General features: G+C 38.6%; 5 protein-coding genes, 29 non-coding genes and 2 pseudogenes across 36 annotated transcripts in view; 30 read left to right on the top strand and 6 right to left on the bottom strand.

Annotated features, from left to right (window-relative positions):
• The window catches only part of LOC141340492 (uncharacterized), a 7,670-nt gene extending 311 nt beyond the window's left edge, over nt 1-7,359 (bottom strand). The window contains exons 1-2 of one of the 2 annotated variants that reach the window (XM_073845487.1): nt 7,209-7,359; nt 1-1,369 (exon numbers count right to left, since the gene is read on the bottom strand). The exon at nt 1-1,369 is cut by the window's left edge and continues 311 nt beyond it. In XM_073845487.1, the coding sequence (XP_073701588.1) occupies nt 294-1,211 (918 nt within the window). In that variant the 5' untranslated portion in view covers nt 1,212-1,369; nt 7,209-7,359 and the 3' untranslated portion in view covers nt 1-293. The other variant, XR_012356583.1, reaches the window with a different exon arrangement.
• Nucleotides 7,360-10,134: 2,775 nt separating this feature from the next.
• Nucleotides 10,135-25,301, top strand: LOC141340440 (uncharacterized). Of its 2 annotated transcripts, XM_073845412.1 has the most exons (3): nt 10,135-11,151; nt 23,458-23,886; nt 23,965-25,301. In XM_073845412.1, the coding sequence occupies exons 1-3, from the start codon at nt 10,299-10,301 to the stop codon at nt 25,014-25,016; spliced, it is 2,334 nt and encodes a 777-aa protein (XP_073701513.1). In that variant the 5' UTR covers nt 10,135-10,298; the 3' UTR covers nt 25,017-25,301. The 2 variants fall into 2 exon arrangements, with proteins under 2 accessions (XP_073701513.1, XP_073701505.1); XM_073845404.1 differs by having other exon boundaries at nt 23,458-25,301.
• Nucleotides 25,302-50,908: 25,607 nt separating this feature from the next.
• LOC141340511 (uncharacterized) lies at nt 50,909-55,266 on the bottom strand. The gene is made up of 2 exons (XM_073845513.1): nt 54,829-55,266; nt 50,909-51,844 (listed from the first exon to the last, which is right to left on the bottom strand). The coding sequence occupies exons 1-2, from the start codon at nt 55,076-55,078 to the stop codon at nt 51,447-51,449; spliced, it is 648 nt and encodes a 215-aa protein (XP_073701614.1). The 5' UTR covers nt 55,079-55,266; the 3' UTR covers nt 50,909-51,446.
• A 17,270-nt stretch (nt 55,267-72,536) lies between these two features.
• LOC141322183 (uncharacterized) lies at nt 72,537-73,522 on the bottom strand. The gene has a single exon (XM_073833414.1). The coding sequence runs from the start codon at nt 73,520-73,522 to the stop codon at nt 72,719-72,721; it is 804 nt and encodes a 267-aa protein (XP_073689515.1). The 3' UTR covers nt 72,537-72,718.
• An 8,787-nt stretch (nt 73,523-82,309) lies between these two features.
• LOC141340474 (uncharacterized) lies at nt 82,310-86,591 on the top strand. Its single transcript, XM_073845463.1, has 2 exons — nt 82,310-82,544; nt 84,749-86,591. Exons 1-2 carry the CDS (start codon nt 82,373-82,375, stop codon nt 85,621-85,623), a joined length of 1,047 nt encoding a protein of 348 aa, XP_073701564.1. The 5' UTR covers nt 82,310-82,372; the 3' UTR covers nt 85,624-86,591.
• Nucleotides 86,592-100,658: 14,067 nt separating this feature from the next.
• trnaw-cca (transfer RNA tryptophan (anticodon CCA)) lies at nt 100,659-100,730 on the bottom strand. Its single transcript has one exon. It is a non-coding gene; the product is annotated as a tRNA-Trp (tRNA).
• Nucleotides 100,731-101,911: 1,181 nt separating this feature from the next.
• On the top strand, nt 101,912-101,998 carry trnay-gua (transfer RNA tyrosine (anticodon GUA)). The gene is given in 2 exon segments: nt 101,912-101,948; nt 101,963-101,998. It is a non-coding gene; the product is annotated as a tRNA-Tyr (tRNA).
• A 5,697-nt stretch (nt 101,999-107,695) lies between these two features.
• Nucleotides 107,696-107,806, top strand: trnal-caa (transfer RNA leucine (anticodon CAA)). The gene is made up of 2 exons: nt 107,696-107,733; nt 107,761-107,806. It is a non-coding gene; the product is annotated as a tRNA-Leu (tRNA).
• Nucleotides 107,807-107,981: 175 nt separating this feature from the next.
• trnal-caa (transfer RNA leucine (anticodon CAA)) lies at nt 107,982-108,092 on the top strand. Its single transcript has 2 exons — nt 107,982-108,019; nt 108,047-108,092. It is a non-coding gene; the product is annotated as a tRNA-Leu (tRNA).
• A 175-nt stretch (nt 108,093-108,267) lies between these two features.
• Nucleotides 108,268-108,378, top strand: trnal-caa (transfer RNA leucine (anticodon CAA)). Its single transcript has 2 exons — nt 108,268-108,305; nt 108,333-108,378. It is a non-coding gene; the product is annotated as a tRNA-Leu (tRNA).
• Nucleotides 108,379-108,654: 276 nt separating this feature from the next.
• On the top strand, nt 108,655-108,765 carry trnal-caa (transfer RNA leucine (anticodon CAA)). The gene is made up of 2 exons: nt 108,655-108,692; nt 108,720-108,765. It is a non-coding gene; the product is annotated as a tRNA-Leu (tRNA).
• A 166-nt stretch (nt 108,766-108,931) lies between these two features.
• On the top strand, nt 108,932-109,042 carry trnal-caa (transfer RNA leucine (anticodon CAA)). Its single transcript has 2 exons — nt 108,932-108,969; nt 108,997-109,042. It is a non-coding gene; the product is annotated as a tRNA-Leu (tRNA).
• A 175-nt stretch (nt 109,043-109,217) lies between these two features.
• On the top strand, nt 109,218-109,328 carry trnal-caa (transfer RNA leucine (anticodon CAA)). The gene is made up of 2 exons: nt 109,218-109,255; nt 109,283-109,328. It is a non-coding gene; the product is annotated as a tRNA-Leu (tRNA).
• A 165-nt stretch (nt 109,329-109,493) lies between these two features.
• trnal-caa (transfer RNA leucine (anticodon CAA)) lies at nt 109,494-109,604 on the top strand. The gene is made up of 2 exons: nt 109,494-109,531; nt 109,559-109,604. It is a non-coding gene; the product is annotated as a tRNA-Leu (tRNA).
• A 452-nt stretch (nt 109,605-110,056) lies between these two features.
• trnal-caa (transfer RNA leucine (anticodon CAA)) lies at nt 110,057-110,167 on the top strand. Its single transcript has 2 exons — nt 110,057-110,094; nt 110,129-110,167. It is a non-coding gene; the product is annotated as a tRNA-Leu (tRNA).
• Nucleotides 110,168-111,729: 1,562 nt separating this feature from the next.
• On the top strand, nt 111,730-111,840 carry trnal-caa (transfer RNA leucine (anticodon CAA)). Its single transcript has 2 exons — nt 111,730-111,767; nt 111,795-111,840. It is a non-coding gene; the product is annotated as a tRNA-Leu (tRNA).
• Nucleotides 111,841-114,468: 2,628 nt separating this feature from the next.
• On the bottom strand, nt 114,469-114,579 carry trnal-caa (transfer RNA leucine (anticodon CAA)). The gene is made up of 2 exons: nt 114,542-114,579; nt 114,469-114,514 (listed from the first exon to the last, which is right to left on the bottom strand). It is a non-coding gene; the product is annotated as a tRNA-Leu (tRNA).
• A 141-nt stretch (nt 114,580-114,720) lies between these two features.
• On the bottom strand, nt 114,721-114,831 carry trnal-caa (transfer RNA leucine (anticodon CAA)). Its single transcript has 2 exons — nt 114,794-114,831; nt 114,721-114,766 (listed from the first exon to the last, which is right to left on the bottom strand). It is a non-coding gene; the product is annotated as a tRNA-Leu (tRNA).
• A 6,513-nt stretch (nt 114,832-121,344) lies between these two features.
• LOC141346491 (5S ribosomal RNA) lies at nt 121,345-121,453 on the top strand (annotated as a pseudogene).
• Nucleotides 121,454-121,537: 84 nt separating this feature from the next.
• Nucleotides 121,538-121,673, top strand: LOC141346587 (5S ribosomal RNA; annotated as a pseudogene).
• Nucleotides 121,674-122,450: 777 nt separating this feature from the next.
• LOC141319028 (5S ribosomal RNA) lies at nt 122,451-122,569 on the top strand. The gene has a single exon (XR_012353307.1). It is a non-coding gene; the product is annotated as a 5S ribosomal RNA (ribosomal RNA).
• Nucleotides 122,570-122,653: 84 nt separating this feature from the next.
• Nucleotides 122,654-122,772, top strand: LOC141319174 (5S ribosomal RNA). The gene has a single exon (XR_012353446.1). It is a non-coding gene; the product is annotated as a 5S ribosomal RNA (ribosomal RNA).
• A 357-nt stretch (nt 122,773-123,129) lies between these two features.
• Nucleotides 123,130-123,248, top strand: LOC141345901 (5S ribosomal RNA). The gene has a single exon (XR_012357107.1). It is a non-coding gene; the product is annotated as a 5S ribosomal RNA (ribosomal RNA).
• An 84-nt stretch (nt 123,249-123,332) lies between these two features.
• Nucleotides 123,333-123,451, top strand: LOC141318297 (5S ribosomal RNA). The gene has a single exon (XR_012352621.1). It is a non-coding gene; the product is annotated as a 5S ribosomal RNA (ribosomal RNA).
• A 753-nt stretch (nt 123,452-124,204) lies between these two features.
• LOC141318762 (5S ribosomal RNA) lies at nt 124,205-124,323 on the top strand. The gene has a single exon (XR_012353059.1). It is a non-coding gene; the product is annotated as a 5S ribosomal RNA (ribosomal RNA).
• Nucleotides 124,324-124,407: 84 nt separating this feature from the next.
• LOC141319368 (5S ribosomal RNA) lies at nt 124,408-124,526 on the top strand. The gene has a single exon (XR_012353628.1). It is a non-coding gene; the product is annotated as a 5S ribosomal RNA (ribosomal RNA).
• Nucleotides 124,527-125,256: 730 nt separating this feature from the next.
• Nucleotides 125,257-125,375, top strand: LOC141318826 (5S ribosomal RNA). Its single transcript, XR_012353119.1, has one exon. It is a non-coding gene; the product is annotated as a 5S ribosomal RNA (ribosomal RNA).
• An 84-nt stretch (nt 125,376-125,459) lies between these two features.
• Nucleotides 125,460-125,578, top strand: LOC141317537 (5S ribosomal RNA). The gene has a single exon (XR_012351910.1). It is a non-coding gene; the product is annotated as a 5S ribosomal RNA (ribosomal RNA).
• An 83-nt stretch (nt 125,579-125,661) lies between these two features.
• Nucleotides 125,662-125,780, top strand: LOC141344840 (5S ribosomal RNA). The gene has a single exon (XR_012356847.1). It is a non-coding gene; the product is annotated as a 5S ribosomal RNA (ribosomal RNA).
• A 730-nt stretch (nt 125,781-126,510) lies between these two features.
• Nucleotides 126,511-126,629, top strand: LOC141318296 (5S ribosomal RNA). The gene has a single exon (XR_012352620.1). It is a non-coding gene; the product is annotated as a 5S ribosomal RNA (ribosomal RNA).
• An 84-nt stretch (nt 126,630-126,713) lies between these two features.
• On the top strand, nt 126,714-126,832 carry LOC141317822 (5S ribosomal RNA). The gene has a single exon (XR_012352176.1). It is a non-coding gene; the product is annotated as a 5S ribosomal RNA (ribosomal RNA).
• A 753-nt stretch (nt 126,833-127,585) lies between these two features.
• On the top strand, nt 127,586-127,704 carry LOC141317536 (5S ribosomal RNA). Its single transcript, XR_012351909.1, has one exon. It is a non-coding gene; the product is annotated as a 5S ribosomal RNA (ribosomal RNA).
• An 84-nt stretch (nt 127,705-127,788) lies between these two features.
• On the top strand, nt 127,789-127,907 carry LOC141319091 (5S ribosomal RNA). The gene has a single exon (XR_012353367.1). It is a non-coding gene; the product is annotated as a 5S ribosomal RNA (ribosomal RNA).
• Nucleotides 127,908-129,207: 1,300 nt separating this feature from the next.
• Nucleotides 129,208-129,326, top strand: LOC141318398 (5S ribosomal RNA). The gene has a single exon (XR_012352718.1). It is a non-coding gene; the product is annotated as a 5S ribosomal RNA (ribosomal RNA).
• A 7,819-nt stretch (nt 129,327-137,145) lies between these two features.
• On the top strand, nt 137,146-137,264 carry LOC141292292 (5S ribosomal RNA). Its single transcript, XR_012340484.1, has one exon. It is a non-coding gene; the product is annotated as a 5S ribosomal RNA (ribosomal RNA).
• A 659-nt stretch (nt 137,265-137,923) lies between these two features.
• On the top strand, nt 137,924-138,042 carry LOC141313998 (5S ribosomal RNA). The gene has a single exon (XR_012350069.1). It is a non-coding gene; the product is annotated as a 5S ribosomal RNA (ribosomal RNA).
• Nucleotides 138,043-142,654: the final 4,612 nt, after the last annotated feature.

Below are 142,654 nucleotides of genomic sequence, written 5' to 3'. Positions count from 1 at the left end.
CAGTGATGTTAAAAATGTTAACAATGTCCTTTATTGTGCTTCAACCAAAAAACTGCACTTCCTGTGAGATCTCTTTTCAATTCATGATATACAAATGTGAAGTTCTTACATTGTAGACAGAGCAAATCCATTGTCCATAATCCATATTATTCCTTGCTCTTTTATGCATTACAGTGTCAACTAGCTATATTGTGTTGGACTGAGCTTAAAGTGTACTATGGACAAAACATAATGCTTTAAAATGTGAATTAGAATGTTCCATTATATACATTTTGTTTGAAACTCTTTCTACACTAAGGGGATCTGTTGGGCTTCTCTCTATTATGAATCTTCATGTGCCTGTCAAGGCTTCCTTTTAGACTAAAACAGTTTCCACACTGAGAGCATGTGTAAGGCTTCTCTCCAGTGTGAATTCTCATGTGTGTGTTAAGGTTTTCTTTACGAGCTAAACTCTTTCCACACTGTTTGCATGTGTAAGGCTTCTCTCCAGTGTGGACTCTCATGTGTCTGTTAAGGCTTTCTTTTTGATTAAAACTCTTTCCACACTGTTGACATGTAGAAGGGTTCTCCATTGTGTGGATTTTCTGGTGGATTTTAAGGTTTCCACCTTCAGCAAAACTCTTTCCACACTGTTTGCATCTGTAAGGCTTCTCTCCAGTGTGAACTTTCATGTGTCTGTTAAGGTGTCCTTTTAGAGTGAAACTCTTTCCACACTGTTTGCAGGTGTAAGGCTTCTCTCCAGTGTGAATTCTCATGTGTCTGTTAAGGTCTCCTTTATGAGCGAAACAGTTTCCACACTGTTGACATGTAGAAGGGTTCTCCATTGTGTGGATTTTCTGGTGGATTTTAAGGTTTCCACCTTCAGCAAAACTCTTTCCACACTGTTTGCATCTGTAAGGCTTCTCTCCAGTGTGAACTTTCATGTGTCTGTTAAGGTGTCCTTTTAGAGTGAAACTCTTTCCACACTGTTTGCAGGTGTAAGGCTTCTCTCCAGTGTGAATTCTCATGTGTCTGTTAAGGTCTCCTTTATGAGCGAAACAGTTTCCACACTGTTGGCAGGTAAAAGGGTTCTCCATGGTGTGTATTTTCTGGTGGATTTTAAGGTTTCGACTTTTTCCACACTGTTTGCATGTGTATGGCTTCTCTTCAGTGTGAATTCTTCCTTTTTGAGTGAAACTGTTTTCACACTGAACGCAAGAAAAATAACTCATAGTTCCTGTAGTTTGAGCTCTTTTTTGTTTAGAAGTTTTTTCAGACTCTAAAGAACAAAAAGATTTTTCTCCAGATACGAAATCATGAAGACTCTCAAACTGATATTTCTCTTCAGTTTCATTCAGATCTTCTCTCTCCTCTTTCAGCTCTGTTAGGTCTAAGGTGGAAAAACAAAGAAATAAAAGTTAACCCCAGTTTAATGGCACAAAACAATTAATATCAAAGCATGTAGATATGTAATGCATGTATGTTAGATCCTATACCAGGGTGTCCAAACCTGATCCTGCTCAGCCGGTATCCTACAGAGTTTAGGCTGGCCGTTATACAATTTATAAAAAAAAAAAAAAATCTAGAAAATCTAATGACAGAGTTTAGGATCTATATATATCTATAATCTATATATAGACTAACCTCAATGTTTCTGTACCATTTTTATCTCCTAGGGAATAAAATTTAGAAACAAATTTAGAAAAAAAAGAAAAGGGGATAAACTCCCCACTCAACCGTCAGATGAAAAATTCATCACACAATTCTTTCTGAGGTTTTATTAAGGGGGAAATTATGTTAGCGAATTCGCATCATGGGAGAGGCTTCTGCCACTCGTCAGTGGGAAAGTAGTTGTAAAATAGGTGAATGAGCTCAAATTGCCAGCTTTAGCTTGCTTGTAGTCTCAATATGTATATATGTGTAGGTCAAATTGAGTAAAGAGCGTTTTTTAAAATTCACCAGATTGTCCGACCTCCTCACTCACTTTCTACCAAGCAAAATCCTTTTTATTCCCGTTACCATAAAAGTACAAAGATGCATCGTATAGCTCCGAGTACAGCAACCGTGATTTTGTCCTCCATTGTTGTTTTGGATTTCTGCCTCCGTCACTACTAGAGCAAGCTCCTGATTGGTTAACGCAGCGCGAATTTTCGCCAAAGTTCAGATTTTTCAACTCGCGCGAATGGCGCGGCAATCGCTTGAAACACTAAATGCGCATCGCTTCATTTGCGCGTTTCACGCCGCAGGATGACTATTCGTGTCTTTGTATTGACTTAACGTGTAAATCACTCGCACTTGCCACTTCATTTGCGTCCGGTGAACGCACCATTAATGATCAGGACTATTGTGTAACAGTCGGTGTTATGTTGGAATTTACCTATTTATTGGTGGTCTTTTGCAAACACCACATTTATTTAAGGAGGAGGAAACGATGGTGTTTGAGACTCATGGTGTGTCATGTCTATCTACCGAACTGTTATTATTTAACTATGCCCAGGTAAACACAGTTTTCCATTCTATGGCACCTTTAACACAATAAACACATACAGTGTTGTGGAAAAGTGTTGGCCCCCTTCCTGTTTTATTTATTTTTATTTTTATTTTGCATTTGTCACACTTTGTTTCAGATCATCAAACAAATTTAAATTTTAATCAAAGATAACACAAGTAAACACAACATACAGTTTCTGAATGAAGTTTTTTATTATGAAGGGAAATCCAAACCCACATGGCCCTGTGTGAAAAAGTGTTTGCCCCCCAAACTTCCTGAATTTCTTTGGATCTCAAAGAAATTTTGAGATCCTTTTGGTCTACTTCACTCAGGCAGGACCTATTTATGATTTCTTGATTGCAAACAGGTGTGGCAGTAATCAGGCCTGGGTGTGGCTAGAGAAACTGAACTCAGGTGTGATAAAACACAGTTAAGTTTTAACACTTTTACACAGGGACATGTGGGATTGCGTTTTGTTTTCCCTTCATTAAAATAAATCTTTATTTAAAAACTGCATCTTGTGTTATCTTTGATTAATATCTAAATTTGTTTGATGATCTGAAATATTAAAGGGGGCAACACTTTTTCACACCACTGTAAAACAGACAAGAGTCCAACACAATCATAAAAAACTTAACTCTCATAATGTGTTAAAAGCCAACGAGTAAAGATGAGTTTTAAAGGAACACTCCACTTTTTTTTGGAAATAGACTTTTGGAAGATGGCCTGGTGTCAAGAAGGGCAGCAAAGAAGCCACTTCTTTCAAAAAAAAAACAAAAAAACAAAAAAACATCAGGGACAGATTGATCTTCTGCCAAAAGTATGGCGAATTGACTGCTAAGGACTGGGGCAAAGTCATATTCTCAGATGAAGCCTCTTTCCGATTGTTTGGAGCATCTGGAAAAAGACTTGTCCGGAGAAGAAAAGGTGAGCGCTACCATCAGTCCTGTGTCATGCCAACAGTAAAGTATCCTGAGACCATTCATGTGTGGGGTTGCTTCTCATCCAAGAGAGTGGGCTCACTCACAATTTTGCCCAAAAACACAGCCATGAATAAAGAATGGTACCAAAACACCCTCCAACAGCAACTTCTTCCAACAATCCAACAACAGTTTGGTGCATTTTCCAGCACGATGGAGCACCGTGCCACAAGGCAAAAGTCATAACTTAGTGGCTCGGGGGCCAAAATGTTGATATTTTGGGTCCATGGCCTGGAAACTCCCCAGATCTTAATCCCATTGAGAACTTGTGGTCAATCCTCAAGAGGCCGGTGGACAAACAAAAACCCACTAATTCTGACAAACTCCAAGAAGTGATTATGAAAGAATGGGTTGCTATCAGTCAGGATTTGGCCCAGAAGTTGATTGAGAGCATGCCCAGTCGAATTGCAGAGGTCCTGAAAAAGAAGGGTCAACACTTCAAATACTGACTCTTTGCATAAATGTCATGTAATTGTCGATAAAAGCCTTTGAAACGTATGAAGTGCTTGTATTTATATATCAGTACATCACAGAAACAACAGAAAAAAAGATCTAAAAGCAGTTGATCAGCAAACTTTGTGAAAACTAATATTTGTGTCCTTGGCCACGACTGTACATGTCACAGTTAATGTCCAACAACACATATTTTAGCTAAATGTATGTTTTCCTCAGAATAACTGAGCTACTATTATATTGCGCTCTGCCTGTAGTGTGCATCAGCACTTGTTTACTCTTGTAAACCTCGTCCACTCCTGACAACAAAACTCATTTTGTAGGACTTTCTAACATTTACATATTCTTATGATGAATATACACTGAGGAAAACAACATCTCAAATGTATTTGCCATGGTGGATCTGATCTATAATTGACAAATAAGGACTGCTTTAAGAATAAGCGTGCACATCAAATCATCTTGACTCACTGAACCTGGGTCAAATGATTTAGATTGTATGAATTGAAATGGTCATTTATGGTACTACTTTAACCCCAATAGATTTATTAGATTATTTCAGATCACATTGTGGACTTTAATCCAAGCTTTTCTGAGCGTCTTTTTTGAAACAGCTTGACATTAAGACTTGATATGCGCTTGTCCTTTAGAGACAGCTAAATCAATCATCCATTTGTAGAAAAAAGTTATAAGTAAGAAAAAAATTTATTAAATTAATTTGTTGTTCAAGTAATTTATTTACAAGCAATACTCTCATTACAATTTCATCAGCTGTAACATAAATAAACATATCTGTGGTATTTATCACATTAAATTGATGGATGTAATTTAAATTAAAGTTGTTTTTTTATAAAAAAATAAGTATGATTTGAAAAAAAAAAGTATATTTGGGAATATACACATAAAATCATAATTTTAGCTTTAAGAAAATGTTTATTTATTTTATTTTTAGAATACAATAATAGTAGTAGTTCAAACCAATGAGAATTAAGCCGTCTCCATAAAGTCATTCCCCAATCTATCTTTTAGGTCTGGTCCACACTAATACTTTTTCATTTGAAAACACTTTTTTCTCTCTCTCTCTCTCTCTCTCTCTCTCTCTCTCTCTGTTTTGGCCTTCCATCCACACTGAGACAGCATTTTTATCAAGGAAAACTAACGCCATTAAATTGTTTACTCCATTTTTCCTGTTTTTATACTAAAAGTAGCATTTTGCTTGTGAAAAGTACTTTATTTTACTTAAAGTCGGGATAGAATTAAATGAATGCCAAAGCTCAGCATTTTGTTTGCGTACCCCCTCCATCAGGTTGAAGGAGAAACAGGTGATGCTACAGCTGCCCTTACACAAGCTGGTCCAGGAGGTGGCTACTAGGTGGAACTCTAGCCACGACATGCTCGAGCGCTACCTTGAGCAGCAGGCTGCTGTTTTCTCGGCATTAACAGACAGGAGTGTTAAGAAGAACATTAAAGACATCGTCACTCTGTCTGATGATGATGTGAAAATAGCTAAGGACATGGTCCAGGTTCTTAAACCTTTGAAAACTGTGACAACCCTCATGAGCACTGAGCAGATTCCAACTATTTCAATGATCTTGCCAATTAAAAAATATAAAAACTTTACTAAATAAAGTGCTGTGTTAACCAGTTAGGCCGATTTATTTAAAGTCAGTATTTAAATATAGTCAGATAATAATAGTTCTTAACTTTATTAAATTAGCTTCATTCATCCTGGATTTCATATTGTATCTAACATTATGCTGCAATTATATTATGGATTTGGTCTTACAGGCCCAAACTTCCAGGGATGAGACAGAGGAGCAATCAGAGATAGCCTCCAGCAGCAGTGACTGTCCTCCTCCAGCCAAAAGAGCACCAATGGCTGAACTGTTTGGAGACATCTTTCCAATTGAACAGGCATCATCATCCAAGTCTTTGTCTGAAGTGGTGGATGAGGAGGTGCAGCATTACAGAGCCTCTCAGTGGACTCAAATCCACTTGTGTGGTGGAAGGACAACCAGAACCAGTTTCCCCATTTAGCCAAATGTGTCACATCTGCCACATCAGCCACATCTGTCCCCAGTGAGAGTATTTTCTACTGCAGGTGACATTGTCACAGCACAGAGAGCAAGCCTCTCACCAGACAATGTTGACATGATGGTGTTTCTGAAGAAGAATTTTCAACTCCCTTAAATCAAACGAGTTTGGTTTTCTTAAGAGAAATGAGTTGTTTATTTGTTTAATGTTTACTTGATTTGTGGTTTGCAGCACATGCAGTAAGCCTCAGTTACCTCAGTGTGAAACAGTAGCCATTTAATTTACTTTGTAAATGTAAGAGAACTTGATTGAAGAAGAATTTTCAACATGCTCGAATCATCTCCACAATGGAGTTTAGTTCTGTTTGTATTTCAACAGTATTTTGTTACAAAGAAAACAGAAGTTTTATAGCTTTGGCTATTTATTTATTTGACATATGGCTATTTATATTGTTAATAATTTGCATAGTTAATCTTGTTCTTTGGTGTTCAGTTTATAAATATTTTTCAAATGTTATTTAATAAAAAATATTGTTTTAAAAATCGTTTTTTTCTCCCACCCCCCACGAAAAAAAAAATCGTGATACGAACCGAAACGTGGTTTTGGTGTATCATTACAGCCCTAATATATATATTTCGGCAAATGAAATGATCTTACTAGAGGAAATTGCATGAAAAAGTATAATCCGTTCCATTTGTATAGTTTTAGTGAGCTTTTATGAGGTTTTATGAGGCAAATTTAACACTTTCTTACGTTCAAGTGTGGATGAGAAACTTTTGGAAAATACTTGAAAACGTTAGTGTGGATGGAGAACATTTTTAAAACAAAAACAACTTTTCATTTGTATCCGGATTAAGTTAGATGCAGCTTTAGTGTCCACTGTCTGTTTTATTTGCTTACCAAATACTTTAAATGAACAAATGTAGTCAGCATGCAGTAGCCAACTGTGATTACTTACATATCAAGGTTTGTGCAAATGACTTAAACATAAATAATTTTCTTAGATACTTTTGAATACGTAGCCTAAGTGCTAGAAATCAATGCTTTTAATATTAGAAGCATATATTGGGTTTAATGTTACAGAAAAATAGTTTTTTTAGGCTTATTCCATATTATTGTTACAACTTAAATGCATGATGTTATAATAAGAAATGCAGTGAAAGCAGGATATTGAAGGCAGCGTTAATATTTGTCATGTGATCTCAACAAAGTAACATTTCTACACTTGTGACATTTCTGTAGTGCATTCATCTTTGAGAATAAAAACCAACCTGTTTGTTCCTCAGTATCTTCATGTTTGACTCTGAATGTTTCTTCAATCTACATGTCCTCACTCTCCTCTTTAATAAACACCATCTTTATAAAAGTGTGTCACATGGATCTCAGTTGATTCTCCAGGAGTTTTTCTGTGTGTTTGTACACTCTGTCCTGTTTAAGATGAGAATAATTAATAGAAAGAAAAATCAATGCAAACACAATCTCTGGATGCGTCTCAATCAGCTCCTAGTTCACTAGTCAGTGTACTGGTAATACAGTCAGAGTTAATAGACTTATATATAACATTTACAAAATATATACAAATTACACAGATTGTTCAAACTTACATAGGTTATTTTTATTTTTATTTGGTATTCAATTATTTGTACATCATATCTAATATATTACACTTTCATGAAATCATTCTTGGTTGTGATTCACTCGTTTGTGTTTGTTGTTGTCGTTTGTAGTCCGCGTGCCGCTGAATCGAAACACTGAATCATTTCACAAATGATTTGGTTCAAATGATTCGGATTCTCAGATTCTCTCATCTCTTCTTATCATCACACGAGTGATTCATGATATAGAGAGAGAGAAATGAGACGCACATTCTCTGTTACTAAAAGGCTAACGTCTTAAGTTACACTAAAGCATTACAACGTTATATTTAATAAGGATGATTTATTTTACATAGCTTGTAAAAACGCTTTAATTGATGCAACAATATCCATTGGTTTAAAAACTTTAAAAGCACAAACCTTTCTTCAGGCGACTGACAACAGATGAGGAGCGCGGCACATCTTTATGACGTCATATCACCGGAGCAAAATAAAAGTCCCATTGGTTCACTGCTCTCTAGAATCACAAATAAATCATAGAAATGTTGTATATAGAATAGAATTTCTTACTCATGTGATGATGCTTTTCTAAAGTTAATAACATTGTAAATCTATTAATAATATTCTTTATTAATGTTCATTTATAAGACTATGCTTTCTGTTTATATACCTTGCCATTAAATTCACATTAAACTAGTCAATGCTGCTGTGTAACGTTTACAAAGGTTGTGTGATGGCAAATTTAAAAGGAATATAGTCCATTGATTATGACCTTTTCAGTTTCGTTAATTGGCAAAAACATATTCAGCTGTTACTCCATATCTTCTTTTGTTAACATTGAAAAGTTTGGCTAATAAATACAAGACACAATAAACAGTTTATTAGAAACTTTAACTAGAAGTCCATCCATCAGGAAAAAAAAATCAAATATTTCATGTTGTATTAGTGTTATGATTTTAGTGAAGTTAGACGTTTTGAAAACAAAATACCTTTAATACACCTGCAGGAAAATGAAGATCAGGAGACTCTTGTTTGAGCTGGTCCTGTGTGTCGCTGCGGTCATCCAGACTAACTAAAACACTTAGGCCCGGTTTCGCAGACAAGGCTTAAGCCTAGTCCTAGACTAAAATGTAAGTCTGAGGTGTTTCAACTGAAATAAAATTGCACTGATTGATTGTAAAATATATCAGTGCCTTTGTTTTGTCTCAAGATGCACACCAGTAATGTTTTTTTCTAAGCATGTTTATAAAAATTACTTAAATGTCCTAATTGAACTATGGTCTAATCCTGGCTTAGTCTAAGCCCTGTCTGGGAAACCGGGCCTCAATCACTGGAGTTTAATTCAGATTTCAGGAGGCCGTTGTTACAGATGAAGACAAAGCTCTCAGATCACAAGCTTAAACACAGTATTCAAGGGATGTGATCAGTTCGTTTTAAATGAATATATTTCTCTTTAGGAGTGTGTGAATATGAATGTGAAATGATGGTAAGTGTCATCTTTTGTCTTTATTGGCTGTTGATGTTTCTGCCTCATTTCTTTAATTGGTGTCTTTGTTTCTGATCAATATCTGAGTTAAATATGAATGCAGAGGCTGAAGGTGAGTCTTTCCCTGATCTCTGTCATAATGAGTCTATAGTTCTGCTGATTGGATTAGAGTGACTGTAAATCTGGACAAATTCCTGTAACTGCTTACATCCTTTGCATATTTTATCTTCTAATGAAGATCCTGAAATCTGTATAAAACTCCAGTGATTGAGTGCTTTAGTCAGTCTGGATGACTGCAGCGTCACACAGTAACATCTCAATCAAGAGTCTCCTGATCTTCTCTTCTGAGTTTACTACAGGTCTAATCTGGATGTTGCAGGTATTTTGGTGTTTTAGTTTCAAAACTTGTAACTTCACTAAAATCATAACACTGATAGTAGGCTACACAATTATACTTTTAAATGAATGCACTTCTAGAGATTGAGTTTCTAGTAAAGCAGGTATTGTATCTTGTATTTATAAACTGAACTGTTCGCTGTTAAAAGGGAAGATGAGGAGTAACAGTTAAAAATGTTGATATGGTTTTTGCCAATTAAAGATGCAGAAAAGGTCATAATCAAGTTTAATAAAGGAATGGCAGAGAGGATGGGAAAATGAAATCAAGATTAGACACATTTCTCTGTTCAATCTAAAGTTAGAAACAAATGTTTTTGTACTTGTCCATCCCATAGGGACTCAGTTAAACTGTAGACTGAGGTTGGGGCATTGTGGGTTAAATACTTTCTTGTATATTGTAGGAAAGCATAGTATTCTCTTTTTTTCTCCTTTAATATTCACAAAGACTGTTGATGCTGATTAAATACCATTATGCGAGTCTTAATTTGAAGTCATTTTCATTTATTTGTGCAGATCGGCTTTAAAAAAAACAGAAATAGCGCACCTTGTAGACACACATTAAGTCATTCCCCGTAATATTTACCCTCCTTTCGGCGCTTCTCACTCCAGTCCAGCGGGTGGCACTAACACACACACTTCTGTTTGACAAACACCATTAAACCTCAGAAGAAGAAGATTAGTTTCACTGCTCTCTGTTGTTTTGTTGTGATTCGGTTTTAGTTCAGTCTGTGAGAAATGTAGTTTCTGTAATCAGAAAAATACCGTTTTTGAATCAGGTCAGTAAATATCTGTAATATTCTAGTCTTCACAGCTGTGACTAGGTTTGGAAGCAAGCAGGAATATCTGGAGAAGTATGAGCTGAACTGAGATCTGCTGCTGTGAAGATGTTTGTTAAAGTGGAGAGTGAGGAGAACACGAGTGAACTAGAAACCTGGAGAATAAAACAGGAACCAGAACATTTGAGAATAAAACTGGAGGAACCAGAACCTTTGAGAATAAAACAAGAGGAACCAGAACCTTTGAGAATAAAACATGAGGAACCAGAACCTTTGGGAATAAAACATGAGGAACCAGAACCTTTGAGAATAAAACAAGAGGAACCAGAACCTTTGAGAATAAAACAAGAGGAACCAGAACCTTTGGGAATAAAACATGAGGAACCAGAACCTTTCAGAATAAAACAAGAGGAACCAGAACCTTTGAGAATAAACCTGGAGGAACCAGAACCTTTGGGAATAAAACATGAGGAACCAGAACATTTGAGAATAAAACAAGAGGAACCAGAACCTTTGAGAATAAACCTGGAGGAACCAGAACCTTTGAGAATAAAACAAGAGGAACCAGAACCTTTGAGAATAAAACAAGAGGAACCAGAACCTTTGAGAATAAACCTGGAGGAACCAGAACCTTTGAGAATAAACCTGGAGGAACCAGAACCTTTGAGAATAAAACTGGAGGAACCAGAACCTTTGAGAATAAAACAAGAGGAACCAGAACCTTTGAGAATAAAACAAGAGGAACCAGAACCTTTGGGAATAAAACAAGAGGAACCAGAACCTTTGAGAATAAAACAAGAGGAACCAGAACCTTTGGGAATAAAACAAGAGGAACCAGAACCTTTGGGAATAAAACAAGAGGAACCAGAACCTTTGGGAATAAAACAAGAGGAACCAGAACCTTTGAGAATAAAACAAGAGGAACCAGAACTTTTGAGAATAAAACATGAGGAACAAGAAGGTTGGTTTTTAATCTTCATTTCATCTTTAATGATTGTTTGTGGTACATCAGGCTTTCAAAGCTTTAATAATACTGACGCAATTAAAATGGAATATATCATATTACATATATATACATAGCCTATATATATATATATATATTTATTTATTTTAGATTATATTACATTTTATTTGGATGGTCCCCCTAGTCTATTGACTAGGAGCAACTTTGCAACTACATGTCAACTAACACTCTTTAGATTATTAGTAAATTTAGATTAAGGTGAGGCTAGGTAGTAGATTCACATACTTGCAAAGTTACATATCAGTTTGTCTTTTGGTGAACCTTCAAAATACAGTGTTTGAATATATTTAGCATAATACTAATAATAATTACTGCTAGCTGACATGCAGTTGCAGAGTTAGTTCTCAAAAACTGTCTAAGACTGAGACTTATAAAACGTCATAACCGTGACGTGAGATAATCATAGTCTTAAAAGCTATAACCACAAATAAGTAAATATTATAATACATTAAAACAGTTCTTATTTATACTCTTGAGATGATACAACATACTATAAGTTTTTTTTATAATGCATTATGCATCCAATATAATGCACTAAGAACACTAAGAATGCACGTGTTTCAAAGAAAGTGTTACTCAATTCTTTTATGAACAGATCAAACAAGGCTGATGCAGGAACAGTAGTGTTAACTATAGTCATAGTGGTGCGGCAGAAATAGTCCAACATTAGTTCGTACAACATTTTAGGAGAGAAATTCAAGCACTTTTCAATGACTTTTAAGTATTTCATACAACTATTTACAGTACTTTATATCTCTAAAATCCAGTTTAAATTATATTTTTAATGGGACCAAACACAATATATATCAAAATAATGTTTTTGTGATAATTTTTTTTAATGTAAAATAACCAGTAGATGGCAGCAGAGGCGCACTTATTGATTCATTAGTCATTAATTTTGACTACCTTTATATTTTGAAATGATAAAATAACAATTTTAAAACAACACTTCATCAAAAAACTTTTTTGTGTGTATTGTAAGAAAAGTCTCAAGACGCCAAACTTTTCTTCACTTTGCGACTGAATCGCACATCAATTATAATCACTTAAGTTGTTGGTCAGTTGATAATGGTACATATAGTAAGAGTAGAATATATACATTTTCTATATGAAAATTAGATTTTCATGTCACTAATGTTAATGAAAGTAATTTTTGCATGTCTCCTAACTCAAGTTCAGTGCTTCGTTGTCAAATGTGTCTTACCAAGCAATAGACGTAATATTTTTCAGTAACTGCTCTTCTAAATTCAAAACAGTAGTAATTTTATGATTGACTTTTTATGCACTTTTAAGCATCCTATGATGATGCTAAAAAGTGCATTATTTTGTGTATTTGTTGTGATGCAATGTGTTTATGCAGTTTGAGGTTTAAAAAACATGTTATTTTCCACATACTGAACATTATTGTTGCTCTTCTCTGCCCTCCCTTTTTGAAACGCTTTGATTTTTACAAAACACGTTGTTGATGGAAACCGAGGTGTTCTCTGATTGGCCAGCTATCTGTGCTTTGTGATTGGCCGAATAACTTAAGTGTGTGTTGTGATACCATTTCTTGGCGCATGGTAGTCTTGCGTAGCCAGACCTTCAGACTGATGGCTGAAGGTCTGGAATTCATGGCAGCTTTGATGAGTAGCGTCTCGCTGCAGCCTGCGGTGGACATCCAACAACGCCTACATCCAAGTGTGACGCCAGAGTCCATGTTCAAACACGTCACACATCCAACATATTAAATAGTATTAACACATATTAAAATAGTGATAACATGATTAGCAATGTTCACATTTGTGGACATATCTTTAGAGAATTAGATGAAAATGAAAATATGCTAAGTGTTACTTTTACAATAACAAAACTTAATTGTCCGTCTAATCTGATCTTGTCTAAGCTATGTCAAAATCGATTATAATAAACGTGAATTTATGTCATTACACAAACAAATAGGGTAAGGTTTAAATGTTTTATTACCAATTACCATTTTCCTAACTTTAATCAACCAAAGCAAGCGTTTTACCGGCTGTTCGAATGTAATTAGTTGTAATTTGTATTATTTAATGCAAACTGTTTTGTTTACATCCCCGATACAACATACTTCCGCCATTCTTGCACATGCAACATCGGGATTCTTTTTTTTTTAAATTATTTTATTAAAGAATAATTGGACATTACAAAAATAGGAAAAAAAAATAGAAATCCAGATACACAAAATACAAGCTTAATCTGTATACAGTAATACAATATGTAATAAGAGGGGAAAAAATAAACTAATACCATAGAGAGAAAAAAAAACATAAATAAAAAGTAAATAAATAAACAAAAACTAAATTAAAACCTAGAAACAACTAAACAATAGTTCAAATTTTCTTCCTTTTCCCTTACATATACAAAAGTTATATTGTGGGAGCATAACCAGAAAAAAAGTTCTCTGTGAAATGTAACAACAAATGTATTCATTTGTTTTAAAGACTTTTTAAAAACTTCTATTTCTGATAAAAAATAAATTACATTTTGGTATGCATTTAGCAAATTTCTGTTTATGATTATAATATTTGCCTTGCAAAATGACACAAGTCTTCCTCATGTGTGTTTTCAGAAAATGCAGGTATTATCAATGTCCATGAATTTAGAAAGAGCTACTTTACATTGATAAATTTCGTTAAGTATTTTGAGATGCACCGCTTTAAGGCTACCGATGGGGAGGGGAGTCACACGATGACGCATTGACATGGGCGTGGTGTCTGACGTCACACATGGATGTGGGCGGGGTTGGATGTCCACCGCAGGCTGCAGCGAGCCCTACTTGGCTTTGATTGGCCAAGGCCCGCCCGCCCATAAGGCCGTTTGACAGACATGTCAAACAACCAATCACAGTTCGTTTCGTTCAGCGTCACGTTTCGGTGCGTGGAAATGCCCCCACAACAACAGACGGGCATGCAACAGTCAGTCACTGAAATAATCAGCATTGAAAGTTAAATAAGTAGAGGGAGAACAAGCAGTAAGTCAGTAATTTGTTTGTGAGCATCATAAATGTGTATAACAACAATGGCATCTGCATAAGCACATTTTAGCAAAACACAGAGTAAATCAGTCTGCGCTTTGTTTCCCAGCGGACCGAAAAATAAACGCAACACTCGCGTCTCTTGGACATCCGATCTAATTCAACGAATCAGATGACGACTTCGACATTCCTGAAGTGTTTCCAGTACTGAATTCTTTAAATATGAAAATGTACTTAGAGGCCGTCAGTCATAAGCACAGACTGTTAATGCAACATTGTGATTGGCCCACTTTATAGCCTTAACCCTTTGTGAACATCTGGCATTGTGAGGTGCTCTCCCAGGTTCAGGAAACAGTCCTCCGTAAAATGCGCATTACACACTCGAATATTTGCATTGTATGTATTTGAAAGGCCAAACAAAGAATGTATAGTTTTGCAATGAAACGGACTGCGTCTCCACAACATGGCGCTGCAAAACTAGTACAGCCGGTAAAGTTACGCCTTTTTTCTTTTCATATTCATATTTATATGGGTGGTGTTACGCACATTTACTCACCCGGTGATGTGGACAAGTGGGGGTGTGTTTGAACGAGCCATTTAAGGGAGTTGTGGCTAAGTCTTAAAGGTCCCATATTGTACACATTTCTGGTGGTTTATTTAAGTTGTTGATGTCCTTAAGAATATATATTCAGGAGCCTTTCTTCTGATTGGCCTGTTGTTTTTTGAGTGACACACAGCCAGGCCAACCTTAAGTAACTACGGTCATGTATGCTGTAGCCTAGCCCAGAGCTTGCTGTGGCTTGGTGATACTCAACAGGATATTTCAGAATGATCATTAATGTTTCCCCCTTTCACAGTGAGCGCTGATTCCGGAAAATTACGGGTATGAGTGCTGTGTGAACAAAAGCCAGAACCAAATGCCATAAAGGCAGTGTTGTACTGATGATGCACGTTACCCTGCGAAAAAATATGTGCAAACTGGAATGAAGCAGCATTTAGCTCCTCACTATCTGCACCAAAGCATAGATTGTTCGTCAGGTTAGTTTAAGTGTAGTGAAATGTACGCGTCATATTACATCTCACATCCAAATGTCACATGTTTTTATGGGTTGTGTGTAGAGCACGCATAGATTCCGGAAAACAACTGTGAATGAACCAAATTAAACAATTCCGGAACAAATCATGGAACACATTAGAGGGCTGCATTGGGATTAGGACCCAACGCAAATCTCGCCGGAGCGGGTGGTTTGAACTTTGCTGCGTGCGGGAATGGGCGGCTAAAAAAAAAACACTGCGTGATCGGACAAAAAGCAAAGCACAGACCGATTCGCAGATTGGAAAGACGATACATCCGTTGCTTCAGTGCCAAAGCCGGTGGATAATGAAATGGCTGAATATCTCAGCTCCCGGCTCTCTGATAACCCAGACCCAGGCAGCGTGCTTTAGAGTCCTGCATTTGAGCCCGAGCCCGTCGGGGGCCCGACTTTTTTTTTGCCCCTAGGGCCGGGCTTCGGGCCAATTTTCACGTCATAACTTGCTCGCATATCGGGCTTCGGGCCTGCTTCAGAAAAAAAAAAAAAAAAGTTTAATGAGATTTAATGCGTGCGGTCCCCGGAAGCGCCAGTGATGCCTAACTCGCGCATAGCAGAGTATGAGTGGAGCGCGGAGTGGAGCGGTGTGATTTTGAATCTTTAAAAGTCGGAGCCTCATGGTTTTCACACTCTCCAAGAGCGCTCCACCACCGCTCCATCATGCACAATTCATGCCAATGGTCCGTAATATAACTGCACATTAAGCAGGAAATCATATGTTAAACATGTTTAGCTAGCGTGTTAGAGATGGATTACTCAAATCAGAAATAATGTGATGTGTAGGTGAAATAACTGACGAAAACGTATTATTTTCATTACAAACTTTGCACTGGATAAAGCAGCAATACTCTTTTAATGCTGACAATTATTAGCTGTGGTCAGAACAAATATTGCACACTAGTGTTTGAAACTCTCCTGTTATTTTATTTTATTATATTTTATGAACAGGACTGTTACATTTCAAACATACTGAATTATATACAAAACATACTGACGCGGAGCGGTGTTTCTGATATCAGTGAGCGAGGAGTGGAGCTGGAGCGGAGCGATTATTAAATGCAAGGAGCGCTGGGGGAAATTGTTGCTGCTCCACTCCGCTCACATACTCTGCGCTGCACAGAGATTTCCAGCCACGTGGTAAAGTTGTGTTTTTGAAGTTTTCTATATTATTATTTATTCTTTATATTAGTGTTGTCACGATACTGGAATTTCTAACTTCGATACGATACCTTGAAAAAATATTGATATTCGATACTATTTTCGATACCACAGAGAAAAAAACTGCCACAATATTAAGGAGGTAAATTTATTTTTTAATTTAAAGATAAATATAGTCTAGAACATGACAATGATGTATGCATTTGTACACTGCTACAGCCCTGTTCAGCTTCTTAGCTTCATTTGAGTTAGAGCTTCATACTTTATTCGCTGTTCAAATACAACTGGTAGTGTAGGTCGTAAACTTTTTTTTTTCTTTTTAACCCACACTTTTAAAATTAACTAAACTATCTTAATAATCTTAGAGTTTAAGTTAATGGTAAAAGATATTTGTTAGTTAACATGAATAAACAATGAAAAATAATTTCAAAACATTTATTAATCTTAGTTAACAGTTAATTTAAAGGTCGTATAAGCGATTTCTAGCCTGAAACATAAAGTGTCAAATTTAGCTGACCTTTCATCACGATCCGCTCGCTGCCTGCCCCATAAATTGTCTGTGAAAAAAACGCGTCTCTCTGGTCAGCCTAGGGTCCGAGATACGCCAAAAAAACAATCACCAAACACCAAAACCCTGACGCTGATTGGTTGGAACACTATTTGTTTATGTGTGGAAAGGTTGGTAGTGCCGATTGTTTTTTTGGCATATCTCGGACCCTAGGCTGACCAGAGAGACGCGGTTTTTTCACAGACAATTTATGGGGCAGGCAGCGAGCGGATCGTGAAGAAAGTTCAGCTGAAATTGACACTTTATGTTTTAGGCTAGAAATCGCTGATACAACCTTTAAACTATAATTTACTAATACATTAATTAAAATCCAAAGTTATATCTGTTAATATTTTTTATTGGACCAGAGCTTACACATCTGTTGTATTTTTATTACCTACCATTATCAAAGATTCAAATATTCTGTAACAAATGCATTGCTCATCGTTCATAAATGCTGGTTAATAGATTAACATTATTTGATGAACAGATTTTAATGCCGGATTCATCAACGGATTAATCAACGATCAACGCAAGCAAACATGCGTGCATCACACACGAAAACAATGTTAAGTTGCTCACTGGATCGACATTAAGACAAATCGCAGAATTTAAGTAATGATTTTTTTATTTTAAATAAGCGCAGTTAATTTACATTTGACCGCAGTTAAAGTATTTACTCGTCTAAGATTCCTCAATCTGATTATATTAACGAACTACGGTAAGAAACGGGACAACACTCAAATTAGCAACAATAATAGGCAATATTATTTAATGATTCAGTAATTTTAAAATGAGAACAGTTCTTCTTTATAAAAAATCCGGGTGTCTGTCTTTCAGGTGCTTTGCGAAATTAGTGGTGTTAGCGCCTTTTGTTAGCACTGCTCTGTAGCAACTATTACATATTGGCTTGCTTGTGTACTTCGACTTTCCATGTTCATTTGTTTCATATCCGAAATATTTCCAGAAAGCACTCCTGCTGTGTTCTTTATCAAACAAAGCCGGACGCGGGGTGAGACGAGACAGGCACTGCAGTCACGTGTGGTGTTTGTCAACTCACCTTTGTGGAGAAGTGAAAGTGACAGCTCGGCTAGTATCGATACTTCGGGAAATTAGTATTGGTATCGTTCAGATATTTCAGTATCGATATTTATCGATATTTTTGACAACACTACTTTATATATTTGTTCATTATTCGTTTACTTTACCACTGCGACTTTGTATGTTCCGGTTTTGTGCAGCACAGCTGCCTGCCCTGTTCAAAATGCCTTTGTTCTGAGATGGTGATAATAAACTTTAAATGTATAAACTTTTATTGATGTTTGTTTTATATCTGTGGATTGCATTGTAGACTAGTCAAGTGTTGATTTGATATATAGGTTAAATTGAGTAAACTCACTGTGGACCACATACCGCCTGGATATCGATGTCACAAAACTAAAACTTACATTTAAAAAACAAACAATCAAAAAACTCCAAACATTTCTCTAAATTGTTCTGATAAAAAAAAACGAAACGAAAAAACATAAACTTTCTATTAAATACAAATCTGGTCTATTTTAATCGCTGTAACAGTATAAGCTGTTTGGCGGAAATAAAGATGGGCTTCGGGTCGGACTCGGGCCAAAAATTTTGATAAGCTGTCGGACAAAGGCCGGGCTACAGCCTGTGCGTCTCGGGCCAGGGCTTAGATTTAAGGCCCGTGCAGGGCTCTAGCGTGCTTCCATGGTGGAAGTTCAACAAAGAGCGCTATCAAAGCTGGCACGTTTCATCTTTAGTATTCCCGCATCCAGTGCGCCTTCAGAGCGGGCCTTTAGTGTCTGTCGGCGCAAATTGGAAGAGAGACGCACGGGATTGGGACCGCAATCAATCAGCAACATTCTCTTCCTCCACAGCAATTTCATGAGTTCGCACTTACATATAATAAACAGCGTAAAAGTTAAAGCAACACTAAGTAACTTTTCCCTCAACACTCAACGCTACAGGTTGGAAGGGGAATTGTCCATTACCGCTGTCGTAAATAATTTAGCCTACCGTCATTTCACATGCACGTTATTTGTTTGAAGGCTATCCAGGACCGGCTTTTTGACAAGGTAGAGTATGTTGTATGACTTTATGAAAGTATGAAAACCTTTTGTGAAGCCTGCCCTAAAGCAGGTCGCATTTGTAGTCTTATTTGAACTAAAAAACCGCGACCCGACAACCCAAACTTACATAGTGCTGTTATGGCCGATAGAGGGTCGCAAAGCGAATACGAAAGTCCCATTTCACCATTATGAGTTGATGAGCATAAGGGGAATAAGCGGGGGGCTCCAGCGGGGGCGGCGCAGCTGTGGCAGTGGGGGAAAGCACACAGAGGGGATGGTTGAAGTGGGCTAGAGATCAAGTGGACGGGAGTGGGCTGGCGTTAAAATGGGTTGACTGACTAGGGTTTGGTGGGTTTCCTTGATGAAGGAGCTTTCTGCTCGGATGTAGCTCTTGAAAGCTTCTGATGACCAGCGGCTAAGTGCTTAGATCTGCTGTAGGGAGAAGCCTTTTTGAGCGGCTGTGGCTGCTGCGCCTATACGGAAAGAATGGCTGGAAAAGTTTTCGGCTGGGGTACCAGAGAGAAGCAAGACAGACTTAAGGTGCTTTTGGAACCAGAAGTGTGTGGTGGGGCGGTTGAAGTCGTCTGTAAAGAGAGGGTCGGAAGGGAGTTTGGATTGAGATTTCCTGAGCTGGAGGAAGGCTAGGAGGGTTTGAAATGGTTGGAGGGGTGATTTAAGGTTTAAAATATAGATGAAGTGGCCTTTCTTTGTTTGGATGGGTGGGTTGAAGCCAGATGTAATGGCGAGCTCAGAGCATCTGAGGAAACCAAAGAAAGCCAGGATAAACATGGCGTCTAATGTGCGGGCAGTGAGGATGGAATGGTAACCTTTACGGAGGGTGGAGATGCAGTTGTTCAAAATTTTTAAGGTGATAGGTTGTCTGGGGTCTAGGCGGTTGGGCTGGGTTTTTTTTGGATACCTTTGATGAGAAGGGAGGTCTGCGAATTGGTTATATGGGATGAAGGTGAGCCATATAACAGTTTGTGGAAAAACTGGATTCCGCTTAGGTATCCTTTAATGGAGCTGGCTTGGAGGTTTTTATTGGAGTTGAGATGAGAAATAAATAAGCAGGGAAAAATCAGGCAAAGGCAAACTATAGGCAGAGGAGAAAATGTGGGTAGGATTGGAGAGTCCTAGGGGAGACAGTTTGGAGAATGGAATTGATGGAGGCTTCGAGGACGGGTCTCAGAGGGTGGTTTACGGGAATATCAGTTCTGAATAAGGAGGAACTGGGGACGGGTCCGCCTCTGGTGCCAGCGATCTGAATTTCTGCCAGAATCTGGGTTCTGATGGAGTTGGGTTCCAGGGGAGGTTCCTGCGCTAGAGCATTTGGAGATGCTGGAAGGGGCGTGGCTGAGGCTAATGAGAAGGAAAAGCGGGTCTGAGGAGGAGGAAAGGTGGCTACCGGGACTGTAAGTGGAGGTAAGTCTGCGCTGCGGCCGTCTCCTGGGACGGAAAAAAGAGGAGAAAAGAGAGGGAGAATGGCGGGCATTCGGAGTCTGCGAGATTAGAGGTGGGCTTGCGCTAGGGACGGCTCCTGGGGCGGAGAAAAATAAAGAAGAGAAGAGAGGGGGTATGGGGGGCACCGGTGCTTGTGCCATGAGCAGGGGAATGCTCATGCTATGATTGGATGGCGGTGCTGCGGGCCATGGGAGGGGAATGGAGTTAAGAGAATGGTGGGGCAAAAGCTGCGGACGGGAATTAGCCGCCGGTGTGGGCGAGCTCGTGCTACCGCGGCGGCTTGTAGAGGCGATGGCCTGTTCTCCGCCGGTATGAGCAGCAAGCTTCCGCTTGGAAGATCGAGAAGGAGGGCATTGGCTGGCGACTGCGGCGTTCGGGGCGTGGCCCAAGCTCTGTGATGGCTTTTTGCTGCGTCCTGGCGTAGAGTAGGGAGCCCTGTGGGCGGTCTGAGTGAGGCCCTGGAGGGAGGGGTGGACTTTGATTTCTCCTTCGGTTGGAGAGATGCGTAGAGGCCGAGGAGATCCGCTTTGGAGGAACGGCGTGGGAGGATGACGCCGGAGCTCGCAAGCGTCTTGCGTAGCCCAGCTATGGTCCATTTTCCCTTGGCTATGGCCGAGGAGAGGGCTGTAGCGTAAGAGGACGCTGGGGAAGATGCCTGACGCCTGGAAGGGTGGTGGAGATGGCGTGATCTGGCGCCTTGGAGTGTAAGCAGCGGCTACGCGAGAGGGCCTGCGGCCCCGCGATGCAGCCACGGGCTTGGTTGTTGGATCCTGCGGACCGCTGGTGGTACGAGCGGCGACCAAATAATTGCAAAACTGCTGTTTTCATGTAGTTTATCATTGTATTTTTTTGCAAAGCAGTCTATTTTTATGTGCCGTGTGATGGTACAACATTTTTAATAAAAAATGAAATTATATTCAAATGTAATGTGTGTTTTGTCTTTCTGTGTTCTCATAGGCTAGCTACTTTCAGACATGCTTTCTGCACATTTACACCAGGACCATTCAAGCCTATGGAATACTTCAATAGCCAAAATCTAAGTACTTGAAGTCTAAAGAAATGCACGGTAGCCCAGGCTACTCTTCATCTTCCCTAACAGTGTGTCAGAATACCTGCAGGCTAGAGGGCTGCATTGGGATTGGGACCCAACGCAAATCTCGCGGGAGCGGGCGGTTTGAACTTTGCTGCGGGCGGGAATGGGCGGCTAAAAAAAAGCACTGCGGGATCGGGATGCTCAGCGCGCTTTGCGTTAGTGAGGAGAAAAGTCTTGCACTTACTTCGTTTTCAGGATACGGAGGTATTCCAATAAGGTAAAGTGCAACTCCATTCATTGGACAGCTTAACTTGTTTTGCAGGGGGATTTCGAGAGGGGGTTTCGGGAAAACCTGTCCAGTTTTCTTCCGTCCACTCGCCTTTTTCCCGTTGTTTGGGCTGCCCCGCAGTGCCCTCCCTCTTCCCTCGCCCGATGCAAATCCGTTCTGTACTTCTAACGGCCTGTCTACGGCACAACGCGCTGGATTAGTCTGTGTGTTGTAATCTATGGTTGTAATGAGTGGCGCGGCGCTCCCTCCTCTGGCTGCATACGGCGATTACGTGAAAAAAAAGTACTTGAAGTCGGTAGCCTAAGCGTTTTAGATGTCCCCGGTAGCCCTACCAGTGTGTCAGAATACATGCAAGCCAGGGAAAGAAACAAACATGAATCTCTTTAATAACAGCAATACAAATACGTTTTTTTCCCTGCGGGACGGGAGAAGAGGCAAAATCAATGCATTTCTATTATCGTGCGGGAATAAATTCACAGAGTTTTGCGGGTGCGGGCGGGAGTGGACATACATATTGCGGGAGCGGGCGGGAGTGTAACACACACGTTGCGGGAGCGGGCGGTAATGGTCATAAATTCGGCGGGCGGGAGCGGGATGAAGAAAACAGTCCCGCGCAGGGCTCTACTGCAGGCCAAGGAAAGAAACAAACATGAATCTCTTGAATAATACAAATACTTTTTTTTCCCTGTGGGACGGGAGAAGACACAAAATCAATGCATCTCTTATCGTGCGGGAATAAATTCAAAGAGTTTTGCGGGTGCAGGCGGGAGTGGAAATACATATTGCGAGAGTGTAACACACACGTTGCGGGAGCGGGCGGTAATGGTCAGAAATTCGGAGCGCAGGATTCTAGAACACATTATCCGTGTATTTTCCGGAATGGCTGTGTGAAAGAGGCTGAAGTTGACGTAACACTGGTCTCTTATATTTACGTTGTTCGAAAGCCTGTGCAATGATGTAGTTTTGACATCTATCGACTGAACAGGGTTTTCATACTTGTTTTTGTGTTGATGCTGCTTAGCAATGAAATGGACGCAATGTTGTCGGGGTTTGACAAAAGGAGGGTGGGACGGTGGTTGGTATTCGGGGTGGTGACTAAAGGTGGTGACTGAGTAGATCAGACGTCACATTTTTACAGAAGTCACTGCGTCTTGTGAAAAGGAACAGCTACTTTAAGCAGGCTGTGTGCAGTTTACTGTGGATTGACTGTTTTGAAACTTATATGGTAGTTACATAGCCCCTAGACCTCAGTTATCATGAAAAAAGCCAGAAAATTTAGATTTTGACAATATGGGACCTTCAACTTTTATAATATATATCTCTTTGGTTTTGAGACTTTAGGCTTTGCAGCTTCACAAATCTTATCTAATGCACAAACAGCTTGTAACACTCCAAAGGAAACCGCGTCATATGCCCCTTTAAATTATCTTTGTTATTGATATCCCACACACCATTTCTACCAAATCTGCTTCTGGCGCCACCATCTGTAGGACTTATTGGCACTACTCTCAAATGTTAGTTTTTCATGTTTTTCAGCTTATAACAAGTTACTGAAAATGAACCCTTCTTACTTGTATTTCAGAGTTGATTAAAGAAAAAGAGGAGAATGAAGAATCAAGTCAAGTTGAGGAGAAAAATCATTTTAAAACTGGAGAAAGACCTTTGAGTTGCTCTCAAGCCAAACAGAAAGATTTAAAGAAAAGAAGAGCAGAGAAATGTTCCACCTGCACTCAGTGTGGAAAAAGTTTCACAAGAAAAACAGATCTTGAGCGCCACATGAAAATTCATACTGAAGAAAAACCATTTACTTGTGATCAATGTGGGAAGAGTTTTTCACGCTCATCAAGCCTTAAGGAGCACATGAACATCCACACTAGAGAGAAGCACACATGTGATCAATGTGGTAAAGTGTATTTAGCTGCTCCAGGTCTGAGAAATCACTTGAAAGTTCATACAAAGGTGAAGCCACATTCATGCCATTTGTGTGGTAAGAATTTTTGGCATCTACAGAGCTTGCAAGTATATGAGAATATAAATACTGGTGTGAGAGAATCCATGTGTTCCAAGTGTGTAAAGATTTCTACTTCAGTAACTTATTTAAAACTGCATAAGTTGATCCACACTGGAGAGAAATCCTATGAGTGTTCACACTGCAACAAGAGATTTAGTCGGTCAGGGGACCTGAAAATACACAAGAGGATCCACACTGGAGAGAAACCTTATGAGTGTTCACACTGCAACAAGAGATTTAGTCGGTCAGTAGGTTTGAAAACACATGAGAGGACTCACACTGGAGAGAAACCTTATGAGTGTTTACACTGCAACAAGAGATTCCGTCGGTCAGGGGACCTGAAAATACACGAGAGGATCCACACTGGAGAGAAACCTTATGAGTGTTCACACTGCAACAAGAGATTTAGTCGGTCAGTACGTTTGAAAACACATGAGAGGACTCACACTGGAGAGAAACCTTATGAGTGTTCACACTGCAACAAGAGATTTAGTCAGTCAGTTCTTTTGAAAACACATGAGAGGATCCACACTGGAGAGAAACCTTATGAGTGTTCACACTGCAACAAGAGATTTAGTCAGTCAGTACATTTGAAAACACATGAGAGGATCCACACTGGAGAGAAACCTTATGAGTGTTCACACTGCAACAAGAGATTTAGTCGGTCAGTACATTTGAAAACACATGAGAGGATCCACACTGGAGAGAAACCTTATGAGTGTTCACACTGCAACAAGAGATTTAGTCAGTCAGTTCTTTTGAAAACACATGAGAGGATCCACACTGGAGAGAAACCTTATGAGTGTTCACACTGCAACAAGAGATTTAGTCAGTCAGTACATTTGAAAACACATGAGAGGATCCACACTGGAGAGAAACCTTATGAGTGTTCACACTGCAACAAGAGATTTAGTCGGTCAGTACATTTGAAAACACATGAGAGGATCCACACTGGAGAGAAACCTTATAAGTGTTCACACTGCAACAAGAGATTTTATCAATCATCATGTCTAAAAATACATGAGAGGATCCACACTGAAGAGAAACCTTATGAGTGTTCACACTGCAACAAGAGATTTAGTCAGTCATCAGATCTGAAAATACATGAGAGGATTCACCCTGGAAAATAACCATATCATTGCACTGCACATGAGATGCATTTTATTCAATTATCTGCTATACACAGTCATGCAGAATATCTCTGGCAGATTTACACATACTGGTCTGGCATGTACTGTATATGTATACTCATCACTACTGGTAAATTAGAAGGAGAGAGATTAGTCTCATTAGTTTTCACTTTTACTTTAAGTAGTTAATGATCATTTTGCTTTGAGTCATTATTAAATGTTACTTTTTTATTAATACATTATCTTTACTTTTTATATTTTATTAACAACATTTGTGGTCAACTGATGTATTTCCATAAGAAAAATAATTTTAGCTTTAATAGTTGAAAGCCAACTAAATAAAGCTTTTAAATGGAATTGAATTAAAAGTCTTTATTGTCTTTGTATTTTTCATCATAAAGTGAAATTAGGAGCATTGCTTCTGACTAGTGTTAGAAAACATGTACTACAGACAGTTGTAATATTGAACATTGAAATATATATATATATATATATATATATATATATATATATATATATATACATAGGCCTATTTAGGGGGCAGGGGGAGGTACAAAATCTGGGGAGTGTATTTGAGGGGGGGGGGGGTGGGGGGACGTTTGAATTCCAGCTGGATATAGGCATGGCATTCTGGCTAATGCCACAGGGGCCGGACAATTTTCTTTAATGTGGGCTGGTCAGATTTTTATTACTAATATTGTCACCCTTGGTAAATATAAGCAAAAGTGGATGTGAAAATAAATCTGCATAATTTATCCTTTTGATCTTTCATTAAAAAAATTCACAAAATTCTAACCTGTCATTGAAGTAATCAATAGAACCAAAGGATGAAATCTCACTTGGAAATAAATATTTTCTCTAGTTCACATTGGCCACTATTATTGGCACCCAATTATAGCAACGTCATTTTCCTAAGATACAGTTCTGAGTTTTCTCTAACAATGTCTAATGAGTTTGGAGAACACCTGACAAGAGATCAGATGCCATTTCTTTAAACAGAATCTATAGATTCTCCAGAATTTCTCTCTTCCCAGCTTCATGTTGGTGGTGCTTCTCTTCAGTTTTTATACAAGGTTCTGGGGCCGGATTCACGAAACATTCTTAAGAAGAAATTTCTTCTTAACTGCCATTTTCTTCTTATTTTTTAAAATAAGAAAAAAGTTAAGAATATTTTGTATTCCCAAAAAAATCATCTTTTTACTTAAGATTGTTCTTAAGACATAAATGAGGAAAATTCTAATTCTTGAAAAGAATCTTCTTAAAAACCACCGTAAATAACTTCTTAAAGTTAGGATAGCCCGAGACTTGTCTTAAATCCCAAATAGTAATAATTATTTAATTGATTGATTGGGTTATTTCAAATTAACTGTTATATTAAAGCATTGCAACACTACTAGCTACATATCTAAAACATATTAGGACTATTATTAGAGATGAGCACGAGTTCGCTGAAGTGACAGCAATGACTGATAATGTAAACAATTATCTTTCATGATTAGCCTGAGTATGACCCTACTTTTTGCCGTCATCAAAACTTAGTAGCAACTCGACAAAATCGAGTCAGATAGGGAGATTTAAAAAAAAAAAAAAAAAAACGACATAATCTTAAATTTGGCCGTATTTAGCGCATGTGCAGGACGCGTTTGCTGTAGCAGCGCACACACATAACGGAAGCGTTCATTCAGACAAGGCAACAAAATACAACACAAAAGTGAATAAACTGTTCGCCAAAGCTTAAGACAGACCCTTTAAAAGTGACGGTTCAAAAACACGGCGCATTAAAAACATGAAGCCGAGCGCCAGACACGGTCGTGACGAAAATGTGCGTGCTTATGATGACTAGGATAATCTGCAGAAACCGCAAAAAAGACGTTGAAGTGTTTATAAATGCGTCTCCAGCCATGTATTCACTCAGGTAGATGTATCTTTTTTTTTTTTCTTAAGAAAGAAATTAAGATGTTCTTAAGAACATATTTGAGAATATCTTAAGATTTTTTCAAGAATTGCACTTAAGAACATTCTTACGTACTTCTTAGAATTTATCTTAAGAAATTTCTTAATTAATTTCTTAAGAAGATATTCGTGAATCCGGCCCCAGGTCAGGGAAATGGGACAGCCATGGTAGAAGCTTAATTCTGTGCTTAGTGACACAATTTTTGTGTTGATTTTAATGTTTGTTTTGAATCATCATCCTGCTGGAAGATGCAACCATGGCCCATTATAAGATTTCTAACAGAGGCCGTCAGGTTTTGTTTTTTTATTTGCTGGTATTTGATAGAATTCATGAAGTACTGTGTCTAAACAAGATGTACAGGGTCTACAGAAAAATAGGTCCACAACATTAAAGACCCAGCATTATTTTTAATTGGGGGCATGGGATACTTTTTATCCCTGTCTGCACCAAAATCATCTGGAGGGTTAGCTGCAAAAAAAGCACATTTTTAGTTCCATCTGACCATAGAAGCCAGTCCTGTTTGAAGCTCCAATCATGTCTGACAAGTGAATACACTGGAGATTGTTTTTGGGAAAGCCAGGAGGATTTGTTCTTGAAACCCTCTTGAACAACATGTGGTGATGTAGGGGCTGTTTTATCTTTTTTTTTTAGGCTTTCTGAACCCAAGACTCAACAATTCTCTGCAATTCTCCAACTGTGATCCTTGGAGAGTCTTTGGCCACTCAAACTCTCCTCCTTATCGTGTATTAGGATGATATAGGCACATCCTCTTCTAGGCAGATTTGTAACATCTTTAGTTGATTGGAACTTCTTAATTATTGCCCTGATGGCGGGAATGGGGATTTTCAATGCTTTAGCTCTTTTCTTACAGCAACTTTCTATTTTTTGAAGCTCAACAAACTTGTTCTGCAAAAAAAAATGGAACACTAAAATAACACATCTTTATCTCATTCGATTAGGCAAGGCTTGTTTTTTTTTTCAGAATAATCCTTTGTTTTTATATACAGTACTGAAACTGTATTTTGGTATGTTTAATATACTGTACCCACTTCAAATTCATTCATCTCTGACACAGTTTGAGATAAAGGTATCAAATCAACTGTAAAAATCCCTAAATATAATTCCCTGTAATGCACAAGGCTTTTTTTTTTCAGATTATTCCTTTTTTATGTTTTTTTTTATATTTTATATAAAAATAAATTTCTGTAAGGTCTTGCTCTCACATTCTGCTTAGACTCAATTAAGTTGGAACCTCCTCCTATACTTTGATTTTATTTGTGTATTTGTATTGTTCACTTTCTCTGTTTGCTTTTATTTCATTCATTTACCTTTGTTTAGCTTGAATTTACCAATAGGTTGGTTTCACGTGACTTCACGCTGCTGTATCGCGAGAGCGCGAAATTCAGATGGAGGGCAAGAAGTGAAATAGCTGAGGATCTGCCAGTGCCGTCTGAAATAATGCCAATGTTTTGTGTAGTTTACGGCTGCTCCAATCGTTCAAACCGAAAAAAGGAAAAGGGAGTTTTACAGAGTACCAAAGATTGTCACTAATAAAGCTGAGAAATGTAAAAGCTCACAGAACAACACCGTAAAAAGTGTATTTTTAAAGTCGTCTGCGGTCGGGAGTAGCATAGTCTGTTAATGCTCGTGTCTGCAGCGACCACTTCGTCGGAGGTGTGTTAGCTAGCCAACTTGTTTTTTGTGTCTGTGTTTATATAGCATTAGGTTGTCGTTAAATGCTCATTTACTTAGTAATGATTATTAAGGTACCGGTAGTCTAATATGAACTTCATTGGGGCTTTTTAGGCTGTCCTAGCGCTTTGGGTGACGTTGAGTTGGTAGACGGTCAACTTAGGGTACTGAAAAACTAAACCCAAATCAGAGGCGTCTCTTAAACGAGAGCAGAGGATGAAGCCCAAGGAAGACCCAACAAAGATGGTCAGAATGTGCAGAGGCTATGTTGGATCTTCAACAGACAGATGAGAGCCCGGATCTGACACAGACAGCCGAAAGCTCTGAACCGAAGCAGCCAGCTGACAACAACCCATAATCATAGGGGATCATTGGGAATGGGACATTAAATGATCAAGGTGACCAGCATTATTATTCATTGTTACAAATGTTGACCAGAAAACTTGTATGTTTGTAAAAAGTTGTAAAAAAAAAAAAAAAAAAGATTACTTCACAATAATTCACATTAACTAAAATCAGTCTGTATAATTGGACCCGAGAACTTGCATGTTTATAAAAAGGTTGTTAAAAAGATAACTTAACAATTCATATAATTCATATTCATGAATTAACTAATCATGCTCCCCACTGATATGTTGCAAGCTATGTAGATGCCGGATGCCAGACTGAGCTAACAATGGATGACATTGAGAAGATGGAGGATGTTCAGAGACCAAACAAAACAGAGCTTGGAGATCTTCGAGCCAAAGCAATGGACACACAGTTCAACAAGGAGTCCTTTGAAAAAACGAAGACAAGACAAGGTTCTACACGGGGCTTCCCAACTTCTTAGTTTTGATTCAGATTTTTGAGCTGTGCAAACCCTACATCAGCTGTGGTCCTATGTCTGTGCTGTCTAAATTTGAACAGTTCATTTTAGTTTTGATGAAGCTGAGACTAAATCTCCCGCTGAAAGATTTAGCTTTCAGGTTCAAGATCTTTCTGCCAATTGCTTCTAGAGTTTGGCATAAAGTCATTGACATAATACATGAAAGGTTGTAATTTCAAATTGAGTGGCCAGAGCGACATGTTCTACAAGCTACAATGCCAATGGGATTCAGACAGGCATTTGGATGTAAAGTTGCTGTGATATAGGGCTGCAACTAACGACTATTTTAATAGTCGACTAGTCACCGACTATTGAAACGATTAGTCGACTAATCGGATAATTATTCAATTTTTCTAAAATTTAGCATGAGATTGCTTTAATTATGTGGAAAATGATAGTAAATACAAGAAAGAAGGGGGTACTTCAATGAAAAATGCATATTTTATTGAACTTTGCTGCTGATAGGCCAATTCATACTAAAAGTAAATAAAAATGCCCTGTCTAAAACCATTTAGGCACAGTAATCGGTCAGTACAGACATAAATGCATAAATTAAGAAACTCTATAATCTTTTTAAAGGACAGGCACATTTGTTTTATAAGAAAAAATAAATTAAAATCAAGTAAACATTTTCTTCCTGTAAACCAGGGGCAGGCACATCAGCAGCAATAATACCGTAAACAAACATGTATATCCAAAACAAAACGTATTGGCTTCCATGTTATTTAAATCTTACCGAGGCCAGCCAAACTCTGTTTCATTCAACTGTCCGACGTGCTTTCTCTTTAAATGTTCGTGCATCACAGAGGTGCTGCCGTGATGCACAAGGACTGCTTTACAAACCATGCAGGTAATCTTTTTATTCGCCGTAGCAGGCTAAAATGCTCCCAAACTTTATGCCTGTTTCACACATACTCAGTCTGCATTGCGTCTACAGTCCGTGTGCGTTACGTATGCGGTGCAGAAGCAGCACGGACTCGTTTTGTGCTCACACAGAACGCGTTTACAGTCCGTACATTGTGAACGTTGTAATCCGTTAACATGGGTGTGGAAAAAAAAAAACGCACTGCAGACGGAGTATGTGTGAAACGGGCGTGTTTTGGTACGCGCAGCTGCTGCATTCAGAGCATTGGACGCCGCCATTTCTGTATGTTATCGCTCAGCATAGAAGCTAATGCCTATGTGCGACTCTCGGCAGAGAGATGCCTCACTCGGTCGGAAAAAACATGTCTGGCGACAACATCGACAATGAAATTCATTGTCGACTATTTCTATTATCGATTTTTGTCGACAACGTCGACGAATCGTTGCTGCCCTACTGTGATAGTTGACTGTTTCGAAGTTTTTGTTGAGAAGCCCTCTAATTTACTAGCCCAAGCACAAACGTGGTCAAACTACAAGCATCACCATACTTTCTGATTGGTGTTGCACCCCAAGGCTATGTAACTTACATATCTTGTGCCTGGGGAGGGTGAGTCAGCGATAAACAGATCACAAAAGAGAGTGGCCTCCTAAAAAACCTGTTACCAGGAGATATTGTCCTAGCAGACCGTGCGTTCAATATTGGTGATGGTGTGGGATTTTACTGTGCTTCACCACAGATACCTGCATTTACCAAGGGGAAAAAACAGCTGTCAGCGTATGAGGTAGCAGACACAAGAAAAATTGCGAATTTGCGTATTCATGTTGAGAGAGTTATCGGTTTAGTCAGAAGAAAATATCAGATTCTACAAAGCAGGGCTATGCCCATAGAGCACATGACAACAAAACAAGGTGAGGCACTAGCATTGATTGACAAGATTGGGGTTATTTGCTGTGTCTTGTCTAATCTTTCGGATTCTGTTGTCCCATTGGAGTAAGGAGGAGGGAGGGATAGGGATAATAATCAGTCAGTTCAGTACCTAAGCCTTCACACATGTAGAGTCCAATACCTGATTCCTGTTTCTTGGCTCTGATGATAAGTAAGAGGACAGGAAGTAGTACTACATGTATCAGTCTGTTAATATGTTTTCATACTAGAGACTAGGGCTAGTGACTAGTCCAATTGTACTGGATACATGTATTATATGTAATGAAAGGGATTCTAATCTGTTATTGCACACCATATTCTTATTATAACAGTTGTTGAAAAATCTAATCTTGTAAATAAACCACCATGTATAATTCTGTCTTCTCAAAGGCATTTCATGTTTTCATTAACAGCCAGAACTCACAAAGACCACACTCATAACAATAGTCAAAATGTACTCTTGTTTCATACAACAGTATTGATATAACAGCAATATCACACACCCCACTTTCTAGAGTGCCTGGATCCTTTCATTACACATGAGTTTGTAACTTGCTGTCCCAGTATTTATGGAAGTATACAGTTTCTAAAAAAAGCACTCAACTTTAAGGATAACATCATCCTTAAGTTCAAGATCAGGCAAAATCATTTCAACAAAAATGTCATTGTGGTTCCACACAACAAAATCACAGTACTCAGCGTCTACAATGTGAAGCTGTTCCTAAACTTGGTAGTAGTAGTCATGAGTCCGGTCCAGCATGACATTATCCCCATCATTGATGAGGCAGAAGCCCTTTTCCCCAGCACACAAGCGCAGATTGGCTTCATCTTGAGTGTGGACACTAAAATCACACAGAGAAGGACATGAACAATAGATTAACAAATATATTTTCTGGCTTTTTGGTTAGTTTAGGACTTGAGACACAACTCAGACTCGAGATTAAGGGACTTTACTACAACAGAGACAGTAATATTACCTTAATCTCGCAGATTCCAGTTCCGTGACAGTCACAAGAGACAATCCCATCAGGGGAGGACCCCATGTATGGCCACTTGGGGTTCAGCCAGAGACCACTGTCCATACAGGAGAAGCCTGCATGCTCCCGACCCATCAGCTTCTCATACACTCTTCTGGCTTGTGCTTCATGTTTGCATCCATAACTGTACACAGTACACATTCAAAACATGAAAAGGAAATCATTACTTAGTATTGGATGTGTAGAGCCAATTCAGTGATTTAAATGCCATTACCCTAAACCCCTATACTTAGTTCTACTCCTGCATAACCCTAGTCTTATAACCCTATAACTAATGTTGACTCTTCAGGGCTGTCCATACCATACTCAATCCACTGCGCGTTTTTCTCTTATCAGCTCGTGCACCAAAGCAACGTGTTACTATACATTTCAATAAAAATTCCACCAGTAATAAAGGTTTACTTAATATACAGCCTTCTTTTTTATCCAAATTATACCCTCTGTTTCTTTTTCTGGAAATAAACACTGTTTACACGCAGCCTTACCTTTGCCTTCCCTTACTTCAAACCCTAAATACCTTGTAGCGGCTGTGGTGAACCTATATGCTTCTGGGTAGCAAATGGCCTTGATCAAGTTCTTGGATGGTTGCTGGGGGTTGGTCTTTATAGCTTGTTTCAGCTTGGAAGCAGTTATGCGTCCAGCTCTTTGCCTAAACCAAATCCTGCTTGCACTCTGACTTCGAGTTGCCCTCTCTACAGCCTGGACCTGGGACATGATGAGCTCTTCTAGCTGGAATACCTGGCATAGCTCTCCAAGCTCTTTGGGGGGTAGCTGCAGAGTCTCTGGTGTTCTTTATTCAAGAACAGTTTTAGGAAGCATACTAGATTTGGGGATGAATTCTTTGTAGTAAGGCTCCCTAGCCATCAGTGCTGCACTCCTTGGACAGTTTTTGCTTAAAGTCTCAAAAAAACTAGCATATGTTTCTGACCCTCTCTTCACTCTTGGGCATGAAAGTGATTTCCCAACCTGGTTTTCAGTTGTCCTGCCATCAATGTAACAGTCAAGCTTTTTTTTTTTTTTTTTTGGCTTTAGCAGAGGAGAAGCTGATCAGAGCTACTGGAGCAGCAGGAATCTAAAAATAAGTTAACACAAAGAAGATCATTAAGTCCACAATTCTGTGGTCCATAACCATAACATATCTATATGCAGTATAAATCTGGCATTTATCCAATGGCTGTGAGCAGAACAGGTAAGGCTATCATTACAGGATTGAGATGCCAAACTGTGTTTATGTGGTGTTTATGCCACTTTGCAGTCTTAGCTTCTCTTTGTCCAACATTTGGTTTGCAGTGAACGTGTCACCTTACCTTTTTTACATGTGATGGTATCAGCCACTTGCACTGCTCTGTTGTGCAGGAAGCTGTATCTCGCATCTTTACCCCAACTTCAATGGAAAAAAGAACTGCCCCTAAATGAGAACACGATTCTGATAGTCTGTGAATAGAATACAATATGATTTATATATATATATATATATATATATATATATATATATATATATATATATATATATACCTCAAATGCAATCTACACCAGGGGAAAAGTGCAATCAGTTTCAGTAGCTTTATTGGCATGACATTTGTTACAGTATTGCCAAAGCACATTTTGAGGATGTGCAATATAGCCTAGAGCGTTCAAATCAGAGGCTAGGAAAAATGCATGTTATTTTCAAATTATGACAATATAATATTTGATGTAAAAACCAAACTAACATTATAAGGGCACCCCAGGCAACATGATAAAATAATAAAACAATCCAGTTCATGACCCCTTTAAAGCTCTCTCCAGTATGCTAGCAGTGTGTGTGTATGTGTGTGAGAGAAAGAGATTTCGTGGCTGCTATGACTTCTCCATCCCAGAGGTGTTTCGCATGATCTCTGAGAGTGGTTTACCTTGAAACATAAACGATTGTCAGTCTAACGTCGTCATTAAGATGTGTTGCATGTTTGTTGACATTATAACGTTAGCCGTTACTGCTAGCATTTTCACACATAAAACAATATAAGAACAAACACTCACCCTGGCGAAGACCAAACGATGATCATCGTGGAGCCGTTTTGTACCGAGGTTGTGGACCCACCCGCTGACAAAAAAGTTGTACGCCTCCAGACTTTTATATGCCTTCATTTGCTGTCTGGTGTAGTACGATGTCTGAAGGACCAGATAGTTGGTGATGTCAACAAGCGTCCACTGTCGGCAAATCTTCAAGTTCGGCTGAAAACTCACTCATCTTCATGAGGAACGGGTCACGTCCAACATATCTGTTTACTAACTCCTTGTATCTATTTCTTGAAACTGGTTCTAAATTCATGCAATATGGACTCTCCGCAACGGTTTCCTCCATAGACGTATTCTCCATGTTTACTTCCTTCCCTCCCGCCCCGACTTCACGCGTCATCATAATCACGTGACTGAAACCCAGCTATTCACACAGTTATTTTCTGAAATCTGAGAGTGCTTTAAACTCAACCTGTAAAGATCACGTTAAGACATGTGAGGTGTAATGCAACGCATGCATTGCACTAAACTGAAACTGCCGAAAGATCTGTGCTTCAGCGCTGATAGTGAGGAACTCCTTGATCGCTGCTTCATTCCAGTTTGCACACATTTTTCATCGTGAAGAGTCGCACGATAATGTGCATCATCACTACATCACAGCCTTTATGGTATCGGTTCTGGATTTTGTTCTGTTCACACAGCGCTAGCCGTGCGTCACTCAGAAAACAACAGGCCAATCAGAAGAGAGGCTCATGAATATTAATTACACGGATGTTCTTGACAGAGCTCCAAAGAGGGGAGCTGTAAAAAATATTGAGATGGTTTTTGGCACTTATACCACAAATATATATTCTTAAGGACATAAGAATAAACCTTCAAAACAAAGCTAAAATAAACCTTCAAAAATGTGCATAATATGTGACCTTTAAATTTTGAAACAACTGAAAGTGGAGTGGTTTCTTGAAATATACTGTATATTGATTAGCCCCCTTTCTTTAACTAATAAGCTCATTATCAGGTATAACAAAGATGGAATTAAATGTTACCCTGGACTGCAAATCCAGTATTTAGTGTAAATTTTTTGAAATTGAGATTTATACATAATCTGAAAGCTGAATAAATAAGCTTTCCTTTGATGTGTGATTGTTAGGATAGGAGAATATGTGGCCTTTGTATAGTTGTCCAAATGAAATTCATGGCAATGCATATTACTAATCAGAAATAAAGTTTTGATATATTTAAAGTGGGAAATTTACAAAATATCTTGGTGGTATTTTTGGCTACTGGTACACACACACACACACACACACACACACACACACACACACACACACACACACACACGTTTGGTTTACATGTTTTATGGGGACATTCCATAGGCGTAATGGTTTTTATACTGTTCAAACCGTACACTGTAACCGATTTTTGTAATTTGAACAGTATTTTACTGTAATATCTACAGTAAGATACTGTAAAATGTATATACAGTATTTTACTGTAAACTGCAAAGGATTATGGGAAAATATATGATCACTACTGTAATTATCCACTACTGTAAATCCGTTTACAGTAAACTACTGTAAATTTACAGTAGTGAACTTGCCCGCGAGAAATTGACCAATGGCAAGGGCGATTTTTTTTCTCTCCTGCTGAGAGGAAGTGGCGGTAAAAAGGACAAAAGGAGAAATGTTGCACCAATAACTTGACAAAAAGGTTAGTATATTATTTCTGTTTTATGAAAAACTGAACAATTTTAAGATGTTTTCACTTGTTAACAGCAAACTAACAATATTCATCGTGTTTTGCATGTCGGTAGCCTTTTTTTCTGACTGACGGCCGGGGCGCCGCCATAACGGTGAAAACATGGACTGGTGAGTAACTTAAGGTGACATATATTAGTCGAAATAAACTTTAGTGAAACCGAGAAACGCGTTTGTATATTGTGCTGCCCTTTAATGCAAGTTAACTCGTCTGACGAGCCCTTAACGTTAATCAAGCTTAACGGCGAACTGAGGTGAAATACTGAGGTAACCTAAAGTGCGTTAAGCAACACCGCTTTTTCTGTGGAGATTTTAAATAGTATTTTCAAGCCCTTCTTTTGCTTGTTATTTTCAAGTTTCTGGTCTGGATGTCGTCTGTAACGTCGGAGGTGTATTTTGGATCTTCTTCTTGTGAATGACTGCCATAGTATCGACGATAACATGAACTGGTAAGCTAATAATGTCCATAAGCCGAAGTTGACAAACTCAAAGTTAGTCACAGAGCGGCATAATATCGTTTCAACGCTGCTTCTTTATAGCTGGCAAGGTAATTCTCTTCAAATGATGTTTAAGTAAGAAATGTGTGTATCAATGTCGTATGTAACTTTATAGACGGTCCCTAAATTCAGTGACAGACGTGACATAAACAGCGCGCTAACATGAAACACTGAGGTAAAGCTGAAACACCGCGGTTAAGTGCTTCTTTTGTGTTTTATTTTCAAGTTTGTGGTCTCGTGGTCATGTCGTCTGCATCAGAGGTGTATTGGAGTCTTTTCTGGTGATTGCCGTCGTCGCAGTGCAAACAACAGGTAACGTTAAGCTTTTGCTTTCGTCAGCTTAACTAATGTTAACGTTACTAAATTAGCCACAGGCTGCTGTTCTCCACTAACTCACAGAACGGGTTAACATTTTAAAGAGAGTAACGGGCTAGCAATATATTAATATAGCAAGTTTTGCTAATAAATATTATAAATGTTTATTTTATTAAAAATGTAAATTGTATTACTGTACAGTAGTTGTCTTTTCTGATCATAAACTATAGTAACACTAAAAGGGTGTTGTGACACTGTCTGTTACAGGAGATTTCTCCAAGCACTAACTGGATGCTGACCATCAAGGGCAGAATCATCACACAGCCAGCTGTCCATTTTACAGACATGCAGAATAAGGTAACCTAAAACATATTTTGTTTTACATTGCATTTACATTCATGCATTTTTCAGATGCTTTTATCCTAAGCAAGTTATATTGTATTTAAAGTACACATTTGTAAGGTATTTATTTCCTGGGAATGTTTTTTATTACCATCAAGATTGAGTTTGCATGCGCATTAAAATTATTTCTATTAAACCAGCATTTAAACAGCAAAATGCAGCTGCTTCAGGTATCTTTAACTTACTGTAACCTTTAAATTCATAATAGCAATCTTACTGTCTGTCAATTTAGATTATTGTTACTGTAAAACAACAAATATAGATTTTTAATCATAGTAGGCCTATTATATGCACAGACTTTCTAGGAAACACACACCTGTTTAGAATGTTTATATGAACAGATTGGTTAGCATTTAGCATGGTCTGTGGCAGACTTAACTAAGTGTCAGGGCAACAAAATTCAATAAACAAGAATGTAATATTAAGTGATTTAAAGGAGAACTCCGGTGTGATTTTGACCTAAAGTGTATTGAATCATGATACCGAGTGTGAACGTACCTTGCATATCTCATCTCGTCTTGTCCACTGCAGTCCGAAATCTGGGGTCAGTTATCCGATGCTCACAACAGGTTGTCAATGAGAGTCAACAGGGCATCGAAGTAGCCATGTAAATAAATCACTGTTTTACGCCATTTACGAGGCACAAAGTAGCTCCACACTTCATTGGTAGACTTCCAAGGGCCCTGACATTTAAAACGAGACATTAGCCGCTTTTCCACTATCGGGCCGAACCGTTCTCAATGCGTAACCGTTCTGTTCCGTGCCGATTCGGGCCAGTCGGCACGGATACGGTTTGATTTTCCACTGCGGTGCAGATAACGGAACTATTTGGAATGTAAATACAAATGCGTCGGTCGTTGCCTTGGTAATGCAAGAGTTGGCAGCCCCGCTTCTACTGTTATTGTCCTTTTGGACGCGATATGTATGTTTGAGTTTTTTTATTTTTTCCCGGCACTGTTTTGAACTTTTCTTAATGCCCTTCTCTGCAAGACACTGCGCTATAATAAAAAACAAACTTTTTCGTTTCTCTTTGCACCCTCCAGCTGTTGTTGAATTTTTCTTTCTGCCCAAATATCAATATTAGAGCAAATGTTTCATCCACAGACCAAAGTGTCTCAGCCATTTGTATTTATATTTAACCGTATCTGTTTACTGCGCACCCGCTTAGCCATAGAGAAACTGGTAGCCAGGCAACAGAGTGGCGACGCCATGCAAACGCATTTTATCAGCCCGGTTCAGCACGGTTGTCTAACCGTGCCGAGAATTCCGGGCCGAGAACGGTTTGTTCAGTTTTTCATAAAACAGAAATAATATACTAACCTTTTTGTCAAGTTATTGGTGCAACATTTCTCCTTTTGTCCTTTTTACCGCCACTTCCTCTCAGCAGGAGAGAAAAAAAATCGCCCTTGCCATTGGTCAATTTCTCGCGGGCAAGTTCCGTGCCGTACCAGGCTCAGGTGGAAACACAACTGGAACTGTACCCGACCGTTCTAAGAACGGTTCGGCCCGATAGTGGAAAAGCGGCTATTGAGAACTCAGAAAAAGCACCGGGAGTTTATTTACAAGTAGATTTATACAGACAGTAACTGCAAGAAATTTAGCGGCCGCCGCCATCTTAAATGTAGTCACGATAAGTCGAGTGTCGAGCACGAAGGAAACTACAACCTGATAAGTTGATAACCTGATAAATTCCTTGGTGCTCGACACTCGACTTATCGTGACTAAATTTAAGATGGCGGCGGCCGGATTTTTTCTTGCAGGAACTGTCTGTATAAATCTTCTCGTAAATAAACTACCGGTGCTTTTTCTGAGTTCTCAATGTCTCGTTTTAAATGTCAGGGCCCTTGGAAGTCTACCAATGAAGTGTGGAGCTACTTTGTGCCTCGTAAATGGCGTAAAACAGTGATTTATTTACATGGCTTCTTCGATGCCCTGTTGACTCTCATTGACAACCTGTTGTGAGCATCGGATAACTGACCCCAGATTTCGGACTGCAGTGGACAAGACGAGATGAGATATGCAAGGTACGTTCACACTCGGTATCATGATTCAATACACTGTAGGTCAAAATCACACCGGAGTTCTCCTTTAAATCAAGAAGAAAATATTGTCTTTTTGCTCCATTTAGTAAAAACGGTTCTTAACAAAGCCATGTTGTGCATCTCTGCACACAGCAGTGTTTCATTACTGAATGAATTTACCTTTTTTAAACACCTAGAATCAGTGACTTACTGACCCATTCATAAAATTCTTTATAAAAAATTTCAAGAAAAAGTTTCTTCAGTTTTTTTTCTTACTACTGCGTTCGTATGTAGTATATCATTTTTTTTTTAAATGCATACAGCACCAAGTTTGACAGTTGAGGCAAATTCTTTAAACACTGTTTTTCTTGTGCTTGCAGGTTTGTTCAGACAGTCAACCTTTGTGGCAGCAAATGCATTGACAGTCACAGATCAGATGGACTTCTGGAAAGAGGGTGCAAACAACAAGCATCAGCCTGAATTCCATTCTGCTGTTTCTCATCAGAGAGCTTGTCAACTTTGACTCAAAACTACTAAAATTTAACACAACACAAACACATTTTTACTGTATGATTTTATTTTATTTACACTACCAGACAAAGCTTTTGAACAGTAAGATTTTAAATGTTTTTAAAGAAGGTCTCTTCTGCTCACTAAGCCTGCATTCATTTGGTCCAAAGTACAGCAAAAACAATACACTTTTGAACCATTTTTATTATTTAAAATAACTGTTTTCTTTTTGAATATATTTTAAAATGTAATTTATTGCTGTGATCAAACCTTAATTTTTAGCATCATTACTGCAGTCACATGATCCTTCAGAAATCATTCTAATAATTTGATTTTCTGCTCAAAAACTATTATTATGATGTTGCTGAAATTATTATAATGCTAAAAACAGTGGAGTACATTTTTTTTCAGGTTTCTTTGATGAATAGAAAGTTCAGATAAACAGCATTTATCTGAAACAGAAAGAGTTTGTAACATTATGAATGTCTTTATTATCACTTTTGATCAATTTAAATCATCCTTGCTAAATAATATCTTTCTATTCATCAAAGAATCCTGAAAAATCTAAAAATTAAATAATGTTTATCAGCATACTAGAATGATTTCTGAAGGATCATGTGATACTGAAGACGAGTAATGATGCTGAAAATTCAGCTTTGATCAAAGGAATAAATTAAATTTGGATCAAATTAATGCAGGCTTGGTAAGCAGAAGAGAATTCTTTAAAAAAATCTTAGTGTTCAAAAACTTATGACTGGTAGTGTACTTACTTATTTTTGCTTTTCAGTATGTGTATGTTTGCCATGATACAAAGTCTCTGTACTTAAAAAGAAAATGTTCAACAATTAAAAAGAATATTATCAGAACTAATGCTTATGAGTTATTGTGATTTTTATGGGGTTGGGGTGGTAAAAATCTTGAATTACAGTGCTGTAGGTTAATTGGATTGTTTTTACAGGTAAAAAATGTTTAAAATAAATGAAAATAAACTCTATAGTACTGATACTGTAATTGAAAATACAGTAAAAATACTGTAATTGAAGATACAGTAAAAACACTGTAAATGAAATTACAGTAAAAACACTGTAAATGAAATTACAGTAAAAATACTGTAAATGAAATTACAGTACAAATACTGTAAATGAAATTACAGTAAAGACCTTTTAGTACTGTAAATGCACTTACAGTATTAATACTGTAAACATTTTTACAGTAACTTACTGGCATCCAGCTGCCAGTAAGTTACTGTAAAATTTACAGCAAACTTTTTACAGTGTACTTTCTATTGCCCTGCACCTACCCTACACCTAAACCTAGCCCTCACAGGAGATTGTGCACACTTTTACTTCATCAAAAAAACTCATTGTGCATCTTCTTTCTTTTTTTTTACAGTTGAATTCAAGTGGGAAAAATTAACAATATCACTTCCTGAAAATGGTCTCAATGGAATTGCAGTCTATTTTCAAAGGCGAGAATAAAGCACATACTAACAGGGTGGAAGGTGACTTTAGAGACACTGTAAAGTATTTAAATTGTAACAAAAATAACTATAGTTTTATATGTATGAGTAGTTGCAGTTTGGCCTAGTCTATAACATTATTTATAAATATTTTGAGTTTTTTATAATTTCATGGTTAATATTTCTGGATTATAAGTGGATTACTTTGCACTGAGGACATGATAAAATTAAAAACCTATATCATTAAAAAGGTGCGTAGAATATTTTTTAAATAAAAAATACTATTTTTTTTAAAGGTTTAACAGTTTGTAAAATAATACTAAATCAATTTGAAATATTTTTTGCAATAACTTCTTATTTCTTTCTTGAAACCCATTTCACCACAAATTAAACTGGGAATACAGAGGACATATGTTTGTTATGTATATGGCAGACCATCCATCACACCACCCACCCTTATTGCCTCATCTGGATCAGATGTTGTTGTAACCTCACCATCCTCTGTGAGGTCAACAGCTGAAAGAGCAGGGAGGAAGAGGAAGGACATAGAGGAGGTTATGTATGGGATGGAGGAGAGGGAGGCAGAAAGGGAAATGGAAGCAGTAGAAAGGGAGGAGAGGCGATGGGGAGAGATGATGGAAAGGGAGGAAAGAAGAGAAAGAGAGAGAGGAGAACAAGAGGCCAGAGAAAGAGAAGAAAGAAGAGACAGAGAAATGAGAGAGAGAGGAAAGACGAGACAGGGAGACAAAGGAGAGAGAGGAGAGATTTCTTCAGCTTTAAGAGCTATTTGCAAAAAAAATAAAGAATATTAATAAAAACTATACTTTCTTTCCAATTGGTTTTTCATTGTTACATACTGGTTATCAAGTTTTAATGCAGAGTTAGTTTCCAGGGATTTACGGTAGCTGGATTTTGTTATTTGTAAAGTGCAATTAATAAAATGTGGCATTGAGTAACAACATTTTTAAAGCACTTATGTGCACACTAATTTTGTGGTAGTTTCCAGCTGCTTTTTAAAGCAAAATGAGTGTCGTACTGTAGAGAAAACCCAGACCAGACAGATTTAAAAAGTATTCATTTTAATTGTGTTTTAAATATAACTTCTACATGAATGTGATCACAAAGATTAGGGCAAAACATTTTTGCATCATGTAGTATATAGAGTTTAAAAGTCCAGACCAAGTGGAAATTTCTTCAAACATTTTTATAATGGGTGCTAGTAAAATTAACTTCAGTGTCTTCAGCAGGTAACGTTCACATACAAGACTTTTGAGGTTAACATGTAGTAATATCATCTCCTAATCTCACTATACTTATTTATAGGGCTTCACTTTTTTACCCCAGAAATAAAGTAATTTATAAAATTAAGCTTAAATATAAAAATAAACCACAACCTTTATCTTTTCATACATTTACTTTCATAGAACCGTCAGAAACCCTGAAAAAACTGCTTTTTCATCACATTGCCAGTGCCAGTGAGCAGTAATCAAGAGGGATGCGCACAGATGTTATGCACTTCCACCTCTCTCTAACCACTACTGCATTTTTTTAGCATCACAACACCCTGTGGGCTGTGCCCACCCACACACAACTAACTATTTACATATTAACTAGCTAACGTAGACAAGCTTAAACAATGTCAATCTGAGAACAAGAACTGATTTGCAAAGTCTTAACCTGTTAAATTGTCTTACAGGTAGTCATGCTCATGAAGAGCAGGCACACAGTTGTCTGGTGCGGACACAGCTGCAGCCAGATTGTCCCGCACATCCTCTCCTGCGCTGGCTTCTGTGTTTTGGGGTTCAGGGGGGTCATCGGCAGGATCCTCCACATCTGCATCAACAATGTCCCCATTCTGAAGACGGAGGTTGTGGAGCACTGCACAGCAAGCAACAACTTCTGGCTAAAATGCAGGGCTCACTTCCAGGGCCTTGAAAAAGATGGACCTCCAGCGTGTCTACAGCATCCCAAAGGCTCTTTCGACTATGTTGCGTGCTCGAGCATGCTTGACGTTGAAGCGAGCCTGTACAGGATTCTGTACAGGCTCTCTGTACGGAGTGATGAGGCAGATGGGCGCGCTCAAACAGGGATACCTACCATCTCCGAGGATGCATTTCCCTGCAGGTGGATATAAGCGGCCAGTGTAAACAGGGCCGTTCTTAAGCACCCTGGCATCATGCACCGACCCAGGATACTCAACAAAGATATCAATGAACTTCCCCTTGTGGTCGGTGATGGCCTGCAGCTGTACAGAAAGAAACAGCTTCCTGTTGAAATAGCATGGGGCGTCACCTGCTGGTGCTTTGATCCGGATGTGGCAGCCGTCTATTGCACCAGCTACTGTGCAGAAAGCTGGAGACCAAGCCAGCTGGGCAAAACCTGCCCCCACTTCCTCCAGATCATCCAGGGTCGGGAAAGTGATCACCCACTTCAAATTACAGGTGACTGCGCTGCTAATTTTGTGGACAATGTCATGCACCGTGGACTTTGGGATGTATGATGCTGCGTGGGCCAGCCAGTACAGAAACACAAGCCCCTCAATATCTGTTTCCCAGCCATGGTCAAAATCTGACCTCAAGGCAGCGATGAAGGACGTGATGGACCGTTGTGAAAGCCGCAGGCTGGGACGAAGGTCAGATTCCTCCTGAAAATAAAACTGAAGAACTGGCACAGCTGCATTCAGGCGGCAGTAGGTTGTAGGGCTCACTGTCTGTAAATGTGTATATAGTTGTTTTTTTTAGAATATGTATATATTATTTGTGTATCTATTCATAATATATTCATTTTATCTATGTATATATTGTATTCATATAAATACACACACATTGAAGCAACAAGACTCAATTAATAAATTTGAACAAATATATACACACTTATATATATATATATATATATATAGAGTGTGTATATATTAAAATTTATTCATTGAGTCTTGTTTTTTGTCCTGTGTATTCATTCATAACAATAAATAACTTTGTCTGTCAATTACTTTGGTGTTCACAGAGGTGTTTTTTTATTCTGAGGTAAAATTTGCTAGCTAAATAAGTAATTATAGTTACGTTATTTGATAAATAATCTAGAAGCTGTCAACAATGACATGATCTGCAAGCAGACAGACGCCTTCTCTGAGCTGTCTGTCCAATCAACGTTAAAACGCCGAACATTGCCGGTGCCAGTGTTCGTGCAGTGGAGCGGTCTCTTTAAATTTTCACGCTGTTGTGACGACGCATGACATGTGACAACATCAATATGGCGGATGTAGTATGTCCGAATTCCATTCATACTACCCACATTCATACTATATAGAACGTACTGTTTTAACGGTCGGGTAGTACGTTTAAATTTAATGTAGTACCTTCTTAAGTAGTATCAAAGTGCTTTTAAGACAAGTCATGTCACTCGGCGGCCATCTTTTAAACGCCTCTCGGGCATTCCAGTGCAGCTCCTATCTCTTTAATAGGGGAAACGTCAAATTCTCCAAAACTGTTCACCAAGCTTACGATTAAATTTCATATTTGAAATCTCCAAAGAAATCCAACAAGAACTGCCTCATAAATATAGTTCCTTGTGCTTTAATAGCGTTAAAAAAACACGTATTTTTCCGGCTAGATGAGCCAGTGCGCATGCGCAGTACTGAACGCATGTCTTAGAGCGCAGACTGTTTCTATAGCAACCGAAACTTCTCACGGCAGCTGTAGTGACGCGCTGACTTTACTAATCAACGATTGGCTCTTTCACTAAGAAGGCGGAGCTTCGCGGCCATGATGACCGTTGCATTTTTCCCCATTCAAAACTACACGAGTGACATGTCTTTGGTATTCTATAGTCTTTGGTAGTATGCGATTTCGGACGCAGCATAACTGTAATATAAATTACAGTTTATAAAAGAAAAAGTAATCTTTTAAAATTGAAATGGTCAGGATCATTATTGCACATATTATTTAGTACAAAAAAACCCCTCAAAATATTTACTAAATAGAACTGAACTATATATTACAATTATTTAATTGAATAAAAGTTACACTTAAGGTACTAAAGTCACATTTGACTGCCAAAGAGTATGAGAACATATTAATTATGTCTCTTTATCACTCCCCAGAATAAAATGCGATTGTAAAGCGTATTCAGAGAAGTTATCAATACACAATCAATGCACATTATTTGTTAATACTTACTTGAAATTGCTGCAAACATAGTTCAATTGCTGTCTATCCACTTAAATCCATTCAAACACATTGACAGCGCGGAGCTGTTTGGAACTATTGAGAGCTCCATGAACCACGTGACCGCGCGGCGGCGAGATCAAAGCGTGTCGCAACTCTCTAGCGTAAACCGCGAAATGTAAATAAGTGGGCGTGGCCAACTCACGTGCAGCACGCGAGGCTGAGACTGGTCAAACCGTTGAATGCAAGACTGAAGGACATGCTGGGAGGTTGTAAAAACATGGAAAAAGGAGAAAGAACAGACAAGGAGGACTCAAAAGAAAATACTGAGCAAGAGGTGCAACATCTGTTGTGTGGACTTGGTTCGGTTTTGCAAAATCTGACAACCAGCAGAAAAAGGTGATTTGCAAACTGTGTCATGCTAATGTAACCTTACTCACTAGCAGCGTAGCACAAGCAATTCACCACATTAAAACGAAACACCCACAAGTTTTATGTTTGTTTTATTTTTCAATGTTTATTTATTTGAATTGATTTGATATTTAGTCTGACAAAATATTTTACGTTTGCTTCATTTGTTCAACAATAAGTGATCACTTTCAAAATTTATAAAAAAAATTAATTGTTTATATTTTGTATTTTTGAAGAAAAAAAAAACAGTTTGATATTTCCTTAAAGTGTTTACATATGTATATTTTCATATTTAAGTTTTCTTTTCCTGTTATTTACTTGAGATATATTTTATATCTGTGAGATGGTACTAGAGAAAAGTTTTCAACTGTAAGTTCTGTCCACATCAAGCTGTGAAATGTGACATACAGTGGAATTGTTGTTCATATAAAGTCATATTTTGTTTACTGTGTTTATAAGGTTAAAAATAAAATACAAAATAATCAAATAAGATCAAGTCCTTTTCTTTCCTTAAATATTCAAGCTTATTTATTATATAAAGCCCTTTTGTACATTTTCTAGAATAACTACCTATATAAAAAAACTATATCGTGAAAGATACCGTTTTTTTCTGTATGTTTGATCAAATAAATGCAGCCTTGATGAGCATAAGAAACATTTTTATTTATTTATTTATTTTTTAAATCTGATATATTTATTTCAGACAATTTTTCTCACAAGAACCTTTCTCTATTCCACAGAATGGCAACTCCAACTTCTCAGCCTGCTTTTTTGAGGTGCAAGTGCGTGGCCACCAGGTGTGACAATAGGGCACTAACCTATTCAATTAAAGGGAAACAAATAGATTTAGACAAAGTGAAAACCGAAACAGTTAGTGCACTAAGTGATGGTACAACGGTGTATCTAAATTAAAAAAAAAAGGGCTCACCCCTGAGTTTGAGGAGGGGGTGAGCTACATCCTCCAGTACTTCACCTTGTCCAACACGTATGGACAGATGTATTTGTTCATCGGCCCCTCAAGTTTAAAACTGTGCTCCAGGACCTCAGTGAAGAGGCACATAATGCCGCCAGAGCTGTCTTGTGTCCACCTTCACCAAGTGTCACCGGGGAAGAGGTGGACATATTCTCAAGGGGAAGCTACCTCAGCCTCCAAGGGCAAATCAAAGAAGTGAGTGAATTTTCTATTTTCTACCAATATTTTTATTTTACCAAGTACCACCTTGAAAATATTTGCTCTCCAAGTAGCACCATAATGACTGGCATTAAAATATCATAGGAGGCCTAACTATTCAGCTACAGTTCTGCACAGTTCAAAAGTGAGGCAGTTTTAGTCCTAAAAAAAAAAATATATATATATATAATTAACTACTACTATAATTAAACTATATACTATAGTTCTATAGATGTGTATTAATGTCATTCAGATATTCTATTCGAAATGTTAATCACTACCAAGTAATTTTGTATGTTAATTTCACACCCCTGACAGATTAAGAAAACCATTAAAGGGATAGTTCACCCAAAAATGAAATTTTGATGTTAATCTGCTTACCCCCAATGCATCCAAGATGTAGGTGACTTTGTTTCCTCAGAAAAACACAAACGAAGATTTTTAACGAAAACCGGTGCAGTCTGCCAGCCTTATCATGGGTGTGGATGGGCACCAGACCTTTAAAAGTAAACAAAAACATGCACAGGCAAATCCAAATTACACCCTGCGGCTCGTGATGATACATTGATGTCTTAAGACACGAAACGATCGGTTTTTGTGAGAAACTGAACAGTATTTATATCATTTTTTACCTTTGATACACAGCCACGTCCATCTCTCCTGAGCACGAGTTTGGCATCAGTCACGTCACATGAGCACGCGCTCTAGCGTAGAATACGCAAACGACGTAAGGGGAAATCAGTGAAAAGTCCCGGATGAGTTTGCGCAAACTAATGTAATCTTTTAGCTTTAAATCGGTTTAAACAATCAGGATACGCGCAAGTATTTACCATTTTGAATAACCGCTATACCCACAATCTCTGTGCTCTGTGTAAACAATGAGTGTCGTATACATGCGACAGATCGCTTCCGGCGTTTGCGTATTCTACGACAGCGCGTGCTCATGTGACGTGACTGATGCCAAACTCGTGCACATTACAGATGGACGTGGCTGTGTATCAAAGGTAAAAAATTATATAAATACTGTTCAGTTTCTCACAAAAAACGATCGTTTCGTGTCTTAAGACATCAATGTATCATCACGAGCCGCAGGGTGTAATTTGGATTTGTCTGTGCATGTTTTTGTTTACTTTTAAAGGTTTGGTGCCCATCCACGTCCATGATAAGGCTGGCAGACCGCACCGGTTTTCGTTAAAAATCTTCGTTTGTGTTTTTCTGAGGAAACAAAGTAACCTACATCTTGGATGCATTGGGGGTAAGCAGATTAACATCAAATTTTCATTTTTGGGTGAACTATCCCTTTAATACCTCTGCTGTATTTGAAACACTAATTTTATTCTCAATTTTTTTTCTATTATTCTTTTCATTTTATTCTTTCCTATTCATAACTGAGAAATGCTACACTCACTTGAAATTTCCTTTTCCAGATGCGTGGGGTGAGGATGACCCAAACTCACGTTCCCATCCTGGACCTTCACCTGGTGTGTGGGCAAAAGGGGTTTGACGTTTGACTGTGGAGGGTTGTGGCGCTAATGACCCTACATGTTGGAGACGGGGTGCTCATCACTCACCTTCACCCCTGCATCCTCAAAGATGGCCAGGGAAAATTTCACTCCTCTACACACACCACTGTGAAGGTACATAATGCACAAATGCATCTGCCACATCAACAGCACAGCTTTTCTGAATATATGCAATATACTATAAACTAAAATCTGGTGGTCTATGTTCTTCCCCAGTACCTTTACTCTGGTTCTGTGGATGACCTGAAACACATAAACTGCCGTGTGTTACAAGTTCTAAAATGTAAATAGTTGACAAGTTTTTCTTCACTTTTTAATATTTGATGTTTTCTTTTCTTAAAGTGTTCCATTTCTTTGTTTGGATTGTATATCAGGGTGTCTACAGGTTTGACCAAGTTAAATTTAAGACATTTTAAGACTTTTTAATACCATTTTCAAACAAAATTTAAGACCAAGATAAAACTTAAAAGATGCAGTTATTAAATTTTATAAAATATTTAAAATTCCTATCGATTCATAATTAGTGCATTATTTAATTATTAAACCTTAAATATTTAACATATTTGTAGTGAACTATATATTAGTATTTAAATAATTCACCCTTATAGGCTGTTTGTGTGTGACTTTCTGCACTTACTATACTATAAAAGTACTACAATTTATTATACTAGTAATTTTATAATAAATCGAAAGCAAGACATCTTGAAAAATATAGGGAGAGACAGCTGCATAATAAATAATCCTCTGCTGCCATCTAATGGTTATATGGGTAATTCCATATTATGTTAGCCAAAAAATAGACGTTGTTTTCCGTGAAAAGTCATTTTTTCCGATGCCCTTTTTATGAATGAAAAGTGAGTCCTTGAAGTACATTTTATTTCACAGCTGTAGAGTTAGAAAATAATAAAGGCTTTGAAATAAAATGCAAGATTTTAAAAATGTGTTCATGACTACAAAGGCAAGTTAGTGATTATCAAGAATACGATTAAGATGTCCTTGAATATAAATATAGTTAGCTAGCTAACGTTAGCCTAATTTGAGCCTGAATTTTTTTCTTGGGGGGGGGGGGGGGGGTGGTGGAGAGAAACCGCACAGAAGGACTTACTTCAAATATTGACGATAATAACAAAAGTAAAGTAACAAGAGCTTAAAAAACTGGACTCTTCTGCCAGTTTTTTACACATGGTGACCAGTGGCTGCGAAGTTCTGAATGACAAATCATGTTTTGCTATAAATGTGCACAAACGTATATTTAAATCGCAGACACAGTCAGTCACAGTCATAGACAACGGTGTGTCAGCTGTAACAGTTGCTCCCGGCAACGTCGTGGTAAGTTTGAGTGCACGGACAGCGGCTCTATGACCGGAGTCTAAATCATGACGAGCAAGCACTTTCTTACCGCTGCTGGCATACAGTAGCTTCCTCGGGCTCTCTCAGTTTCTTGCACCAACTGCCAAAAGGCTCGCCATCTCTACTTTCTTCAATCCACGCCCAGCGCCATTTATTTTTGAGTCCTTTATCTATTGCTAGGACATCATCCCCAGGCTTCATAAACTTGCGCTCCATTTTTTTTCTCCGACAACGCTAAAGTGACATTGACGTATGGGTGTCAATCATACTGTGTTGCAAGGACCCGCCCTTCTCTGCTTCTGATAGGCTTGTAACGTTAAGTTAAAGCTGCGTTCCTCTCATATGATTGGTAGGTGAAATAAATTGGCTAGAAAATATTAAATCGCATGCGCAGGCTCTAAAATCTTATAATTTTTTCCCCACACGGCCCGGTGCCGGAATACTTTAAGCCCTGTGGAGAAATTCCCTCTAAAATTAAGATTAAAAAATTAAGACCCTTGGATTTAGATTTAAGACAAATTAAGACATTTAAAGGCCTTATTTTAGGACAATGGAATTTAAGACTTTTTAAGGATCCGCGGCCACCCTGGTATATAGTTTTTTTTTTTAAAACAATGGTAACTGTTTTTCAATTACAATAAATATATAATTCTGTGTTTCAGAGTATTTACCTTCTTTGCCATTCATCTCTCATCAATCCTTCATTGAACATCCATATCCTCAGTTGTGTCACTTTGAAGATAAACTAATACCTTTTTTAGGGGGTTTAGGGGGGAAATAGGGGGGAAGTAAATTGTGTAATTTTGCATATGTTGTAGAGTGCCCCAAACTGTGCATTTTGTTTCTTTTTTACCCATGAAACATGCCAAATCTGCTAGGTGTCAGAACTGTGGTACATGTTTTTTTCTAACACCAGTCAGGAGTAATGCTCCTAATTTCACTGTATGCAGAAAAATACAAAGACAATAAAGGTTTTTAATTCAATTCCATTTAAAACCTTTATTTAGATATTTAAAACAAATTATAAAACATCATGGCTTTCAACTATTAAAGCCAAAATTATTTTTTATTATGCTCAGTTGACCACAACTCAAAGCAAAATGATCATTACTGAAAGTAAAAGTGAAAGCTAATGAGATTGATCTCTCTCTTACTAATTTACAAGTAGGGATTGGTATACATATACATGCCAGACCAGTATGTCTAAATCTACCAGAGATATACACAAAAAAAACTGTTTCTGCATGACTGTGTATAGCAGATGATCTAATAAAATGCTTCCAATGTTTATTTTCCAGTGTGGATCCTCTCATGTATTTTCAGATCTGATGACTGGTTAAATTTCTTGTTGCAGTGTAAACACATAAGGTTTCTCTCCAGTGTGGATCCTCTCATGTATTTTCAGGTTTCCTGACTTACTAAATATCTTGTTACACTTGTGACTGAAGTAGAAATCTTTTCACACTTTATATTCTCATATACTTGCAAACTTTGTAGATGCTGAAAACCCTTACCACACAAATGACTTCACCTTTGTATGAATTTTCAAGTGTTTCCTCAGACCTGAAGCTGCTAAATACACTTTACCACACTGATTACATGTGTGCTGCTTCTCTCTAGTGTGGATGTTTAGGTGCTCCTTAAGGCTTGATGAGTGTGTAAAACTCTTCCAACAATAAGCACAAGTGAATGGTTTCTCTCCAGTATGAATTTTCATGTGACGCTCAAGACTTGTTTTTCTTGTGAAACTCTTTCCACACTGAGTGCAGGAACATTTCTCTTCTCTTTTTTTCTTTACATTTTTCTGTTTGGCTTGGGAGCAACTTGAAGGTTTTTCTCCAGTTTTGAAATGATTTTTCTCCTCAACTTGACTTGACTCTTCATTCTCCTCTTTTTCTTTAATCAACTCTGAAATAAAAGTAAAAAGGGTTAATTTTCAGTAACTTGTTATAAGCTGAGAAACATGAACAAACTAACATTTGAGAGCAGTACCAACAAGTCCTACAGATGGTGTCACCAGAAGCAGATTTGGTAGAGCTGGTGTGGAATATCAAAAATAAAGATAATTTAAAGGGGTCATATGATGCGGTTTCCCCTTGGAGTGTTACAAGCTGTTTGTTCACAGATAAGATTTGTGAAGTTGCAAACACACCCCCACTTGTCGATGTCACAGGGTGAGTAGATTAGCATAATACCTCCCACATATATATGGAAAGAAAGAAGGCATAAGTTTACCGGCTGTAGTGGTGTTGCAGCTGCCATGTTGTGGAAACGCAGTGTGTTTCATTGCGAAAGCGAACATAATTTGTTTGGCCTTTCAAATGAGGACAGAACCAGAAATCAGTGGTTATATTTACAACACTGTTCTGGAACAGTACAATCAATGCAAATATTCAAGTGGGTGATGCACATTTCACGGAGGACTGTTTCCTGAAACTGGAAGAGCAGATTATAATGTTGCAAGGGGTGTTTCCGCTTCTGACTGGCGGCCTATAAGTATGTTTTCATGTTTAAATTCAGTACTGACTATTTAAACACGAGTTTTGAGTAGTGTAGAGTAGTGCTTGTTATTTTCTCGTGCTACAATCGCAAATACAGACATGGTGTTACGTTTGCGCGACGCAACAAAATGCGTTAAAAGACATTATGACTCATTATAATCAGTAGTTATGTCCCCACTGTATGCAACAAATGCCTTGTTTATAATGGGTTTTACTGATTCTGTCTCGTTGCGCTGAGAATCACAACATCGTTAGGGGCATAACATTTCCATCAAGGTATTCGACCAATCATAATGCACGGATAGCTGGCCAATCAGAGAACACCTCCGTCTCCATCAACGATGATTTTTTCTTTTAGAAAGGCAGGGCGGAGAGCAACAATAATGTACAGTATGTGGAAAATAACATGTTTTTTGAACCTCAAACTGCATAAACACATTTCATTACAACACACACTAAATAATGCTCTTTTAAGCAGCATCAATTAGGAACAGGGATACCATGATCCTTAAACCAGGTACTGGTAGCTTTGGCACTGTGTGCAGGTGCCAAGTCCTGTTGGAAAATGAAATCTGCATCTCCATAAAGTTGGTCAGCAGCAGGAAGCATGAAGTGCACTAAAACGTCCTGGTACACAGCTGCGTTGACCTTGGACCTCAGAAAACACAATGGACCAACACCAGCAGATAACATGGCAGCCCAAACTATCACTGACTGTGGAAACTTTACACTGGACCTCAAACAACGTGGATTCTGTGCCTCTCGTCTTTTCCTCCAGACTCTGAGACCCTGATTTCCAAAGGAAATTTATTTTCATCAGAGAACACAACTTTGGACCGCTCAGCAGCAGTCCAGTCCATTTTGTCTTTAGCCCAGGCAAGACGTTTCTGAAGCTGTCTGTTGTTCAAGAGTGGCTTGACACAAGGAATGCGACAGCTGAAACCCATGTCTTGCATACGTCTGTGCGTAGTGGTTCTTGAAGCACTGACTCCAGCTGCAGTCCATTCTTTGTCAAACTCACCCACATTTTTGAATGGGATTTGTTTCACAATTCTCTCCAGGGTGTGTTTATCCCTATTACTTGTAAACTTTTTTCTTTTCTCTTCACCTTTCTATTAATGTGCTTGGACAGCCACAGAGCTCTGTGAACAGCCAGCCTCTTTTGCAATGACCTTTTGTGTCTTGCCCTCTTTGTGCAAGGTGTCAATGGTCGTCTTTTGGACAACTGTCAAATCAGCAGTCTTCCCTATGATTGTGTGGCCTACAGAACTAGACTGAGAGAAAGGCCTTTGCAGGTGTTTTGAGTTAATTAGCTGATTAAAGTGTGGCACCAGGTGTCTTCAATACTGAACCTTTTCACAATATTCTAATTTTCTGAGATACTAAATTGGGGTTTTCATTGGTTGTCAGTTATAATCATCAAAAGAAATAAACACTTGAAATATATCTGTGTGGAATGAATGTATACATTATACAAGTTTAACTTCTTTAATGAAATTAGTGAAATAAATCAACTTTTTGAAGATATTCTAATTATAGCCAGCATATCTAAATATGACCAGCACCTGTATACACACAAAATAAATGGCTAGATGATTTGATGTTGTAAAATGTTTTTCTGTTATGTTATCATTTCAAAATATAGTCAAAATAAGTTGTTTTTACAAACCCTGTAACTAACGACGTAATATTATTGGACTATTTCTGCCGCACCACCATGACTCTAGTTAACACTGCTGTTTCTGCATCAGCCTTATTTGATCTGTTCATAAAAGAATTCAGTAACACTTTCTATGAAGCCTGTATTTATAATACATTATAAAGGTTTACTTAAGGCACTATAATGAATGCATGAGTATTCATAAGAGCAGTTTTAATGCTTTATAATTTCTCATTAGTGGTTATAGCTTTTAAGAGTATGATTATCTCCTCATAGTTATAATGTATTACAAGTCTCATATACCATGTTACTTATGTCACTTTACAAAGCATACAAAGTGCACTTATAAGTAACAATAATAATATTTCTCAAAGAGCCATAAGATCACGTATCAGATCAGATGAATGTGTAACATGACACATTTTTATTATCAGTTTGATTATTTTGATGGTACACCTTAGACAGCTTTTGATAAGTAACTCTTCAACTGCATGACAGCCAGCAGTAATTTTTACAATGCCTTAGAAATACCATTATAATGTAATACGAATAGGGGCTTCATAGAAAGTGTGCCCCATAAATACTTTGCAAAAAACTGATCCGCTTTAAAGATTGTTTCTACTACAATTAACTAAATCTAACATGGCTTGAAACCGTCAGTATTATTAAAGCTTTGAAAGCCCGATGTACCACAAACAGACATTAAAGATGAATGAAAATTAAACACCAACCTCCATGTTCCTCCTGTTTTATTCTCAATGGATCTGGTTCCTCCTGTTTTATTCTCAAATGTTCTGGTTCCTGTTTTATTCTCAAATGTTCTGGTTCCTCCTGTTTTATTCTCAAAGGTTCTGGTTCCTCTTGTTTTATTCTCAAATGTTCTGGTTCCTCCTGTTTTATTCTCAAAGGTTCTGGTTCCTGTTTTATTCTCCAGGTTTCTAGTTCACTCGTGTTCTCCTCACTCTCCACTTTAATAAACATCTTCACAGCAGCAGATCTCAGTTCAGCTCATACTTCTCCAGATATTCCTGCTCGCTTCCAAACCTAGTCACAGCTATGAGGATGAGAATATTACAGAATAAATATATTCTATTTACAGAAACTACATTTCTCACAGATTGTACTAATACAGAATCACGACAAAACAACAGAGAGTGCAGTGAAACTAATCTTCTTCTTCTTAGGTTTAATGGTGTTTGTCAAACAGTGTGTGTGTTAGTGTGTGTGTGTTAGTGCCACCCGCTGGACTGGAGTGTGAAGCGCCGAAAGGAGGGAAATATTACGGGGAAATTACTTTGTGAGTGTACAAGGTGCACTGTTATTTTTTCTTTAAAAAGCCGATCTGCACAAATAAATGAAAATGACTTAAAAATAATAGACTCGCATCATGGTATTTGATCAGCATCAACAGTCTTTGTGAGTGAGGATTAGAGGAGAAAAACAAACAAAATATTAATTAAAAAACACAAACACCTGAATAGAATATTTCACATAAAAGACAATGAGATATAGTCCACACGAGAAAATAACAGGCAAATTAAAATAAATAAATAACCCCATTCAAAAGTTTACATCTACTTGATTCCTAACACTGTTTTTTACTGAATGATTCACAGCTGTTTTTTTTTTTTTCTGCTGTTCAGTGATAGATGTTCATAACCTTGTTTGTCCTGAACAGTTAATCTACCTGCTGTTCTTCAGAAAAATCCTCCAGGTCCCACAACTTCTTTTCAAATGCTCACTGATGCTTCAGAAAGAAAAAATGATGCATTAAGAGCTGGGGGGTGAAAACATTTTGAATATAAAGATCAGGGTAAATTTAACTTATTTTGTCTTCTGGTAAACATGTAAGTCTCTTCTGTAGCTTCTGAAGGGCAGTACTGAATGAAAGAAAAATAATTTTAGGTGAAATAAGAAAAATGTAAACATCTTTAATGTGTTCAAAAGATACGCCCCTGGCTCTTAATGGGACTCATGAACAACTTATTACTAAACAAAAAAAAAATAAAAAATAAATAAATAAATAAAAATACAGCTGTGTACACAGTATTAAGAATCATCATGTTCAACTTTTGGGTTCTCAGGGTTCTCTTGCGGACTATATGCATCTTTTATGTGAAATATCTTATTCAGGTCAGTAATAAAAAATATGCATTTTGTATGATCCCTCTTATTTTGGTAAAGAAAAAAAAATGTTTTGCAGACCTAGTACATAGTATCCAAAAGGTTATGCGGCAGCTTTTGTGTTTTTTTTTTCTTCTGAGAGTGTTGTGTATGGAAACATGTGTTAAGTATTTGTAAGTTGTTAGCAGTTGTTGCTCAGTCATGACTTAACGTCTTATTTTTAAGTAAATAAAAATAAAATGTTATCAAAGAAGAGTAACATTACCACAACTTTGTTTAGAAAATTTGCAATTGTTTACTTTCAAATATGGTTCTGTATGACCGTTAACATGAATGTGCAATATTCTTTGCTTCTGAAAGATACATTATTTAAGCAATAAGGTACGAGAGGCCGTGCTGTATCGTGAATAAATCACGGCTGAAGGGCGTTGTTATATAACAGTTGTTATACTGTCATATTAGCAGAAACCCTAAAAAATACAGCTCTGGGTTACCCGCAACAGACACCAAAAGTTTGTCCTCCATCATTGCAGTCTCTGGACTTTCTAAGCAACGGTAAACTTTCGTCACCACAACAGAAAGCCCGCCTCTCCTTTCATTCGATTCAGACAACGGGAAAAAACACGCATGACGTCGGGTGTTTTTCTGCTCAGAGTTGCTTTTTTTCGACTTCAGGCGCTCAGAGCGCTTCTGCATAAACGCGAGGCGCAGCAGTAGCCACAACACAAAGCGTCAAAGTTTTAAGCAAAGTGAAGTTTCCACTACAGTATCAAATCCGCACTCAGTGCCGCTGGCAATGCTACAACGCCACTGCTTTGGGGAGTGTCAAATTTAGGGCAGAGTACGCCTATGGAAAAACAGCGTTTACACTCTATTGAGTGAGTTTCATCGTCACCTTTTACCGGCGGTTCGCAAACAAAACAAAGTTGCACGGAGATCTCGGTGGTCTGTTGACCAAAGGGTGCTAGCCAGCATTGACAGATCGGCTAAATCCATACTAGGGTACACTGGGCTTAAAATTGGACTTTTTAATGTTCATTCACTTTCTAACAAAGGCATCCTTATAAATGACATCGTGGAGGACAGTGCATTTGATTTCTTCTGCCACTCAGCTTTTTTCTGGCCATCTGAACAAGAAATTTCTAAACTGATTTAACAAATCTAATTCCTCAACATGAATACTTGATCCCATACCAACTCACCTTGTTAAAGCCTGTCTGCTTTCTCTTTTCTTACTCGTATTGTTCATTCCTCTCTAAGTTCCGGTATTGTTCCGTCATCTTTCAAAATAGCTGCTATAACCCCAAATCTTAAGAAACCTGGTGCAAACCCTAACAACTTAAATCATTTTCCACCAATTTCAAATCTCCCTTTTCAGGAACATCTTACCAATAATAACTTATATGAACGTTTTCAGTCAGGATTTCGTTCTAAGCATAGCACAGAAACTGCTTTGGTCAGAGTGACCAATGATCTGTTAATGTCTGCTGATGGCGGATTTTTATCGATTCTTGTTTTACTTGATCTAACTGCAGCTTTTGACACTGTCTCACATGCTATTTTGCTGAGCCGGTTATCTGCTATTGGCATCTCTGGTATCCCTCTTGCCTGGTTTGCTTCTTATATATCCAACCCTAGACAGTTTGTACAACAAAAAAAATTTAACTCTAAGCCTTTCTCTGTTAATTGTGGTATCCCTCAAGGCTCTGTCCTTGGTCCTCTATTGTTCCTTATCTATCTTCTCCCACTTGGTCAAATATTTTCTGAATTTGGTATTAATTTTCATTGCTATGCTAACAGCACACAGCTTTATGTATCCACTAAACCTGACACTATTGTTCCACCTGACTGTCTTACTAATTGTCTCCATAAACTTAGAACCTGGTTCTCTGCTAATTTTCTTCAACTTGATGGTAGCAAGACTGATGTTCTCCTTATAGGAACTAACTCCAGTTTTTCCAAGTCCCATAATTTCTCTTTATCAATTGATGGCTCCTCTGTTTCACCTTTCCCCCAGGTTAGGAACTTAGGGGTCATCTTTGACAGCACCCTTTCATTTGAAGCACACATTAATAGTAAAACTCGTTCTTGTCACTTTTATCTTCGTAATATTGCACGCCTCCGTTCATTTCTCACTCTACACAGTACTGCTATCCTTGTTCACTCACTTGTCACCTCTCACATTGACTACTGTAATCCCTTATTATTTGGTCTATCACACAAATCTCTCCATAAACTTCAGCTGATTCAGAATTCTGCTGCTTGTATCACAAATCGAACACCATCTATACAACATATTACTCCGACTCTCCAACAGCTTCACTGGCTCCCCATTAAGTTTTGTATTGAATTTAACATTCTCTCCATAATCTGGCTCCATGTTATCTCTCAGAACTCATTCAACCCTACACTCCTTCTCGCCCTCTTCGTTCCTTTTCACTGGGTCTCCTTCACACACCTAATGCTTGTTTAACTACTATGGGTCATAGAGCCTTTAGCCACACTGTGGGATGTGTTTCTGCGAAGGACTTGAACGGGTGATTAAGTATTCAAAATAATTTCTCTTTCATATAGCATGCAGCCAACGAGGTATTTCGCTTTGTATTTGCTTTATGTTTGTATTTTGTGTTTTGACGGTTCTGAAGTTTGTTTGTTTATGTTTGGGTTATATTAAGTTAATGTGGTTTTGTATTTTGTTTAGTTTTCACGGTGGATTTGGGGGAAAAGCATAAAATAAACCAGTAGTATGGAAACGTATGCTTAGAGGGAAAAACATTAGCCTAACTTTAGAGATGTAGCCTGGACAGCGGCATCTAAGATGCTTCAGCGAGCCGCAGGGCAGCTGGTATAAACGCGAGCATTGACTAAATTGTCCACAAACTGCTCCAGTAGCCGTGCTGGAACCTGCACTGTTGGCGTGTGTGGTATAAAGGGTCGAAAGTGATGCAGAGCCGCAGCTGACGTTAAAACAATCATTGACTAGAGTGACGATCATCGGTGGCTGTGTCGGAGCTGCGCTGTAGACATGTGCGATGTGTGGTAAGATATTTATTCATCATACAGTGTAAATAGCTTCATTAGCCTTATACTGGAGCTGGTTTCGGGCATTTAAATAATTATATTAATTAGCACAATAATGATAATATAACGCAGACTGACGATACCAACCCTACTGTAGCGTATTATTTACTCACCCTCCATGCATCCTAGGTATATATGACTTCCTTCTTTCAGACGAATGCAATCAGAGTTATATTAAAAATTATCCCGGCACTCCCAACCTTTAGAATGACAAAGACTGGTGTTTCTCTCCATTAGTCCAAAAAAAGTCCATCAAAGTGCATTGATCCATAATAAAAAGTGCCGCACATGGCTCCGGGGGAAGTGATGTGTTTTTGTACAAAAAATATCCATATTTAAAATGTAAGAATCACCTAAATCTAGTTTGTGCAGTTGTACACTGAACTTGCTGCTTTGTGAAGGTGCGTGACAGGACTGAAACGCTGTCTAAGCTGTGCCCCAATCGCAAAACAGTGGAACTGCTAACCAATCACAACACATTTACTTTTTTGGAAGGTGGTTCTTTATCTAACCCAGAACTATTCAAACCATTTGTGCCAGCCTGGGGAGAAAGCTATTGTAATAATGCAAATTATATTAAAAATAATGCGTTTTTCGAACCACCAAGCATGAGAGCATGTTTTAGTGCACTCCCAAAACTAAACAAAGACACTGTAAAAGGGCATAATAGGACCCCTTTAAATAAAATATTTGCTTGTACCTAGGTTTTAATACTATTACTTAATTCCTGTTAATTGTAATAAAACCATGAAACAATGAAAATGACACTTTACTTGCCCAATTTAATATTAATTCATTATGTTACTTTCTGACACACATTTGACGAAATGGGAAGAAGGCAGATCCATTTGCGAGCTTTATTGACATAAGACAAAAAACATGGTCAACAACAGGCAGGGGTCGAACACCAGCAAACAGTATCATAAAGGGCAAGACATAAGAGTAACCCAAAAACAGGCGAACGTAATCCAAAGGGGAAAGGCAATGGGTTTATCCAAACAGACAGATAATAATCCAGGCGAGGTACAAACAGAATCCAAATGAAAAGACGAGACAAAATCCAAGACAGGCAAGGCTAGACAATAACTATATAGACTGGGAAAATAAAGACAGTCTTCGTAAAGTAGCTATTAGCAAAGACAGAGATAAATGCGATAAAGTGCGTCGTATTTATACAGAGTCGGATTGGTGGCAGCTGTGTAGGTGAAATCAGTGCAGCGAGTGCTGGGAGATGTAGTCTGTGGTGTAAAGCAACAGTCTGTTTTACTGTGAATGTCAATTGAGTGGCAAAGTTATCTCTGGTGGTGACCGGACGATAAACCACAAACCAGGTTTGTGACACTTTCCTAACTATGTAAAACATAACAAATACAAACTTGCTGTTTCTTGCTCTTCTGCTTTCTTCATAATGTGGCGCAGGCAGCGATGACGAATTTGCATCTTCCAGATGAATTTGTCACTGGACAGCTGAAAGATGTCTGGAAGATGCAATCTCATAGATGGAAAAGTTGGATTGTGGCTTTTGACTGTAGCATTACTCCTTTGGGGTGTAAGGGGTGTAATACCTCATTATCCTCATCTGTTTTTTTTTAACCCTTTTCTGAAGACTTAACAGTTCGTTGTCATGTCTTCTGAATTTCTTTTGTGTTTGCAATTCATCCATACTATGGCAAAGCTCCACTCCCTGAAATGTCACCCCAGGCTTTCATAGTCCTCTCATTATGTGCAGTCACCACCATACAAACAGGGCAATCTGCGAATCTGCAGTAGGCCAGGCGATGAAATATAGGTTTTGACTGGATGCCTTTTAAATGCTAAGCTGCAATATGGGTGGACAGAACGTTTTCCTTTTGATATTACATTTGTTCATTGTAGGTTTTTTGAACTAGTTTCCAGCCTGTTGTTTCCTTAGGTCTGTCCAGTCCATTCTATCAATAATAATAAAAAAGGTGCTGATGCATTGTAAAGAGTCCTGTGCTAAATAAAAAAGTTACATTACAGAGGATTAAAAATGAATCTTAAAATGCACTTGAAATTGAACTGATGAAATCAAAGCATTTAAGTATGTGACCACACAGTTTTGACTGCCCACTGTACACGTCTGGTAAGTTTAATGGATACAGAGCCTTGCAAAATTATCCATAACCCTTCATTTTTTCACCTTTTGTTATGTTGCTGCCTTATGTTAAACTACTTTAAATAACTTTTTTCCCAAATCAATCTACACTCCCTACTCCATAATGGCAAAGCAAAAAATAGGTTTTTAACATTTGTGCAGATGTATTAAAAATAAAAAACTGAAAAGTTCCCGTTGCATAAGTGTTCATACCCTTTTCTGGGACACTCGAAATTTAGCTCAGGAGCATTCGTATTGCTTCTAGATGTTACTACACTTCAAATGGAGTTAAACTGTTCCAAATTCATTTGAATGAGTATGATTTAGAAAGGAAACCACCTCTCAGAAAAGGTATAACAGCTGAAAATGCATATCAGAGCAAAAACCAAGTCCTTTTTCAGGTACTGAATCAAAGTTTTGATGATCATCTGTTGCCCTTCAAAGGAAATAGGTTACCGGTATATACATCAGTCTACTACCAACATTAATAATCTATTTTTCAGGCATCGTATAACCCTGCTCCAGGTACAGAATTTTTTTAAGCTCAAATCAGACTACCATGCCTCCACCACCACCACCACCAAAACCCCCCAAACAACATCTCTAGCAAGGTGATCTACTTCAAATAACTATGTTGCACTGTACTTGAGCACGCTCATCATCCATCACATTCACATATATGTATACTGTAGGATTGACATGGAAGGTTGCCATGATGTAAAGTACAATTTTTCAAGTACTGGAGCAAAAGTTGACTTTTGATGATCGTCTGTTCCCCTTCGAAGGTAATAGGTTACATTCATCAGGCTATTACCAACGTTAATATTCTATTTTTCAGGCATGATATACCCCCAGGCATTATTTGAGTTCATGGAAAGAAAAATAACGAATAGATTACATTTAGAAAGCAATTTATCTTCTAATTAAATCATTAGATAAATGTATATATCTAATTAGTTGTATTTTGCATGTTTATTAATGATCCTTTACTAATTATAATTTTTTTTTTGGTATTTTTTTGCCTTTATTGAGATAGGACAGATCAGAAGTGACAGGAAGTGAAGTGGGAGAGAGATGGGGGACAGGATCGGGAAAGGTCTTCGAGTTGGGATTCAAACACGGGACGCCCGGAGCGCAACGGCGCTGTATGTCTACACGTTGCCCACAAGGCTATCGGCGCCGACATCCTATACTAATTTAATGTTGTTTATAAACACCTTGAGAAACTATTAATTGGGTTAATAAAGTCCTTTAATATTTGGAGTAATATGCACAAGTCACACAGTCTTTAACATTCAGCACGTGAATCACAACAATGGTATGCATACCGAGACTAAACTTGCAAAAAAAAAGTCAAATGGCCTTTCTTAAAAAAAAAAAGGTAAAAACATGTTGGACAATTTTGAAGTTGGATGAGAAAATCAGAGTTTTTCGGCCTTCCCCTACCTTTTTTAACTGAAGTACACAAACGAAGAACCAACCGTGTGCGACATTTCCATTGTGATTATGCAATGCATGAAGTAGTGGATGCGCATCACAGAGCTAGTGCAAGATAAGCATTTGTGGTTAAAAAGTATATAATATATATATATTTTTTTATTGACCGATTGTTTCACTAGATAAGAGCCCTTTGAAGCTGCAATGAAACTGCAATTTGGATCTTTGGTCCCTACTGAAGTCCACTCTGTGGAGAAAAATCCTGGAAGGTTTTCCCTTAAAAACCTTCATTTCTTTTCAATTGAAGAAAGAAAGACATGAACATTTCAGCTGACATGGGGGTGAATCATCAGGAACTATTTATTCTGGAAGTGAACTAATCTTTTAACAGCTGAAAGATCTAGCTCTGGTGGCTAGATCTTATAACTAAAAAAAGAGACTTTCATTCCTGGTATCTCCTTCTCCTTATACTATTCTTACACTATCTTTTAATAAATGTCAATGCACATCAAAAACTACACTGAAAATATTCTAATTATGCTTTAGGTATGAACTTTGAATTAATTTTTAAACTTTTTTGTCCACAGAGTCTGTGAGCTGTGCAGCGTGGGACACTGTCTGCCCCGTTGTCATCAGACGTCATGAGCTGGAGCTTCCTGACGCGTCTGCTGGAGGAAGTCCAGCACCACTCCACGTCGGTGGGGAAACTCTGGCTCACTGCGCTAGTTGTCTTCTGAATCATACTGACTGCAGTGGGCAGCGAGTCCATATACTACGAAGAGCAGAGCAAGTTTGTCTGCAACCCATGCCAGCCGGGATGCGAGAATGTCTGCTATGATGCCTTCACACCACTCTCGCATGTGCGATTCTGGGTCTTTCAGATAATCCTTTGCCATGCCCTCTCTGCTCTATATGGGCTACGCTGCCAATAGGATCTCCCACAATGAGAGCTTGCGGGGCGGTGCAGGGACTGGAGCTCCAGCCGCAAATGACTCGGCGGGGGTGGATACACCCCGCGTAGACCGAGAAAAATGTACTTTGGTGCACGGCAGCATAGGCCAGGAAATGAAGATGGCGAAGAGGAACGCGAGGACGACCCTATAATCTACGAAGTGCCTGAGATAGACAACACACGTCGTGAATTGGTGCCACCACGTCCTAAACCCAAAGTGCGCCATGATGAAATGATGGTCTGATGCAAGTGTATGTCTTACAACTGCTATCGTCCATTTCTGCAAGTTTTTTTAGACACAGAATATTGTGTGTATCCCACAGAGACTGGGAAAATATGCTGAATATCTCTTTGAAGTGCTTTCAGTGCCTTAAAGCACTGTGGGTCGCGGGAAATATTGTATAGGTCGCCAAGTCGAGCACGATTTTTCAGTGCGCTATATACTCTTGATTAAAATTTATATGTGTAGTTCACCTATTAGCCACACGAGGGAGCTCGTTGTTTTCTTCTTCTGCTTTCTTTTTTTGTTGTTGTTCTTTAGCTGCGCTCTGCATCGCCTGTTTCATACTCCGTCTGCAGTGCGTATGCGTTGCGTATTTTTTTCCGCACCCATGTTAACGGATTGGAGCGTTCACACTGCACGCGGTTGCTGTACAGCAGTGCGTCCCAAAAGCAGTGCGTTTGCAGAAGAGCAGCGATCATTTCGGCAGAGTCTATTTTTTGCTGTGCTGCAAGTCCACTTTTTCACAGTCAACACGTGGCTTTTTGGCTAGGTTTAAAATAAGGAAAAGTGCAGTTTTAAAGAAAAAGGCAACATAATACTGTACATGCACTTGTCCAGGCAGAAAAGTTATTTAAAGCATTGTTTTTAATAAAGATTTAATGCGAAAGAAAAGCATGAGAGCCGACTGTTTCTGTCTGTGGTAAGTTTTAATTATATTTGTTGATAGCCCAATTTCAATTAGAAAAGGAAGCTATAGCCTCCCTATGTTGTGTTTAAATGTGTTGCAACTTGCTTGAGCAATTTAATATACAAATCTAGAAGTCAAGTGCATTGAATAATATGTTGTTTTTTATTGAGTTTAAACGTGAAAATGTCTGTTACTGTATTAATGTACTGTGATAAAAGAGGATCACAATGCTGAAAAAGCACTTGTGGATTTGAAATCAAAATAACGGATAAATATTGTGTTTGTGGTAAACAGCATTTTCTGCAAATCTGCATTTTACTTAAATAAAAAAAATGTGCTTTTTCAAATATCTGTATCTCTTTTAAATAGTTAAGTGGAAGCATGACCTTAAAAATGGTCATACATATTTTGTTAATGCATAAATTCTCTTCGTGATATATGAACTATATGGGTTTAATGTTTATTGGGTCACAAGGATTTATCGACTTTAAAATGTGGGTCCCCAGAAAAAAAGTTTGGGAAACACTGCCTTAAAGTATGACGGTGTTTTAGTGTCATGTAAAAAAAAAAGATCTAAAACTAGAGATTAAAGTCGGGTGATTGAGGAATGATGGTTCCTTGAACTATAGATTCTAGCGAGACGGTGCATGACCCAACATGGCGGCGGCGCTCTGCTAGAAGCAGAGAAACCTTTTCCCACTTTTTTTTTTCTTCTCTCACTTAATTTCCCACAAATACAATAAACTGCATTAGGAGTAGGCTACTACAGGATGGGAGGGGAACATTTTTTTTTTTGTGCAAATTTGTGATCTTTGTTTGGATCTATTTTCATCGGATCTATTTTCGATGCTAAAATAGACAAAAACAGTCATTATTTCATCAAAAATGTAAGTGGCTTAATATTATTAACTTGTTTGTTGAACTGCATATGAAATCAGTGTCACATTTTCAATCATGATGTGATGGTAAATTAAGTGATGGTCAATTACATTACTTTTATTCAGATAGGGTGAATAAAAGTAATTTTCAATTAATTAAAAGCATTCAATTAATTAAAAGTGACTGTGAAGACATTTATAATGTTACAAAATATTTCCGTTTCAAACAAATGCTGTTATTTTGAACTCTATATATTTATCAAAGAATCCTGGATGAAAATGTATCATGGTTTTCACAAAAATATGAAGCAGCTCAACTGTTTTTATTATTGAAAATAATAATAAATGTTTCTTAAGTAGAAAATCAGGATATGGGCAAAACAAGGCGATTGACAGAGGGACTCTCACTGCTTCGGAAGGGAGCTGCGGCTCTGCTGCACCGGAAGGGAGAGTCCCCCTTGTGAGGCGAGATGCGGTGTGTCGGATGAAGGCTCCCGCTGCTTCCGAAGGGAGCCATGACTCTGCTGCACCGGGAGGGAGAGCCCGCCCGTCACTGAGCACGCAGCGCAACTCAAATGACGGACGGAGTGCTCACACTGCGACCGAAGGGAGCCACGACTCTGCTGCACCGGAAGGGGTAGCCTAGTCCGACACTGAAATGGGCAAAATAAGGCGATTGATGGAGGGACTCTCACTGCTTCCGAAGGGAGCTGCGGCTCTGCTGCACCGGAAGGGAGAGTCCCCCTTGCAAGGCGAGATGCGATGTGTCGGAAGAAGGCTCCCACTGCTTCCGAAGGGAGCCATGACTCTGCTGCACCGGGAGGGAGGGCTCCTCCGTCACTGAGCACGCAGCGCAACTCAAATGACGGACGAAGGGCTCACACTGTGACCGAAGGGAGACACGACTCTGCTGCACCGGAAGGGGTAGCCTAGACCGACACTGAAATGGGCAAAATAAGGCGATTGACGGAAGGACTCTCACTGCTTCCGAAGGGAGCTGCGGCTCTGCTGCACCAGAAGTGAGAGTCCCCCTTGCGAGGCGCGTCGGATGGAGGACTCCCACTGCAACCGAAGGGAGCCGCGACTCTGCTGCACCGGTAGGGAGAACCCATCCGCCGTCGAGTACGCAGTGTAATTCGAATGACAGACGGAGGGCTCACACCGTGACCGAAGGGAGCCGCGGCCCTGCTGCACCGGAAGGGAGAGCCCCGTCCGATGCTGGATAGACAATAAAATAGGCGATTGAAGGAGGGACTCTCACTTCTTCCGAAGGGAGCTGCAGCTCTGCTGCACCGGAAGGGAGAGTCCCCCTTGCGAGGTGACGAGCGTCGGATGGAGGGCTCCCTCTGTGACCGAAGGGAGCCATGACTCTGCTGCACCGGGAGGGAGAGCCCATCCGCTGATGAGTACGCAGCGTAACTCGAATGACAGACGGAGGGCTCACACTGCGACCGAAGGGAGCCGCGGCTCTGCTGCACCGAAAGGGGGAGCCCCGTCCGATGCTAAATAAGAAATTGAATTTGACGGCTGGTAGGTTCTCTGTGCCAATATGATATTTGTGTTGATTTTTGTTTATTGTATTTTTTTTTCACGGGTATGCCTGATTGAGCGGGGACTTGATTTTAAGTGTTTTGGAACTAAAAGACATTAAATGGGGTGGTTAAAGTCGACAATGAATTGAGGGTACAGTGCAAATTTAGCTTGATCATGCCCAAATCGAAAGTAAGAAAAAGGGGTGTGATAAGGTTAAATTAGAGAAAAGGAGGTTAAATGTCAATGTAGTTGCCTTTTTTCCTCTTGGTCTGTCTTTGTTTAATCAAATAAGCGATAGTTTCATTATCCAGAATGGGTAAATCTGATGGTGTTGAATTTAGAGGTTATTGCAATTTCTGAAAATCTCCAAAAACCAAAGAAACTGCTTGGAGGATAAAAATCGAGTGACGCGTCGAGAAGCGGTTTTAAGGGATGAGTTATGGGAATATGAGTTGCGAATAGTGAGGTACCGGGGTTGGCGATTGGCCCGCCTCCGGAGCCAGTGCTCTGAATGTTTGCAAGAACCTGGAACTTGATGATATTAGGCCCAGGGGGTGGTTCCAGAGTGATGGCATTCAGTGGAGTAAGTAGTGGGACTGCTTTGAATAAAGTTGTTAGGTTTAGATTGAAAAGAAGGATGAGAATGGAGATAGGGCGGTGCCATAACAGTTTGCGGAGGCAGCCTCACTTATGCATTAGCCCCTGGTTACTGATAGGGAAAAGGAGTAGCAGGAGGGTAAGAGTAAGAGGTCTTGAGCAGCCAGCGGAGGCAGCTTTGAGCTAGCATCTGCTGCTGGAGATAGAAGGAAAAGCATGGGAAAGATAGGAGGAAAGCCATGATAGCGTGCAGTGTGAGGAGTGGCCGAGTCTGGGGCACTGCCTAGGCTTGCTGATGGCCTGCTGAATCTTGATGCTTAAGAGCCAGAACGAGACCTGGAGAAAGACAACATTATTTTGAATGAAGTAGAAAGCTGTGAAGGAGAGGAGCATGGGCCGCAATTGTCAGCGGAGGTAGCCTCATACTTAAATAGGGCTAGTGTCTGCTATGGGAGCTGGATGCCACTGAAAAGAAAGAGGTTATTAGTAATAGGAGGAGAAGCCTGAGAGGTGTGGGCCTAAGTTGCAAACAGAGACAGCCTCATGCCTCCTTCCGCTGCTGTAAATAATGGGAACCGAGTAGGGTTTGTGACATCTTGAAGACCCCGTGTAGCCTGCACAGCCAGTGAAGGGGGCCTCGCACTAGCGTCTGCTATGGGAGCTGTAGGCCACTGAAATAGAAAAGGATTAGAAGAAACAAGAGAAAAAGATTGAGATGTTAAGGCTTGTTGCAAGCGGAAGCAACTTCGCTTTTGTTTCGGCTGCTGTAGCTGTAGGTCACTGAAGCTTGGGATATATGGAAGAAAATGCTGGAGAGCCTGTGCAGCCACCACAGCTGGCGCAGGCAGCCTCATGCTTGTTTTCGCTATTTTAGCTTTGGGTCACAGGAAAGGGGAGTGGTTTGTGGTGATCTGATACATACCGATGTTTTACTTCTACAAATAGCAAGCATTTCTTCTAAAACTTTGTCCGCTTTAGGTCATCATAGATACTATGTTTATTAATTCTGAACATGGGTGCTTATGATCAAGTACATTATTTATTTGCCGTTATGTATATTGTGCTGGCTGTGCATTATAAGTCATCACATAATTTTATTTATAATTTTTTTTTTTTTTTAAAAACCCATCTACAATGCTACTGAAAAATCATACACAGAAAAGTTTAGTAATTTTGTTTGTGTTCTGGTTACGAAATGACATGAACATCAATTATGCATCGCATCGTCTAACGGTTTTTTAGCAATAATTGACCTGCCTTTAGCGACTTACCCAGTGGTGTAGTAATGCCTGGGGAAGTGGCCATACGCTTCATTTATGAATTTAGTTTTGAACATTCTATTTGAATGCATAACTGGATCCTTGGACTGTTTACAGGGGTTCGCTAGTTTAAGAAATTTCTGATCGTAAAAATCTGATTAGTTTTCTTTGTAAGGTGTTGTTTTCGTAGTGATTCAAATGACTAGGGAGCGGGTGCATTAGGCACAATCATCATATACATTTCAAAGCAAGCTGGCGCCACGGTCCTGACTGCATCATCACGGTCTTTTTTTCTTTCTTTTTTTCTTTTTTGAGGTGTTTTAAGCGAATATTTACATTTATTCACATATGACTTAATGTGGTAGACTGTCATGATTTTGGCTAAATAATGCGGGACACTAACGTGAATAATGCGCATCAGAAGGGATTTTAAATAGTGGGTATACGCAAAGCCGCCTGGTAAAGTGTCTATACGCCATAAACCTGCGTATATCGTCCACTAAACCACTGGACTTACCTAAAAGTAATTAACAACATGGCCCGTCTCGCGCTAGCGACTGCTACGAGAGCTGGTGGTCTGACAAAATGCGGCATTGTGGCTGGAAAAGGCAGCTGTGAATAGTTGAGCCAAAGCGGGAAGCCAGTTGGGTTTGCTGCGGTGAGAAGTAGGGCGCGGCCCAGGCGCGTTTGAGGCTTGTCAACGCCAAACCGAATGCCAAGAAACTATCACAGGACGGAGATAAGAAGGCGGTCTGTTTATATACATGTCGTGCTGGTTAGGATGATTGGGTAAACAAATTACACCATTGCCGAATTTGTTGATTATCTGATCTTGCTCCTCCCGAACCTTGTTAATAAATCATCATTAAATAGCATAAATGGTGATGTTTCTCTCTCTTTCCTTCTTCCTGCAGAAAAGCCGACTCACCCTTTTGCTCCAGGTCAACAGGTGCTGATAAAGTGTCTGAAACCTCCAAAGCTGGGGGAGGCAAAGTACCTAGGACCTGCGACGGTCATCGCTGTGACGAGGATCGGGGTGCTGACTGACTACCAACCACAGTGGGTTCATGCCAGAGTGAAGGCTGCTCCAGCCACATGAGGGGATCAACCTGTCGTTTCTTCATCTGCCTGAGTTCGGGGAGCTGAGGGGGAATCATTAGGCGAAGGACGAGGAAGAAGAACCAAGAATTCACAATCACCATCGCTGAAAGTTTCTGGCCATGTCTTCAAAACCAGTCATATATCTGGCCACATTAATAAATCTGTTTGCCTATGCTCATACTTTTTTTGTTGGTACGGGAAATGAAACCTGGCTTGGAGAAGATGAGATGCCACATGCATACGCCACGAATATGTGGTGACGATTTGCTAATTATACAGCCAGAGCTGATGGTAAGAAAGGGCCTTGTTACGTATGCACTAAAATGACACATAGTGCTACTGGACCACGTGTGATTGTTGATGCTCTGCCAGCAGAAGAATGGGAATGCATTGCATTCATCAGTATTGCTGGACTGATTCCGGCTTTAAAGACTTCTGGACAATGGATGTGTAGACCAAATGCAACAGTTATATTCCTGATTCGTTGTTTTGTGTAGAAAGACAAGAAGGAAATTACAAGTTAGGTGAAATTCCAGAGAAAAAATGTGCTCGAATTTATCAGTATTGCCAAATGAAAAGTATTACATGTTGTCATTACTGTCTTTCGAAAGGTGGAGTTTGTGTTATTGTAGGAACAACATGTTGTACATATATCCCAGAGAATGATAAAGATGGTCATTTGATTGATGAAGGTTTGAAGAATATGACTAGAATTGCTAATGAGCTACAAGCAAGGGAAATTGGGGATAATCGGGATGGCTTCTTGGCCTGGCTTACAGGTCGGCAAAGAATGTTTGTAAATTCCTTAATCCCTATAGTGGTTATGCTTTTAATACTTGCATTTATTATATGTTCTATTATTCCATTTATTCGAGTTTTGATTAATCGTGCTATGAATAATCTTGTATCTTCTCAATATGCTTTGATGAGTAGACAAAGCTCTGCAGCTTTGTGTGAGTTCTCTTCCCCCTCCCTATTTCCTCTCTCTCTGCTGTTTAATGCATCTTATGCTGCGTTCACACTGCCCCAAATGTCATGCGGCAGTTGCGGCATTGCAGTCTGCAATCGCAGATAATTGTATGATCCGTCCTAGTTGTTGTATAAAGACAGGAATGTAAAGGAACTTGCTTGGATGAAGATCGCTGAAGAGATCGGGATGTCAAATCTTTTCTCAACGTAATTATTTCCCATTTCGTTAGCTAGCGAAACATGGTCATGAGAGGATTCCAAAATGTCCAGTCCCAATAGTTTACCATGGTTTATTCAGGGGAAGTGTGCAAAAAACTAGATGCGTTGGGAGCGTTGCCTGACGTGTGCGGTGTGAACGCACCAAAAAGCAAGCGTTGCCAGCTTCAAAGTATAAGCGTCAAACTAGATGCGTTAGGTGCGTTGCCTGACGCAGACAGTGTGCGGTGTGAACGCACCATTACACTTGTTTCTGTCTGATTAATGTATGGTTGGTTGGAATAACAGGAAGAGCTCATTGTATACCCAGATCTATTTCTGATATTTTATTGTACACCCAATAATGTTTTGTTCCATATGAAGCACATAGATATTTTAGTTAGATGCATAACATCCGTTAATATTCATATATATATATATGTCTGTGTCTCTGCTTCCCGGCCGTATCAGTTGACTGGGAGATTGAGAATATTTAGAGGGCAGCGAGAAGCATAACGGGAAATATTTATTAACAGTGTGGTAAAGCGAAAAGCAAAAACTGTACCCGATCTACCGTGCTGTAGCTGCTCACGTCACAATCTTACTGGTTTCAATCTGCTTAATCTTGATGATGTCAATGCCCTTAAACGATGTTATAATGAACTAATAATAATAATAATTACTGTAATAATATATAACAATTTATCACTCCTGACTTGGCAAACAACTTTTGTTTGGCTTCAATTACATTTCCTCCAACATTTCCAATGTTTACACTAAATGGGACCCCAGTTATTACTCCACACCTCCATATTTTATTACTTATTTGATTGCAACTTAGAATCATTGCTTACATACCATTTCCATTTTTATCACTATTCCTCTGCTCTTTACTATTACATATTACCATCAATGCTCAATCTTGAAAAAATTTTTTACACTTGATATCATCTGCTTGTTTCAACTAATTTGGTAATGCATTTATACTTTTACTCCATAACCCCTCTTTAAATCACACTAAAAAATTTTATTCATCCCCTTCTCAATTTATTGATTCCTTTTTGCTCTGCTTACTAATTTTTCTTCATTATATTTTTTCTCCTTCTTGGTAAATGTCCCTAGACCTACTCATGAGAAAACATATTTTATTCATTTGATCATAAGATCTGAAAGATCCAATGCATTTACCCTCCCCTTGACAAAATGGGGAGAGAAGAGGTCGAAAGTGGACAAAAAAAGACATTTTAAACCCAGATGTAAACCAAGCCCAAATTTACTACTCAAATATTTTGAATTATATCAGAGGTGCTTCTGTGAACCTCAAGATTGTCTTGTTTTTGCAAGTCTTTTCACAATGATGGCACAGCAAAGGCATCTCTCTGGTGTTATCAATTCTCTCATGTGTGAAACCTCATGTTGCTTTATTTCTGAAACTCTTTCCACAGTGACCACATATAAATGACTTCTCTCAAGAGTGAACTCTCATGTGCCTGTCAAGGTTTCCTTTTTGGTTGAAACTTCTTCCACATTGCTGGCAGGTGAAAGGCTTCTCTCCAGTGTGTATTCTCATGTGGACTTCAAAGTGCCGTTTTTGACGAAAACACTTTCCACACTCAGAGCATGTGTGGCAATTCTCTTTATGAGCTGCCCTATGGACTTCAAGGTTTTCATGTTGATCAAAACTCTTTCCAGACTGATCACACGTGTAAGGCTGCACTCCATTGTGAATTTTCATGTGTCTGGTAAGGCTTCCTTTTTGAGTGAAACTCTTTCCACACTGTTGGCAGGTATAAGGCTTCTCTCCAGTGTGAGATGAAACATGTCTTTTAAGAGTTAGTCTATGATTGAAACTCTTTCCACACTGGTGGCAGGTATAAAGCTTCTCTCTTGTGTGAACTCTCATATGGATTTCAAGGTGTCCATGTTGAGTGAAACCCTTTCCACACTGTTTGCAAGTGTAAGGCTTCTCTCCAGTGTGAATTCTAACATGTGTTTTAAGACTTTTTCTAAGACTGAAATGATTTCCACAATGTGGGCAGACATAAGGTTTCTCTCCTGTGTGAACTCTCATGTGTCTTGTAATACTTTCTGTTTGAGTGAAACACTTTCCACTCTGTTGGTAAGTGAAATAACTTCTTTCTGTTTTTCGAGTGATTTTTCTTGAGGAAATCATTTCAGTCTGTGAACAACTAAAAGATTTTTCTCCATCTATGAAATCATAATCTTTCTCTTCCATTTCATTCAGTACATCACTCTCCTCTTTCAGTGCCATCATGTCTAAGGTGAAAAAACACAAGTAAAAAAAAGCTCAGTTTAGTGGCACAAAATAGCAGACATCAAAACATTCAAACATGTTAATGTTCAAAACTAACATATAACTACATCCTATATGCTCTAAGCCAGCGGTACTTGTTTCCAGTCCTCGCTATCTACCTGCTCTGCATATTTTACACGTCTCTCTTAAGCCCCGGTCAGATTACACCATTTTAGCCCGATTTTGCCACGATTTTCTTTTCGTAGGGTGTCGTGGAGAATCGTATACGACAATGGGCGTCGGGACACAAGATTCGAATGTTTCATATCGTGTAGTGTGACATAGTCCAGTACATGTCTGCGATGCTCCACGACGTCTACACAGAAAGACTAGCATGTTTAATATTTTTCCGGCCCTCCACGACGAGTTCGGTCACATGGGTGACGTTGACCAATAGGAGCACATAACCTCTACCGTAAACAGCTTTTAAACATGGATAAACGAAAGAGAGATGACTTTGCTACTAGGTGGACCTATGAATTGGAAGAAAGCTTTGTGGAGCTATGGCAACAGTATGCTTGCCTTTTTTATTTGTTTAACGGTCGTTTTTTATCTGGCTAAACAACGATATTTTACCTCAAGTTCTCTTTGCAGGATTGACAGCCCATATTGTCCTCTTCGAGCAAACCTGGAACGTGCCCACTGTCGAGTTTTCTTTTTTCTTTTTTTTTTTGCTCTTTTCAGAGATCAACACAGCCAGTACAAAAAACGCCGCTTCTGGATCCATTGCTGCTGTTGTTTACGGAAGTAGGGTGCGACTTGTCGTAGACGTCACGTAATGATTGGTCGCAAAGCGACGTGTAGTGTGACATGTTTGGTACCCACGACACAACAAGATTTTAACCTGTCAAAATCGCATAGTCTGACACAGTGACTGTCGGAACCGACAAAAAAATCGTGTAGTCTGACCGGGGCTTTAGTTAATGCACCTGATTCTGAAAATCTGTTTGTTAAGCCCCGTTCACACTAAAGAGTCTGGCGATGAGGTCGCTACTGGGCGTTCTCATCACTGGTTGCTTAGTAACGTCATTTAACAGACGTTTTTATCCAAGGCAACTTAAGAAGCAATGACTAGCAGGTTACAATTCATTTTAATGCATTTACTGTTATTTTTAATTTGGTACGAGTTTTTTCTATCTACTAATTTATAATTTTGTCTGTTGTCATACATTTAACACATTTTGGTTTTGATTTTTTAAGAGGTAATATCTCATTTTAAATCCTATTAGCTCATTAAAAACCTACTTGGAATCCCCACGATATCGGCCACCCCTTTCCATGCCTCATTTTTTAAATTTATGTCTCTGTATGTGGGCAGGGACATGTCATATAAAACAGGACAATTGCTAACGGCAAGAATTCATTTCTCCTCCATCACTGCTGGAGCTGAAAGGAGAATGATCACATGATCACTGTCGTCTTCTTTCCTAATGGCGGTCGCTCCCGAAAGTCGCTCTTCATTTGCATAAATTTGAGAGATTCTGAACTTTGTCGTGTTGCTGGACACGCCCACATCCGGTCGCTGATGGCCCCTGTCGCTCTCAGCACTGGAAATCGCCAGCTCTCCATTGAAATATATGGGATATCATCACTTTGTCGCTGCATGTCGCGTGTAGTGTGCATGAACTGTGTTCCAATTGACATGTTCCCTACACAGTATTCATTGTTTCCTACTCCCTGAGCACTGGAAATCCGTTCAAATTTACTTCACTTTGTGAAGTATTCATTCACACATTTGCGTTACGTTACCGCCTGCTGCGTCTTCACACAAAAGATGAATCTTAACAGAGGAGTGTGAATATGACATCTATAAATAAATACAATTTAAATTCACTCGTATAACACAATGGATATTATCCACAATTAATCTTTCATAAATGTCTACACTTTGTGTGTTGCAATTCGTAAGCATGCAATATTTAGCACTGTGCAAAACTTTTGAGCAGTGAGTGGATTTGAACTTAAACACCACTGATTCCCGCGGGATTGCAGGTCTCTACTTTGAAGTCCACTTTGCAGGGCATTTATGTTCAAATGGAACAAACATTATATATGATAAGAGATACACACAAAATATGCAGAGCCTTGGGGCACGAGGACTGCTGTATTAAAGGGGTCCTATTATGCTCCTTTACAAAGTCTTTATTTTGTTTTTTAGGTGTACTTGAACATGCTGATATGCTTAGTTGTTCGAAAAAACGCTTTATTTTTCACATAATTTAGATTATTACAATAGCTTTCTCCCCAGGCTGGCACAAACTGCTCGATTAGTTCCGGGTCCCACCTTCCGAAAAGTCAAAAGTATAGTGATTGGTCAGAAGTCCCTCTGCGTTGTGATTGGCAAAGAGCGTGGACCGCGTTCCGCCCTGCTGCGCCCCTTTCCAAAGCAGCAAACTAGATTAAAGTGATTCTTACGTTTTCTTTTGTTTGTTTTTTTACACAAACACATCTGATCGCTAAAGGAGTCTTTTACCGACCGCCCCGGAGCCATGTGAGGCATTTTTTTATTATGGATCGACTTATTTTTAATCTATGCTTTTCTATGAGTACCAGAATTGATTTAATATAACTCCGATTGCATTCGTCTGAAAGAAGAAAGTCATATACACCTAGGATGCATAAAGGGTGAGTAAATAGTACGCTATTGTTGGTCCTATCGTCAGCATACGAGATTGTGGATATGTGACAACATTATTGTGCTAATGTATTTAATTATTTGCATGCCTGAAACCTTAAAGGTTGTATCAGCGATTTCTAGCCTAAAACATAAAGTGTAAATTTCAGCTGACCTTTCTTCACGATCCGCTCGCTGCCTGCCCCATAAATTGTCTGTGAAAAAAAACACGTCTCTCTGGTCAGCCTAGGGTCCGAGATATCCCAAAAAAACAATCGGCGCTATCAACTATTTTCACAGACAATTTATGGGGCAGGCAGCGAGCGGATCGTGAAGAAAGTTGAACTTGACACTTTATGTTTCAGGCTAGAAATCGCTGATACAACCTTTAAGGCTAGTGAAGCTATCTACACTGTATGATAAATAAATCTCTTACCACATACTGCACATATCTACGGCGCGGTGTAGACATGTGCTAGTTCGTGTTTACATGAGCCGCGGATCTGCGTGTGTTTGGACCCTCTGTTCAACACACATGAATGGCACTGCTTCAGCACGGCTACCGGAGCAGTTCGCGAACCTTTAGCTAAAGCTGCGTTTAAACGAGCCGACCTACGGCTCGCTGTAGCATCCCAAAAGCGGCTGTCCATACATGGGTAAAGTTAGGCGAATCCCCTACCCGCCAACAAATTGAATTTCAGTAGACGGGATACCGCGTTGTGACATCATTGCATCTGGAAAACAAACGCTGTAGTCCAAACGAGTCGTTCACTGTAGTTCTTGAAAAGTGATTTTTTTTAAACGAAATATCTCTGTTTGGAGTGGACTTTGAGATGTGTAACTTTGTAGATGTTTTTTTATGCCCAAATATACACACCACACACTGGCTAAAGTTCAAAAAGTGAAAAAGCATAAAAGCACCCCTTTAAGCAACTGTAAGAGGTGATGCATTTAATTTGAGAAACCCTTTACTTGTTTAGGATGTCTCAAAAACTATCAAGCTGGCATTGAAACTAGGGGTGGATATTAGGATCGGATATCTTCCCCCGATATTAAAAAAAATTGCTTAAGTTTTTTTTTTTCTTCCTCCATTTCTACTACTACATTTTATTTATTTCAATTTATTTTAAGTAGGGCTGGACCAGATTATTCGAATATTCGTTCGGTGGGTTGGCATTCGATTTAAAATTTTGAGATTACTAAAGTACAGCTGGGCCCACTTGAATGGTGGAAGCAGAAATAGGGCTGTGCTGTCGCAATGACAACCGCGCCTCTGAGTTCAAATGGAAGAAGTTTTGTTTTCGATTTGAATTATGTAAATTATTTCTTTACAGTTCCGGATGATATATTAATTTTACCTTAATGAGTAAAAATTAAGTTCCACATCGCACCAGCGCTTTCATGTCCTGCAAAGCATGCTTCAGCTTTACTCTCCGCTCAAACGATTGAATATGCGCCTATTACACATTTATCTAGGTTATACAATTAAACTAATATTGTGAAATGCTTTAAGTTTTTTATATCTATGAATTTTAATTTAAATCGTGATGACTTGAGAAGCCTAAATTGGCCTGCCGCTGGTTGCTTAGTCGTTACTTGAACTTGAATTTAACAAATAAAAAGTGTCACAAATATATTTCTAAATTTACTTTATAACCTAAATAAACATTGCTATTAAAAACAGCAGCTGTGTAATAGGCAAGAGAAAGAGAAACAAGACCTGTTTCAGTCGGACTCGGGGTGGGCCAGTAATTCGAGCAGTCGAGGTTGTTAGGAATTTTTGCAATGAATGTTTGTTTAATAGCCTATTTAACACTCTTTTTTAGGCTAGTTTCATATTTAAATGTATTATTTCTTGGATTTATTTTAGCATTTTGTAGGCTGCTTGTTCACTGACGGAAGTGCTAAAATAAACACCCACGTTTGTTAATAATGTTTGAGCCTAATTTATTTTTGGTTTCAAAATAATATACATATGTATTTTATATATAGGCCTATGTACACAAACGTTATATATAATGTATATTTATTTATAAATAGGCCTAATTTAGATATAAATTTATTTTTATATATAAACACCGCACCATTTTTTTTGTTCCGATGATACCACAAAAAATCTAGCATCGGAATCGGCGAGTACTTGAACCCACGTACCAATCCGATACCATTTTCTTAAGATATAAGTTATTCCCGCTAGCAAATCGGAAGCCAGTTCTTCTTCGCGGCTCAGAATGCAAACACAAGGAAATAGCGCTGTGTTGCCACAAGCAACCACTGTTTAGAGCAGCGAAGAAGGAATACAAAAGTGCTAGCAGTTTGTCCGCTGTTTGGCAGTATCTCAGACTGGACCAACCAGCCAGTAAAACGGCGGCATGTCTCATATGTAGGGCTTTATGATTTCCGCGATGCGGAAAACACGGACGGAATCGCGGAATCCAGTCAAAATTGAATTTACAGTTTAACGCGGAACGTCACGGAATTTGTTGAAGTTTAATCAAATGCATTAATCAAAGGTAGTTCATTACACTTAAATCAAATCGTGATATGGACTAATATTAATCTGAAAACCGACTGTTTAAATATGAATTATGCGTGGCTCTGTGTTAATGAATGGTACAGCCGTATGGGTTTGTTTTAGGGGTGGGCGATATGACCTAAAATTAATATCAAGGTATTTTTTATCTTTTGAACGGTGACGGTATGATATCACGGTATTAAGTTCCTGGTCTTGATCAGAAGATCACAAATATTGTCTCTGTTCTAGGGTGATACTCACAGAGCCCTTTCTGTTTGAGAGTGCCATCTTTCAACTACCTTCTGGCCATTAAAACTGTCCAACTCAGGCCCTTCAATGCTGACGAATAAGAGTTGGTGGAGTGAATCCACTGAGATGTGGCTTCTCCAGTCAAGTCAATTTGCTTAATTGAACTGAAACCCCTATGAGGTAGTGCTAGTAATAGTTCAGCAAGTAATAAATAGAGTATTTTAGTAGTATGCTAAATATACTCTAACACTGTAGTTTGATGGTTCCCCAAAAGACAAACTGATATGTAACTTTGCAAGTGTTGGCGCTTTTCCACTACACAGTACCAGCTCGCCTCGACTCGGCTCTGTTTGGTTTTCCACTGTGTAAAAGTTGTACCTGTACCGGCTTCCAGGTACTTTTTTTCGTACCACCTCCGGCGAGGTTCCAAGCGAGCTGAGGCGATACTAAATGTGACGTGAAAACACAGCAGACTGCTGATTGGTCAGAGAGAATCGTCACTATTCACTGCGTCGTCATTGCACGCGCCAGCAATAGTATCCAGAATAACCCCACCATTTTTAAAAAGTTTGGCCAGAGATTGCGTGACATATCCAATCCATTACATATTATGGCAACTCGGAAGAATACTCCGTGGTCAAACGAGGAGGTGCAGACAGCGGGTGTGTGTCGCGTAGAAGATTACGTCACGGCAGTTTCTTGCTATGACAAACCAGGTACTATTGTAGAGGTCCGAGTCGAGTCGAGCCGAGCTGAGCTGGTACTGTGTAGTGGAAAAGCGCCATATGTGAATCTTCTACCTAGCCAAACTTAACCTAAATGTACTAATACTAGACTAATAATACTAATAAAGGACTGTTAATTGACATGTAGTTGCAAAGTTGCTTCTAGTCAATAGACTAGTGGGACCATCAAAATAAAAAGTAATATAATGTTAAAAATAAATGTAATATGATATAGCCTATTATAAATTGCATAGATTTAATATGCTGCTCATTATGCCTTATGTATAATCATAATTTTAAAAGTTAGAACCTCAAATACTCAAGTACTATAGTATATTGTAATTGTTATGATTATTCATGTGATTATACAACATATACATTCTTTTTTTAAATAATGCATTCATTACAATGCCTTAAAAATACCATTATAATGTATAATAAATAGGGGCTTCATAGAAAATGTTACCAAGACTTCTGTGCAGAATTTAAATGGTTCTTACTAGATCTGGAAGTGTTTTTGGTGCCCCATCTATACTTTCATCAGACTGTTCTGCTTTAAAGATTGTTTCTATTACAATTAACTAAATCTAAAGCAGCTTGAAACTCAGTATTAATAAAACTTTGAAATAATGTACCACAAACAGTCATTAAAGATGAATGAAGATTAAACACCAACCTCCTTGTTCCTCATGTTTTATTCTCAAAGGTTCTGGTTCCTCTTGTTTTATTCTCAAAGGTTCTGGTTCCTCTTGTTTTATTCTCAAAGGTTCTGGATCCTCTTGTTTTATTCCCAAAGGTTCTGGTTCCTCTTGTTTTATTCTCAAAGGTTCTGGTTCCTCTCGTTTTATTCTCAAAGGTTCTGGTTCCTCTTGTTTTATTCTCAAAGGTTCTGGATCCTCTTGTTTTATTCCCAAAGGTTCTGGTTCCTGTTTCATTCTCCAGGTTTCTAGTTCACTCGTATTCTCCTCACTCTCCACTTTAACAAACTCCATCTTCACAGCAGCAGATCTCAGTTCAGCTGATACTTCTCCAGATATTCCTGATTGCTTCCAAACCTAGTCCCAGCTGTGAGGATGAGGATATTACAGGTATTTACTGACTGGATTCAAAAACTGTATTTTTTCTGATTACAGAAACTACATTTCTCACAGACTGAACTAAAACCGAATCACAACAAAACAACAGAGAGCAGTGAAACTAATTCTTCTTCTTCTTAGGTTTAATGGTGTTTGGCAAACAGAGGTTTGTGTGTTAGTGTCACCCGCTGGACTGGAGTGTGAAGCGCCGAAAGGAGGAAAAATAATGCGGGGAAATGACTGTGACCGAGCGCTATTTTAAAATGCAAAAAATAAAATTTACAGTGCCTGCATTACTAGAAACTCAATCTCTAGAAGTGCATTCATTAAAAAGTATAATTAGTGTTATAATTTTAGTGAAATTACAATTTTGAAAACAAAATACCAGCAATATCAAGTTAGACCTGTAGTAAACTCAGAAGAGAAGATCAGGAATCTTCATCAGATCTTGATTGAGATGTTACTGTGTGGCGCTGCAGTCATCCAGACTGACTAATCACCCAATTACTTATGTAGTGGTAAATAGAAACTGACACAAATATATTTCTGTGTCCTAATTTGCCCTAATAGCAAAATAAAACTAAAAACCCAGACAGTGTTTCAGTAACTTTCCAAAAGAATAAATAAATAAACAAACAAACAAAATAGCCAGAGATTGATTACAATAGTCAAAAGAGTGATCAATCAATTTGTCATCACACCCTCCTTGTAACAGTTACACAGCAGCATAAACTAGTTTAATGTGAATTTAGTGGCAAGGTTTATCAATATAAAACAAGGTTTTATAAATGTACATAAAAAAAGAGAATAATATTAATATATTCACGATGTTAGTAACTTTAGAAAAACATCATCATGAGTACAAAATTCTATTCTATAATCAACATTTCTATGATATATTTGTGATTCTAGAGAGCAGTGCACCAATGGGACTTTTATTTTGCTCCGATGATGTGACGTCATAAAGCTTCGCCGCGCTCCTCATCTGTTGTGGTTCACCTGAAGAAAGGTTTGTGCTTTTAAAGTTTTTAAACCAATGGACATTGTTGCATCAATAAAGCGTTTTTTACAAGCTATGGAAAATAAATGTAATGCTTTATTTAGTGTTACTGAAAACGTTAGCCTTTAATAACACAAAAGATGCGTCTTGTTTCGCTCTCTATATCATGAATCAATCGTGTGATGATAAGAAGTGATGAGAGAAACTGAGAATCCGAATCATTTGAATCAAATAATTTGTGAAATGATTCAGTGATTCGATTCAGCTGCACGCAGTCTACAAACGACAACAACAAACACAAACGAGTGAATCACAACCGAGAATGATTTCATGAAAGTGTATCATATTAGATACCATAAATGATTAAATACCTACATATTTTATACCTTCAGTATAAGTCTATTAATTTATTTATAATACGGAGTTTTTTTGAAGTCTATTAACTCTCTGATTGTCTTACTAGTGCACTGACTAGTGAACTAGGAGCTGATTTAGACTCGCCCAGAGATTTAGTTTGCATTGATATTTCTTTCTATTATTTATTGTCATCTTAAACAGGACAAAGTGTTCAAACCCACAGAAAAACTCCTGGAGAATCAACAGAGATCCACGTGACACACTTTGAAAAAATGGTCTTTATTAAAGAGGAGAGTGAAGACATGAAGATTGAAGAAACATTCAGAGTCAAACATGAAGATACTGAGGAACAAACAAAGATGGGGTTTATTAAAGAGGAAAGTAAAAACATAAGGATTGAAGAAGCATTTAGAGTCAAACATGAAGATATTGAGGAACAAACAGGTTGGTTTTCATTCTCAAACCTGAATTCACTACAGAATTGAATGATATTTATGAATAATGTCACACAAGTGTAGAAATGTTTTGACATTTGACAGAAGTGTTGAGATCCAATACTAATGCTGCCTTCAAAGACAGCTGAGAAGATCTTACTTTAGCACTGGCCATTTGTTATTATGAGATTGCGCATTTAAGTTTTAACAATAATATGGAATTAGCCTAAACCAAAGTTATATTTTTTTCTGTAACATCAAACCTAGTATCTGCTTCTAAAAAAATAAAACCATTGATTTCTAGCACTTTGTCTACTTATGCAAAAGTAACAAAGCAAACCTTGAAATGTGAGTAATCATGTTTGGCTTCTGCTTGCTATCTACATTTGTTAATGTATTTGGTAAGCAAATAAACAAGTAAACACTTAGGCTACACCTAAATTAATCCGCATACAATTGAAAACAGCTTTTTTTATTTTCTCTATCCACATACGCATTTTCAGGCATTTTCTAAAAAATATTGTCATCCGCACTGAAATGTCAGAAACGTTAAATTCGCCTTACTGTGCATGTGTGAAAACTCATAAAAGCTCACTGAGACTATACAGATGGAACAGGTTACACTTTTTCATGCAGTTTTTCTAGTAAGATCATTTCATTTACCATTTTTTGTAGAACAAGACAATGTAGGACATACAGAAAAACAGTACAAAAAAACAGTGCTGTAAATATAAAGCAAGTCTGACAAAAAAATAAAAAATAAGCGAAAACAAAAGCACAAACATTGAAGTTAAACTCTGATGTAATTATGTGAGGTGTAAGATTGTAATGTATAAGTTGCACAGCTCTAAATCTTGTGTGCATATAAAGTAATTTAAAAATGGGGAATAAGGAGGAAAATGAGAAAAAAGGAAAAAAAGAAGGAACAAAATATATTAAATATATAACCAGATAAATAGATCTATATCTGTTGAATATCAATATAATCAAGTAAATAAATAGATGACCACTGTTCAGGAGGCATCAGAGTGGAGCAGTAGGTCATACTTACACCAAGGTACTGTATTTTAACATATGAACAATAGAAACCAGTGGTTCTGAAACTGGGGTGTACACAAAAAACAAAAGGCAAAGATTTGGCATTAATTTAACTCTACCCCAACTTAAGGTTAAGGTGATGAGTTGGCTTAAGTTGGGCTCAGGTGGTTGTTCTGTGGTGTTCCCCATACATTGGTTAATTTGTGGCGACACAAATATCATTTAACATGACCACAATATCAAAACTGACCACCACAAATAGATTTTCCAAAAGGCTTTAACTTTGTTGAACAAACAAGAGAACTGTACGTTTCAAAATCATTGTTTTATATCACTGTATCCCTGAAGGAAACCTTCAGAACATTCCAAGAGAACCTTCTTCAGAACATTTTCGATGTAATTTTCATTTTGTCTGCATGTAATGCCTGAGAAAGATACCAGTCTCAGATGGAACATGTGAGTTCTCTCGATTATTAGTTCAACATTCCCAAAGTGAGCATCAAAGTTCCCTTCTCATCGTTTAGATAAGTTCTCCGCTCCCTGAAGCTGCGTAGGAGTAAATGCAAAGTCTTTAATAAAATCCTCAGGCAGGGTAACAGATAGGATTTTTCCCATTCAATTGGAAGTTTAAATTTAGTATTTTTTTTTAATGTTTCCAGAGGTTTAATTATAATATTACTAATGTTTTTGACATAAATACTTTAAATCGAGTGATTTAATTTTATTTAAATAAGATTTTTGAGAGATTAATGACCGTTTTCCACCGCTTCTCTGACAGTCAGTTTTGGGGTGTTTTCCACTTAAAAGGTCAGTGTAACAGCCAACTTGTAGTATTGGCTAACATAATTGCCCCCTTCATAAAACCTCAGAAGTAATTATTGTGGGATGAATTTTCCATCTGTCGGTTGAGTGCGGAGTTTGTCCCCTTTCTTTTTCCTAGTCTCTCTCTAAATTTGTTGAATTTTATTCCCTGGGAGTCATAAAATTGGTATATTATAATTGAGATCGGTCTGTATAGATTTCCTAGATTTAATTAATTGTATAACAGCCAACTTAATCTGGACACCTTAGTATAGGATCTAGCATACATGCATTACATATCTACATGTTTTGATGTTAATTGCTTTGTGCCATTAAACTGGGGTTAACTTTTATCTTTTTGTTTTTCCACCTTAGATCTAACAGCGCTGAAAGAGGAGAGAGAAGATCTAAATGAAACTGAAGAGAAAGATCAGTTTGAGAATCTTCATGATTTCGTATCTGGAGAAAAATCTTTTTGTTCCTTAGAGTCTGAAAAGACTTCTAAACAAAAAAGTGCTCAGAAGACTGGAACTAGGAGTATTTTCACTTGCTATCAGTGTAGAAAGAGTTTCAAAGAAAGAGGACACCTTAAAAGGCACATGAGGATTCACACCGGAGAGAAGCCTTACTCTTGCAAACAGTGTGGAAAGAGTTTCCAACAAGGACACCTTAAAATGCACATGAGAATTCACACTGGAGAGAAGCCTTACTCATGCAAACAGTGTGGAAAGAGTTTCACTCGTAAAGGATGCCTTAACAGACACATACAAATTCACACTGGAGAGAAGCCTTACTCATGCAACCAGTGTGGAAAAAGTTTCACTGAAAAAGGAAGCCTTAACAGACACATGAGAATACACACTGAAGATAAGCCTTACACATGCAGCCAGTGTGGAAAAGGTTTCAATCGTAAAGAATGCCTTAACATTCACATGAGAGTTCACATGAGGCAACAAGGACAACTTGAAAGTCACATAAAAATGTACAATAGAGAAAAGCCTGGAAAGAGTTGCAGTGAAAGTGGAAACCTTGAAGTTCACCAGAATGTTCACATTACAGGGAGTCTTTTTACCTGCCAACAGTGTGAAAAGAGTTTCACTCGTAAAGTTTACCTTTACATTCACAGGAGAGTTCACACTGGAGAGAAGCCTTACACATGCAAACAGTGTGGAAACCGTTTCAGTCAAAAAGGAAGCCTTGGCAGGCACATGAAAATTCACAATAGAGAGAAGTCTAACAGATCCCCTTAGCATGGACAGAGTTTCAAACAAAATGTCTAGAATGGACAATTCCAGTCCTTGATTCTGATTGGCCACAATCAAAGCTGTTGTAAATTACTCTACAGACTTACACCTCTTTGTTTCTTAGCAACCACATTGTTGCAACCACAATTACAATTGAGATAAAAAGTTTACACCCCCTTTCAGAATATGCAAAACGTTCCCTTGTCAAAACAATCCGAAAGGATTCCAATAAGAATCTTATAAAGGGCTCCTACAATGATAGAAATTCTAATTCACTTTTTAAAGCAATGTGTTTTGTCCATGGTACACTTTACAGTGTCAACTAGCTCTATTGTGTTGGACTGAGCTTAATGCATAAAGGTGCAAGGAATAATATGGACTATGGACAATATGTTTGCTCTGTCTACAATGTAAGAACTTCACATTTGTATATGAAGAATTGGAAGGAGAGCTCACAGGAAGTGCACTGTTTTTTGATTGAAGCACAATAAAGGACACTGTTAGCATTTTAACATCAGTGTGCATGAATTTAATTTGCACACACCAGTTACTTGCTCACTTCTATCACCTACATTGGCAGCTTTGTGGAAGGCTGTAATAATAATTTTTTTCAGTTTTGGAACCAATTAGGAATTGTCTTCTAGGACAATGCATAAATATGCTGCATGATCATTTCTACAGGATTTTAATGGGATCCAATTTCATCTTAATTTTTGAAGGATTGTACTTATTCATTGCATCTATTACAATTTTTTTGCAGTTTACTTAAACTCACCTTGAGTGAGTTAAGTGCAAGAATTTCAAAGAAACTAATAAGATTGATGAAACAAAAGACAAATCAATAAATGTTCTGTTTTAATGTCAATAGTGATCTAATTTAGTCTTTCTTTCACAAGTTCACTCTTACGGATCATAAACTGAGTGAAAGGTTAGGCGTATCTGGCATGCTGTCCGGGAGCGGGCTCGCTCGGCAGTAATTCCCGAGCCCGGGCTGAAGGTGAGGAGACGGTGTGGTGGAACATTGCTGAAAAAAGGGGGAGGAAGAAGGTAGGTCTGCTTTGGTTATTTACAGGGATTATTTCTCGTGCTGATTGGATAGGGAGTGTGATTACTGATGATGAATTGGCTGTGTTAATTATCCGTGTGAGCTCTTCCCAAAAATCCTGAAACCGAAAGCCAGGATAAACATGGCATCTAGGGTACGGGCGATGTGGATGGTCTGGTAGACTTTTCAGAGAGTGTAGATGCAAATGTTTAGAATTTTTAGGGTTATAAGTTGGCGGGTGTCTGGGCCAGTAGGATGGGTTTTTTGGATTCCTGGAAAAAATTAGATCCCACTTAGGTACCCTTTGATAGACCTTTTTCACAGAAACCGGAAATACGCAATCGCAGGGTATGCAGACTTCCTGTGTAATGTCAACACAACAGAAAGCTGGGTAATTTAAAATTAAAATGGAGAGAGTCTACACAACTTCCCTCGCTGGTTTGCCAAAAATAACTTTTGCCGACCTGATAAGAGTCGTGGAGGAGAACTCCGTCACAAAGAGGAACAAATTGGATAAAGGATATACATTTTTCCACTAAGAGTTTATCCGGGACGTTCTAAAACGCTTAACGTGGCTTAACGAACGTAAAAAACGACCAGGAAACCCCAAATTTCTGTCATACCTTACTTGGAATAAACACTAACTACTATCAAAAGAAAGAGCCCTTATCCCACAGATAAAGTGCATAATATCACGTTAAGCGTTTTCTCTCCCATAGAAGCCCATTATAAGGAAACCGCTTGGTTTAGGCCCAATCCCAATTCTATTTTCTACCCCTTCGCCTACCCCTCGCCCCTTCCCCTTGTCCCTTGAAACAAAGTGTAAAGGGGAAGGGCTAAAATATTTCCCCTAAGAAATGGGACACCACTACAACACTGTTATACGTCATCATAGGTTGTCGCTAGTTCCTAATGTTACGTCAGAGGACATGCGCAGATGTTTATCACTCATTCCAAGATGTCAAAATGTTGTCATGTTTCAAAAAGTACAAATGTACGGTGTACGTACCTTTCATTCACATGTGGCCGTAAGCAAAACAAACAACGCATTATCACATGCGCGGCAAATTGCTAATCAGTGTAGTTGTGCCTGGATTAGTATATATGCTTCATTTGTGAATTTTGTTTTCAACTTTCTATTTGAACGCGTTCGTTTTCTGGATCCTTGGATTAAAATGTTTACAGGGGTTCACTGGTTTAAGAAATTTCTGATCATAAAAATCTGCTTCTTTTTATTTGTAAGGTATTGTTTTTATTATTATGAACTAATTTAAATTACTGGTGCGGTAGACTAGGTGCATTAGGCGCAATCATCAAATACATTTCAAAGCAAGCCGGCTCCACGGTCCTGACTGCATCATCACTGCCTTTATTGGGTGTTTTTAGCGAATATTTACATTTATTCACATGACTGGATGAGGTGGACTGCCATGATTTTGGCGAATGCAGGACACTACTGAATAATGCGCATCAGAGGGGATTTAAAAAGTGGAAGTGTGTATACACCGTATACCTGCGTACACCCTCCACTACACCACCGTTGCAAATTGCCGTGCCACTGGTCTTTCATGTTTCTAACATGCAGTCAAGTGTATATGACATAAAAATATATTTTGTAATATGTGCAATAAGTGCTATCTGCTAGCAAACTTTAGCGATTTTTTTGCAAACGTTTATTTACAAAACAACACCATAAACGCAAACACAAGATTGAAGGTAATACACATATAATGAAACATTGTCATCAAAATCCTTATTAAAGTCAAAAATTACTTACATTTACGAGTCTGCTTGCTCGAGTGAGCAGCCATGTTGGAAATTTCTCTTAGCCCTTCGTTTGAAGTGAGGTCCTGAAAAATCTTCGTTTGGAGGGCTATCTGGCCCTTCCCCTTACCCCTACCCCTCCAACCAAAAGAGAAATGGGATACCCCTACCCCTTCACGTGAACGCACCAAACGGAGGGGTAGGGCTAAGTGTAGGGGTAAGGGGTAGAATTGGGATTGAGCCTTATTCTTTACAATCACATCACACAGTCTGTACAAACTAAAGCTTTATGGTTTGCCGCACCTAGTGATTGGAATACTTCACAAAATGAAATGAAGATGCTTAATGTGTACTTTTAAATCTTTGATCTGTGACCTATTATAGGAAGAATCAAAATACAAATGTTATTGTAATACCATTGCAACCTATGTGGGTACTCATCCTGGCCACGGCGCTTAAAATCTTAAAAGAGATTTTAAATATTAGTATTCTCATCTAATTTTTTAAACTTAAAGGAACACTCCACTTTTTTTGGAAATAGGCTCATTCTCCAACTCCCCCCGAGTTAATAAGTTGATTTTTACTGTTTTGAAATTCATTTAGCCGTTCTTCTGTTCTGGCAATATAACTTTTAGCATAGCTTAGCATAAATCATTGAATCCTATTAGACCAGTAGCATCGCGTTCAAAAAATACCAACGAGTTTCCATATTTGTCCTATTTAAAACTTGACTCTTCTGTAGTTATATCGCGTACTAAGACCAGCGGAAATGTAAAGATGCGGTTTTCTAGGCCGATAAGATTAGGAACTACACTCACATTCCGGCGTAATAGTCAAGGAAGTTTGCTGCCGTAACATGGCCGAAGCAGGCGCAGTAATACCACACAGCACATGTGCAAATGTTTACTTCCGTCAACATATCCAACGTGCATGCACAGCACAGACAGCGTTCCTCGCCATGGAGACATTTGTGAGAGACGATTTAGAAGATATTTACTTTGGTGCAGATCCTGAACCGTATCAATTTGAACCAGAATTCACTGAAGCTAAGGTTTTGGTACGCGAAAGACAAGAAAGTGTGTCTGAACTGCCCTGGACAGAAGGGATGAGGAGAGCAGATTCGCGCTGGTGGGGCTTGCCAACCCATGCCAACTAAAAGTGAGTGCCTGTGTTGTCGCGAGTGGGACCAGGTATTGCCATCGATGGCAAGGGTGGATCTACCTGATGAGGAAGTGGCATGTCGCAATATCTGAGGACTTGGATGCAATGCTGCATCCTGCAGTAGTAGATTTTTTTCCGGTTTGACAAAATAAACTAGAAAAAACGTCACACGCCGAGTGGACCTAATGGCCAGCTGTCGCAAGAGTAAGTTATTCCTGCAACCACTACATTATATAATATAAAGATTTTAAATGCATACTGTCAGTTTGCCTTTTCAGGCTTACATTCATGATGTACACTTTTACTCAAAACTGACTTTAAAACACCACCGACTGTTCGCAATAACTTTCTTTTGCAATCACACATGGAATTTGGTCATAGCAAATACTAAGCCAACTGTTCGCCCAAACCTAGTCATCAGGGGTTGCATTTCACAGGTAACGTTAGCAATTAATCATGTTTCACTTACAGCCGTGGGCGATGCTCCTTGTTGTCCTGTCTGTAACGTTAGTTTGAAGATTGTTGGGATCGCCGTGTCCTTTAGACGCCGTGCTGTAGTACCGGTAAAACTATCCAAATAGTCATCTGGTTCAAAATCCTCGGAGCAAACATGCCGTTTCTTGATCGTTTCTAACGGTGTTTTGAGATCCATGTTCAGAGCAGCCAGCCATTGATTCATTAGTCGAAATTGCTTTTTTTTCGTGGGAATTCTATGAAAGATGGTAGTAGATTACGTCTTCGACTTACTATCACAGCCCCTTACAATGCACATAACCATAGCTAATCACGCAGGTAAACCCAGCCACTAACAATTTACCAGCTGCAACTCTGACAGCTGCAACAACCGGAATTACACAAACTTAGCACCGGTCACATTGGAAGTTACCTAGCTGGGATCTAATTTCAGGCGCTGTGTGATATTAATGCGCCTGCTTCGGCCATGTTACAGCAGCAAACTTCCTTGACTATTACGCCGGAATGGGAGTGTAGTTCCTAATATTATCAGCCTAGAAAACCGCTGCTTTACATTTCCGCTGGTCTTAGTACACGATATAACTACAGAAGAGTCAAGTTTTAAATAGGACAAATATGGAAACTCGTTGGTCATTTTTGAACGTGATGCTACTGGTCTAATAGGATTCAAAGATGTATGCTAAGCTATGCTAAAAGTGATATCGCCAGGACAAGAGAACGGCTGAATGGATTTCAAAACGGTAAAAATCAACTTATTAACTCGGGGGGGGAGTTGGAGAATGAGCCTATTTCCAAAAAAAGTGGAGTGTTCCTTTAAGAACAATACAAAAATGTAAATGTGCATTATATATAGGGGGCAGCCGTGGCCTAATGGTTAGAGATTTGGACTTGTAACCCAAAGGTTGCAGGTTCAAGTCTCAGGTCCGGCAGGGATTGTAGGTGGGGGGAGTGAATGTACAGCACCCTCTCCGACTGAGGTGAGTCCCCTGAGCAAGGCACCGATCCCCCAACTGCTCCCCGGGCGCCGCAGCAGTGGCTGCCCACTGCTCCGGGTGTGTGTTCACGGTGTGTGTGTGTTCACTACTGTGTGTGTGCGCACTTGGATGGGTTAAATGCAAAGCACAAATTCCTTGTATGGGTCACCATACTTGGCCTCACTCACCCCCTTTCCTTCCTCCTTTCCTTTCCTTCCTTATAAATGAAATCGTCTTGACTACTTTAAGTAAAACTCCCTAGGATCAGTATTGATTAATTAATGTGTTTATTGCCAATATATTTAATCTTATTCTTATCAAACAACCACACAATCACAGCCCAGAACAGTAGACAAAGTGCACTGTCAAGTGCAGACCATAGTGTTAATACACAGAAGTCATAACTTTGTTTTTGCTGAGTTTATGTCATTAATATTGGGTATTAATTGATGCCAAATAAAACCAACTTAACTTCCAGAGCAAGTTGTTGTGCCTTCTCTGAGCTATTTTCTCATGTTTCTTCTTTCAATATAAAAAAAAAAAAAAAAAAAAAAAAAATACGAATAGACGAATGATACACGGATTAGTCTACCACAAATGTGTTCTATATTTGTTGTCTATTCTATCTACTTTTCTTTGTATTTATATAACTATTATTATTTATTATTGTTAAAAAAATAATAGCACCTACAAGCTGTGGCTTTTTTGTTGGTTTGATTGATTCTTTTGTCATTTTTTTAAAGTTGCTTTGGATAAAAGTGTAGCCTGGCTATCACCAGACCACGTTATGACTTCGTCATGATTCGTGGTCTGGGAACCACATGTTCATTTTCTCGTATTTGAGGCGTGGTTTACGAATGCCCAGAGCCGTTTATTGGGCGATACGAATGTCTATCAAATGCGCCTGTGCGTAGCTCATAGCCAATCGTTTCAATTATACCGGATGACGTATGTAGAGCGAACGCAAAAAGTTGCTCTTTTTTCAAAATATACTTGCATTCTAATGTCATTTGTCGCGCCGCTCGCGTCCAGTGTAGACCACGGTGTAGACACGAAAGATAACTTTGCGTCTGCTGCCATGCTGGATCCTTCGGTGAGTCGCATAGAAGGCGTCAGAGGTCATGACTGTATTCAAAAGTTTGCACAGGAATCTGGAGCCAGGCATCCCGAATACCTGAGGTCAACTCAACTACAAAAACAAGTGGCGACAACATCACAGATACTAAATCTTAAAAATAATGAAATGGACCAGCTTGCTGATTTTTGGGGCATGATATAAGAGTTCATCGAAAGTTTTATAGACTGCCAGCTGCAACCCTTCCAATCGCAAAAATTTCCACAATGCTTCTAGCATTAGAAAGAGGCAACATTACAGAACTTTAAGGACGATCTCTCGATGAAATCCAAGGTATTTACATTTTTATAATATTTAAAGGAGTAGTTCACTTCCAGAACAAATATTTACAGATAATTTATTCACCCCGTTGTCATCCAAGATTTTCATGTCTTTCTTTCTTTAGTCGTGAAGAAATTGTTTTTTGAGGAAAACATTTCAGGAATTATCTCCATATAGTGGTCTTCAATGGTGTCTGTGTGTGTCCAAAATGCATTTCAAATGCAGCTTCACATGACTCTAAACAATCCCAGCTGAGAAAGAAGGATCTGTCATTTCCTAAAAAAAAATTAACATTTATGTACTTTTTAACATCAAATGTTCGTCTGGTCTATCTCTGCCGTGCACTGTGCACTCATGATGTCGAAAGATTCCCATCTTATTTTCTCCTCCAACTTCAAAATCGCCCTACACCGCTACAAAAGTACAGACCCATTGTTTACAAAGGGAACATGCAAAGAAGATCAAACTCCCTTTACAAAAAATTGGGGGAAAACAGCGATGTTGGAGAAGAAAATGAGTTGGGAGTTTTTAGACATACCCTAAAAAAAAAAATCGCCCCATAGGAGTAACCAATGGGGGTAAGTTCACCCATTTTCCAAAATAAAATTCAGCCTCTGATTTGATATTTTATGGCATTTGTCTCCCTCATGTAGAATTTGCAGAAATGAACAACAGTAGTGACAGTGAAGACTCGTGTGAAGATGAGCCTGAGCAAGATGACACTTCTGGTATGTAGTGAAAGTGAAAGTTTTAACCGTTTGAAATGACACTAAACAATTTTATTTGTTTATTTTTCAAAACCCATAATTGGCTAGATCCAGATAAGAAGTCTATAATGACATTTTTCATATTCTCATATCTTTTTTTCGACATTTGATCTTGTTTTTGTTTGGTTCTTTTCAGCGTGTACCAGGACAGGCTTTGTAAAAAGGCCTTGGACCAAACTGGAGGAGCAAGCAGTATTCAGGCACTTCAAAACCCATATACTGAAGGGCCATCTCGCCACACTGAAGGAATGTCACTCCTGCAAAAAAGCAGAGAGACGTATCTTGCATAGTCGAACGCCTCAGAACAACAGGGACTTTGTTCGAAACAGAGGAACATCTTTAAAGAGACAAAATGCATTGAAACACTTGTAAACTATATAAATAAATCAATAATATATTATATATAATAGCTAAATTCAAACACTTTAATTTAGCGCAGCTGTTGCTCAGCTTATGGAGAATCAAACAAGTACTAGATTTTTTTAAATTAAAAGGTTTGAAAGTATTTGACATTGGACAATATATAGTTTGTATATATTTATTAAATGTGTGTGTTAAAGTAATTGTTTTTTTTTTTTTTTTTTTTTTTTTAAAAAGACTAACCTTGAAATAAAGATTGTCTGATGTGTTTTTTCACGTCTTGAGTTGAATCTTGTACTTTATTGGTTGTATAGGTTTAGAAAAATCACAGCATGATACCAGGAAAAATGCTAAATATTTCACGTAAAGATGGCAAATTACTGATTTTATATAACTACAGGTCCTTTTCCAAAAATTAGCATATTGTGATAAAGTTCATTATTTTCTGTAATGTACTGATAATAGGGCTGTCAATCGATTAAAATTTTTAATCGCGATTAATCGCATGGTTGTCATGAGTTAACTCGCGATTAATCGCACATTTTTATCTGTTCTAAATGTACCTTAAATTAATACTTTTTAAAGTTTTTAATACTCTAATCAACATTGGCATGGACAAATATGGATGCTTTAAGCAAATATGTGTTTATTATCAGTGAAACCATACTCGACATGAAGACTAACTTGTTTCAAATGTCATAGATGTTTTTTCAAATAACTTGTTCACGTCTATTAGACACATGGAAAAAAAGAACATAGAAACACCAGGTTCCCATTACTTCTCTTTCTTTGCACTGAGCAATTTACTTCCACAAGCTTGTTTATATTATTTGCCGGACAGGGCAGCTTCACTTCTTCTGAACAAGCAAAATCTACATTTATTATTACATTTCTTTGCCTCTCGGTGCCCACATACTGTAATCTGATGCAGCCAAGTTCTCAACAAAACTGTTTCCATTGTTTTGATTAAGTATTTTTGTTATCAGACAACCAAAGTAATATGAAATAATAACTGAAAAAAAAAATCCTGCATTATGATCATGATTCAATCACTGAAAAGAATCATTTACCGGCATCTGGACATAAGTCACTCACTGCATTATTATCGTTGTTTTTAACTTCCTGTCTGAATTCCTTCAGGATCCTTTGACTTTTTAGGAGTTTACTCATTTAAAGTTATGTGATCGCAAAAACCTGCTTCTTTTTGGTTATAATGTACTGATTGGAGAGCCTGGTCTCATGAAAATGCGCACTAGCACGACTTTCTGTTTCTATTTGGCGTGCTATTTATAAGCTGAAATTAACTTTGGCGTGCATATGATATGCAATTATGCATGTGTTTGACGTGCATATAATACGGCGTTTTCGCGTGCATACTCGTATGTGGCTTTACGCATCAACTCCACAGCACCAATCCTAACTTACACCGACTCTGCTTGCATTCATTAAATATGCCAGAAGTGCCGGTACGCATGAAAAAGTGCAAGTACGCAAAAGGATAAAATACAGAAGTGCCTGCGTACTGGCCCACTTCACGCACTGGAATGAACATAACATCTGTTTTAACTGAAAGCGCTGCTCCACTGCCGCTCGCTGAACAGAGCAGACGCAGATATAATGAGAGGGAGGTGCGCGCGCATTGGGAGACCTCGCGCTCGTTCAGTAAAACCGGAGAGACTATATTAGGTTTGTCCAATTATGTGTTTATGTATTGTTGCTAGACACTTTTCGCTAGGTTGGCAACACTGTGCATCCATTTCTTTAACTATGGGCTACGTAGTGGGTCAAACAGAAAATGCGCGCTGCGTTAATCGCGCGTTAATAAAATTAGTGCCGTTAAAATGAATTTGCGTTAACGCGCTATTAACGCGTTAATTTTGACAGCCCTAACTGATAAACATTAGACTTTCATATATTTTAGATTCATTACACACAACTGAAGTAGTTCAAGCCTTTTATTGTTTTAATATTTATGATTTTGGGCATACAGCTCATGAAAACCCAAAATTCCTATCTCAAAAAATTAGCATATTTCATCCGACCAATAAAAGAAAAGTGTTTTTAATACAAAAAAAGTCAACCTTCAAATAATTATGTTCAGTTATGCACTCAATACTTGGTCGGGAATCCTTTTGCAGAAATGACTGCTTCAATGTGGCGTGGCATGGAGGCAATCAGCCTGTGGCACTGCTGAGGTGTTATGGAGGCCCAGGATGCTTCGATAGCGGCCTTAAGCTCATCCAGAGTGTTGGGTCTTGCGTCTCTCAACTTTCTCTTCACAATATCCCACAGATTCTCTATGGGGTTCAGGTCAGGAGAGTTGGCAGGCCAATTGAGCACAGTAATACCATGGTCAGTAAACCATTTACCAGTGGTTTTGGCACTGTGAGCAGGTGCCAGGTCGTGCTGAAAAATGAAATCTTCATCTCCATAAAGCTTTTCAGCAGATGGAAGCATGAAGTGCTCAAATCTCCTGATAGCTAGCTGCATTGACCCTGCCCTTGATAAAACACAATGGACCAACACCAGCAGCTGACATGGCACCCCAGACCATCACTGACTGTGGGTACTTGACACTGGACTTCAGGCATTTTGGCATTTCCCTCTCCCCAGTCTTCCTCCAGACTCTGGCACCTTGATTTCCGAGTGACATGCAAAATTTGAGCAACAGTCCAGTGCTGCTTCTCTGTAGCCCAGGTCAGGCACTTCTGCCGCTGTTTCTGGTTCTAAAGTGGCTTGACCTGGGGAATGCGGCACCTGTAGCCCATTTCCTGCACACGCCTGTACACGGTGGCTATGGATGTTTCTACTCCAGACTCAGTCCACTGCTTCCGCAGGTCCCCCAAGGTCTGGAATCGGTCCTTCTCCACAATCTTCCTCAGAGTCCGGTCACCTCTTCTCGTTGTGCAGCGTTTTCTGCCACACTTTTTCCTTCCCACAGACTTCCCACTGAGGTGCCTTGATACAGCACTATGGGAACAGCCTATTCGTTCAGAAATTTCTTTCTGTGTCTAACCCTCTTGCTTGAGGTTGTCAATGATGGCCTTCTGGACAGCAGTCAGGTCGGATGTCTTACCCATGATTGCGGTTTTGAGTAATGAACCAGGCTGGGAGTTTTTAAAAGCCTCAGGAATCTTTTGCAGGTGTTTAGAGTTAATTAGTTGATTCAGATGATTAGGTTAATAGCTTGTTTAGAGAACCTTTTCATGATATGCTAATTTTTTGAGATAGGAATTTTGGGTTTTCATGAGCTGTATGCCAAAATCATCAATATTAAAACAATAAAAGGCTTGAACTACTTCAGTTGTGTGTAATGAATCTAAAATATATGAAAGTCTAATGTTTATCAGTACATTACAGAAAATAATGAACTTTATCACAATATGCTAATTTTTGGATAAGGACCTGTATATGTAACATGTTTTGTGTTTAGATCTACATATTCAGAAATAAGGCTAAATGTTCTAAAACTGTTTATTTACATCTTGATTTTTATATCAATATGTTTGGTGAATTAATCCAGAAACACATTTTATGCTAATTAAAAGTCTCTTCCCATTTTAACAACAATCATTCGGTAAAGCTTATCTAGAATATATTTTATTTGAATACGACTTTTGGAAAGTGTAAGACTGACTTATCTTTACTCAAACCATGAGCTAATGCTGTATTCAAGACATAACTAAAGAAGTGATGGAAAGCGTTTCCGTGATTTGTAACATGTTGTCACTGATGGATTTGCTGGTGTTTTTACTATCTGCATTTGTTGTAGTATGGTAAGCTCTCGGCCGCTGTATTTGGGTGTTTTAGAGGAGGCACAGTTTTGGAGAGTGCTCTGAAGGATGGCAGGTCTTGTGTTTTAAACAAGGGGGGGGGTACATCGATTGCGGGTTCATACAGGATAATACATTCTGTTTACAAGAGCAACAAGATTTGAAGCTCATGGCAGACGCCCAAGAGATTCGCGCTGTGATTGGCTAAATGTTACTTCACTCAAATCTAAGTAACAAATCAGAGACCAGGGGCGGAAATATTGGCGCTAGGTCAAAAAAAAAGTGCGGGGGACAGAATCACCTGTTTCTAAAAGTGAAACCGTCCCCCCCGGTTGCTACGCCCCTGTCGCCAGGCATTTACATCAGTAATGCGCGGGTTGATCCAAAATCCAAAACAGTTACCCGCAGTTACGAGTCATCCAAAATAATGGTTGTTTTAAATAAAGATGACAATTAAACCTTTGTAGTTTGTATAGTACTAGACTATTTCTATGAAATACATAGACCTACACTTTATTGGCTGAATAATATTTACCTTTTGAATGTTGAGCGCTATTAACTGTTGAATAAATGCTGACGCGGGACAAAATGCCCGATTTCCCAACACGTTGAACTGATCAATGCCATTGTACCATTTTAATAGGCTTCTTTTAAACGCATATAGTAATGTCAGTTTTATGTATTTTCTGAGAGGGGGTGGGATTTTTGTTGGGAAAGTCGCAGGAGAGACGCACACTTCGATTAGACTGATAAACACATGCAGCATCTTAAATTGTTAAGAAAATGGTATTCCTAATAAATGTCTCGAATATTTTGATTATGTCCAATGCTTCTCTTTCTTTTTGAAATTATTAGACACATTTCACTATGTCTTTTCAAATGCCTAGGTCTGTTTAATTTCCTTAATTATAAAATTTCTAGCACTATTTTAAACGTTTATTCAAGCAATAACATATAAATGATCTCATGTATATGCTTGTTTAAAACCAGGGATTAAAAACGAATTCCAAGTAAAAACTGTATTTTTTCTTTACATTTCCAGAGAGCGAAACGAACGAAATTAAACATTACTTAATAAATTCAAGGCACTATAATTTCCTTATTCATTTGATACAACTATTATAGCTATACAATTAATATATATAAAATAATATTATTTTGTCATATTCATAATTCCTGAATTTATCTATAAAAACTTCGTTTTGAATTGCATTCATTATGTTTGTATAAGAAAATTCGTTAACCTAGCCTATTAAGTTGATTTAATATTCTTGATAATTTTGAAAAGAAGTTAAAAGTTAAGAAAAAAGGAATAAGCTTGTAGTCTATATATATATATATATATATATATATATATATATATATATATATATTATTTATGGCTATAGGCTAATCTTTTTCTAAACTCTTATTACACTGTAGATCGAAATAAAATAATTCTTGATCATATTTAATCGCGTAGAATCACTGACATAAAGGAAAGACAAAATAAATCACAACAAGAACAATCTGTATTTTTCTTGTAATCAAGAACATTTATTTTGACAAAATTACCTAATTAATGCCAAATGATGTTTGACAGTGAACGCATCTCCACCGCATATAGCCGCATATAATCGCTGGTGTCAGTCGCAAATATTAGACAGGAAGCGGGTCGGGTACAATAGTTTCTTTCTTTCTTTCTTTTTTTTTTTTTTTGCGGTCCGAGTTGCGTTAGTTGAAAACGTCGGTCGGATTATGGTTGTTTATACATTGACCCGCGCATCACTGATTTACATTAGTTAACAACATTTATTGTGATCTTAAAATTATATTTAAAGGAAAATAAAATTTCACTCCTCAGGGGCCCTCCCCCCACTTGGGGCCCTGGTAATTTAGTCCCCCTTTTCACCCAACTACGACGCCCCTGGAATTGTAGCCATTTCGACCACTGGATGTATTACTCTCCATTATACATAAATTAATTTATCTTCTAGGTTCTACAGTAAAGTATTACTTTAGAAATCCATGCGTATTCTTTAAAACAAGTTGTGCACTATATAGTATATCAATAATAAACCTGTTCGTATGAGCGGAGCAGCGGTGGAAGGCGCTTGCTGATGCCTCGAAGTCATGGCTGTCTGTAGTGTCCTTAGGCTTTCAAGGAGTTCACTGTTTTTCTCTGGGTTATCTTGACCGATTCTTTGGACATTGTTAAGCAATGAGTCAATCACACTCAAATGATAAGAATTACAGTTTCCACGATGAAAATTGCGTTTGATTGATAAAACTTTTCTTCTCACTGCATTGACTACGGCTAGTGCTTCCATTTCGTAAATGGGTATTCAACGTAAAAGACGATATTCCGCCTTCTACTGGACTGGACGGTTTAGTTAAAAACTCAGCACGCAGTCTACACATAGTATTTCCGGTAAAATCGAGGGCTCAAAAATTTATCCAGTAAAAAAAAAAAAAAAGGCGACATTTTATGAATCTGTGTTTTAAATTAATCTTTCATTTATGACAGGGTTGGGCTCCCACCTACTGGCGGTTTTAGACAGGACAAAACCAGCCATGATTCCAGGACAATAGCATACTCAGCAAAATATATCTCCTAATTGCTTATCGATTAAACATAATATCGCAAATTTATTTCCCAATGTTTGACCAAAATAATAATAATGATAATAACAACAACACATTTTATCAACTAGTGTCAACTAGCCTATTAGCCTATATATGTAGCTCAAAAATTTGCATGCATGTTACAGTGCATAATAAACACCAAAATTATATGAAATTTTGTCTGGTAAACTTGATCATACCAGACATTTTGACCGACATTAACTTTTTTAGAGTGAACATTTGTGTGCTTTACTTTTAAGTATTTCATGACAATTATTATGTAAATGAATCTAATGAATAAATATTTTTAAAAAACAAAACATATCCAAGCTGTTATATCAGTTTTATGGTCTTTCTAACACAATGAAAACGCTATTAATTAAGGGACTTTTTTTTTTTAAGTGCATCACCGCAGGTGACCCCCTGCTCTGGGCTGTGTTTCCCAAAAGCGTTGCAATCCTTCATACAACGTAGACGCATTGAAACCAATAGAGTTGCAATCAACTTAGGCTTACGATGACTCTGGAAGACGCGGCCCTGCATTTTTGTCTGTCTCCTTTTTCTGACACACCCAGATGAGCTCATGGAGCTCTCTCCTAACTAGCTAATGATCTTAATCAGGTGTGTTTAATAAGGGAGACATACAGAGCGGTGGGATTGGAAACCACTGCAGCACACAACGACAGGACTTCTTTTCACATTAGAAGTCAACAAGAAATCACGTGACCCCGACGTGATTTGAACACGCAACCTTCTGATCTGGAGTCAGACGCGCTACCGTTGCGCCACGAGGTGCTGAACCCAGAGGTGATGTATTTTGCTTAACCCCCTTGACACAGAATGCAACTCAGTAAATATACGGTGCTCAAGGAACACTCTTGATGTTGGACTTTATACTCAGGAGATCAAAAACAGATCGTCTGACCTCAAGGTGATTTGGAGCCAGACACTCTACCGTTGCACTACAAGATAGCGGAAAAATTATTTAGTGTTTCATGCTAAAGCACTTTGATAAACTATGCAAATCCGCTAGTCTTTACACTCACAAAGTCAAGAACAGTTCGCTTGACCTCAACATAATTGGAACACGCAACCTCCCGATCCGGGGTCAGACGCACTCTGTCGCGGCCACGAGGTCGAGAAAACAAGTCGGCGTTCCTTGCTTAATTGCTTTGATTCAATTTGCAAATCAGTCACGGTAAAGGGCTGTAGACTTTATACTATGGATGTCAAGAAGAGATCAACTGATGTGATTGGAACCTGCAACCGTCTGATCTGGATTCAGCCAAGCTACCGTTGTACCCCAACAGTGTTGCCAGACGTACGATAATTATCGTATTTGTACCATAATTTTGACCTCTGTACGATGTACGATCAATAATACCACAATGTACGATAATTTCTGAATTTTGTGACACCATGGTCGTTGTAATTATAGAGCTTCTATTCTCAAAGATGTAGTTGTGTGGATCCTACATCTACCTTCATGATTGTGAGGAGACGTGAACGTGGTGTTACGCATCCAATCTTACGTCTTCTCAACCAATCATCGTGGAGAATGGCTCTCTCTCACGAGCACAAGTTAACGTTCCTGTCGCACTTAGGTCAGTTGTTTCAAAACTGAGGTTGTTAGTTTAAAAATAAAGTATAGAAATTGAGTGCTGAAAAGGATAAATAGCTGTAACATCTAGATAAATAGCTGTATTTTGAACGTTTGACTCGGGTAAGATAATTAGTTTTTATCATTACAATAAGGTATAGAAAATGAGTGCTGAAAAGGAGAATAGCTGTAACATCTAGATAAATAGCCGATCTTTATTTTGAACGTTTGACTTAAATATGATAATTTTCTCCCAAATACGATAATTTTGAGCTTCTGGTACGATACTTGGACATTTCCAATCTGGCAACACTGTACCCCAAGACACCACAAACCTATCTGGTGTTTCCTGCTTAAGCCACCTTTTGTCATCCTGCCTTCGATAGCTCAGCTGGTAGAGCGGAGGACTGTAGATGATACATTGGCTATCCTTAGGTCGCTGGTTCGATTCCGGCTCGAAGGAGCTGGCTTTTGAATTCGGCACGTAGATGTTTCCACGATTTCTTCAGAGATTGCAGGGCAAGATACGCAAAAGCAACACGTCAAGAGGCAGATCTGTCACAGTACACAATGACAGGAATGGTTATTACATGAGATCTCAGGCTTAATAAAAATAACAGGTCAAGATACAAATCTATCACAGTACACTGGGGCCTCATGTATCAACGCTGCGTACGCACAAAAACTTTGCGTACGCCAGATTTCACGCTCACGGTCGGATTTACTAACAGTGAAATGAACGTGAGAATGTGCGTTGATCCACGCCAACTCCATGTCTGGCGTACGTGTATTTTTTGTGCGTGTGTTTGTTTTATTTCCCTTGGCGACTCCTAGAGGCAATTATTTTAAATTGCACACTACAAAGTATCGCACCAACACATGTGAAAAACATTGCTATTAATTTATAATTGATAAAATGGGTTAATTGAGACAATATTTTTCTACCAATTATGTGATTTAGAACATATAAAAGCATTTGCAAATGTATACATCCCTTAGTCTATGGCAATGGCAGTGTTGGCCTTATTGGAGGACATTGTCTAAACGCGTTTTTAGGGATCACAGTGATTTTCTGGCCCACGATGATGACTGGCTTATTAGCCGTTTCAGATTTCCAAGAGCTATCCTCTTGGAGCTCTGTGCTGAGTTGGGTCCAAATTTGGAAAGAGAGACAGCGAGGAGCCACGCATTACCCGTTCCCTTACAGGTGCTGACAACGCTTGGTTTCCTGGCAACTGGTTCTTTCCAAAGGGAACTGGCAGACCGCTCGGGGTTAAGCCAGTCGTCTTTGAGTCGTGCAATGCCAGCTGTATGGGACGGGATCATCCGCATGTCTAGCAGGTATATAAAGTTTCCATACCATGCAGTTGACCAGCCAAACATTAAAGCGCAATTTGCAGCGATCGCCGGTTTTCCTAATGTAATCGGAGCGATCGACTGCACGCACATTGCTATAAAGGCGCCATCTGAAGACGAATTTGCATACGTGAATCGGAAACATTTCCATTCAATAAATGTGTAAATAATATGTGATGCTCAAATGCGCCTAACAAATATTGTGGCAAGGTGGCCTGGGTCAACCCATGATTCATTCATCCTCACAAACAGCATGGTTGGGATGAGGCTCCAAGGTGGCAGGGTGCGAGATGGGTGGCTTCTTGGTGAGTGAGGTATTTAAAGAAATTATTCCAGCTGAGTTTTAATTTATTGAGCGTAATTATTTAACTGCATATCAGGAGACCGCGGTTATCCATTAAAGACGTGGCTATTAACCCCCCTCAACAACCCACAAACTGACCAAGAGCGCAGATACAATGATGCCCATTCTCGCACTCGGTCAGTTGTAGAGCGGGCGATTGGGCAGCTGAAATGCCGGTGGCGCTGCCTTGATAAGAGTGGAGGGGTGCTGTTATACCGCCCTAATAAAGTGTGCCGCATCGTGCTGGCCTGTGGTGTGCTGCACAATGTCGCGCACAGACATGGCATACCTCTTGGTGAGGAAGTGGCACCGCCAGATGACCCAGACCCAGGACCAGCGTTCATACAGCCCAACCAAGAAGCCATTCAAGCCCGCCAACGTGTGGTTGGGGCAATATAAAAGGTAATCAGAGACAACATTTATTTTTTGACCAATTCCTTTAATGACTGGCTTATGTCTGTGAGTGCATCAGTTATATTTTTTAGGTGACTGTTAACTTCTCCAATGGCCCTAACAATTTGCTGTTGTGACTCCAGAACAGCATGCGTCAAGACGCGGCCTGACGGACGAGCCTCAGCACTGGGGGGAGCGTTGGAAATGCCGGAGACACTGGGTCCTGGCTGCTCAGGAGGCAATGACTCCGAGTGCGTGCCAGTGGATGTTCCTGCACCATCTAAGTTTAAATAAAAACAAGCACGTTAACTGATATTTGAGTCCATTTTTTTATGGGTACACGCATATTTATAAATGCAACGGATACATAAATTAAAGTCTCCTATGTACCGCTACATTGCATGTATTGGAAACTTAAATGTAAACTGGGGTTCTTCTAATACATCCGTGTCTCCCACAGACACGGATACTACTCCAGAAAGTAAAGTGTCGCCCACAATTGAGGCAACTCTCTCCTCAAAGGGTGTTAGTTCAGCATCCCCTGTTCCCCCGCCTGTTCGGTCCACACTTTGACGGTGCGCCGCTGTTCTCCTCTTAACCTGCACCTTAACGTCGGACCATTTCTTTTTTAATTCGGTCACAGTGCGATGTTCAGACCCCACTGCGTTAACCGCGTCAGCTAAACTCTCCCACTCTATTTTTTTTCTTTTGTTATTAATTCCGGAGGACAAACTTGCAAATAACACAGTTTTCCTGCGCTCTACCTCCGATAGGAGCACCTCCAATTCACATTCTGTGAAGTTTCTCTTCTTGCTTGCTTTTGCCATTGCTTTTTCGTTTGGTTTTGCCAAATTGGAGTCATTACCATATTTATACGGGGGAGGAGGCAGGGAGGGGTTTTGCGCACAAAAACTTTGCTTACGCCAGTTTTCACGCTCACGGTCGGATTTACTAACAGTGAAATTAACGTGAGAATGTGCGTTGATCCACGCCAACTCCATGTCTGGCGTACGTGTATTTTTTGTGCGTGTGTTTGTTTTATTTCCCTTGGCGACTCCTAGAGGCAATTATTTTAAATTGCACACTACAAAGTATCGCACCAACACATGTGAAAAACATTGCTATTAATTTATAATTGATAAAATGGGTTAATTGAGACAATATTTTTCTACCAATTATGTGATTTAGAACATATAAAAGCATTTGCAAATGTATACATCCCTTAGTCTATGGCAATGGCAGTGTTGGCCTTATTGGAGGACATTGTCAATGGCCAAATCCGAAAGGGAACGCGTTTTTAGGGATCACAGTGATTTTCTGGCCCACGATGATAACTGGCTTATAAACTGTTTCAGATTTCCAAGAGCTATCCTCTTGGAGCTCTTTGCTGAGTTGGGTCCAAATTTGGAGACAGCGAGGAGCCACGCATTACCCGTTCCCTTACAGGTGCTGATAACGCTTGGTTTCCTGGCAAATTGTTCTTTCCAAAGGGAACTGGCAGATCGCTCGGGGTTAAGCCAGTCGTCTTTGAGCCAGCTGTATGGGACGGGATCATCCGCATGTCTAGCAGGTAGGGGAGAGCGGGGCACAACCTAACGCGGGGTTAATTGTAACACGCGTGGTTTAAATATTTCCACACATGCTAGCATAACCAAATTTACGGTGTTTACTAGTTGCCATAGCAACACTATGCAGAGAAAAAAGAGCGCCAGAATTCAAAAGCCTTTTGAAGATATCGCTGAATATTTATTTTACCAAAACTAAAAGTACATTTCTGGCTGAAGTAAACTTTTCATTTCAGTTTTTAATATTCATTTAAAATTACACAAATCTGCTATTATTTTAATCTCCAATTTGTTATTTATCAGTTTAGATGGTTTATTAATGCTTCGCAAACCAGCAGAAGACACTAACCTGTTTTATATTCCAGTCGCGCAGCTGGGGAAAGATGTAACACTGTGTTACAATATTCCCCGCTGTTATTAAACTATGCTATTCTGTGACATTAGCGGTGCAGTTTACACGATTTACTTCTAAGGATTTTGATAAGAGACCTCAAGAAACAGGTGAATAAAGGCTGACAATCAATGTTTAATGTTCAGAAGTTATTATTTCAAGTAATGTAAAGCATTTTGGCTGGTTTATGTGTGTCGTGTTCTATGAGAGCTGTGTGTGGAGGAGTGGAGTGTTCTTCTGAATGTCTAAATGTGTTTCATCTATCTGTCCACATTGTTTTGAACTACTGTACAGCTGTGTGTTGCGATCAAAGCCGTTCAAAGCATTGTTGCGATGTGTTCATTTTCAAACTCCAAAATTCGATTATTTTTATTTTTTTTTAAAACGTCATTACTTCATTTGAAAAAGTTAACACATGTATTTTACTGACAAAATATTTTAGTTTGTTGTGTATATTTATTTCATTCGATCAGATAACATTTTAAGCTGTCATATGGTCGTGTTACAACGTGCCCCTCAGATGTTACAATGTACCCCACCTACGGGGCATGTTGTCACGTTTCACTTCCTTTCTTTTGAGGCAAATAACGAAAAACGTATACACTGTAAATATGAAACAAAGCGAAATATTTGTACTAGACAAGTGTGAAAATAACGTGGATAAAGAATTGTACTCTGAACCCCACGTGGATTTACATAAACCGCGAAATTCAAAAAGTGTTAGGTTGTGCCCCGCTCTCCCCTATATAAGATTTCCATACCATGCAGTTGACCAGCCAAACAAAGCTCAATTTGCAGCGATCACCTGTTTTCCTAATGTAAGCGCAAGCGATCGACTGCACAGACATTGCTATAAAGGCGCCATCTGAAGAACAATTTGGATACGTGAATCGGAAACAGCTAAGTTTTACTTTATTTTATTTTATTGAGCGTAATTATTTAACTGCATATCAGGAGACCGCGGTTATCCATTAAAGACGTGGCTGTTAACCCCCCTCAACAACCCACAAACTGACCAAGAGCGCAGATACAATGATGCCCATTCTCGCACTTGTAGAGCGGGCGATTGGGCAGCTGAAATGCCGGTGGCACCAGAGCCGTGCACAGACCTTTTGAGGGGCATGTGCTGAAACTGAAAAAAGGGCAAATTAAATCACATTATGTCAACATCACACCGTGTGGTGAGGAATTATATGAACCTTTATAGACATAGGCCTACTATTGTTTATTTCATAAAGACAACGTTGCACTTATTCAAACAAGATATTTTACCGTTACAAGACAACGATGTTCATCTGCTTGCGCTCTATGACTCTGACTGATGCGCTGAAACGTAGGCTAAGTCGCAGCGCTGTTCTCCACCTGCACCTTTACATCGGACCTTTTCTTTTTTAATTCGTTCACAGTGCGATGTTCAAACCCCACTGCGTTAACCGCGTCAGCTAAACTCTCCCACTCTATTTTTTATTTTTTTTTTACAAACTTGCAAATAACAGTTTTTCTCCGGTCTACCGGTGAGGAGCACCTTCAAATCACATTCTGTTAAGTTTCTCTTGCTTGCTTTTTCGTTTGGTTTTGCCAAAGTGGAGTCATTACCATATTAATACGGGGGAGGAGGCAGGGAGGGGTTTTGCGCTCGTGCATGTGCGCTCAATTTCACGTTAATTCGGATGTACAAAGAGATATGCGTGGAATTCCGCGTACGCAGTGTTTCATACATCTGATTTTTTTACTGCGTACGCACATTTACAGCTTTGTCCGTACGCTATGTTTTAGTATGAATTCAACGCAAGTCTTTGTACATGAGGCCCCTGATTTTTTTACTGCGTACGCACATTTACAGGTTTGTCCGTACGCAATGTTTTAGGATTAATTCAACGCAAGTCTTTGTACATGAGGCCCCTGGTCTCCGAATGGAGGCGTGGGTTCAAATCCCACTTCTGACAATAACTTTTCAGAAGCCCGAAAAAATGACATCTACGACTTAAGCAATATAGAATATGTTCTCAGATTTTAAATGTGGCAAATATCTATCACTTGACGAAAACTCAAACTTTTGGATTCCCATTAGTTTATTAATTGCGCCGATACTTACAGTACAGCTGTTGTACTGTCAGGATGGCCGAGCGGTCTAAGGTACCAAACTCAAGAGTTTCAACCTTCTCAAATACTGAGGCTTCTGGCCTCTGATTGGAGGCGTGGGTTCAAATCCCACTTCTGACAATAACTTTTCAGAAGCCTGAAAAAATTCCATGTATCCTTACATGTCACTTAAGCAACATAGCATGTGTTTCAGATATTAAATATGGCAAATATCTATCACTTGACAAAAGCTCATACTTTTGGATTCCCATTAGTTTATTAATTGCACCGATACTTACAGCGCAGCTGTCATACTGTCAGGATGGCCGAGCGGTCCAAGGCGCCAGACTCAAGGGTTTCGACCTTCTCAAATACTGAGGCTTCTGGTCTCCGGTTGGAAGCGTGGGTTCAAATCCCACTTCTGACAACAACTTTTCAGAAGCCTGAAAAAATTCCATATATCCTTATATGTCACTTAAGCAATATAGCATGTGTTTCAGATATTAAATATGGCAAATATCTGTCACTTGACGAAAGCTCACACTTTTGGATTCCCATTAGTTTATTAATTGCAACGATACTTACAGCGCAGCTGTCGTATTGTCAAGGTGGCCGAGCGGTCTAAGGCGACAGACTCAAGGGTTTCAACCTTCTCAAATACTGAGGCTTCTGGTCTCCGAATGGAGGCGTGGGTTCAAATCCCACTTCTGACAATAACTTTTCAGAAGCCCGAAAAAATGACATCTACGACTTAAGCAATATAGAATATGTTCTCAGATTTAAAATGTGGCAAATATCTATCACTTGACGAAAACTCAGACTTTTGGGTTCCCATTAGTTTATTAATTGCGCCGATACTTACAGCATAGTTGTCGTTCTGGTCTCAGATTTTAAATGTGGCAAATATCTATCACTTGATGAAAACTCAGACTTTTGGATTCCCATTAGTTTATCAATTGGACCGATACTTACAGCACAGCTGTCGTACTGTCAGGATGGCCGAGCGGTCTAAGGCGCCAGACTCAAGAGTTTCAACCTTCTCAAATACTGAGACTTCTGGTCTCCGAATGGAGGCGTGGGTTCAAATCCCACTTCTGACAACTGTTTTTCAGGAGCCTGAAAAAATGTCATAAATGACTTAAGCAATATAGAATATGTTCTTAGATATTAAATATGGCAAATATCTGTCACTTGACGAAAGCTCAGACTTTTGGATTCCCATTAGTTTATTAATTGCACCGATACTTACAGCACAGCTGTCGTACTGTCAGGATGGCCGAGCGGTCTAAGGCGCCAGACTCAAGGGTTTCGACCTTCTTCAATACTGAGGCTTCTGGTCTCCGAATGGAGGCGTGGGTTCAAATTCCACTTCTGACAACAACTTTTCAGAAACCTGAAAAAAATCCATATATCATTATATGCCACTTAAGCAACATAGTATGTGTTTCAGATATTAAATATGGCAAATATCAACCACTTGAAGAAAACTCTGACTTTTGGATTCCCATTAGTTTATTAATTGCACCGATACTTACAGCACAGCTGTCGTACTGTCAGGATGGCCGAGCGGTTTAAGGCGCCAGACTCAAGGGTTTCATCCTTCTCAAAAACTGAGGCTTCTGGTCTCCGAATGGAGGCGTGGGTTCAAATCCTACTTCTGACAACAACTTTTCAGAAGTCCGAAAAAATGACATCTACGACTTAAGCAATATAGAATATGTTCTCAGATTTTAAATGTGGCAAATATCTATCACTTACAAAAGCTGAAACTTTTGGATTCCCACTATTTCATTAACTATACCCATACTTACAGCAAAGCTGTCGTACTGTCAGGATGGCCGAGCGGTCTAAGGCGCCAGACTCAAGGGTTTCGACCTTCTCAAATACTGAGGCTTCTGGTCTCCGATTGGAGGCATGGGTTTAAATCCCACTTCTGACAGCAACTTTTCAGAAGCCTGAAAAAATTCCATATATCCTTATATGTCACTTAAGCAATATTGCATGTGTTTCAGATATTAAATATGGCAAATATCTGTCACTTGAGGAAAGCTCAGATTTTTGGATTCCCATTAGTTTATTAATTGCACCGATACTTACAGCACAGATGTTGTTCTGTCAGGATGGATGAGCGGTCTAAGGCGCCAGACTCAAGGGTTTCAACCTTCTCAAATACTGAGGCTTTTGGTCTCCGAATGGAGGCGTGGGTTCAAATCCCTCTTCTGACAACTATTTTTCAGGAGCCCGAAAAAATGTCAAAAATGACTTAAGCAATATAGAATATGTTCTCAGATTTTAAATAGGGCAAATATCTATCACTTGACGAAAGCTCAGACTTTTGGATTCCCATTAGTTTATTAATTGAACCGATACTTACAGCACAGCTGTCGTACTGTCAGGATGGCCGAGCGGTCTAAGGCGCCAGACTCAAGAGTTTCAACCTTCTCAAATACTGAGGCTTCTGGTCTCTGGATGGAGGCGTGGGTTCAAATTCCACTTCTGACAACAACTTTTCAGAAACCTGAAAAAAATCCATATATCATTATATGTCACTTAAGCAACATAGTATGTGTTTCAGATATTAAATATGGCAAATATCAACCACTTGAAGAAAACTCTCACTTTTGGATTCCCATTAGTTCTCTATTTGTACCGATACTTACAGCAAAGCTGTCGTACTGTCAGGATGGCCGAGCGGTCTAAGGTGCCAGAACATTTTAAAACAAGAGAAAGAAATATTTTTTAAGAAATGGATGGGAGTGGGGATAACCAGGTTGAGAGATATTTTATATGAGTTCAAAGAGGAGTTTTTACCAACACAATACATTGAGGACACAATGGAAATGGCAAAAGAAGAATATACTGAAAAAGAAATAACAAACAATTATGAAACCATAAAAAATGCAATACCAAAAGACTGGATTAAAAGGATTGAGAGTATGGAAGAAGTGCAAACAGAGAAAATATATGTGAAATTGGGGGAGAAATTGTTTGATTTTAAAGAATGTACTGTAAAAATGTTTTATTGTGGTTTTAGGGATAGTGTTTTTAAAGAACCAATTGTAAATAAATATTGGGTGCAAAAATTCAGCGACTTAAAAGTAGATTTTATATGGAGAAACATGAGAGGAAGATGTGTGGAGACAAAATTGGAATGTTTGGAGTATTTTATAAGACATAAGGTGGTTTTTACTGAGATTATTTTAAAGAAAATAGGGATGGAACAAAACGCAATGTGTAAAGTTTGCCAGGAGAAAGAGGAGGGGATTTCACATATGTTTTTATATTGTAAAGAATTGGAGGCCTTTTTAAACAAATGTAAATGTGTAATTAGGGATTTGACTGTGGAATGGGATGAAAATGTAATTGGCTGGAACAGAGTGGTGATGTTGGGGTGGGAAAAGAAGTGTAATAACAAAAAGTTTATAAATCTGTGGATAATGTTGATGAAAAGTGCAATATGGGAAAGAAGAACTGTGGCTAAAAAAGAAAAAACTGTGTTGGATGTTTGGAAACTGTTTAAAAGGAAAACTGAAGTGTACATGGGAAGACTGTATCTGCATTTTAATTGTGAAAATAATTTAGATGCTTTTTATCATGTTTTTACTCCACACGTTTGTTCTGTCTTAAAAGATTTGATGTGGAAACTGCCAGAATTTGAAAGAGATTTCTGAAATTCCTGAATGTATATATAGAGAATGTGATATGAAAATGTTTTGTTTAAAGGAAAACTTTTAATCTTATTTGTATTTTAATGTTTGGAATTTCTTAATAAAAAAAAAAAAAAAAAAAAAAAAAAAAAAAGGTGCCAGAATCAAGGGTTTCGACCTTCTCAACTGCTGAGGCTTCTGGTCTCCAATTGGCGGCGTGGGTTCAAATCGCACTTCTGACAACAACTTTTCAGAAACCTGAAAAAATTCCATATATCATTATATGTCACTTAAGCAATATAGTATGGGTTTCAGATATTAAATATGGCAAATATCAACCACTTGAAGAAAACTCTGACTTTTGGATTCCCATTAGTTCATTAATTGCACCGACACTTACAGCACAGCTTTCATACTGTCAGGATGGCCGAGTGGTCCAAGGTGCCAGACTCAAGGGTTTCGAGCTTCTCAAATACTGAGGCTTCTGGTCTCCGATTGGAGGCATGGGTTCAAATCCCACTTCTGACAGAAACTTTTCAGAAACCTGAAAAAATTCCATATATCATTATATGTCACTTAAGCAACATAGTATGTGTTTCAGATATTAAATATGGCAAATATCAACCACTTGAAAAAAACTCTGACTTTTGGATTCCCATTAGTTCTCTATTTGTACCGATACTTGCAATAAAGCTGTTGTACTGTCAGGATGGCTGAGCGGTCTAAGGCGCAAGACTCAAGGGTTTCAACCTTCTCAAATCTTGAGGCTTCTGGTCTCCAAATGGAGGCGTTGGTTCTAATCCCACTTCTGACAACTATTTTTCAGGAGCCCAAAAAAATGTCATAAATGACTTAAGCAATATAGAATATGTTCTCAGATTTTAAATGTGGCAAATATCTATCACTTTCAAAAGCTCAAACTTTTGGATTCCCATTAGTTTATTGATAGTACCGATGAGTATGAATGCGATCCGCCATGATGACGTTATCATGTGATCTACGACGTTAAAGCAAGAGCAACAATTTAAAAGATATGAGCGACAGGTTTAATTCATCTATTTGTATATATTATGATGTTGATCAAATTTCTCATTTTGTGGTCTTCTAGTAGAAACAGATAACTTTAAGATTGTTTTTAGGCTATAACCCAGTTTAATCCTTAAAGATGTTATTTTTTATTACGAAAACCTAAAATCGTAACCACTTGAATATGTTTTTAATTTATTTATGTGCAAAATTGTTTATCCACATGCAAAACTGGCTTGAAATCTCCTTTGTTTTCCTCTTTTTATTGTTGGATTTCTCTTGTTTCATCCCCGAGGATTATAAATAACAAAAAACAACACATGCAATTTTAATGCATTTTGATTAAATGAATATTACGGTAATTTAAAGAAATTTAATCTTTTTTTTTTCACGTGTAGAGAATCACATGTACGCAAACCCTTTACAGTTTTTTCTGTCATTATGATTTTTTACTGATAAAACAGCCTACTATCTTTTCCTGCCGTTGTATGTACTTATAAGTTCTGCAGTGATAATAAAATAAAATAAAGGCGACAGGTGCACAGAATACCCAATGGCATCACGACAACCCTACCTAGTACGTTTCCCTCCTTGTTTGCAATATCTGCACAAAGGAGAATTCAATCAGCTGCTGGAAGATCACGTCTTTGGAGAAGACTTTTGATTTTACACTCAAAAGATTTAAGTATTACTTAGAAATTAAACATGACCTCGGAATGCATTGCTAGACAACACCAACTCTTATGAATTATAATACTGATAAATGCTAACCACTAATGAATTATATATTTAGTAAAATGAACTACATGCATTTTTTAATACGCCATATGCATGACATATTCATGACTATGCAGTCAATGTGAATAATCTCAATTCTCAGTCAAGTAATGAATTAATGCTATATTCTATTAACTGATAACAAGAAACATGAATACATTTGTAAAAGAATAAATAAAAGTAACCTTGATGTTAAATAAATACAAGCCAAAGACACATAAAACAAAGCTTTATTCAAAGTAATTGTTCTAACAATCATGTGTGTTCACAGCCTGTAAATAACAACTGCCATCAACAGCTGTGCCAATTCTGCAGCTTTATTCTGATGAAGCAGCTGACCACCGTGTCCACCTTCACCCGTCTCTGCCGTCCATCACGACCTGTCCCTGTAACATCCAGAAAAGTTTCAAGTCACCTCTGTGATTCATGTGCTCAATACTGCATTTACACCCGCATTTTATCCAACACAAATGCTCTTCTATTTATCTATTTATTTATATTAATTAAAAAAGATCAGTTATGTTCAGTTACTATATGTACATGCGTTTATTTACATTCCATTCATATAAAGTAAATGGTGTTGACAACAGTGAATTCTACTGTAACAGCACACAACACTCAGATGTCTATTACGTGCTCATCTGCAATTCTTTTCGAAATTTTTCCTGTCACATATAAATTAGACATTTAACAATCATCTTTAAGATGTATGTGGTTTATGTACATTCACTTTGGAGATATTCGTGTGTTTACTGGATCTCCCCTGTTTGCTATAGCCTACATATAAAACATGTTTTTACAGAACAATCACAATTATACTAGTGTTACACCTTAAACAATTTAGTTCTACGCGATTGTGACACAAGGAACAGCGTAAGGTTACTCACTTTTGAAAACACCCTTGTTGCTGTTCTCCATCACGTTTGATGATGACGTATTGATCTCCCGTGGGCTTCTTCGAAATCTGGGCAGGACGCAGTAGGCATCCGGGGATCTCTTGCTTACTCTTTTGTGATTACTCTTCTCACGTACCCATATCGTCTACTATATAGTAGGTAAGTAGGCATATTCGAACGATACTTAGGTATACGTACACCTGAATCTCGCGAGAAATAGTGCTTCATCCAGGTAAATCTCGCCTACTCTTTTGTGGTTTTTGAGATTTCATGCATACTTTTTCTTCGCCTACTGCTTTTTGCCTACTAAATAGCATGGAAGTATGCGATTTCGGATGCAGCCTGAGTTTTCGTCAAGTAATAGATATTTGCAATATTTATTATCTGAAACACATACTATATTGCTTAAGTGACATATAAGGATATATGGAATTTTTTCAGGCTTCTGAAAAGTTGCTGTCAGAAGTGGGATTTGAACTCACACCTCCAATCGGAGACCAGAAGCCTCAGTATTTGAGAAGATTGAAACCCTTGAGTCTGGCGCCTTAGACCACTCGGCCATCCTGACAGTACGACATTAATAAACTAATGGGAATCCAAAAGTTTGAGCTTTTGAAAGTGATAGATATTTGCCACATTTAAAATCTAAGAACATATTCTATATTGCTTAAGTCATTTATGACATTTTTTCGGGCTCCTGAAAAATAGTTGTCAGAAGTGGGATTTGAACCCACGCCTCCATTTGGAGACCAGAAGCCTCAGGATTTGAGAAGATTGAAACCCTTGAGTCTGGCGCCTTAGACCGCTCGGTCATCCTGACAGAACGACAGCTATGCTGTAAGTATCGGTGCAATTAATGTAATAGTAGGAATCCAAAAGTTTCAGCTTTTGTAAGTGATAGATATTTGCCACATTTAAAATCTGAGAACATATTCTATATTGCTTAAGTCGTAGATGTCATTTTTTCGGGCTTCTGAAAAGTTATTGTCAGAAGTGGGATTTGAACCCACGCCTCCATTCGGAGACCAGAAGCCTCAGTATTTGAGAAGGTTGAAACTAGAGGTCAACCGACATTGGTTTTTACCGATACCGATAGCTAGGTTGGACCACACTGGCCAATACCGATTAATTAACCGATAGTTTTTGAAAATGGATACTGAACGGCAACTAAAATAGTGCTGTACTATTTAAAAAAAAATACTAAACCATACTTTGTAAATGAATAAAAATATTAATAATAATTATATATTGATCATTAAAGTTATTTCATAGTTCATTAATGTTAACAAAATAAACTTCAAAATTTAACAATATTACAGTAAATGTTGAAATTAACAGACTCTAACAAGGAACAACACTTCTATTCTACAGCTTTCATCAATCTTAGTTGATGTTACAAATGGGCTCATTGTAAAGTGGTGTGAATCTTTACATTTTAACAATATGTAAAATTGCAGGTTTTATGCCTTTTGTTTATATTTGGAATCTCTGTATGTCAGTAGGCCTACTGCCATCTTAAAATTAAGATTCAATTTAATTACGATTTTCAATATTTTCAATATCAACTAAATATAACCATGCGTCGACCAGGTCCGTGTACTTTTTCGTTCATTCATTATTCTATTTTGGAATGAAAGATGAAATTTAAAAAAGGGTGCAGCTTGGTTTTATGTTTAAAAGAAAAAAAGCAGAAATGGCTGTATTTTATTTTCCAAATGTATTGTTGTCATCAAATAATAGTATTAGAAAATTGGACGCATTTCTGATCGTTTTTTAATTTGTAATATTTATTTGTACATTTATTGTATTTCATTTGACTGATCCTATCTTTACTCGGAAGTAAATTACACCGTCGTGCGGGGATCAATTATTATTGTCTAGTATCACTTAAAATACTACTAAGATCCATTACTATCACACGAGCCAATGGCAATTAAATGCATGGATGCATAGTCAGATAATGGATGAAATACAACTGTTCACGAACAGAAGATTGTATTTGACTCATGCTGCATACGCAATGACAATTATGCCTACTGTAAATATAGATTTACAACTACGATTAGAGTTGTTTGGATAAAATGCATTCACACGTTTGCCTAGCTGTGATAGGCTACAATTTATCTCCATTAATACTATTTTCTCAATTCTGCGCATATATTTTCACTTAACTTACATCAATTGCTCGATCAATATTATCATCGCATATTTTACATTTGTAACTGTAGGTACCACAAACAATTTAATATAGATAAGTTTGTGTATTTTTACAGGTAGTAAAATACTGTGTGTGCTGCTTATAAACACCAGAGAGATGATTCATGAAAAAGATGGTCTTTACTCATCTCACTTGCACAAAATAAATGCAGTAATAGAAAGTACAGAAACGCACAAAATACACTGAAATACACTGAGAATTATATGCATTTAAAAATTTGGTCGGGTTGAAGTCATCCCCTCGGATCTTCTGCATCCACTCAGCCCCTACGCAGCGTCAACGGGGAATGCGACGAAACAGTACATAACGGCACACAACGATGAAGTGCTGAGGCTGTCACACTCTGAAAGGCAAGTCTCCTCTCTTGAATCCTAAACACTCAATGTGAAAAATATCTCTGTGGTAATGGAACTCGGTCGCTAATTACTGTTAATTTACACACACACACACACACACACACACACACACATAGAGAGAGAGAGAGAGAGAGAGAGAGAACAGCGAACCCACTCCAAAGTCCCGATCTGAATCAAATGATTTTGATGATCCAATGGTCTCTCTTTTAGGCGCGCTCACGATTACACTGCGTTTAAAATCTGACAAGTTTTATGTGATGTGAATAATCAGCCTTTCTAAGCTTGTGAAGTGAAGTACAGATTCCCTCTTTACACTGTTTGCGTAGTTGCTGCACACTGACAACACAGCGCCCTCTATGGTATACAAAATGCGATGGTCATAGAATTTGGTGTAACACCCAAGGCAAGTTTATTTATATAGCACATTTCATACAGAATGGTAATTCAAAGTGCTGTACATAAAAAGGAATTAAAATCACAATAGCATAAAAATCATAAAAATTTAAAATAATAATCACAACAATAAAAACAAAATTAAGAACATTTAAGATGATTTAAAAAAAAGAAAATGATTTCAAATGAATTAATACAGAAATGATTATACATAAAATAATGCAATCTGTTCGGACGTAGCACAGTGCTCATTCAATAAATGCACAACTGAACAGATGAGTTTTGAGTCTGCATTTAAATGTGACTAATGTATTAGCACATCTGATCTCTTCTGGAAGCTGATTCCAACTGCGGGCGGCATAATAGCTAAAAGCGGATTCCCCTTGTTTTGTGTGAACCCTTGATATTACTAACTGACTCGATCCTAGTGATCTGAGTTGTCTGTTAGGTTTATATTCAGTGAGCATATCTGCAATGTATGTAGGTCCTAGGCCATTGAGTGCTTTATAAACAAGTAAAAGTACATTAAAATCTATCCTAAACATAACTGGAAGCCAGTGTAAGGACCTGAGGACTGGTGTAATATGCTCTGATTTTTTGGTTCTAGTCAGAATCCTGGCAGCAGCGTTCTGTATGAGCTGCAGCTGTCTAATGGTCTTCTTGGGAAGGCCAGTGAGGAGACCATTACAATAGTCCACCCTGCTAGTGATAAAGGCATGAACAAGTTTCTCCAAATCTTAATGGGAAACAAAACATCTAATTCTTGCAATGTTTTTAAGATGATAGTATGCTGATTTAGTTACTGCTTTGACATGGCTACTGAAACTGAGGTCTGAATCCAGAATCACACCCAGATTCTTGACTTGATTTTTTGTTTTTTGACCCGTAGCGTCAAGGTACGCATTTACCTTATGAACTTCATCTTTGTTTCCAAATGCAATGACTTCTGTTTTCTCCTTGTTTAACTGTAAAAAGTTTTGGCACATCCAACTGTTAATTTCATCAATGCATTGGCAGAGGGAGTCAATGGGGCTGTAGTCATTTGGCGATAAGGCTAGGTAAATCTGGGTATCATCTGCATAGCTGTGATATGCTATTTGGTTCTTTCTCATTATTTGACTTAGTGGGAGCATATACAGGCTGAACAACAGAGGCGCTAGAATTGAGCCTTGTGGGACTCCGCATGTCATGGACGTCCACTTAGACTTATGTTCTCCTATACTCACATAATAGCTTCTCCCTTCTAAGTATGACCTGAACCAGTTGAGAACCATCCCAGAAAGCCCGACCCAGTTTTCCAGTCTATCTAAAAGAATGTTATGATCGACTGTGTCGAACGCAGCACTGAGATCTAGTAATACCAGCACTGATATTTTGCCAGAATCTGAATTTAGGCGAATATCATTTATTATCTTTATGAGCGCTGTCTCTGTGCTATGATGTTGTCTGAAGCCAGATTGGAAATGATCCAGGTATCCATTTGAGTTTAAGTAGTGATTCAGCTGATTGAAAACAACCTTTTCAATAATCTTACCTATGAAAGGAAGATTTGATATTGGTCTATAGTTGCTCAATATGGTGTTATCAAGATTTCTCTTTTTCAAAAGGGGCTTAACAGCTGCAGTTTTCAGTGAGTTTGGAAAAGTCCCAGAAAGAAGTGAGGTGTTAACCACTTCTAAGAGATCTGCTTCCAAACAGCTAAGCACACTTTTGAAAAAAGATGTGGGAAGTGTGTCAAGGTAGCAGGTTGACGATTTGAGGTGCTGTACTGTTTCTTCCAAAATGTTGCTATCGATTGCTTCAAAAGTAGACATAGTGACTTCTTTTTGAGATTGCGGTCGAATCTGTCTGATCTCTGCATAACTTGAGGGTGTGCTGATTGTCTTTCTGATATTATTGATCTTCTCAGAAAAGCCACATCCGCTCAGCTTTTCTGCATTGTCTTTTCATACTCTGTACTGCTGTTGATTTTCTCCACGATGATTTCTGTCTGCCTGACATCTTTCTGATTTTCACAGGTGCGATGTCATCAATGACATTCTTAACTTTTGAGTCAAAGGACTCCAGGAGAAGATCAACAGAGTCTGCAGAAATGCTTGGCATTGAAGATATAGCCTTCATAAATAGCACACTAGTGTTATCGTTAATGCATCTCTTTCTGACAGAGACAGATCTACATTCATTAGGAGCAGAGATCAATATATCAAAGAAAATACAGAAGTGATCAGATAGTGCTACATCCTTGATAACAGTGGATGAAATGTTTAGACCCTTACTGATGAGTAAATCAAGAGTGTGTCCACGATTGTGTGTAGGCCCATGCACATGCTGAATCAGGTCAAACGTGTTCAAAACCGTTATAAGTTCTTTTGTGGTTTTGATTTATGCATTTTCTATATGAACATTAATATCCCCTGCAATAACGAAACAGTCAAACTCTGAACAAATCATTGATAGCAGTTCTGTGAACTCTTCAACAAAGGATGGAGAGTATTTTGGGGGCCTGTAAATAATGATGAATAGAATGCGTGGAGCACCTTTCAACACAATCCCTAGATATTCAAATGACATGTACTGACCAAATGACACTTGCTTGCATTGGTAGACATCTTTAAATAGAGCAGCTACGCCACCACCTCTCCTAACAGCTCTGCAGACACTCATGAAAGTAAAGTTAGGAGGGGCTACTTCATTGAGGACTGTTGCGCTGCAGCTGTCTTCTAGCCATGTTTCATTTAGAAACATAAAATCCAGGTTGTTTGTAGTTATAAAATCATTGATCAGATGTGATTTATTTTTTAGTGAGCGAATGTTTAAAAATGCTAGCTTGATGGCATTACTTTTTGTCTCTAGAGCAATCTTAGTTTGATACCTAATAGGCCTCAGATTAGATTGGTCAACTGTACGACTTGAGATGGCCTTTGACTTTCTATCACATATTAAAACAAAAATAGGGAAAACTACAGGCACACTGGGTTCCCGCTTGTTATGTAAACATTCCAGAGTGTTGCTGCAATTATAGCGGGGACCCGACACATAACACTGAGAGCTGTTATCAGTTGTTTTTGGTTCACTCACAGCAGACACAGGAGGGTTTGGGCCCTGACGTTGTGGCAGCGGCCGGAGAGCTCTCACAGGAGGAGGAGGAGGGCGAGCTGGACCCACAGGTTTTGGTGGTTGTGGTGCCCACCGTTTTTTAGTTGATAACTGGGGGCTTGCAGCAAAAGAGTGGGAGAGTCTGGTTCCAGCATATACCAGTTCCTCCATTTTCTGTGAGAAGTTTAAAAGTGGAGATGCTGGAGAGAGGGATAATGTGTCTGGTGAATGGAGCTCTGGCTCTGGTGTTTCCGGTGGCTGAAATATGTTGTCCTGGCTTCCCTGACTGTTTACCAGAAAGTGAAAACATGTTAGTTCCCCTTGCTGGGAGTGGTCCACTGATGAACGACTGAAATTCAAGTCTTCGAAGTGTTTCAATGAGTTCACCAAAATCCTTCTTTAGGAGTTCTGACTGCTCTTTCCGAATATCGTTCTTTCCCACATGGATGATGATTCGATTTGCAGTCTTGTGTTTCATTAGAATGTTCCGAAGTTCCTTGTTCACATCAGAGACGGTTGCTTGAGGACAGCAGCATGTAATTGTAGTTCTGCTACTTCTATTTCCGATAATAGAGTCTCCCACTATCAGAGTCCTGTGCTCGGCTGCGCTCTGAGCTGAGTGCCGCTGTCTGCTTGACCTTGCGCGCCTGTTTGTAGCGATGTTAGCAGCTGGCTGATACGATTCATGTTCAGTCACATTTGGGGATTCCTCACCCACATTCATTAATGCTTCAAATCTGTTTTCAAGCGGTATAGGGGGTGGTAAAACACTAACCCTATCTGGAGTAGAGGATGATATCGCAGCAATACGAGATACTCTTGACAGTCTAATGTCTCGAGTGCCTTTGGGTCTCGCTCCCTGTTTTTGCCATCGATTTGTGTGTCGATCAGTTTTGGCTTGTTCCTCTACACTTATAAACTGTCGATATTGACTAGATTCACAGGACTCACCGGCTGTATGCTGAGGGGGTCCGTGATGATGATCTTCTGTGTGTTCCGCCTGTTTTGGAAGTCCAGCAAGTAACTTTGTTTCTAAAACCACAAATCCTTTCATGTCTCATTATTTTAACCACTAGTCATCTGTCACAGTTAAATCTGACCCCATTTTAGTCTTGTAACTCGGCTGATAAGGCCAATTGTTACACTTTTATGGGAGACCGCCTGGGAATACCAGGTGCTGTAAGCTTTTGCCTTTTCTTCACTATTTATATAATATGCTGGCTTTTACGGAGGCTGATCTTTAAATAGCCCACTTTTTGGAGCAGCCCTCGCTTATGGCCATACCGCGCTGAGAGCGCCCGATCTCAGAAGCTAAGCAGCGTCGGGCCTGGTTAGTACTTGGATGGGAGACCGCCTGAGAATACCAGGTGCTGTAAGCTTTTGCCTTTTCTTCACTATTTATATAATATGCTGGCTTTTACGGAGGCTGATCTTTAAATAGCCCACATTTTGGAGCAGCCCTCGCTTATGGCCATAAGGCGCTGAGAGCGCCCGATCTCGTCTGATCTCGGAAGCTAAGCAGCGTCGGGCCTGGTTAGTACTCGGGCCTGGTTAGTACTTGGATGGGAGACCGCCTGGGAATACCAGGTGCTGTAAGCTTTTGCCTTTTCTTCACTATTTATATAATATGCTGGCTTTTAGAAAGACGTGTTTTACCGCTCTATTTATTACAATCATTTAAATGTATTATAGAGTTTTAAGTGTTTTACATGTTTTTTAGGCCATTTTATTACTCTTAACATTTTAAGTGTATGTGTCTTTAATAAATGGATGGTTGGCCTGTCATGTGACTAGACACATGACAGGAAGCAGGAAGTACAACTGTATAAGAGAGCAGCATGACAAACAAAGGACAGTCACCAAACTGTTGGATTGAGGAGTTGCTAATTTTAGAGCTCAACTTTCCATTCAGCACCTGCAAACTTTGGATTACACTTTCTGTGGATTGTATATACACTGGTGGACACTCACATTGGACTTATCAACACACTGGGATTCTTGGACTGTTTTTTAGGGTATGGACAAATGAAATGTATTCTTTTAACAGAGTTTACCTGTTTTTAGGGTATGGAAAAATGAACTGTATTCTTTTAACAGAGTTGACCTAGTTTTATCGTGTTGTTTTAAAGTCTTTTATGTGAACCTTGTATATAAACCAAATCTATTTAAACCAATCTTCTTTTATGTCTCATTCTTTTAACCACTAGTCATCTCTCACAGTTAAATCTGACCCCATTTTAATCTTGTAACTCTGGATGGGAGACCGCCTGGGAATACCAGGTGCTGTAAGCTTTTGCCTTTTCTTCATTATTTATATAATATGATGGCTTTTACGGAGGCTGATCTATAAATAACCCACTTTTTGGAGCAGTCCTCGCTTATGGCCATACTGCGCTGAGAGCGCCCGATCTCGTCTGATCTCGGAAGCAAAGCAGCGTCGGGCCTAGATAGTACTTGGATGGGAGACCGCCTGGGAATACCAGGTGCTGTAAGCTTTTGCCTTTTCTTCTCTATTTATATAATATGATGGCTTTTACGGAGGCTGATCTATAAATAGCCCACTTTTTGGAGCAGTACTCGCTTACGGCCATACTGCGCTGAGAGCGCCCGATCTCGTCTGATCTCGGAAGCAAAGCAGCGTCGGCCTGGGTTAGTACTTAGATGGGAGACCGCCTGGGAATACCAGGTGCTGTAAGCTTTTGCCTTTTCTTCACTATTTATATAATATGCTGGCTTTTAGAAAGACGTCTTTTACCGCTCTATTTATTACAATCATTTAAATGTATTATAGAGTGTTAAGTGTTTTACATGTTTTTTTAGGCAATTTTATTGCTCTTAACATTTTAAGTGTGTGTGTGTCTTAAATAAATGGATGGTTGGCCTATCTCGTCTGATCTCGGAAGCAAAGCAGCGTCGGGCCTGGTTAGTACTTGGATGGGAGACCGCCTGGGAATACCAGGTGCTGTAAGCTTTTGCCTTTTCTTCACTATTTATATAATATGATGGCTTTTACGGAGGCTGATCTATAAATAGCCCACTTTTTGGAGCAGTACTTGCTTGCGGCCATACTGCGCTGAGAGTGCCCGATCTCGTCTGATCTCGAAAGCAAAGCAGCGTCGGGCCTGGTTAGTACTTAGATGGGAGACCGCCTGGGAATACCAGGTGCTATAAGCTTTTGCCTTTTCTTCACTATTTATATAATATGCTGGCTTTTACGGAGGCTGATCTTTAAATAGCCCACTTTTTGGAACAGCCCTCGCTTACGGCCATACTGCGCTGAGACCGCCCGATCTCGTCTGATCTCGGAAGCAAAGCAGCGTCGGGCCTGGTTAGTACTTGGATGGGAGACCGCCTGGGAATACCAGGTGCTGTAAGCTTTTGCCTTTTCTTCACTATTTATGTAATATGCTGGCTTTTAGAAAGACGTGTTTTACCGCTCGATTTATTACAATCATTTAAATGTATCATAGAGTGTTAAGTGTTTTACATGTTTTTTAGGCCATTTTATTACTCTTAACATTTTAAGTGTGTGTGTGTCTTTAATAAATGGATGGTTGGCCTGCCATGTGACTAGACACATGACAGGAAGCAGGAAGTACAACTGTATAAGAGAGCAGCATGACAAACAAAGGACAGTCACCAAACTGTTGGATTGAGGAGTTGCTAATTTTAGAGCTCACCTTTCCATTCACCACCTGCAAATTTTGGATTACACTTTCTGTGGATTGTATATACACTGGTGGACACTCACATTGGACTTATCAACACACTGGGATTCTTGAACTGTTTTTAGGGTATGGACAAATGAACTGTATTCTTTTAACAGCGTTTACCTCGTTTTATCGTGTTGTTTTAAAGTCTTTTATGTGAACCTTGTAAATTAACCAAATCTATTTAAAACAATCTTCTTTTATGTCTCATTCTTTTAACCACTAGTCATCTCTCACAGTTAAATCTGACCCCATTTTAGTCTTGTAACTCGGCTGATAAGGCCGATTGTTACACTTGGATGGGAGACCGCCTGGGAATACCAGGTGCTGTAAGCTTTTGCCTTTTCTTCACTATTTATATAATATGCTGGCTTTTACGGAGGCTGATCTATAAATAGCCCACTTTTTGGAGCAGTACTCGCTTACGGCCATACTGCGCTGAGAGCGCCCGATCTCGTCTGATCTCGGAAGCAAAGCAGCGTCGGGCCTGGTTAGTACTTAGATGGGAGACTGCCTGGGAATACCAGGTGCTGTAAGCTTTTGCCTTTTCTTCACTATTTATATAATATGCTGGCTTTTACGGAGGCTGATCTTTAAATAGCCCACTTTTTGGAGCAGCCCTCGCTTACGGCCATACTGCGCTGAGACCGCCCGATCTCGTCTGATCTCGGAAGCAAAGCAGCGTCGGGCCTTATTAGTACTTGGATGGGAGACCGCCTGGGAATACCAGGTGCTGTAAGCTTTTGCCTTTTTTTCACTATTTATATAATAAGCTGGCTTTTAGAAAGACGTGTTTTACCGCTCTATTTATTACAATCATTTAAATGTATTATAGAGTGTTAAGTGTTTTACATGTTTTTTTAGGCCATTTTATTGCTCTTAACATTTTAAGTGTGTGTGTGTCTTAAATAAATGGATGGTTGGCCTGCCATGTGACTAGACACATGACAGGAAGCAGGAAGTACAACTGTATAAGAGAGCAGCATGACAAACAAAGGACAGTCACCAAACTGTTGGATTAAGGAGTTTGCTAATTTTAGAGCTCACCTTTCCATTCACCACCTGCAAACTTTGGATTACACTTTCTGTGGATTGTATATACAATGGTGGACACTCACATTGGACTTATCAACACACTGGGATTCTTGGACTGTTTTTAGGGTATGGACAAATGAACTGTATTCTTTTAACAGCATTTACCTAGTTTTATCGTGTTGTTTTAAAGTCTTTTATGTGAACCTTGTATAAAAACCAAATCTATTTAAACCAATCTTCTTTTATGTCTCATTCTTTTAACCACTAGTCATCTCTCACAGTTAATTCTGACCCCATTTTAATCTTGTAACTCTGGATGGGAGACCGCCTGGGAATACCAGGTGCTGTAAGCTTTTGCCTTTTCTTCACTATTTATATAATATGATGGCTTTTACGGAGGCTGATCTTTAAATAGCCCACTTTTTGGAGCAACCCTCGCTTGCGGCCATACTGCGCTGAGACCGCCCGATCTCGTCTGATCTCGGAAGCAAAGCAGCGTCGGGCCTGGTTAGTACTTGGATGGGAGACCGCCTGGGAATACCAGGTGCTGTAAGCTTTTGCCTTTTCTTCACTATTTATATAATATGCTGGCTTTTACGGAGGCTGATCTATAAATAGCCCACTTTTTGGAGCAGTACTCGCTTACGGCCATACTGCGCTGAGAGCGCCCGATCTCGTCTGATCTCGGAAGCAAAGCAGCGTCGGGCCTGGTTAGTACTTAGATGGGAGACCGCCTGGGAATACCAGGTGCTGTAAGCTTTTGCCTTTTCTTCACTATTTATATAATATGCTGTTTTTACGGAGGCTGATCTTTAAATAGCCCACTTTTTGGAGCAGTCCTCGCTTACGGCCATACTGCGCTGAGACTGCCCGATCTCGTCTGATCTCGGAAGCAAAGCAGCGTCGGGCCTGGTTAGTACTTGGATGGGAGACCGCCTTGGAATACTAGGTGCTGTAAGCTTTTGCCTTTTTTTCACTATTTATATAATAAGCTGGCTTTTAGAAAGACGTGTTTTACCGCTCTATTTATTACAATCATTTAAATGTATTATAGAGTGTTAAGTGTTTTACATGTTTTTTTAGGCCATTTTATTGCTCTTAACATTTTAAGTGTGTGTGTGTCTTAAATAAATGGATGGTTGGCCTGCCATGTGACTAGACACATGACAGGAAGCAGGAAGTACAACTGTATAAGAGAGCAGCATGACAAACAAAGGACAGTCACCAAACTGTTGGATTAAGGAGTTTGCTAATTTTAGAGCTCACCTTTCCATTCACCACCTGCAAACTTTGGATTACACTTTCTGTGGATTGTATATACAATGGTGGACACTCACATTGGACTTATCAACACACTGGGATTCTTGGACTGTTTTTAGGGTATGGACAAATGAACTGTATTCTTTTAACAGCATTTACCTAGTTTTATCGTGTTGTTTTAAAGTCTTTTATGTGAACCTTGTATAAAAACCAAATCTATTTAAACCAATCTTCTTTTATGTCTCATTCTTTTAACCACTAGTCATCTCTCACAGTTAATTCTGACCCTATTTTAATCTTGTAACTCTGGATGGGAGACCGCCTGGGAATACCAGGTGCTGTAAGCTTTTGCCTTTTCTTCACTATTTATATAATATGCTGGCTTTTACGGAGGCTGATCTTTAAATAGCCCACTTTTTGGAGCAGCCCTCGCTTACGGCCATACTGCGCTGAGACCGCCCGATCTCGTCTGATCTCGGAAGCAAAGCAGCGTCGGGCCTGGTTAGTACTTGGATGGGAGACCGCCTGGGAATACCAGGTGCTGTAAGCTTTTGCCTTTTCTTCACTATTTATATAATATGCTGGCTTTTACGGAGGCTGATCTTTAAATAGCCCACTTTTTGGAGCAGCCTTCGCTTACGGCCTTACCGCGCTGAGAGTGCCCGATCTCGTTTGATCTCGGAAGCTAAGCAGCGTCGGGCCTGGTTAGTACTTGGATGGGAGACCGCCTGGGAATACCAGGTGCTGTAAGCATTTGCCTTTTCTTCACTATTTATATAATATGCTGGCTTTTAGAAAGACGTGTTTTACCGCTCGATTTATTACAATCATTTAAATGTATTATAGAGTTTTAAGTGTTTTACATGTTTTTTAGGCCATTTTATTACTCTTAACATTTTAAGTGAGTGTGTGTCTTTAAAAAATGGATGGTTGGCCTGCCATGTGACTAGACACATGACAGGAAGCAGGAAGTACAACTGTATAAGAGAGCAGCATGACAAACAAAGGACAGTCACCAAACTGTTGGATTGAGGAGTTGCTAATTTTAGAGCTCACCTTTCCATTCACCACCTGCAAACTTTGGATTACACTTTCTGTGGATTGTATATACACTGGTGGACACTCACATTGGACTTATCAACACACTGGGATTCTTGGACTGTTTTTAGGGTATGGACAAATGAACTGTATTCTTTTAACAGCGTTTACCTCGTTTTATCGTGTTGTTTTAAAGTCTTTTATGTGAACCTTGTAAATAAACCAAATCTATTTAAACCAATCTTCTTTTATGTCTCATTCTTTTAACCACTAGTCATCTCTCACAGTTAAATCTGACCCCATTTTAGTCTTGTAACTCGGCTGATAAGGCCGATTGTTACACTTGGATGGGAGACCGCCTGGGAATACCAGGTGCTGTAAGCTTTTGCCTTTTCTTCACTATTTATATAATATGCTGGCTTTTACGGAGGCTGATCTATAAATAGCCCACTTTTTGGAGCAGTACTCGCTTACGGCCATACTGCGCTGAGAGCGCCCGATCTCGTCTGATCTCGGAAGCAAAGCAGCGTCGGGCCTGGTTAGTACTTAGATGGGAGACCGCCTGGGAATACCAGGTGCTGTAAGCTTTTGCCTTTTCTTCACTATTTATATAATATGATGGCTTTTACGGAGGCTGATCTTTAAATAGCCCACTTTTTGGAGCAACCCTCGCTTACGGCCATACTGCGCTGAGACCGCCCGATCTCGTCTGATCTCGGAAGCAAAGCAGCGTCGGGCCTGGTTAGTACTTGGATGGGAGACCGCCTGGGAATACCAGGTGCTGCAAGCTTTTGCCTTTTCTTCACTATTTATATAATATGCTGGCTTTTAGAAAGACGTGTTTTACCGCTCTATTTATTACAATCATTTAAATGTATTATAGAGTGTTAAGTGTTTTACATGTTTTTTAGGCCATTTTATTACTCTTAACATTTTAAGTGTGTGTTTGTGTCTTTAATAAATGGATGGTTGGCCTGCCATGTGACTAGACACATGACAGGAAGCAGGAAGTACAACTGTATAAGAGAGCAGCATGACAAAAAAAGTCACCAAACTGTTGGATTAAGGAGTTGCTAATTTTAGAGCTCACCTTTCCATTCACCACCTGCAAACTTTGGATTACACTTTCTGTGGATTGTATATACAATGGTGGACACTCACATTGGACTTATCAACACACTGGGATTCTTGGACTGTTTTTAGGGTATGGACAAATGAACTGTATTCTTTTAACAGCATTTACCTAGTTTTATCGTGTTGTTTTAAAGTCTTTTATGTGAACCTTGTATATAAACCAAATCTATTTAAACCAATCTTCTTTTATGTCTCATTCTTTTAACCACTAGTCATCTCTCACAGTTAAATCTGACCCCATTTTAATCTTGTAACCCTGGATGGGAGACCGCCTGGGAATACCAGGTGCTGTAAGCTTTTGCCTTTTCTTCACTATTTATATAATATGCTGGCTTTTAGAAAGACGTGTTTTACCGCTCTATTTATTACAATCATTTAAATGTATTATAGAGTGTTAAGTGTTTTACATGTTTTTTAGGCCATTTTATTGCTCTTAACATTTTAAGTGTGTGTGTGTCTTAAATAAATGGATGGTTGGCCTGCCATGTGACTAGACACATGACAGGAAGCAGGAAGTACAACTGTATAAGAGAGCAGCATGACAAACAAAGGACAGTCACCAAACTGTTGGATTGAGGAGTTGCTAATTTTAGAGCTCACCTTTCCATTCACCACCTGCAAACTTTGGATTACACTTTCTGTGGATTGTATATACACTGGTGGACACTCACATTGGACTTATCAACACACTGGTGAACCTTGTAAATAAACCAAATCTATTTAAACCAATCTTCTTTTATGTCTCATTCTTTTAACCACTAGTCATCTCTCACAGTTAAATCTGACCCCATTTTAGTCTTGTAACTCGGCTGATAAGGCCGATTGTTACACTTGGATGGGAGACCGCCTGGGAATACCAGGTGCTGTAAGCTTTTGCCTTTTCTTCACTATTTATATAATATGCTGGCTTTTACGGAGGCTGATCTTTAAATAGCCCACTTTTTGGAGCAGCCTTCGCTTACGGTCTTACCGCGCTGAGAGTGCCCGATCTCGTCTGATCTCGGAAGCTAAGCAGCGTCGGGCCTGGTCAGTACTTGGATGGGAGACCGCCTGGGAATACCAGGTGCTGTAAGCTTTTGCCTTTTCTTCACTATTTATATAATATGCTGGCTTTTAGAAAGACGTGTTTTACCGCTCGATTTATTACAATCATTTAAATGTATTATAGAGTTTTAAGTGTTTTACATGTTTTTTAGGCCATTTTATTACTCTTAACATTTTAAGTGAGTGTGTGTCTTTAAAAAATGGATGGTTGGCCTGCCATGTGACTAGACACATGACAGGAAGCAGGAAGTACAACTGTATAAGAGAGCAGCATGACAAACAAAGGACAGTCACCAAACTGTTGGATTGAGGAGTTGCTAATTTTAGAGCTCACCTTTCCATTCACCACCTGCAAACTTTGGATTACACTTTCTGTGGATTGTATATACACTGGTGGACACTCACATTGGACTTATCAACACACTGGGATTCTTGGACTGTTTTTAGGGTATGGACAAATGAACTGTATTCTTTTAACAGCGTTTACCTCGTTTTATCGTGTTGTTTTAAAGTCTTTTATGTGAACCTTGTAAATAAACCAAATCTATTTAAACCAATCTTCTTTTATGTCTCATTCTTTTAACCACTAGTCATCTCTCACAGTTAAATCTGACCCCATTTTAGTCTTGTAACTCGGCTGATAAGGCCGATTGTTACACTTGGATGGGAGACCGCCTGGGAATACCAGGTGCTGTAAGCTTTTGCCTTTTCTTCACTATTTATATAATATGCTGGCTTTTAGAAAGACGTGTTTTACCGCTCGATTTATTACAATCATTTAAATGTATTATAGAGTTTTAAGTGAATCTCATACAATCACTATAACATCTCCTATCAAACTCCATGTTGTGGTCATTTACCGCCCTCCTAGTCAACTTGGCATCTTCTTAGAAGAACTGGATGGGCTGCTATCCTCTTTTCCAGAAGATGGCAGCCCACTTCTAGTCTTTGAAGATTTTAACATGCATCTGGACAAACCCTATGCTGCAGACTTCCATTCACTTCTTGCTTCATTTGACCTAAAACGCACTACCACTGCATACACTCATATATCCGGCAACCAACTTGATCTCATCTACACACGAAACTGTACTTCTGACGACATTGTGGTCAAACCCCTTCACATCTCTGACCATTTCTTCATTACACTAAACCTACATCTTGCTACTTGTGCACCCCCACCCCCCTACCCGTTACTTTTAGACGAAACCTACGCTCTCTCTCACCCTCCCATCTTTCTTCATCAATATCCTCCTCTCTTCCCTCTCCTACCCACTTCACATCTCTGGATAATAATGCAGCAACCGACACGTTATGTTCCACTCTTACTTCTTGCCTAGATGAAATATGCCCTCTCTCCTCCAGGCCAGCACGGGCTGCTCCTTCCAACCCTTGGCTATCCGATGTTCTTTGTGAGCATCGGTCCAAACTTAGGGCAGCTGAGAGAAAATGGCACAAATATTCAAATTTATTTTATTAGGATAAATTTTATTAGGATAAACCCCTTGAGATGCAACATCTTGTTTTCAAGGGGGTCCTAAAATACATCACGACCATCACAAAAGAACAATAATAAAATAAACAAAAGTACAATTATACATATTGGACAAACAAATACATACAGAACCACAAAAAAAAAAAAAAAACACAATAATATTGACCGAAATATACCGAACTTTACAACCGTTAAATCAAATTGGCAGAAATACATTTGAGATTAAATATATTCACATTGTGTCAGCATCATACATTACAAGAGCAGTCAATCACAAAGTAAGAAGACAAGGTATGCTTAAACATCCCAAATGAAGTGATGGATCTAATATCGGAAGGTAAGTTATTCCAATCTAAAGTGGCTTTGAACATAAAAGCTCTTTTGCCAACTGTCTTCTTGGCTCGGGGGACAGAAAAATAAAGCTGAACAGAATGCCTCAAATGATAATTTGAAGTAATAGGAACAAAATACTGTTTTAAATAAAGCGGGTAATTGTAATGAATACATTTGAATATTAATTGAAACCAGTGCATTTGTCTTCTTATATTTAAAGATGGCCAATTCAGGGCATAATACATTGTGCAATGATGGGTGAGAAAAGGGCATCCAAGGACAAATCTGCATAGTCTGTTATAAGCGGTTTTAAGACAGGAAAGTTCTGATTTTAAAGAATTTTGGTAAACAACGTCACAATAGTCAAAAATCGGAAGTATAAGTTGTGAAGCGAGTTTCCTGCGCACACTATAAGTGAAGCAGTTACGAGATCGATATAAAACATTAATTCCATAATTGACTTTACGTAAGATATGACCAATATGAATTTTGAAAGAAAGCTCAGAATCTAGCCATACACCAAGATATTTAAATTTTTCAACTTGAGGCAGAGGAGTACGGTCAGAACAAGTTATTATACAGGAATTGGTTTCAGATTTGAGTTTTTGTCTAGTACCAAAAATCATGAGATATGTTTTAGTTTTGTTGAGCAATAATTGGTTATAAGAAAGCCAATCCTGTAAAATTTTAAAATCATACTGAAGACACGCTTGAATTTGGGGAAGATCATGTTTAGATGTATATAAGACGGTGTCATCGGCATAAAGTTGAGCACAACAGTTATTAAGAATTGATGGCAAGTTATTAACGTAAATAGAAAAAAGTAGTGGTCCCAAAATTGAGCCCTGGGGCACACCTCTTTGCTGAGTTAGCAGATTAGATTTATTTCCATGTAGGATAACACATTGTTTTCTATTATGGAGGTATGCACTAAACCACAATACAGCATTTTTAGAGAGACCAGTAGCATAGAGCTTATCTAAAAGAAGATAATGATCAACAAGGTCAAAGGCTTTAGTCAAGTCGATAAATATTGCACCTGTAAGTTCCCCATTATCTGCAGCAGAAAAGACATCATTAGTGAATTTAAGAAGGGCAGTAGATGTAGAGTGGTTAGACCTAAAGCCAGATTGAAATGGTGATAATATATTGTTTGCACTAAGAAAGTGTGAGAGTTGATTATAAATTAATTTTTCAAACACTTTAGCAATAGAACATATAATAGAAATAGGTCTGTAATTGTTAAGATCTAGTACATCTCCTCCTTTATGTATTGGAGTAATGCGTGCGCACTTCCAGATAGCAGGTAACTCACATGAAGACAAAGAGAGATTGAATAAATCAGTAAGTGGATACATAAGTACATGGGATGCTAGTTTGATCAACTTATTATCTAAACCATCCAGTCCAGCACCACTGTTCCCTTTTAGTTCATTTATGACATTCTGCACTTCATCTGGTTGAATTTTTTTAAAATAAAAAGAACTGTGATTGGGCAAAGTATTATTTAAAAAAATTGAGGTAGGACAAACAGAAGAGAAATGATGATTAAATGCTTCAGCAATAGATAAAGAATCATGTAAAATTGTATTTAAAACTCGTATTTGATTAATACAATGTTTTTCTGATGTTTTAGTAATAGTTTTAATTTTTTTCCAGAATTGTCTTGGATTCTTAAAATCATTACTGAGGCTATCCTTATAGTAATTGGATTTTGCATTACGGGTTTTAGTCTTACTCATATTTCTCAGCTGCCTGTATATTTCCCAATCTACATTAGCCCTTGTACGCCGAAAAATTGACCATGCTTTATCCCTCTGCCTAAAAAGACTAATAAGTTCAGAGTCAATCCAAGGGAGATGTTTACCCTTCACCAAGACAGATTTCCAGGGAGCATGTTTATCCAGAACATCAATAAACTCGGTATAGAAGAAATCCCATGCGTCTTGAACATTAGGTATAAGTTGGTATCTATCCCAATTTATTGCTATCAGATCATTAAAAAATAAATCTGAATTCAATTTATTATATTGTCTAATTTTAATAAGTCTTGGTGGTGATTTAGGTAATTTAATCTTCCATACACAATATACTATCGAGTGATCACTAAAGCAATCAGACATAACACCTGCTCTTAAAAATCTATCTGGATGTGAAACAAGTATCCAGTCAAGCAGGGATTGAGAAGTAGGAGTGATACGAGTTGGTTCCTTAATTAATTGTGAGATATTTAAATTACTAAATAAAATTTTCATTTTATGAGATGATTTATCTAACCAGTTTTTATTGAAATCCCCAAGTAAAATAATTTCGTTATTACAGGAAATGGAGTTAATAGTGGATATCAGGTGATCAAAAGTTTCAGCTGGTGAAGAGGGTGGTCTGTATATGCTCCCAATAATTAAGCTTTTATTTTCATGAAAAATTACTTTAACAAAAACACATTCAAAGTGCAGAGGCTCAACTGTAGGTATGGAAAACTCAGATATGAGCTCAGAGGAAACATATATAGCCACACCCCCACCTCTGGAACTCCTATCAGATCTATATAGTATATAGTTTGGAAGATTAATCTCAGTATCTGGTATATTACTATTAAGCCATGTTTCAGAAAGAGTTATTATGTTAGGTTTATGTAATACAACCCATGCACGAAGTAGGTCAATTTTAGGGATAAGACTCCTAATATTTAAATGTACAATTTTTATTCCTTTAGCATCACTCATAGAAAAAGCTAATTTTAGTACTGTTACTACGGTCACTGCTGCTCAAGCATAACTGTAAAAGTATTTGGATCCCAAAAAATAATACATAATTAGAGAGGTTGCAAGATTCATTTGATACAATAAAACAAAAACACGAACACACATTACATAAACCCACATACAAAACTAAACACAAAAAAACATTACCCAAGCAAAGCCCAGCAACCCCAGACACCATGTTCCGGGGAATTTCTGTGAATAAACAAAATTATGTTGGAAAAGAACATCTATTAGTCTCAAGACTCAGTCTGCATTAATATGAAAATAATAAAAAGTGTAGCTCAAAGAGTGCTTTACAGGCAGCATTTAAAGTCAGTAAGGGAAAAGAAAAGGAAAAGGAAAAACAAAAGCAAAACAGTTAGCATGATGTAAACCAACAACAACTGAGACTGAGAGCAATCACCTCTTGTATCAAACTATAACACCAAAAGAGTGTCAAAAAAATAAATAAAAATAAATAAAAAAAAATACTTGCGACAGCAAGATTTAGACAAACAACCACTGAAAGCAATTACACATAGCATCTAACAGAAAGTATCAACAACACCTCAACAAACTTAACAGTCGCGTTGTCATATTATGAACTAGAAAAATAATAATAAATAAATAAAAAATAGATAAATAAAAATAAAAAATAAATAAATAAATGCTTGCAACAGCAGGATATAAACAAACAACAACTGAAAACAATCACTGGTTGCATCTAACAACATCAAGCTATAACACAAAAGGAGTGTCAAGAACACCTCAAAAAAAAAAAAAAAAAAAAAACCTTTACAGTCGCGTTGTCAAATAAAGAGAGAGAACAAGAGTGCTAATTTGTTGTTCAACAGTTCTGTTGGTATGCTCGTGCAACAGCTAGCTCATACATGCCTCACCTCATCAGGTAACTTATGGAGAAGTTAAATTGGACATGAAAGCAGCTTCAGCGTCTTTGTGGCAACTAAAACGCTGCTGTTTTCCATCAACAATAACACACAGCGTACAAGGATACCGGAGAAAGTACTTCATATTGAGATCACGGAGCTTACGTTTGACAGGATCAAAGTTCCGACGTCTCCTTGTCAGATCGGCACTGAAATCTGGATAGATAAAGATGCGACTCTCGCTATATTCCAGCGTCTTTTTCTCTCTAGCAAGGCGAAGGATTTTGACCTTATCCTGGAAGTTAAGCAGTGTGATCATGATTGACCTGGGACTGGCTCGATCGCTCTGTCGGACAGATGGAATGCGGTGAGCCCTCTCAATGATCGGTGTCGTAGGGAAGTTGCTTCGTCCCAGGAGTTGTATGATCAGCTGAGACATGAAACCGACGATATCACCGCCTTCAGCGGTTTCATGCACTCCCACGAAACGAAGGTTGCATCGACGGCTCCGGTTCTCCAAGTCATCAACTTTATCCAGCAGGTAAGAATTACTTTTCTCAAGTTGCTGAACCCGAGCCACGAACTCCTGTAGATTGTCCTCATTAGCTCCAACACGCTGCTCTAGTAAATTAACTTGTTCTCCCAAAGTGATTAGAGAATCCTGAATGCTGCTCAGACTACTTTGTATGGGATCCACTTTAGCATCAAAGCGTGTCAGCATATCAATCTTGATCTGTTGAATGGCGTCCCACAATGTTTGTAATGAAATGTGGCGATCCTCCATTATGACAAGGACGCATATATACAATGTCCCAAAATAAATCTCTTAACTGTGTAGAACAGCTGTGTTTAATGCTTGATTTGTTTAAATAGAAGTCAGATCACAATCACATGGATCAGCATAAAGGATCACTTAAAAGGCTACTATGTCATGGATATTAAGCAGACCTGTGCTTGAGATGCGTTCACTCACGCTGCGGCCATCTTGAATATCACGTCAACATTGATATCTAAGGATCCATCTGACTTGAGTATGTATCAGTCTCTGCTGTCATCTTTCTCTACCCATGTCCATACTGCCAAATCTTCATACTTCCACAACAAGATCAACAATGCTCCGGACACACGCAACCTTTTCAAAACTTTTAATTCACTGCTCTGTCCCCCTCCACCACCTCCCACCACTTCTATAACAGCTGATGATTTTGCCACATTTTTTACAGACAAAACTACATCTATCAGTAATAAGTTCTCAGCTCCACACATACAGGAACTAAAACTGACCACACCCACGGCTGAAACTCCCCTCTTCTCCTTCCATCCCCATTCTGAGGCAGAAGTAACCAAACTTCTCCTCTCCAGCCATCCGACGACATGTCCTTTAGACCCCATCCCCTCACACCTTATCCAAGCAATCTCCCCTACAATCCTACCAGCGCTCACACACATCATCAACACATCTCTTCTCACAGGCACTTTCCCCACTACATTTAAGCAGGCCCGGGTAACCCCACTGCTCAAAAAACCTACACTTAACACTTCACTCATAGACAACTATAGACCTGTCTCTCTCCTTCCGTTCATAGCAAAAACATTGGAACGAGCTGTTTTCAACCAGCTATCTTTATTTCTCTCACAGAACAACCTATTGGATGCTAACCAGTCAGGGTTCAAGAGTGGCCATTCAACTGAGACGGCACTGCTGTCTGTCACTGAAGCCCTGCGGATTGCAAAAGCTGATTCCAAATCATCAGTACTCATCTTACTGGACCTTTCTGCAGCATTTGACACGGTAAATCACCAGATCCTTCTGTCTACCCTCTCATCGTTGGGCATCACAGGGACTTCACTTCGCTGGTTCAAGTCCTATCTCTCTGGTAGGTCTTTCAGAGTGGCCTGGGGAGGGGAGGTTTCCAAAACTCATCAACTGGTCACTGGGGTTACTCAGGGATCAGTTCTTGGACCCCTCCTCTTCTCCATATACACTACATCTCTGGGCCCGTCATACAGGCACATGGCTTCTCCTACCATTGCTATGCTGATGACACACAGCTCTATCTTTCTTTCAAACCAGATGATCCATCAGTAGCTGCAAGGATCTCTGGCTGCCTGGCGGATATCTCTGCATGGATGAAGGAACACCATCTTCAGCTCAATCTAGCTAAAACTGAGCTCCTTGTCTTTCCCGCCACTCCAACTTTACAACATGACTTCTCCATCCAGTTAGGTTCATCAACAATTACCCCATCGACTTCAGCCAGAAATCTTGGTGTAATCTTTGATGACCAATTGACTTTTAAAGAACACATAGCTAAAACTGCACTATTTATATAATATGCTGGCTTTTACGGAGGCTGATCTTTAAATAGCCCACTTTTTGGAGCATCCCTTGCTTACGGCCATACCGCGCTGACAGCGCCCGATCTCGTCTGATCTCGGAAGCTAAGCAGCGTCGGGCCTGATTAGTACTTGGATGGGAGACCGCCTGGGAATACCAGGTGCTGTAAGCTTTTGCCTTTTCTTCACTATTTATATAATATGCTGGCTTTTAGAAAGACGCGTTTTACCGCTCTATTTATTACAATCATTTAAATGTATTATAGAGTTTTAAGTGTTTTACATGTTTTTTAGGCCATTTTATTACTCTTAACATTTTAAGTGTGTGTGTGTCTTTAATAAATGGATTGTTGGCCTGCCATGTGACTAGACACATGACAGGAAGCAGGAAGTACAACTGTATAAGAGAGCAGCATGACAAACAAAGGACAGTCACCAAACTGTTGGATTGAGGAGTTGCTAATTTTAGAGCTCACCTTTCCATTCACCACCTGCAAACTTTGGATTACACTTTCTGTGGATTGTATATACACTGGTGGACACTCACATTGGACTTATCAACACACCGGTGAACCTTGTAAATAAACCAAATCTATTTAAACCAATCTTCTTTTATGTCTCATTCTTTTAACCACTAGTCATCTCTCACAGTTAAATTTGACCCCATTTTAGTCTTGTAACTCGGCTGATAAGGCCGATTGTTACACTTGGATGGGAGACCGCCTGGGAATACCAGGTGCTGTTAGCTTTTGCCTTTTCTTCACTATTTATATAATATGCTGGCTTTTACGGAGGCTGATCTTTAAATAGCCCACTTTTTGGAGCATCCTTCGCTTACGGCCATACCGCGCTGAGAGCGCCCGATCTCGTCTGATCTCGGAAGCTAAGCAGCGTCGGGCATGGTTAGTACTTGGATGGGAGACCGCCTGGGAATACCAGGTGCTGTAAGCTTTTGCCTTTTCTTCACTATTTATATAATGTGCTGGCTTTTAGAAAGACATGTTTTACCGCTCGATTTATTACAATCATTTAAATGTATTATAGAGTTTTAAGTGTTTTACATGTTTTTTAGGCCATTTTATTACTCTTAACATTTTAAGTGAGTGTGTGTCTTTAAAAAATGGATAGTTGGCCTGCCATGTGACTAGACACATGACAGGAAGCAGGAAGTACAACTGTATAAGAGATCAGCATGAAAAACAAAGGACAGTCACCAAACTGTTGGATTGAGGAGTTGCTAATTTTAGAGCTCACCTTTCCATTCACCACCTGCAAACTTTGGATTACACTTTCTGTGGATTGTATATACACTGGTGGACACTCACATTGGACTTATCAACACACTGGGATTCTTGGACTGTTTTTAGGGTATGGACAAATGAACTGTATTCTTTTAACAGCGTTTACCTCGTTTTATCGTGTTGTTTTAAAGTCTTTTATGTGAACCTTGTAAATAAACCAAATCTATTTAAACCAATCTTCTTTTATGTCTCATTCTTTTAACCACTAGTCATCTCTCACAGTTAAATCTGACCCCATTTTAGTCTTGTAACTCGGCTGATAAGGCCGATTGTTACACTTGGATGGGAGACCGCCTGGGAATACCAGGTGCTGTAAGCTTTTGCCTTTTCTTCACTATTTATATAATATGCTGGCTTTTACGGAGGCTGATCTTTAAATAGCCCACTTTTTGGAGCAGCCTTCGCTTACGGCCATACCCCCACCTGAGGCGCTAGAGAGCAACAGGAAGTGGTTGGCAGCAGTTGGGAGAGAAAGGCTCTCCTCTACTTTTGTTTGTTTGACTCTGATTTTGTGTTAATTTACTGTTTATTTCATAAGTGTAGCCTTTTTTTTTGGTTAAAGTTTTCCTCCCAGCAGCCTGGGCTGTTTGGGAGGAATTTCTTTGCGTTTTTGTTTTGTTTGTTTTTTTGTGTTTTTTTTTCCCCCCGTTTTTTCTTTTGTTAACAATGGACGGATCTACGGAAACAGACCTGGCAATGGCGGACGGACGACAGAGGGCGAGTGACAGCGGACTGGGTAAACGACAACGAGATGGAAAAGAATCAGAGAAGGATGCAAGGAAAGAGAACCGGAAAAGAATTTATTTGAAAGAAGCAACAGTTACTGTGGAAATAGGACAAGCAATGGAGGCGAGGGCGATTGATGTAATAAAAGCGGTGACAGAGCGGATCGGAGATGGAAGGATTCTGGCGGTGAGACCAAAACAGACAAAGGAATATGAGGTAACGCTCGAACGGGAAGAAGATGCTGAATTATTAACAGATGGATTGACTATCAAAGGGATTAACTGTGAAGTCAAACGACTGCAAAATAGAGACTATGTTGTTTCGTTTATGCATCTGCCCGTTTATGTTGCTGACAAAGAAATTTTAGATAAATTGGAAGGTTGGGGAGTTTGTCCCCTTTCAACAATAAAAAGAAGAGTCTATCCGGGTACAGACATTGAAGATGGGACAAGGTTTGTAAAAACCAGGTTCCCCAAGGAAGTAGCCTCCCTCCCGTACAGCACAAGAATAGAGACAGCAGAGGGCCCACAGTATTTTAGGGTGATGCACAGTCATCAGGTTAAAACCTGCAGGCTGTGCATGAGCCCCGAACATGTGGTGAAAGACTGTCCAGATTTTAAGTGTTTTAAATGTGAGGAGAGGGGGCACTTCGCGAGGGACTGCAGTGCGATAAAGTGCCCGGATTGCAGACAGTTTTTAAATAAATGTGAATGTTGGATTGGAAGTGAGGAAGAGGAGGAGGAAGGGATGGAGGAGGAAAGTCAGCAAATAAACGTGCAGATGCACAGACGAGACAACAAACAGCGAGAGGAGGGAACAACAGATACACAGGCAAATGAGATAATTATGAGAAAGGATGCAGAACAGCAGCAGAACGTAAAGGACAAACAGACAATGCAACCTCAACAGGATGATGGTGCTTGGACACAAATGGAAATCACAGACAATGTACAAAGAGTTATGGATGAGATGGAACGAGAACAAGGAAACAAGGATTCAACAGAGGAGAAACGGGACAGCGATTTATGGACACAATCAGAACTGACTGAGAGCTTACATAATGTCTTGGACACAGGAGAAATCGGGGCTCAAAGGAATAAGGAAGAAATGGGGGTAAAAGGGAATGATGAGGAATGCGAAAAGGAGAAACAAGGAACATCAACTAAAAGAAGAAGAGCAATTAAGGTAAAACCTAATATAGAGACTGCTAGGAAAAAGGTATTAAAAGAAGATGTGATTGAAAGTGCAAACAAGTATGAAATATTAAGGGATCTGGAAGAAACGGACTAAAATGATTGGTTTTAAAAATTCTCTTACCTTTTTTATGTTTTTAAGAATTGTTACTTTTAATGCGAGAGGACTTTTAGATACAAAGAAATTTGAAAAAGTGAAAGAAATGTGCAAAGAGAATGATATGATTTTACTTCAAGAGACTAATTGGAAAGAAAGTGTTATGGCTGATATAAGAAAAAGATGGGATGGGGATATTCTGTACAACAATGGAGTGAAAAAACAAGGCAGAGGGATTGCTTTTTTAATAAAAGGGAATAGTGGAATAAAATGTAAAACTATTTTCAAAGATGAAGAAGGAAAATGTATGATGGTGGAAATGGAGTATGAAGGGAAAATCATTTTATTAGTAAACATCCATGCACCAACAGAAGAAAATGAAAAGGGGGAATTTTTTAATGTGCTAGGAGAATTTTTAAATAAGTATAAAGAAGTAATTATGATGGGGGACTTTAATACAGTTTTTAGCAAGTTGGATATGGCGGAGGGTATGGTCTTTAAATCAGATAAAGGAAGGAGAGAGCTGAAAGGTTTGATGGAGAAACATGATATAGTGGATGTATGGAGGGAAAGAAATGAGAATACAAAAGAATATAGTAGAAGACAATTGGTAGGGGACTTTATGTGTAAAACGAGAATAGATTTGATTTTATGTACTAGAAACATGGAAGGTTTTATTGGTCAAATTAAATTTGAAGAAACAAGCTTAAGTGACCATAAAATGATTTCTATGGGAATGGATTGGAACCAAATTGAAAGAGGGCCGGGGGTGTGGGTTTTAAATACAGAGATTTTAAGGGAGGAAAACTATGTCTTAGAAGTAAAAGAGATAATAGAAAAAGAAAAAGAAAATATAATGTATGCAGAAGACAAAAGAATTTGGTGGGAAAATGTCAAGTATTCAATCAAAAAGTTCACAATAAAATATTGTACATTGAAACAAAAAAGTAAAAGAAATAAGGAAAGAGAGATAAGGAAAAAATTGAAGGAAGAGTTAGAGGGAAATGGGAATGACATACAAAAAATTAAAGAATTAGTTGGAGCGTTAAAAGAAATAGAAGAGGAAAAATACGAAGGTGCAAAGATAAGAAGTAAAGCAAAATATACAGTAGAAGGAGAAAAATGCACAAAGTTCTTCTTTGACTTAGAGAAAACTAGAGGGAGGGCAGGAATGATTAAAGGAATAAAGGGAAGAAATGGGGATATTGTAACTACAAGTGAAGAAATATTAAAAGAAATAAAAGTGTATTATGAAGAGTTGTTTAGTGCAGAGGGGGTCAAAGAAGAAGAGAAATTAGAATTATTGGAACTAATAAAAACTACTGTAAATGGAACAGAAAAAAAAGAGTGTGATGAAGAAATAAAAGTGGAAGAAATAAAAAGGGCAATTAGTGAATTAAATAGGAACAAAAGTCCAGGTATCGATGGTCTGGGGAATGAGTTTTATATGGTTTTTAAAGATTTTTTATCTGATACTTTAAAAGAGATATATGGTGAGATTTTTAAAAAAGGGGAACTAAATCAGAGAATGGGAATGGGATTAATGAAGATAATATATAAAAAAAGAGGGGAAAAAACAGAACTAAAGAATTATAGGCCTATTACAATGTTAAATACGGATCTTAAGATTTTAGCAAAGGTTTTAGCAAATAGGTTGAAAGAAGTAATGCCAGGTTTAATCAAAACAAATCAGGCATATGGAGTAAAGGGCAGAGACATAGCTGATACAACATTCAGTATAAAAGATAGTTTAAGATACATTAAAGAAAAAGGAAAATGTGGGTTTTTAATTAGTTTAGACTTTGAAAAGGCTTTCGATAGGGTAGAACATGGTTTTTTATTTGATGTTTTAAAAAGGTTTGGTTTAGGAGATAATTTTATCAAATGGATAAAGATTTTATATAAAGGGGCGATAACAAAAGTAAAATGTAATGGATTTTTAACACCATGCTTTAGAATTACACGTTCGATAAGGCAAGGATGCCCATTGTCGGCACTTCTATATTCTCTAGTGGCTGAGCCTTTGGGCCTTGCAGTAATGCAGGATGATAGAATAAAGGGAATAGAAATAGAGGGTGAAGAAAATAAAATTTTTCAATATGCAGATGACACAACACTGATGGTCAAAGGAGTGGGGGATGTAAAAAGGGTAATGAAAATTGTACAAACATTTTGTTTAGCATCAGGAGCGAAAGTAAATGAGGACAAAACAATGTATATGAGATTAGGAAATGTGGGAGAGCTAG

Source organism: Garra rufa, chromosome 1 (genome assembly GCF_049309525.1).
Source record: "Garra rufa chromosome 1, GarRuf1.0, whole genome shotgun sequence".
Classification (NCBI taxonomy): domain Eukaryota; kingdom Metazoa; phylum Chordata; class Actinopteri; order Cypriniformes; family Cyprinidae; genus Garra; species Garra rufa.
This window is presented reverse-complemented; position numbering and strand designations above follow the sequence as displayed.

Bases quoted from the DNA above. Each gene is read 5' to 3' on its own strand.
- LOC141340474 (XM_073845463.1), top strand. From the start codon at position 82,373: ATGGTCTTTATTAAAGAGGAGAGTGAAGACATGAAGATTGAAGAAACA. The intron at 82,545-84,748 runs GTTGGTTTTCAT...TTTCCACCTTAG, and splicing joins AGATATTGAGGAACAAACAG to ATCTAACAGCGCTGAAAGAG.
- LOC141322183 (XM_073833414.1), bottom strand. From the start codon at position 73,522: ATGGCACTGAAAGAGGAGAGTGATGTACTGAATGAAATGGAAGAGAAA.
- LOC141340511 (XM_073845513.1), bottom strand. From the start codon at position 55,078: ATGTTTATTAAAGTGGAGAGTGAGGAGAACACGAGTGAACTAGAAACC. The intron at 51,845-54,828 runs GTTGGTGTTTAA...CTTTTATTTCAG, and splicing joins AAAACAGGAGGAACATGGAG to AGTTGATTAAAGAAAAAGAG.
- LOC141340440 (XM_073845404.1), top strand. From the start codon at position 10,299: ATGTTTGTTAAAGTGGAGAGTGAGGAGAACACGAGTGAACTAGAAACC. The intron at 11,152-23,457 runs GTTGGTTTTTAA...CTTGTATTTCAG, and splicing joins AAAACATGAGGAACAAGAAG to AGTTGATTAAAGAAAAAGAG.